This window comes from Canis lupus, chromosome 2 (genome assembly GCF_048164855.1).
Source record: "Canis lupus baileyi chromosome 2, mCanLup2.hap1, whole genome shotgun sequence".
Lineage (NCBI taxonomy): Eukaryota > Metazoa > Chordata > Mammalia > Carnivora > Canidae > Canis > Canis lupus.
Genome location: NC_132839.1, coordinates 49,056,049 through 49,200,227, shown reverse-complemented (window position 1 = coordinate 49,200,227; position 144,179 = coordinate 49,056,049). Strand labels below are relative to the sequence as shown.

The window sequence follows — 144,179 nt, the reverse complement described above, 5'->3', positions numbered from 1 at the left end:
CAAGATGTTGGTAGACCCATGCTCTCTTTCTGAAAGCTCCAAAGGAGGATCATTTATTACCTCTTCCAACTCTGGTAGCTCCAGATGTGGCTTGGTTTGTGGCAGCATTAATTCCAATCTCTGGCAAATATATTATCTATATAATAATATTTATATACGGCTTTTCTCCCCTGTGTCTATGTCTCAAATCTCCCTTTTTTTCCCCTCTTATAAGGACATCAGTCATTGGATTTAGGGAACACCCTAAATCCAGGATGATCCCACCCTAAGATCTTTAATTGTATCTGTAAAGATTGTATTTCCGAGTAAGATCACATTTATAGATACTAGGAGTTACGGCTTGTACATATCTTAGGGGATATACTTCAATCCATTACATGTCCTTTGTTCTTTTTGATTCTGAATTTGATTTAACTTTTGTTCATAAACCAAAAGATACAAAGTTCAGAACAAAATAATTTTCTTCCCACATCTTAAAAAATTCTTTGGTCTTATTAATGGCTTGCATTGCTTTGGTGGAATCAAATCACTGCAGTTGACTATCAATGTATGAAATGAAAATTCTTTGCCCACTACAAGAAGAAGAAAAAGCATTGAAGTAGACTCAGATGTCTGTCTGCCAAAGAATCTGGCACATTTTAACATGAACATGAAGCCATTCATTTGGATGAAGATTCTTATTTCTCTTTATCATCTCTTAATAATGGTTAGTAGTAAGTACATCTGAGTCAGAAAGATTCAAGTTTGCGTCTTGACTTTACCTCTCTTAGCTGTATGTCTTTCTGCAAGTTGCTTAACATCACCAAGTATGTTTTCTAATTCATAAGATGGAGATGAAAATGATTTAAAAAAAAAAAAAACCATGCTGCCAACCTCCCAGAGTCATTCTGAAGGCAAAATGGGGTGGGGAGCAGTATGCAAATATCTGTGGGTGTTTTGAGAGGTTCTTAGAGTCTTGATTACCAAATTGAGTTTCTCAAGGTATGATAACCATGCATACAGTAGGTTGAGTGCGGGAATTACTTAAATTCCAGTGGTTGCCCTTCAGAGCCTGGTTAAATAAGCTGTCATGTTAGGCATTGATGATAGGAAAAGAATTTGAAAGAATCAGCTAGCTGCCTGCCATCTTGTCTTTCCTAATCCCATTTAAAGGCACTGCAAGTGTCAAAGCAAATGCTTAATTCTAGCAATACATACAAAATGTGCTCAAAAATGCTTGATAACTCACAGTAAACTTATATAGACCTCCTATAAGATTATTCTTTTCTACCATATAAATTATATGTTTATTCTCTACAGAGCCTCCTTCTTTTCTTTTTATTATTATAGTTTTATTCACTCAACAAGCATTTGCTGTTCACCCACAGTGGGCTGAGCCTCGGCTAGCACTGATGCTATAGGTCATAGAAGGCAGGAACTGTACACTTGTGAGTACCATGATCTAGTAAAGGAAAAAGAATTAAATAACCAAGTATACCATGAGATATGCCATGGCAGAAGTAGGTAAAGTTTCTGTGGGTGGGAGTGTGGGAGAAGAATAGTCCAGGCAGAGAGAACAGCAGGGGCTGTTTACAGGTGTAGGAAAGGGAAGGTTTGATGTGAAAGTAGATAATATGCTGGAGCTGCTGGGGTATAGAGCATGAGACAAGTCCTAGAAAAGTAACTGGAGTCCAACCTGAAGAGCTTTTTGTGTCAAAGGTAAGAGTTTAGATTTTACTCCTCAGCCAAAGGGAGCCCAGAGGATCATGAGCAGGACTATGATCACATTGGGCATAGTGATCATACACTTTTAGGAAATGCCTCCCATAGGAAATATGTTGTTGTGAGTATCTTAACTGGAAAAGTCTGTTTTTCCTTGTGGATTTAAAGAATGGTATCTCAGCAAATGGCTTGGCACCTGTATGATCCCCCACAACAATGCCCCAACATATGTCAAAGTAAAAATATCTGCCTGGCTTAGTGCCTCTTAAAAACTCCTCTTAGAAAGAGTACTTTGGAGAGCGAATGTATCAAGGGAACTGAAGGGCATCCACCAAAAGCAATAAGAAGGTGCCATGAGAAGTGGCAAGAAAGATGTGAAAGAGTGATGGAAAACAAGAGGAAATATTCCAAAAATGGTTGGGCTCTCCATTGGTGCCCCATGAACAAGGAGGTTGAATGAAAATCAATAACTCATTCCCTGATGGAACAGGGCATAACTCACAAAAATATCAGAAAGTCAAGATAAGAAACAACCATATTCTAGAACCATACTGGAACTTCTGCTAGAAAACACACTTACAAATGGCTTTAGCAACAAATAACAATTTATAATGAAATAGTTTATGTCTTCATTTGTCTGTAACATAGGCTGGAGTAGTACTGATGGATACCAAGTGTAGAAATGATAATAGAATAGATTGGTAGATATAACAAACTAAAATGCAATATTTCCATACATCAAAAATGTACAGGTACAAAATTAAAAGGCAAATCCAGAGGAGAATTTCTATGCAGAAAATTGTCTTTAATCATTTTACTTATTCTCATGAGAAATTGGGGACAACCTGCTAATCCAGCAATCAACTTCTAAAAAGGAATTATGAGGACCAGTAAATGTGGAAAGCACTCACAAATGCATCTAGCTAAGTAATAAAAACAGACCATGGCATTTTGAACATATATTATGATTTTATCTATGTAGTAATAAAAATGCTTTGCATAAAAAAAATCCAGATAAAAAATTTAAATGTTAGTTACTCTTTATTCCCTTGGGTAAATGTTATCAACCAAAGCCAACAGGAATGTTTCCAGACATAAAGTTTCAACGTTAACTGTCAAATCCACCTATCGTGACTTCCTTCATCTTGCTTTTGGAGTCTGATCCCTCCACTTGGTTTGGGAGGAGCCATCGATGGAAATAGGGATGTCCTTAGACATTGTGACATGAATCTTTCTTTTCCCCCTTTGGGGGCCAATAATAGATATAGTTACTTGAGCTCCCAAATAAGAATTCTAGAATGACACAGACTCTGGAAGTGCTATTTTTCCTCACTGGCACCTGCCGTGTCCCTCACCTTCTGTTCTGTGAAGGCAAAGGTGGGTAACTGTGTATATAGAGAAGGCACATCACAAGCATTCAAGCAAACAGATTCTCCTGCAGTTTCCTGGAGGTGAAACCAAAAGTCCTTCAGCAACTTGCCCCTGTAAATATCTAGCACAAAACAGGTACTCCATAAATGCTAGTCAAAATGTATCAGAACCATAAACAAAGTATATGTTTAACCAGCTTATTCGCATAAAACAAACAAATGCCATATGAAAGCCAGAGTTTATTCCAAGGGTCAAGAAAGATAACACCCTATTATGCTCTTCTGGATCCATCTCGGACGAAAAATTGTCACTTTTGCAAATGAAGTGAACTCTTCCTTAACTCTTACACCATATACTCCACTTGGTGTGAGAATCTAAAAGGAGTGTTTCTCTTTCTGAGTCAGAAGCAACATCACACCCATGAGGTGGACGATGATGGAAGGTGAGCATAGATGAATGTGCAAAATGGCACCAGCCCTTGGGGACTCCCAAAACACAAGGCAGACATGTCCTAACAGTCTATGTGTCCATGTGGAGCAGGGATGAACTACTTAGCACCAAAAAGAAAGACTAACAATTAGAAGAATCAAAGTTCCCAATGGAATTAGGTAGAAATACAAATGGACACAATACTCTAGGACTTTCTGCATGCTTGTCTCCTTCTGGAAAGATCCCTCTGGGCACATCAGTGCTATTTACAACTAGGTTGCCTCCACTTGGCTGGCATTGCCATGAGCAGGGTGTGTATATGGGGAATTTTGGAAGAACTACAGAACAACCCTGCTCTCAGGAAGCTGCCAGTCTACCATGGCAGGTTGGGCCTTCTGAGTGTGCAGAGACCTAGGTCTAAACCCCAGCCCAGTCCCTGGCCAACCCTATGATGTAAGGAAAGTACTAACTTCCATACTAACCCTTTGGCTTTATGTATAAAGTGGAAGTGGTGCATTTGGGGATGAGCTCTTCCAGCTGCTACCGGCATGAATTAGCAGAGTGGTTTGACAACCTGAAAACTTCCTCCAGGATGCCTAAGAACCTGGAGGACAGCCACTGAGCATGCAGAGTCTCCACTGTGGCACTCAAGGAAAGGAAAGCCCTGGGCACTGAGAGTTCTGAGAAGCACAGGATGACTATAGCTCCATGTTGACCCAACCTAGAAGGTCATGGTTCGTGATTTATTTATCCTTCCCAGCGTAGCTTTCTATTTGCTTACACAGTGGGTATGAATCCAGTTCATAAAACTCTGGTTTGCAAGAAACATGACTTTATTTTGCTACAACTCAACTTACATTTTATTTGAAGCCCTATTCTGTTTGAAGGCAGAAAATGTGATCTTAGTCAATTCTGGGTAAACTTGGCATTTCAGGTTTAAACTCAAGCAATCAAGTTTTCTCATCCTCTTTCGTTTCTCAGGAGTAACATCATAGAGCAGGGGCCTCCTGCAGCATCACAGCATTGGCCCTGGGTAAAAGGAAAGAGTTCATGTTTCCCAGTCCTCATTTCTAGGTAGGGAGACACTCATAGGGTAATACTCCAGGATCTTTTCCTTTCTTCTCCCTGAAGTATATAAGAAAGGGAGCTAGTCCTGCCCCTCTCCATGATTCCCTCTGTTAGGGATCTGTCTACAGAGAGCAATCATTTCACTCTGCCCTGCAGGGAAGGGCTGCGGTGGCCTGTGCCTTCTGTGAATGAATCCATCCACGAACACTAGCATGCAGTACTAATAAGCCATTGTTTCTACTCCAAGCAGCAACAGTCTCCTACCTTACCTTTCTCACTTATAAAGATGACACTTGGATTCATAATTGCCCAACTTATGTACCTGTCAACTATTTCTGAACTTAGGTGATAAACATAGATGTTATATATGAATACCCTCAAATCCTTATGGGTGGTGTCTGCCCATGTAGGAATCTGCTGATGTGTCTGTATTCCTCTCTGCTCCCTGGTCATAGGGGGTCCCAGCCAATGTCAGCTGATGAAAGTCTCATCATGACCACGAGCCTGCTCTCTTGGCTATCTCCCTTCTCAAGGACACAGGAAAATTCATATTCCTCCTTCCACCCCACTGAGAACTTTTGGGCTCTTCCTCACCTTGACAGCCCCCTTCTCTTTACTGCTCCCACTACATGGTGGTACAAGAATGTTGCTTCCCAGGCTTCTCTCTACTCTTGGATCCCTAAACTCCTCTGGGAATTGTGTGTTTTCAGATTATCACCTGTAATAGTTTCCTGTGGCTGCTATAACAAATTTCCATAAACTGGATGGCTTACAACAAAAATATACTTCGTTTTGGAGGCTAGACGTCTGAAACCAAGGTGTTAGCGGGACATACTGTGTGATGGTGCTATATAAGGGTCCTTCCTTGCCTTTCCTAGCTTCTGGTATTTGCCAGCAATTGTTAGTGTTCTTTGGCTTGTAGATACATCACTCTAATCTCTGCCTTTACCTGTATGTGAACTTCTCTTCTGTATCTGTCTCTGTGTCCAAATCTCCTCTTCTTATAGGAACACCAGTCACTGAATCCACTGTGATCTCATCTGAACTTGATTTTATCTGTAAAGGCCTTATTTGTAAGGTCACATTCACAGGTACTGGGGGTTAGGAACTTCAGCATATCTTTCTGAGAGATACAATTTGATTCACAATCACAGCCCCTTCCCAGATGGCATCCTCTGTGACTTTATCTCTCACTTGATCTCCAACTTTTCCTTCTCCTGCAACCCAAAGATATTTTATACTCATTTTCAGGTGGGGGAAAATACTACTTTTGGTAGCTGTTCTACTGAATCTTCTTCTCTCAGCCACGGATAGCAGCTTTTTGTTTGTTTGTCTGTTTACTTTAAAAGCCAGGAATTTAATGCCCTTTGTCTTACAGCTTCTGAAGTGCCCTTTCCTTGGGGCAACAGATGTCTTCTGTCCAGAGGCAGGAATGGAGAGAAGATTCCCCCAGAAATGGATGTGGATGGAACCACATATTTCTCAATGTTATTCTGACACACATATGTTGACTTCAGAATGTTTTATGAGACTCTCTTGATTTTCACAGTTTTCTCAGCTTTCTACCACCATTAAGATATTGTGGCTCTGAAAATCCCTACTAAGAGTGAAGATAAAGATGAGAGGCATGCAACCTTTACAGAACTGGCCCTCCTCATAAAGGCTTTGCAGACTGTTGGTGAGAAAGGTGTGATTAGCATACCTCTATCCAAAGACCTGGGTGCCCACTGGGTGCTGAAAAGGAGAAAAGAGCCAATATAATAAAAAATATTGTTCCCAATAGAGCCCCAAATCCCATTTTAGAGGCTTATTTTGAGAGGTTTGATCCCCTTGACTCTCTTCAAATACAGACACCAATGAGAGCCTTGCAAACCCAGTGATAGTTACATCCAGATTTTCCACTATTTACAAATGCAAATCTCCTTTTGACAAATCTAAAAATCTCATGGAATTATTTAGAGCTATTTGGAATTTCAAAGTAAATAGAATATCATGACAGGGCAAAGTAATAACTTTTTTGACTGCAATCTATAGGACTCTGCCCCATGCCCTGGGAATTCTAATCCCTCCCACTAGGGGGCGCAGTGCTCCTCTTCCTGCTCCACGAAAATCCCTACTCCCAGAGCTTTAAAATCCTGATCTTCCCTTCAATTTAGAGAAGATGGTCTTGAGACAATGGGTCCTGGCTGATAAATTTGGTGGATTGGTGTTGGGGTATGGAGGCCTGAATCTGATTGGGAGGATTTCCTATAGGATAGAGAGACCTCCCAACGCAGCACAGCCGAGATACAGGGCAGCATAAAAATACTCCAGGTATGGATAAGGCCTTGGGGAAGTAGGATCAGAGAGACCACAGAGAAAAGTGCAGTAAACACTGGGCAGGTAGTCAGAAGGCCCTAGTCCTAGCCCAAGGTCAGCTGCTTATGAGTCACGTGATGGTGCTCAGCTTCCCCTGAGAAAACAGGACCCCAGTGAGGTCACAGTGCAAGGTTGACCATTCAGAACTAACCTGGGGATCAGGAGAAAAAGTTCTATATTAAGTTGCTCGATTCTGTATTAAGCAATTAATTTCCTGCTAGCCCTCTCCCTGATTCAGATGAGCGTTTTATTAATAATATGGTCCCTGGTGGGAAGTGGAAATCAGGCTAAATCCAGTGTAGACACAGTCTGGTTTTTATGTCATTTTTTCTACAGGTAACCCACTGATTACCAATTTCATCCCAAAGCCATTGCCACCATCAAACTCTGGTGGCTTTAGGTGTCTCTATTCAAGAAACTGTGAAGCCCTCAGAGTTAGTCATATTCTGAGGATAAGGACATTTTGGAGTGCAGTGGCAATGTCTTTGCCCTTGAATGCCAGCCTGAATGCCCTTTAGCTTCAGAGTTTAGTGCTGATTCTGGGAGATACTCCAGGCTCTCTGTCAGATGACAGCAGGTTGCTGCTTCCATGTACCACCCTTCTTTCAGCAAAGTAGAGCAAGTAGATTCATTCAAAGGGAGAGAAAGGTATGCTCGCTTGGGATGCTGATTATGAATTCAGTTCTGGGGTGAAAGAAAGAGTTAAGCTTGCTGTTAATCTTTAGAAACAGGAAAAAAATAGATGGGAAATAAGGTTGAGGTCTCCAGTTAGTGGTTTTTTAAAAATCTGTCAGATTTAATTAAATCATCACAAGTGCCTTTTAAAGGGCTCTGTGTGGTTGTCCTGCATAGATGGAGGAACCTGATCCAAAAGGCAGTCAGGGCTTTGGTGGCATGCCAACTTCTGTCCTTTCCCAGGCAAAAAGCACAAGTCAGCCCGGTAGCACTCCTCATTATGTGGACCCAGAAGGCCATCAAGTGCAGACTGGCATCAGGTCCTGAGGCCCTGCACAATGCAAGACCTGTGCCAGAAAGTCCAATACCCACATCTTCTGCCCTGAACTGACCCAGACTTCCTCCGTAGCGCTCTCTGCTGTAGCTACTGAGTTCCTAAGCTGCACCATTCGTTCCTCCTCATTCCCCACAGCATCAGAGACACAAGAAGCAGGGCTTAACGTAACGTTCTCTTGTTCAAAGGGCATCTATTAAATGAGAAGCTTCTTTTGATAAAAATATTACAATACATCTTATTGCATATGACATGATATAGGTTAAAATGATAATAGAAGACACTTATTTATAAGACAGACTTTTTCTAAACACTTTACCTATTGCCAAACTATAAGACAAATCAAAAACTAAGTGCAAAGCAATGTGTGTGTTACTCAATCTTGCTATTCTCCAGAAACCCCTCATCCTCCCTGTTCTGTGCACATAGTTGGCTGGACATCCTGGCTCCACTGTAGTTGGGAGATGCTGTGTGACTCAGTCTGGCCAATGAGTTTTGAACAAAAGTGATGCATGTCATTTGCAGGCTAGAGCATTTAACTGCCAATGCAAAACCTTCCAGTTCTCTTTCCCCCTGGCACAGTGACTGGCAACTTTGGGGATTAGAGCCTCCTACCAACCCATAATGGATATGTGGCATGAGTAGGAAGTAAACTGTGTTTGTTTTTAATTTTGAGCCACTATTATGTGGGTTGTGGCTAGTGTGTCCTCTTCTATTCCATCTGATTAAACATATATTCATAGGTTATTTCTGAAAAGATAAACAAAAATTTGGCAACAGAAAGAGAAGTAGAATCAGGAGTGGGTAGGGTTTTATGCTTTTGTTTGTTGTACTGTTATTTTGTTTAGCAAGCCCATGTATGAATGCCCCTCTCCCTCCTCCATCCTAGAATGGAAACTAATGAATGAATAAAAACACAGTGAGTAGGCACTATCCTGGGCATCACGCTAGCTAATTGGGAGACAAAGTTTGAAGCCATGCTATTTTCCTGGCCAAGCTCTGCTACGCTGACCTTCTTAAATATTCTCTGGTCATCTATATCTTGCTTAAACGGGCCCTCCTTATACCGTACAGTGCTCCTCTTCTACTCAGAGCCCGGGAGGCAGAGAGAGAGAGAGTAGAGCCAGAATCTTCCTGGCATGACAGAGAGGCCCAATTGAGCCTCGCCATTACCCTCACTGGCAGCTGGTGCGGAGAGGGCTTGGGAAAGATTGAGATGAGGCTGCAAGCCTCTCAGCTCACTGTATGGACAAGCAGCACTGCAGCTGAGCCACTGACGGGGGACTTTCCATCACTGGATGTAAGCCCAAAGCAGACCGTGTCCTCAAAAAGCTTCCATTATGAGTGAGCAAATATATAATCCTCCTTGCTGGAGGCTGACGTTTAGAGTTCATTATTGAGCTACAGAAACCCAACCATGGTGACTTAACCAAATAGAAGGTTATTTCCCCCATAAGCAGGAGCCCAGAGGAGGCTGTCCAGCAGTGATACAGCAGTCCACAGTGTCATTGCTGTCTCAGGATCCATCATCTGGAAAGTGTAGCTTTTATTCCTCATGCTTCTCACTTCACACCTCCCATCAGCATTCCTGGCCAGAAGAAGGAAGGAGTTAATAACAATGTCAGAAAAGCACAGACTTTCTCTGAAATCCAATTTATATTGGCTGGAACCAGCCAACCATAATAGTTAAGAGCACTGACTCTAAAAACTAATTGGGTTCAAATCGAGGATCCACCATTTAATAGCCATGTTCTTGGGCTATTGACTTAACCTCTCTGTATCTCAGTTTTCTCATGAGTCAAAAAGGAATAATAGTACGTAAATGACAGTACCTACCTCGTTGAAATATTATGGGAACCTAAATTGCAAAATGCTTATAATCATGTCTGATCCATCATAAGTACAACAAAAGTGTTTGCTAAATGAACACTTGACCACCGTCCTGCAGGGAGTCTGGGAAGGCAAGTACTTTAGCTGGGTATATTACTATTGTGAACAAAAGCAGGTCCTTGTTAACAAGTAGGAAAGGAAGAATGGGAACTGGGGAGACGCTCAGTCATGTCTGCCACAGTCAATAAGATGGGCAGGGGCAGCATTTGAGTCTGACAGGTGAGGTGGCCAAGAGAGGGAAGTGTCAGAAGGCTCTCTGAAACAAAATCCTTCATCAGGGTTGGGGGAGGGGGAGGCTGGAAAACAAAGAGCAGTCTATCAGTCCAGAGGCTCAGTCAGAGTGGGGCCTAGAAACTATAGGAAGAAAAGAGGAATACAATAATAAGAGGTCCTACATACTAAACACCTTTACCTGCCAAGTACTTCACCCATTATCTCATTTAAAGCATATTATCCCCATTTTACAGATGATGTAACTGAGCTTCTAAGTTGTTCAATAAGTTGTCCAATGTCACCCAGACTGTTGTGGTAGCACCAGTCCTAGACCACATATCCATCAGTCACCCAAGGCCTTGACATTGATCTTCTGCCTCTGAGGTTTTCATGGGCAGTGTTGAGTGAGGGCTGGTCCTCAGCACTGAGTGAAGAACTTTGGACACCTGAGATCATCCTATGCAACACTGAATTTGTCCTCACTCAGTGGTACTTAGCTCCAGAGGTGTGCTGTGATTTTAGGCAGGGTCTGGATGGGGAGGTCCACCAGTGTTCTGGAGGCCTGGCAAGAAAAAGTTCTCAGAAGGAAGGTGCTGACTAGACCCACACTACACTTGAGATCTGCAATAACACAGAATAGGTGTATATAATAGTATGTACATCTGGCAGTGATACTTGGCAAAGGTTCATTCTTTAAATTCAAAGCAAAATCCTCTTTAGCAGTAGGAGAGTGCAGGATGGGAGATGGGGATTGGAAATAGCACAGGTTTCAGGAAGAAGAGGCAGGGGAGAGCAGGACAGGGAGAGCCAAGGACAGCAGACCTTGGCTTCAAAGATGGCTCCTATCTATTGGGGACCAGGGGGCAAAAACAAGACTACCAGAAGAGATGCCTAGGGGAGCCTGGCTGGCTCAGCTGGTAAGCAGACAACTCTTGATTTCAGCTCAGGTCATAATCTAAGGATCCTGGGATCCAGCCCCACCTAGGGCTCCATACTCAGCGGGGAGTCTGCTTAAGGATTCTCTCTCCCTCCCCCTCACCCACGTGCTATTGCTTTCTTTCTGATAAATAGATCCTCAAACCCCACAAAAACAAAAAGAGATGCCTAGACTCACACACACAGAGTGATACTCAAGACATCACACAACCAATAAGGTGAACCACCTGAACAGGTAACTTGCTGGACTAGTAGCCTGGAGACACTGCTGTCCCAGGAACACTGACCCTTTAGTTGCTGGACCATGAAGAGGTCTGGGTATCCAAGGGGATCTCAGGGAAATGGGTGGGACAGCAAGGCAATGCAAAGCCATTTAGATAATAGTAGCAAGTTTCCAACTACTAAAGAAACATTTCAATATTTTAGCGACTAGCATATCTGTACCAGTGCCTTCTGGTGAAATGTCAGGCCTGCACTTAAACTCCAAACACTGTGCCCACCACTGTGGGTGTATACTGCCAGAGGGCCTATCCTGCTCAGAAGGCTCAGGAAAGAGCAGGGCCTAATCTTACAGAGGCACAGAGCCTCAGCTGCACATACCAAAAGGTAGGGCTGACCCTGTTCTCCTCTGTTCTGTCTTTAAATTTTTCAGTCTGTAAAGCAGAGGGTGAGAGTTGTCTGCTTTTTGTTTCCTGCTTTGAGATATGTGTGGGGATCAGATAGCTGTTTGGGGGTCCCGACGGGGACTGAGGGGCAGACCCAGGCGAGTCCCACAGGTAACAAGGAAGCTGCCTTCCTGGCACAGGTAACGGGGAAGCTATGCCACTCGTGCTTTGCTAATCGCTTTATATCTCTAGGCAGCAGGATTTTTCATAAAAACTGTTTCTACCCAATCACCCTCATCCCCATCCTCAAAAGCTGCTTTCTACCACCAACAATTTCAAAATTGATCTTTGCAATGATTCCTCACTTAAATCAGATCCTGAGTTTTAAAGGGTAAGAAAATGTCTCTTACTCATTTAGACTAAAATAATGTGCCCATTAGCTGTGTTAGAGGCATGCAAAGTCTACTGCCTAGAAATTATCTATTAGCCTCATTTTAAGCTCTCTCACCTGCCAGCCTTCCTCCGCTACTGCTTCTTGAGTTCTGTATCTCAGACTTCATCTTGGCATTCCCCTCCTCCAAAGACTAACCTTCCATGGCTCTCCACTGCCTTAAGGGTAAAATCCAAAATTCCTAGCCTGAGATCTGACCTTAATCTTTTTTCTATCTTTCACTGTGTCACTCCCTTACTACTGGCTTGGAAACTCTAGGCTCCAGCTCTACCAGACATTTCACAACTTGATCCCTTTGATTCAATGCCTTCCACCTGGAGAGACTTTGCCCCTTCCCTACCTGTCAAATCCTAGCTGTCCTTCAAGGGAGGGACTTCAACTTTCTGGAAGTAGTTCTTCCAAATCCTCCCAGCCTAGAGGATTATGTGCCCTGTGCTCTCTCCTGCTGCACCTTGTTCTCATCTGTTACAGCAGCCCAGCACATCTCTCTTGGGCCCCAGTTAATCAGCTAATCCTTTATTCTCCAGCTACATCGAATCTTTGTTATTCCTTGAAGGCAACTTTCTCTATTGTGTTTTTGGTACCTTTGTATATGCTCATTCCTGGACTAACCTCTCTCCCCTAATCCGTCCAGCAAACTCAAACTTATCCTCCTTAGAGCAGTGGTTCTCAACTTTGGCAGCAAGTTAGAATCAAATGGAGATCATTCAAAGATACCCAGGCTTCACCTCACAGCAATGAAATCGGAATCTCTGGGGGTGAGATCCAGACATTGGTATCAGGTGATACCAATGTGTTGCCAAGGTTGACAACACCTGTTCTGGAATCACCTCAAGGTTTTACCTACTTTGTTCAGGTTATTATTTGAATCCTGAGAGCTTTGCTTGATGCTTATAACTAAATTTTTATTGAATGACTAAATAAATAAATGGATGGATGGATAAATGAATGTAAGGAAGGAAAAATGGAAAGATGGACAGATGCTGTGTTACTCAGGAAAAATCCTAGGCTGCTTTCTACTGCTAGAATTAACTACTGAAAGGAAAGTATTAACTCCACACCCCTAGCAATGCAACTCTTCTTGGTTTGTAAACTGGCACCCATACACTCAGGGCAAGAAAAGAGGGAAGAGGCAGCCCACTCCAGATTGGTAGGTTTAAAAAACAAGGGAACCTACAGACAAGGCTGGTCTTGGGCATCCATAAGACAAGATCTCCACACCTGCCAACCAGAATCTTAAAAGTCCATGTAGAAGCCTTAATGAGATTCAGTCACACATACCATCCAGATGGTCTCAACAGAAACCTTATTCTCTCAAGGCTACATTATTGAAAACGGCTCTCAAGGTGTGAACAATAGGGAGAGTGGACATTCCAAGAACAGGAGAGGGCTTGAGGATCCTCCAATTGCCTGGGTCCATCTTATGGGTCAACCAGTGCGGTTGGGTCCTCTCAATGACCACCCCCCAACACTCCTTTATATAATATAGGTGCCAAGTGAATATTTAGAGCATTTTTACATTTTTATTTAAATTCCAGTTAGTTCATGGGACACCTGAGTGACTCAGTGGTTGAGCATCTGCCTTTGGTTCAGGGTGTGATCCTGGGGTCCTGGGATTGAGTCCTGCACTGGGCTCCCCACAGGGAGCCTTCTTCTCCCTCTGCCTATGTCTCTGCCTCTCTCTGTGTGTCTCTCATGAATAAACAAATAAAATATTTTTTAAAAATTCCAATTAGTTCAAATACAGTATAATATTACGAATATTTGTAGACTTAATTTGAGCAGTAGCTTCACTCAGTTGTCAGGTTATCCAGTGATAGTAGTTCTCCAACTCTACCTATAGAATACTCAGCCTTGACCTAAACCAAAATGGAGCATGACTAAAATGGAGGACAATAAAAGTTGGCCTTCTAATTCGCAGGGGAATTTGAAATTTTCTGTTTTAAATTTTTCCTTCAAAATGCTTTCTTAAAATTTGTTTCCTACAACTGACTTCTTTTGCTAGCAAGTGCTCATAAAGCAATTGAATGATTAAACATAAGAGCCAACTAATAATGAAAAATCTCCAAAATATGATCAGAAAATAACATCCAGAGAACATTCCCTCTGGTTAAGTTAATCACCTTTTCTTATCTTCTGTCTTTCCTTCTTTCTTTCCTTCCTTCTTTCCACAGGTATTTATTATTTACTAAATATTAGCATTATTTATTTAGATATTTATTTAGCATGCCAGGCACAGCTAAGATTAATGATACAATAGAGCTTTCCCCACAAGAGATGTATTCTGAATAAGGTATGTATTCTGATTCTAATAAGGTATGCTGTGACTTCCAAGACCCCACTTCTGTGACAAGGTAAAGACCACTGACACATTAATATTTCATAGCCAGAGCTCAATTAAATATAGTAGGCACATTTAACTAAGTGGCTTATGCTTGGCAAGTGAGCAGAGCCTGAGAAGGCAGGACCAGCTGGGCTGGGCTTGGATGTTCCCCTTCGGAACCCTACTGTACCTTGAGAATCTGCCAGCCTCCACAGGCCATCAGATTCCCAGATATTCCTGGGTTCTGTGCTGTTAGGCCCTCTATCATCACACCAGCAGAACCCTTGAGAGTTTCTATCTCTCTATCCATACCCATCTTGCTGGAAAGACACCCAAACTTTTAAGGCTTATAAAACTAAATAATATCATGGAAAACCATGGATCAAGCAAATGAGCTAGTTAGAATTATGAGCAAGGAAAATGCTTCCTAAGCCCAGATGTTTCCACTATCTCAACAGCCCGCAAAGGTGGTCGTGCTCACTCAAATCTGGTGGGAAGCAAGTCTCTCCCAGACCTGCTTTCTATCCTTATTCAGACCCCAGGCTTGTCCTTGTGGCCTCAGAAGTCCTAGCATTTCCATGAAGTTGCTCTCCAGTCCAAGGCATCTCTGTGCCTAAGGCCTATTCCTATTTACCATCAAAGAACCCAGTGCTAGGCTTCTGGTCTACCTGATGCCTCTTCACAAAGCCTCCATTCCTCCTCCTGAGGTCTGTGTCCTATAGCTGATACTCTTAAGGACAGTGTTTTCCTCTCCATGGGACATCGAGTCAATGTATTTGGTTTCTGTGAACCATTGACTGATCTGCTGCCAAATTCTAGCCTTGAACAAAGCTAGACTTCATAAATTACTGATCTTACTGAGCACTGAGTCCCTCCTTCCAGTATCTGAGAGAACATCCATTTTACTTTGGGGCTCCTCTCCACTGTCTTAGGACCTGTGGAAAGTCACTCTTGTTCTCAAAGCCTAGATTTCACTGTGGTTCACCTAGAAAATTTCTGTGTTGCATACAACACAGAAATAGTGGCCAATGTCCCACTATAGTATAAAGCAGTGGAAAAAAGGCTTAACATCTGCTCACACTATGGTCAAGTTATTCTTAGAGGATTCATCATTCAAGTGGAGGAAGGAATGGAATTTTCCAAAAACCACTTAATTGCACTCTTATAGACTATGGTATTTTAAACATTAATACTCTGTAATAAAAGAAACTAGGAGAAATTTGGATTAATCAAAGGCAGGAGTTGGAAGAGAGAACACATTATAGAGATTGATGATTTGGGTTAGATAATCACAGACTGCTATGCATTTGTTCAAGAAAGTAATTTTTAAACTGTAGTCCTAAGACACTAGGGTCCCATGGGGGTGCTTTGGGTCTGCAACGATTCCATACAAGTTTGATTTAGAAATTCTATAGTTACCTGTTTCTCAAAAGGCCTAATAAAAACTTGCATATTCAAAGGTTATGTTTCCAAAATTTTACTATTATTGGGACCACTGGTGCTTTAATTTGTTTGCTAACTTGCCAATTTTACAGTAAAGATCATAAATGTGAACATACAAACTAAATTTACTTGTGTTGAACACATTATACATACAATGTAGGATATCAAGAATGTGTGTGGGGGGGTGTGCCTTAGTTTATTTATTTTCTCTTATGTATATGACACTGAATGAAATAAGTATTTTTGAATAAAAAAAAATCATGAAGTTTTCTCATTCCCTTACAGCCAGTGCCCAGATTCCTCCTGAGTAGGGAAACCTTCACAAATGTCTCCCCTCCAAGTCTCAGTACCTGCCCCCTCCTACAGTCCCTCCAAGCTGGATTGAAATATCAGCTCAAGTTCCACCAACTCTGGGTTTCTGTTCTACCTCTTGTGGTTTTCCTATACCTCCCACACCTTTGTGAACAAACCTGTCTTGAATTATCTTAATTTGGGTGTGTCATACACTTCCTGCTGCAAACATCACTGTACACCCCACTTTTCATCCTCTTCCCACGATGGAAACCATCCATGTGCATTGATGTGTTTCTGTTTATATGTGTTCTTGCAAAATAGTGTTGTTTTATATGCACATATTTGAATTTTCTCATAAATGTTGAGTTATAGATTTCATTCTGCTTCTTACCTTTCTCACTAATTATATTTTTTTGAAGTTCATCCTCATTGCTATGGCTACAGCTAATGTGTTGTCTCTAAACTGCTACCCCTGCTCTGCTACATACACTCTCTACATTTATCTATCCAAGCTCTGGACGATGGATGGACACCCAAGTGGTCTCCAGCACCATAACCAATGCTGCAATGAAAAGTCTTGCACATGCTCCTTGGGGAGCTGTGTCAGAATTTCTTTAGACGACATAGAGAAGGGTAGAATTGCTGAGTAATTCTATGTGCATCTACTTAAGATAAAAGCACCAAAGCACCATCTGCCTTCCTGACAATAGTACCAAAGAGCTTCCATTCCGAAATCCCCACCAACACTTGGCATTATACAGCTTTCTAGTTTTGCCAGTATACTAGAAGTAATATCTTATTTTATAATTTGCCTTTGATTATCAATAATTTAAAAATCTCATATATGTTTGATTTCATCATGCATAAATTATATGTTCACATTGCTTTGATTATTTTACTATTGGAGTTGCTAGATTTCTTATTTATCCACAAGGAGTTCCTTATACATTATTTTTAATACACTATTGGTTTCAGTTAGCTAATATTTTGTAAGACTTCTTATACCTACAATGATAAATGAAATAGGACTATAAATTTCTTTTCTCCTATTGTCCTTATTTGGAGTAACTTTAATAATACAGGAATTGTTCCTTACAAGAATCTGATGGCTTCTTATCATTATACCCTGGTCTACATCACCACTATTTTGCACCTGGATTACCCATAAAAGATAACTCAATGCAGAGGATTAGAAAGACACTGGGTTTTGGAATGGAGCCCCAATGTGGGGTATTGCAATTAACTGTTTTTGTATTCATCCTCCCTATTAAACTGTATTTCCAGTACCTGGCACACGTATGCATAAAATAAATATTTAATTTGTTGGTGAGTTGGAGACTTGTCCTTCTGCTCACTAGCTTTGTGATTTGGGGAATTTCAGGAACCTCATCTCTATCATCAGAATAATAAGACAGATCCATGTCCTACATTTGTGATAAGGGTTAAATAGAACAATGCATGTAGGGAGCCCAACCCCAGGGTCTGATGCATGATGGTACCTATGTAGGGGTGGAGGGCAGCTCAGGGATAATTCCCTACCCTATTTAAAAATAGAACTCAGGACACCAACTGGTCAAAAGCAGGGCTGATGTTTCAGAGGAGAGAAAATCCACATTAACTAATGCGTCTCTGCCTATATAAGAGCACAGATCGGAATGGGAGAGTACCCTCCCTAACTTTCAGGGATCCCAATATGATTAGCATGTGAACAGGGCCTTAATTAGAGAAGAGCCCCAAAGGGAATAGGAGAGGTAGTCTCTCCTCTGGTCCATGGGCCTGCTCCCCACACCTCTTAAATCCATTTGTCTCCACTGATTAGTGCATGAATGGGGCATTGATTACCAGGCCAAGCTATTGTGCAGCCTTTCAATGGAGTGGCTTCATGCAGGGATTTATTAGTAATTAAGCCTTGAATAAATGTTTTGCAAATGGGGTCTCTCCTGATGAATAGGAAAGGCTTTGGGAGTTGAGAAACCCTCAATGCTGGGACCATCAAGGCCTGCAATGTATGCTTGCACTTTCACATAATTGTATGTTTGTCCACTTCAAGGCTTCCAGGGCCCTAGCTGGCAGATAACAAGCAGTTACAAATGCAGTTCTGCCCTCTAGGTTGTGTCCTTTCCTGAAAGAAGTGGATATATTTTGTGGATTATATATCTTGGCTGTTGAGGGTATAGTGGCTCCCTCACTGTGTCTTTCTAGAGAGAGACACTACACAGGCAGGGCCTATACAAGAGTTCCAAGCTCATGGGAAAGCTTCACTTCTCTAGAGTGCCTTGGAGGTACCTTCATGCTTCACACGGGGCTTGGTCTGACCCACAATTCTCAAGTAATGATGACTCTTAGCCTCCTACAGTGTTCTCAACTGATACTATTAACATTTGGAGCCAGATAATTTCTTCTTATTGAGGGCTGTCCTTAGCATTCATTGCAGGATTTCTCACAGTATCCATATCTCCACCTCCTAAATGCCAAGAGTACGTCAAACAACCAAAAGTCAGCAGACATTGCCAAATGTCTCTGGAGGACAAACTGCCCTCAGTTGAGAACTGCTCCCTCTACTGGAAAGGGTTTCCAAGTGATTTCAGTAAAAACACTGGACTTAGGAAAAAATGTCTGTAGATCAATAATTTTTAAAGTGATAAAGTTTGGGATCCCTGGGTGGCGCAGCGGTTTAGCGCCTGCCTTTGGCCCAGGGCACTATTCTGGAGACCCGGGATCGAATCCCACATCGGGCTCCCGGTGCATGGAGCCTGCTTCTCCCTCTGCCTGTGCCTCTGCCTCTCTCTCTCTGTGTGTGACTATCATAAATAAATAAAAATTAAAAAAAAAATAAAATAAAGTGATAAAGTTTATTTTAAAAATCTATTTATTCATGCCTTTGTCTATTTATGCCACTCTTTGTTAGGCTCCTTCCCTGTTCTTGCACTGTTCTAGGTACTGGAAAATCAACAGTGAGCAAGACACACAAGATTCCTGCCCTCATGCAGCTTGCCTTCCAGATAGAGGGGCAGATTGACAATGAATCATTTCAGGGTAAAGTGAGTAGTATGTGGCTGACACGATCAAAAGTAACCTCAGTGACAGATGGTGTCATTGCTATTTTAGGTAGGAGGTCGGGGAAGGCTTGAATGATAAGACAGAGCCAGCGAAAGAACTCTTCACTGGAGCGGAGTTTTCCAGGCAGACAAAACAGGGAGGGCAAAAAAAGAATAAAACAATGGAGAGGGGAGGGGAGGGTCAGGCAGGTTGAAGGAAGAGTCTGGTGTGGCTGAGCTAAGGACTAACACATAGTGTGGGAGGAGGTAGAGTTTGGAGAGGAAGCCAGGATCAGGATCTGGATTGAACTTTACAGGAAATTACCCACCACCACTCCTGCCATTATTCCTTCTGATACTCCAATTCCAACACTTCTTTGGTCCCACAAGAGCCTCCAACCCCATTCTCTTGCTATCTGCTTCTTCAAGTTCTTACTCTCCTTCTTTCTCAGCTTACATTGATGGTCTACCCCTAGGAACACTTTCTTTGTTACATCTTCAACTCTCTTCCCTTCTTTCTACCATTGCACTTGCCTAGCAAATTCCAACCCCACTTAAAAGCATCATGTTTGCCTTGGAGGAGCTGAATGTAACTGGAGAGAAACATGCAGGCAGACTTGTTTGACATTGAAATTATGCTCATAACCTCAAGGAAACTATCAGCACTGCCAATTTCCCTACCTCAGTTCCTTAGTCAACTCATCTTCCTGCAGCTAATTGAGCTGAGATACCAGTCTTTTCCTATCTTTGGACTCAAACTGAAAGCAAGGCAGAGAGACCCAAAATGAAAAATTACCTCTGCTTAGTTATTGAGTCTGCTGGCTTTGAACTAGAATTTACACTATTGGTTTTCTTTGTTCTCAGCCTTTTGGACTCAGACAGGAACTATACGTTGATTCTCCTGGATCTTCAGTTTACTGATGCAGACTTGTGACTTCTCAGCCTCCATAATTGTGTGAACTAATTCCTTATAATAAATCTCTTCAGGGATGCCTGGGTGGCTCAGTGGTTGAGCATCTGCCTTTGGCTCAGGTCCTGGGATCAAGTCCCATATCAGGCTCCCCACAAGGATCCTGCTTCTCCCTCTGCCTATGTCTCTAGCTCTCTGTGTGTCTCTCATGAATAAATAAAAAAATATTTTTAAAATATCTCTTCATAATAAGTCTTTATATATATATATATATATATATATATATATATATATATATATATATCTCCTCTTCACATATATATGTATATATCCTATTTGTTCTATTTCTCTGGAGTGCCCTAATACACTGATCAAAAGATGACAAGTGCTTCCCAAGATAGATTTCTAATGTCCCTTGTGACATTCATGTAGATGATTGTCATGGCTCTTCCATGGGTGGAGAGATATTAATAATAATTATTATTATATATATTATATATATTATATATTACTAAATAATATTAGTGCTCATTTATTGAGTGATTGTTATATGCCAAACCATAGGCTAACCTATTTACCTATATGCAAAATAACTTTATAAAGTCAGTTTTATTAGTCCTATTTTACAAATGAGAATATTGCCTAAAGACATGAATTAACTAGCCCCATGCCACAAAGCTGGAGAGCTGTGGAGCTAAGATTTGAACTCAAGTGTCTCTAACCTGAAAGTCCATGCTGTTAATCTCTCTAGGCAAACTGACCACAGAAACTGAAAATGAACTATTAAAAGACCTATGGTGAACAATTTAGAAAGATCCAACCTGAGAAGATTATTTTCCATGGACCACATTTCTGCTTCCTAAGCCTCTCTTTGGAAGTGGAAGCTACCCTTGGCTATCACTCCACCACATCTGAGATTCATTCCTCAAATGCCTGGAATGCAAAATGGCTCTACAAACTGATACCATGGAATTGCCCTCTCTCTAATCCCCTAATAATGAAAAATCATTAACATGTTCTACACTGAGTCACTTTGATGCCATATGAACCTTCCTCACTGGTATGTCCTCCACTGATAGGAGATCAGACCCACAAGAAATTACTCATTATGAGACCAGTAGCAAATGCAAGGTTGATACTATTGCTGCTATAACAAGTTACTAAAAACTCTGTGACTTAAAATAATACAAATTTATTCTTTTATAGTCCTGGACATCAAAAGTCTGAAATCAGTCTTACTGGACTAAAATCCAAGTATCTGCAGGACCATTTTCTCATGGAGTTTCTGAAAGGAGACTCTGTTTCCTTGCTCTTTTCAATGTCTAGTTGCCACCTGAAGTCTCTGGCTTGTGGCTCCTTGCTCCATCTTCAAAGCACACCACTCTGATCTCTGCTTCCATCATGATGTCACCTTCTCTTCTAACTGACTCTTCTTGCATCCCTTTTATGAGGACTATCGTGATTATGTCAGGGCCACCCAAATCACCCAGAATAATTTCCCCAATTTAAGGTCTTTAACTTGATCATATCTACAAAGTTTCTTTTGCCATAGAAGATAACATTCACAGGTTCCAGGGATTAGGACACAAACTTATCTAAGCAAGTATTATTCAACCTACCCACAATGCCTGACCAGAGAGCATCTAAACTCAAGAATACTCAAGAATAATATTTCTCCAATAATTTCCTTGCCTCCTTTTTCAGATCCTGTCACATTCAAAACACCATTAACCAAGACTCAGCCATTGGTCAGAAGTTTGTTAAATAGTCCTTTGTAATTTGTGTGAGTTACATTCTTCACTGCTGATTTCTTTCCCCCCTTCATTTTTGAAACTGAAAACTGTAAATAGCGTTTTGTGAACAGGGTCTCAGTATAAATTAAAGAATATTTGTTCTAAGCACAATGCTTAAATTAGGCTTGACTTTCTTGACACTCAACTCTTTTTCCAATCACCGCTAGCCACTATAGCAGTGATGAGAATCAGAACAGAGATCAGCACTGTTAAAACTGCATATTAGGCATGCCAGCTCAGCTCACAGTGCTTATTTCCATACCAGAGACTGCAACAGGTAAATCCTTTAAACCAGACAATATTGAACATGTCAGGACTGACAATTCCTTGAGGCCAAGATGCCCTCGAACCATAAGGGAGTAGCTAGTACTGTACCTTCTGGGTGGGCTACAGTACAATGAAGAAATCAGCCCTAGAGAATGTTAGTTAGGTTATGCCTACTAGATCCAAAGACAGTAAATTCCACTCAATCAAACAATCATTCATTCCTTACTATTACAAGTCTGATAGCGCCCACCACTGTACCAGTGCGGGAGAGATAAGAGGCAATATTGTAGATATGGATTTATGGTCACATGAGACTTGCTATCCTTTATTTAGAACTTGCTATGGGCCAGTCACACAGAGAAATTATTTGGAATGCAGCTTTTATACTTAACGTCCTCCAGCCAATACCCCAGAGAACCAGTCTTCTGATTCAGGAGGAACTGATGGGTGGAGTGAGCAGGGAGAGAATTCAAGTTAAGAACAAGTCAAGTGGGGATCCCTGGGTGGCGCAGCGGTTTAGCGCCTGCCTTTGGCCCAGGGTGCGATCCTGGAGACCCGGGATCGAATCCCACATCGGGCTCCCGGTGCATGGAGCCTGCTTCTCCCTCTGCCTATGTCTCTGCCTCTCTCTCTCTCTCTCTCTCTGTGACTACCATAAATAAATAAAAATTAAAAAAAAAAAAAGAACAAGTGAAACATGGGTTTCCCCACCCATGGAACCTATAAGGGGACTTTGGGATATGTGGATTATATCATACCCTTTGGGGTTAGGCATGTGCTAATTCAAATCACTTACTGAGAAGATTAAAATAATCAGATTGAATCCATCTGCAGAGCAGCCTCCTGTTCAGTGTGTTTTGTACAATTGTTTCAGTAGAGCTCTGGACCCAGCTGTCCAGGAATAGGCCATCATCTGAGGATGGCCATTATCACAGGTCAAAACTCATGTCTCAGAAAATGTGGTGTTATCTCTCGAAGGCAGAAGGTAAAATACATTTTGTTCTCATCACAGGGACAAGAAAATTCCCTTTCAGAGAAGGCACTGCCAGGAGCTGGTGTATGCAATGAGCACAGGGCTGCCCTTTGTTGATCATAGAGACAGGAGTGAAGACAGGGCTGGCTATTTTGAGCAGCAAAGTGTATGTAGTTATTTCCATGGATGGCCATTAATAATGGTAAATTAGACAAAAGCAAAATGTTTCATGGTGCCAGGCCAAATTATATTTCTGATGTAATGAAATTCTCATGTCAACATATTGAAGTCTAGAAAACAGACTGCAATTGCGCACCGCATACTCATATCCTCAGTATCAGAGGACATAGCACATATGGCAGACACCAAGTTCCCACTTTGAACTGTGGGTCCAGCTTTGATTTATGCCACTTCTTCTGAGTAAGGAGACCTAACAGGCACCCACTCTGTGACCCTAACTTTAAGATGGAGTCTCAGGGGCTTAATTTGGGGCAACTAAAGAGTTTACCTGAAGTGGCCAAAGGCAAGAAGATTTTAGACTGTATGCAAGATACACATGACAAAAGCCACGAATGATGAGGATAACATCCTTTTTCATTCATCTATCCATCATTTCACAAATATGCACTGAGCACCCACTCTGAGCCAGGCTCTGCAATTGGTAATGGAAACTCAGTGATGAACAAAATGTTCCCTGCAAGCTCCTCAGGGCTGATGGGCAAGATAGTTTAGCAGGGAAAGCATGCACATGGTAGGCAGTCAGGCCCAGGCCACTGTTGGAATAGTTGGTGGTCACCCTGTCAGCACACACCCCCTCCATACTCCATAGCCCATTACTCTATCCCTATACTCCACTTTACTCAGGCCTGGGTTTTAAGAGGGTGTGATAGTACTTTTGCATCTGGAGTTGGACCCCATTAGAGGAGGTTAATTACAAAATCCAGAACTACAATCAGGCAACAGGGTCCCCGCCCTGTACCCCACATTTTGGAATGTCTAACTCTGACACCTGCAGTATGAGATGAGAGTCTGAGTGACTGAGGGGGCAGATCCATAAGAGGTCTACATCTCCTTTGATAGACTACACCCTCACTGACCATGCCTAAACTCCACTCGCTAGGCCGGCACTGGATTCTTTTCCATTTCCTCCCAAAGGCAGACTGTGCTGGCAGTGGGCACATACCTAGTCCACATGTGGAGTTTGGACACTAGAGCAGGGTCGTCGGCATGCATGTGAGCCCTTTGCAGTGTGGGATAGAGCACAGGTTGAACAATAACAACAACAAAGGTGGACTATTACCTAAAAGCTTCTGTTTGTATGCTTGCCTAGAACCCACAATGGTTAGTGCAAGCCTAAGATACCTCATTGTCATCAACCCTGGAAATGACTCAGGAGTAGGCGAGGAAACAAAGTTAGTTCATTCAGAGTGAACTTCAGAAATTTTACAGATTGTGGAAGAAGGAACCATCTAGGACTACTCTTGCCTAAAGCCAGCCCAAACCCAGAAGTTTTTAGGTTTTGGAAATAAATCAATTCCCTTTATTATTTAAGCCAGTTTAAATTGGATTTTCTGTTTCTTACAACCAAAAACATCCCAGTGTTCTATGGCTACTTGCTGTGTTGTTATAAGCCAACAAGTCATTTTCATCTCAACAAGGCTCAGTTTCCTCAAATGCACAATAAGGATGACAACCTAAATGTCATTGAGTTCCCTGAAGGAAAGAGTAAAATCATGAGTGGAAAAAATCATCTAAAATGTACCTGGTATGTAGTAGGTGCTTAGTAAGCATCACTTCCCTTTTGATCAACGTGGATGAAAAAACTCAGGCAAACCTTCTAGGGAAATCTGTGATATGTCACAAAACTTTACTAGACTCCTTTAAAGCATTAGGTTCCATATTAAGGGCTGAAGATCCAAAGATGAATGAGTCAGAGTCTCTGCCCTGAAAGGACAGACAGGCTCACGAAATGGTGGGCAAGAGAGACAAGTGCACAATTATGTCATCATGTAATATGCTGTGCTCATCTGTCTTTGCATCTCCAGGACCTACCCAGGTCCTGGCACAGAGTAGATGCCCCTGTGTTTGCTAAATGAATCACATGTGAGCAAACCAGTCATTAAAAAAAAAGATAAGAAGAAATTTGGAAGGCATTTTGAGTTAGAAATTGCTTTGAGTTGTTAACAGAAACCTAATTTCCATGACCTCTACACATGGGGATTTTCTCTCACTTGTAAAGTTCAGAGATCAAGTTCTAGATTTGCCATAGCAGCTCCATGGGACTCTTGCTTTTTCTGTCTTTCTGCTTGACTGTGTAGCCTTCCTGTCAAGATTATTCCAAAGGTCCTTGAAGGCTGCAAGAGCTCTAGCCATTATATCCATATTCCAGGCAACAGTCAGACAGAAGAGGAAAAAGTGGAAAAACAAAAGGGGCTTACGCCAGCTGTCTGTCCTTCCTTCTCAAGTCACTCCACTTAAAGTTATTAGCTACAATTCAACTTAGCATGCACACCTACTTGCAATGGAAAAGTAGTCAGCTAGGCAAAATGGTGTCTCCATAATACAGATTGATTGGTAACAAAGAAGGGAAGGATGAGGGTTGGGGTGACAAGGAGCTACTACTCCTGCCAGTGGGCACCATAGGAGCACAGATGAAGAGGACAATAAATAGCCCGTGACCAGGAGCAGGGAGATCAATTTGGTTGGAGTGGAAGGTAACAAAGAGATGGCAAGTCAGGATTTAGGATAGGCCAGTTCTCAAACTTTAACAAGAATCCGAAGTACCTGTTTGTTCCAAGTGTTGTTTCAGTACAGATTGCTGGACCCCATGCCCAGGGTTTCTCATTCCATAGATCTGGAGCGGAGCCTTGAACACTTGCATTTCTAACAAGGTGATATCAATGCTGCTGATCTGAGGCCACACTTCAAGATGCACTTTTGAATGAAGTTAGGCCTTTATCCTCTAAGCAACATGGAACCCCCTAAACTTTTTGAGTCGGTAAGAAAACCAGTGAATGAACTGATTTGTGAAGGCTCCATCTGCCAGAGGTCTATAGGGAGGGCTAGAGAGCATGGAAATGGAGGCAGAGGCTGGGGCATGGGAAGATGGGAATGAGATCAGCATTTGGGATGTGCTCGAGCTGGCTTGACTGTATTATATATAGCAATCCCATCAAGATGCTGACCTCCAAGCCCCATCTTGATTAGCTGTGAACAAACCAATCAAGCTAGCTGCCTTACTCCCAGAACTCTGGTACTAAACGTGTGTTTGTATTGATTGATTTTTTTTTAAAGGCAAAGATATGTGTTCCTCCCTCCTTACCCTACCCAATTGCAGCCAAGGGTGGTGGCCCCTCACTGGGAGACCTTGGTAAAGGCAGCCTCTGGGCAACAGCTTGACAACCAGAATGTGACTAGATGTGGCCAAACACCCTGTACAGGACACAGCCTATAGGACTTAAGAGATAGTCCTTCTGTGAGAAGTGATTTACCCTCAAGAGCCCTGAGTTTCTCCTCTGTTCAATGGGATGGCAAAGCAGAGGCTCCAGATTTGTTGGGCAGATTGAACAGAGTAAACCTTATAAAGTATCAGGCACATGGTTGGTGCCCAATGAGCACTGCTTTCCTTCCAGATTTCCTTTTGAATCAGTGAGGACAGCCGGATGGGTTAAACCTCTTGGGCTGCCGGGGAATCATCTGCGCCTCCAAATCTTGGCACAGCTGCCCCTGCTTGGCATTTGTAGCACTGTGCCTGCTGCCTCTCTGCCAGCATCTCATTGTCTGGCACGAGGAAAGAGTGCCCAGCTCCCCCTGCGATGAGGAGATCAGCAAACGGAGACCAGCTGAGCTTCCGCAGTCGGCACATTAGCTCCCTTTTAATACTGCCAGCTTCGGGGGTCGAAGAACCCCTGATTGCAAGTCCAAAATCCCAATGACTTCCCCCTCTTTTTTCATTAATTTTCTAAGCTCCACCGTAGCTGAGATAATGCCCTGCCAGGTGCAGGGACTTCTCTAAACCACTTTGCCCGCTAATCTAAGCCATAGTGGGGTCCCTGGGAAGCTTGCTCAGGTGCTGGAGAGGCCAGAAGGGGCAGAGACTTCATTGCAGACAGCCCTGTAGGTGTGAGTGATGTGGAGAGCTTTCACCGCTGATGACTCTCTTTCTAAAGGGGCCAGCCAAGAGACTGAAGCGCCAAATCCCAATTAAATCACAAAAGAAGTGGGAGCAGCCAGAGGATGAGTGGGGAGGGAGGCCATTGCTGCTGATTCTCCAAGGGCCACTTACCCCACTTGCCTGAGGCTGAGCAAGGCTTGCTGGATGGGGACTTCTCTCAGTCCACATATTATTGTAAAAAATGCAGAGAACCAATTATGGGTTGGGCATAAGCAATCCAGAGATGAATGAGACCTAGTGAACAAGCTCACGTTTTAGTCAGGAAGAAAGACCTGTAAATGGAGCATGGCCATGCAATATGGCAAATGCTCTAATAGAGATCAGTACTGGGTGTTGTGAGTGCACAAAGGAATGTCTAGCTCTGCCTTGTGGCACTGTGGAAGTTTCAGAAGGGAAGGGGCATTGGGGCTGGTTTCTGATGGATGGGCAGGAACTTGCAAGGCAGAGAAGATGGGAATAGCATGCCAGGAACAGGAACAGCACATGACAAGCAGAGTCCTGAAACATGGTGTGGGTGAAGGAACATGTAGGGCAATAAGCCAGGGAAGTAGAGAGATAAGAAAGGTCTTTATGCCAACAGTCCTGGAGGCAGGAGTGGGAAAAATGAGAGAGAAAGCTTGCAGACCAAGAAGCAAGGAGAAAATCATTAAAAGCAAGGTGCTCTGTCACACCACACACACACACACACACACACACACACATCTTTCCCCATCTCCATCTTACGGGACTAGAGAAGGGCAGGCTGGGAGAATGATGCTCTAGGTGCTACATGCTTAATACTATATCCAGGCTAGCAAGATGCAGAGGATAAATCCTAAACTCTGAAATCAGTGCAGAGGCAAGGAGCTGGAAACAGGAGTTTTAAGTTGAAAGATCTGCAAGAAGACAATGGATGAGAAGAAAGAAGTTCAGCTGAGCAAGAGGTGAGAGCATCTGGGACTTTACTATGCCCAGGGTTTTCTATCTGCATGATCACCTTATGCTATATCAGTGAGATGGCTAATGGTTCTCTAATTACCTATAAGTAGATTCATTTGTTATCAAAGACCGTCTGCCCTGTGCCCCTGACCCATGCTTGCATGCAGTAGTTAGTGTCTGGAAAGGCAGCAGGCTGAGCTACCAGGGGCATACAGTCTGAATTTTACAGGTACAAGATTTTCTGGGTTAATGGTTATGGATTTTGTAGGGTCTGGCCCCACTCAAGGGCTTTGAATGGGAGTGTGGAGGCAAGATGCAGGGCTTGGAATAGATGTGGAATCATTCTCCAGCCAATCAGAGGAAACCAACATCATGCCAATTTGATTTCTTCCGAAACGATATGATGGAAAGAATACACAGGTGAGCCCCACCAGTGATGTGGAGAAATATTCACCTGGGACTTCTAAGAAAAGGAGCTTATTTTTCAGTGGGTGCTAGTGATGTCTAAATAGTCCAAATGGTATCCCTGAGGCCCTAAGGGCAACTGGCTGGGGGACAGGCCATGGCATTTCAACCCAATAAATATTGCTCGATGCCTACTCTAAGATGGGCACCGTGCTAGACATCAAGAGGAAAACAATATCAACATAAGCCTTCTGAACAACTTCTCCCCCAACCCCTCCTCCAGCCTACAGTCTAGTTGGGAAACAGAAAATTAAGCCATAGTTACAACAGACCTGTGCCAGGTGATTTGTAACTATTATTGAGGAAGCATGGGTAGCCAGGGAAACCTGCCCCAGGGACCCAGTGTGGGGCTGTGCAGTGTGAAGGTTATTCCAGGCAGAGGAAAGATTATACAGGGCTCTGAGATTGGCGACTGGCACAGATGCAGTGAGAGAAGGGCCCAGGCTGGGCTGTGAAGTAGGTATGGGCCAGAGTGGAGTCTCAAAGTCAGGATGAGGAGAATGGATGTTACATTGAAATCCAATGTAACATCCTCCTCCTTGAAGGAGGTAAAGCAGGGGAACAGTATCACTATTTGGGGTAAATTACTCTGCCTTATGGAAAAGACTGGAGGGTAACAAGATGGCAGACAGCATACCAATTAAGGGATTACTGTATAATTCAGACAGTAAATGATGGAACCTGGATTTGAAAATAGCAATGGAGATAGAAGGAAGTACAAAGGTTTAAGAGACACTTACGGAGGTAGGATGGGTAGGATTTGGATATTAATCAATGATGGAAGCGTGGGGGTAAGGGAGCTTGCAATAGGCTGGATAATGACCTGCAGTGATACCAGGCCCTAATTCCTAGAACCTATAAATGATACCTTATATAGAAAATCCTTTGCAGATGTAATTGAATTAAGGACCTTAAAATGGGGAGATTATCCCAGATTATCATGTGGGTCCTAAGTGCAATCACGAATGTTTTTATAAGCAAGAGACAGAGGGAAATTTGACAGAGAAGACGGTACTGTGACCATGGAGCAGAAATCAGAGAGATGTGGCCACAAACTAAGGAATGCTGTCCAGAAGCTGGAAAAGTCAAGAAATAGGTTCTTCCCTTTGAGCCTTCAGAGAGAACATGACCTTGCAGACACCTTGGTTTCAGCCCGGTGAAACACATTTTGGATTTTGGCCTCCAAATTATAAGAGAAAATTTTTCTATTGTTTTAAGCCACCACATTGTGGAAATTTGCTGCAGCAGCGACAGGAAACTGGTAGAGTGCGGAAGAGTAAAATCTATCTACCAGTTTTCTAGTTTGGGCAACTGGGGGCACAGTGGTACCCCCTTGGAAATAACAAAGTCCAAAGGAAAGTAGGTAGTAGGACTCAAACAGCCATGTTGAATGTGAGAGTTCTGTGAGCTATTGGAGAGTAGGTGTCTAGAGGGTGGTTGGAAAGAAATATAGATCGATGCTCATGACTAACATCTGGGGTAAAGTCTGAAATCCATTATGACAGATTACAGAGGCCCAGAAGTGGGTGAAAATGAGAATGTAGAAGCAAAAAGTAAAAAAGCACTACTTCCAGAATATTGATGAAGGCTGGGCTCGATTGCTAGGAGGGGAGATGTGGACCCAAGGGAGACTGTCCCATTTATTTTTATTTTTTAGGGTGGGAATGACTTCAGAATCTTTGACTGTGGAGGGAAAGGAAGCAGGATTGAAGAAGTTGAAGAAACAGGACAAAAGGGAGATAGACCTGGGTGCTGAGGAGGCAGGAGGGAATGAAGTCCAAAGCATGTGAGATGGGGTGGCCCTGGATGCAAAAGAAAAGTAGAAAGTTGCATTCAGGTATAAATTCTTTTGCAGGTTTTCAGAAGCCTGAGGACATTTTGAAGACATTTGCTTGTGGTGTAACTTTTCTCTGGAGGTAGTGCATAAGGTCACCTGCTGAGACAGGATAGGAATGCTCAGTAAAGGCCACTGTGCACAATGGGACAGAGAGCTGACTGGAAAGAAAAGTGCTAGCTCTGGGCAATGCCATAGCTCCGCGTGGGGCTAAATGTTGGAAATTCATCATAGCCCCAGTTTGCAGGCTTGTGTGATTATCTTGTCTTCCACAATTATCAGCAGAAAGGGCTATGAATGGAAGTGGCACAGGGTTTAGGTTTTGTCAGCAAGGTGAAGCGGAAGGGCTTGAGTTGGGGATGCTGGCAACAGAGTAGCTGACACCGTGGATGGGTCCTGGGTGGAAGCTGGACAGGGCAGGCAGGAAGGATGGTAGCTCTGAGGGGCAAGGAACACAGATAGGTCAAGTGTCAAGGAACAAGGGTGACTATAACTAGTGACAAATGTGAACCAAGATAGGGCTGTGATTCTAACAGAAGCAGATTAGAGATATGCTCAGAGGAAGTGTTTGGTCAGGGCCATTCAAACAGCTCCAGGTAAAGGCACTGGAGTGAAGATCAGAGGAGCTGGGTCATTGAGCTCAGAGGGGTCCAGTGTGGTGCTGGAGAGATCCCTCTTGATTGGGAAGTATTAAGGCCCTGTGCTGCTCTTGCCTTGTCCATGACCACTGTCAGACATGGTGTTGGAGGCCAATGAAGTCAAGCTTGCTTTATTGTTGTCGCTCTTATGAATAGTAGCTGGTGTGCTGAATCTAAACTACATACCCCATGAAGTCAATGTCTGTAAATGGCCTCATTTGAGCCTGTATTTTGGATACAGTGGTGGGAAGTGGGGAGAAGGAAGATGTATCATTTATTGAAGGCAGCAATTTCTCTGTTCTTCCTCCCCTTCCATTCCCTACTCCCTACCTGGCCCTTCATTCCCTTTCAAGGGTTTTTCTCACTCTCTCTTCCTTCCCAAGCTGGTGCTAAGCTGGGGAGGGAAGCCAGCATTACCTCACAGCAAGAGGAGCAGGACTTCTGGTCACCCAATATCCTCAGGGTCACTGTGCCTTCTGCTAGGCAGACCCTCCTCTCACCTCCTCATTGGGTTTTCTATGCCAATGTTTGCTGCAGGGGAACTGCTACTATTTCTTGGGGATCTTGTCAAGGTCCAAAGTGGTCTGAGGTCCTTTGCCTTCACTTAGGAGCACAAACATCCCTACCATCAGGGCTGCACCTTTTGCCCTGGCACTAGCCTGTGAGCAGGCCTTGTATGAGTGACCTGCGGTTTCCCCAGGGGACATTCTGGGAAATAAGGAGCAAGCTCTCCTGTTCTGTGACTCACCCAAATGATCTGGATGTTTCTACAAATTTTTCTCAACCTCCTAGAGGAGTTGACGGAAGAAGTGAGGACACTTGTCTGACCTCTTAAACTTCAAATGCTCTCCCATTTCTTTGCCTCCCCAGCAATGGTGGGACCTTCTACTTCCCCTTTCTGCCTGATACAAGCCGTCCCTCTGACAAGTCCTCTCTCCTTTTCATCTGTGTTCTTCCCTTCCTCAGGCAATGAGGGCAGAAATGTTAAAGAAAAAAAAAAACTGGATTACTGAGAAGAGAGATAACTTTGAGGGGTACTTTGAAAGTGTTATTCTACTTATACTAATTAATAAAGTTACTTACACATATTGTTTAATAAAGCTGCATGGAGAGCCTGCAAGGGGGGTGGTGTTCTCACCATTCCACAAAAGGAGAGCCTGAGGTTTGGCAAGCCTAATAACATGCCCAATATCACACAGCTAGTAAGTGAGGGAGGGAAGCCTCAACCAAGGTTCATCTGATCCAGAGCCTGTAATCTTCACCACTATGCTACCCTGCCTCTACTAGCCCACCCAGATTCTGTCCGTCTCCAAATCCCAGAAGACATAGACCTAGCTTTTACTCTGTGTTTCTGGTAACATCTTCAGCATTTCCCCCTAACAGCAATTGGAGGATGGAAAGGATTGGTTTGCCATCTCTCCAGGGGCTGAACCATTGGGAAAGAAGACTGGATTGATCTTCATCTAGGTTACACCCAGAACAGTCATACCAATTATCAAAATATAGAAAACTGAATTGTTAAAATATTTCTATGCCAGTTGGTAAATAACTACTGTCCTCAAGCCCACCAAAGCTTCATTCTGATTGGCTGGTGTCCAAGCCATACTCATGGATATTGAATATTACCCTAGAGGGGAAAAGTTTTTCACTCTACCAGGATTGAACATATATGTATAATACTACTTTGAGCTACTGATGGTTCCATAAAATAATAGTCATTTTCTATAACATTAGTGAGACAACTTATATGAAAGCACAGAGCATACTGCCTACCACATAGCAGGTGTTCACTAAACATTAACTCCACTATAATCTAAGTTATGTTGCTAAATCGCTCCCTTGAGGGGAAGTTTGGAGCCCAGAAATTCCCAGAGTTGATAGAATTGACACATTCTTTTAAGAGGCAACAGTAGAGCCATTTTCATTTATGTCCCGAGGTGGAGATATGAATTAGATGTGGCTAGAATTGGAGCAATTGCCTGGCCATCAGAACCACTGGACCTGAATGGGTACTAGCTGATAGGCAAAAGCAAAGTGAAATAGGAATGAGATTTGTGCCAAAAGCAAAAGCCAAAGTACTCCCACAAGCCCTCCCCATGGATGGATATTGGCTCCTAACATTTACTGAGAGTTTTGTCCTCTTTGAATCCTCTCACACCCACTATAGACAGAGTGATAGCATTCCCATTTCTTTTTTATGTTTGCAAACTGAAGTTTAGAAAGTGTAGTAATGTGCCCAAAGTCACATAGGTATCAAGACATGGAGTCAAAAATCCCACCAATACCATCTCCTTCTAAGGCAGTTAGTCTGACCCCTCCACTGCATACCCAGGTATCCCCTATATACACTACTGTGGTTTGTTTTAACAGACCCTTTACAAGGAGATCACAAAAGTAATGATCCAAATATTCACATATTCCAAATTGGACATGTTTTTAATAGAATCCACCCACAAGCCAGAGAGGCCAGCAAGGTCTGTAATGATGGGAACAAAGTATAATGAGATGCAGAGAATAAAGCATGCACACCTACAGCTGCCAAGGGAAACAAGGAAAGGTCTTGGGCTGACAGGACCAGTGATAACCAAAGGCCTTTCTCTGCCTCAAGTGCTTCCACTGTGGGTGGAGAATTGGGTGGTGCCAAACATATGCTTTGCCATCAATGGCAGCCCTGAATGAGGAGGCTTGCCCTTGGTGTAGAAGGGAGCTGTGAGCAATGAGGCAGGTGAATGCTCATGGTGAGGCTGGTAGCCAGATCAATACAGTAGGAGCCCATATCCCTAGACTCTGCGTGTTTTCAATCAGCATCAACATAGAGGGGATGGCCTAAGAGGCACACCCCAGAAGGAACTGCAGCCTGGAGTCCGTCTATATGCTCACCCAGCATATCTAATGTCCAACCTTTGCTAATGTGTGGATGCGTGTGTGTGTGTGTGTGTGTGTGTGTGTGTGTGTCTCGGTTTTCATAGTGCTCTCTCACACACGATGGCTTTTTAATTGGATGAGGATTTTGAAGACATTATGGTAATCCGGGTCACTGGAGTTGAGTCTTCATTATCAGATGAAAGAATGAGATTCCTTTTCCTTTTCTTTCTCCCTCACTAGAATTAGCTGCTTTCTAACTAGTTCTCCCTGTCTTCAAGCTGGACCACCGTGTTCAAACTTGAATCCACTTCCTAAGATGCTTCATAAACACAGATCTATGTTTGCAGCATGCTGCTGCCTGCTATAATCTGTCCAGAGACGGATCATGTTCTGAGTATAGCAAAGTGGCCAAATAATCTTAGGGAAGTGCTGCAAACCAGACCTCTATGTGTTTCACAAAGCACAGGAGAGACTTATTTTCCTGTGTTTTTTGGGGTCTCCTCAATAAATTGGACTACAGAAATGTACTTAGCCCTCTTTAAATATCTGCTAAAATCTTATAATTATTACATCTTGTAGAGCAAGGTTTGGAAAAGGTCTGCCTAAAAGATAATATCCAAATTCTGTAACTTGATCTTCAAAACCTTCCAAAATTTTGACCTGATATTCTTTTCCAATAGTGGCAAGAGTTCAGGGCCAAAAATCAGAAAAATCCAAGTCCAGATCACAATGCTGGCATTTAATTGCATTTGACCTTCAATTAATCACTCCTCCATTCTATGCCACAGGATCCTCATCTATAAATGGCAATGATTGCACCTACCCTGAAGGGTTATATAAAGGATTATAATGAGATCATGTATGTAAAACCATAGTAGAATACCGAGTCTGTAGAAAAGAACCCAATGAATGGAATTTCTATTGTTATAATTATCCTATAAAGTCCCTTTGCCAACCTGCTGTGACTCACTCCAAACAATCTACTTGCCTTTTTCCAAATATTGTGCTACAGTGTCCAAATTTCTAAGCACTTCCACATGGAAAGCCTCTCTCTCTTCCCCATCTCCATGAATCAAAACCCCTTTCCATTATTCATAGCACAAGCAAATGGCAATCACATATTCAGCTTCCCTGCTGTGTGAATCAGTAGAGGCCTTTTTCATTCCTTTCACACCTAGTTTCTGTATCTATGAGGGCAACTTAATCCCCCCAACCAGTGTGGCTTTTAGGTCTATGCCTGCCTTGTAAAGCAGTGAAATGGGCTTACACCTTGTAGCCAGACAGCCTTGAACCCCATTTCCCCAGAAGGGTGGCCCTGTGATGTTGGATAAGTGTGTTCCTTATCTACATATTCAAATGAGGGTTCTGATAGAATTGCTACAAAGACTTAGGAAGACAACACATGAAGTATCTAGTGCTAGCATTAATTCATATTCCCTTCCCTCAACATCTTTACCTTTACTTTACCTTCATTATGCAATTATGTACATAAACCAGCACATGTTAGGGATATAAGGAAAAGTGAACTGACTGGTCAAACAGCCTTGATAAATTGATAGTATCTTTTAAATCAACATTGATGGTCATATCTTCTTACCTAGTGTCTAATTTACATTGCTTTGATCCCAAAAAGAGTAAGACCATTACTGAGAATGTAGTTACCTGGCTTTCCTCTAAAACTGCTACAGAATCAAAGAGCCCTCATCATAACACAAGCAGTGAAATAACTGCCCAGGATGTTGAATACATATGAAGACTTTTTAGTGGTTTTCAGCACCAGAAAAACAACACTGCTATAAGATATAACTTACTATGAGCATCACTGGTAGTGAAAGCCTGCATTTTGTGGTCCTGGCTCTACCCGTGACTTCTTATGAGATCCTGAGCAATAACGTCTTGCCCTCTGAGGGACTCAGTTTCCCTTTCAGCAAGCAAGAATACTGGGGGGAAAGATGACAAAACTCTCTGCCAATTCTAAAGTCATGGGAAAACTGTAGGCTCTTTTTCTAATGCTTCAAGTCTTAGATATGTGTTAATTATCTCCCAGTGTGGTATTTGCTATGTTACTTTAGGAGCATCACACTGAGAGAATCAGATCAGTTGTGTTGCCTTACATCACAAAGAACCACACTGGACCACCGGCTCAGCCCAGATCTGCCTGTGTGATGTGGGTCACAGCAGCAGGAAGCTTTCTCTGAACATGCTAGGAAGTCAAGAGGGAAGGTAAAAAGAGAAGGTTTCCCCTTTTTACTGATCTGGTGCGTTTGTCTTGGTTCTGGTTCACTTGGAGCCAATAAATTAATCCCCTGGGGTGACAATAATGATTAGGGTTTTTGTTTTATGGTTTGACCACGTGGTAATCTGTAGAGGAATGGTGGAAATCTAGTCATTAATGGGTAAGAGATGACAGATTATCTGATTTGTTGGTCTGTTAGACTAACTTCTGTTAAGTTCTGGTCAATTAAGAACTTCATGTTCATAAGGAAGGAGATTAACTCTTTGAAATCTGGGCCAGCAAAGTCTTGTGTCTCATATTTACTTTTAACTTCTGGCTAAAGCTGTAGAACTAAAGCTACAAACTCTCTATATAACCATAACTGAGAAAGGCCTTGGCATCTCGCTGTAAGAATGTGAAATGGTTTCCTACTTCTGGAGAATATTGATAAATTAGATTGTTTCTTAATTTAAAAGATCACTCCTCTAACTTGTTTATAAACATAAATAATCATATAAGTGAAATATTCCTAAAAATTCCACCAAATTATAACATGGAATTTCTTTTTTTTTTAACACAGAATTTCTGATACTTTAATGTGTTACACATGAAAAAAAACCTGCTTACACAAATTATTAGCTCAGAAACATTCTGAGGATGTAAGCTCACATTATGGTCAATTTTGGCAAATCACATTACTTCAAGAAAAACCAGCTATGTCTTTTCTTTGATTTATCAGTGTTGAGTATAATACAATAGTACATTTCATCTTACTTGGATTTATTTTTGCAAGAAAAAAATCTGAAGTTTCCTAAATTTATACAGGGTTGCCAACCAAATAAGCTACCATTACACCCAATGATGTTTAAGATGATAAAAAATGTAAATTTGTGTTCAACTAAATTGAGTCATTATCTTACAAAGTTTTCATATCAACAGTAATTATATTTTATATTGAATCAGTTTGGACATAATTTCCAACATCTTTAGATGAATTAAAACTTCAGAAAAATATCAAACTGAGCTAATTAAAAGATAGTTCTTATATACCTAGATATTATCTAAAATAGAATAGTGAGACATTAATTACAAAGTATAACAAAGTTTATGTACTTTTGTTTTTATATGCTATACCGTTATATCTTCAGGTCATGTTAATAAATAAATTCATCTTAATGTGTAAAAGTGATGTCTGTGGCTAAATAAAATTGTATTATGTGTATCAAAAGCTTTGTTAGTCTGCTAAATGTTCATATATGACAGCTCTCAATTATCTATCCCCCATTTTCTCTGTAAAGTAGAAGTTAGTTACTTTAGTTACAAGGCATAATTAAAATGGACTGTTGAGACTATATTAGAAGCCATCATGGAAGTGCTTCTGTGCTTTCATTTTTCAAACAAGTCTATTCCAGAATATGAAACAGAGAAAGTGAAAGACAAAACATGGAAAGTGAATTCTATTTGCCTTCGTTTATAATACCTGAATCTGAAGAGAAGCCATGAAAACTGTTAACATTTTGGCAAACCTGTCTCGTTTTGAAACGTTAACTTCCATGGTTTATTGACCAATGTGTTTATCTACAATATAAAAAAATATTCTATACCATTTGTGTAATCTACCTAGATAGCAAAGATTCTTTGTCTTATCAGAATAATTTTTGTGTTTCTGTCTGTGCTTTATGTTTAATTTATTATTTCCTTGATTATTTAAAAAAAGATTCATGACTTGTGAAGCAGCTAAAATGCTTTATAAGTCTATTATTTAAAAATATTTATTAGTCACTTTTAGAAATAGATAGCCCATTATTGTTTTTCAGGCACCCAATGATCCTAACTTACATAAGTATCCAATTCTTCTCTGGGAACTCATTAGATTTTGCCTTTCCTAGGTTAGATACTAATTTAGAAAAAATAAAATGCTTAGGGTATTTTCTAGACCTATCTTTGACAATTTCCAATTGGCCAGTAAAAAATTACAAAGGTTTGTTCTTTAACCTTACAAAAAGACAGATGCTGAAAATAATTAGGTTTGGTGTGAAGCATATTCCTTGATTGGATTAACTATTGTGGAAGATACATTTTGAAGAGTTGTCAGATGAGGAAGGCTGCCAGCCTTCCCTGCCTGAGACAAGTTCCTGCCTCTCACACAGAGGAACCCTGAGATGGCACTACCCTCTAGTCTACACAACAGTAAAAGTGGCCTGGTCTCCCTCTTCCATCTTAGTTTCTACAGGGTGAGAGGATGTACGCATCCAAAGGATTTGGGAAGGTAAAGTTCAGTAATTGAAGGGAATACAGAGAAGCTTCTCTTGAATGCTTTTCCTCCTCCCCATGCTCACAAGACCACCACCTTCCAGATGTTTCCTTCTACAGTTGACCCTTGAACTGCACAGGTCCACTTATAGATGCATTTTTTCCAATAAATACAATACAGTATTACGAATGTATTTTCTCTTCCTTGTAATTTTCTTAACATTTTCTCTAGCCTATTTGATTTTAAGAATATATTATATAATACATGTAACATACATAAACTATGTGTTAATCAACTGTGTTATTGGTAAGGCTTCTAGTAAACAATAGGCTATTTGTAATTATGTTTTGTGGGAGTCAAAGTTATATGCAGATTTTCAAATTTGTGGGAGGTCAGCACCTCTACCCTCTTCATTGTTCAAGGGTCAACTGTATGTGTAATGAGAATGACCTTTAGAAATCACAGAGAAGCAGAACCACTTGAGTACATAGGTGGATGGGTGGTGGGTGGGTGGATGGGAGGTGGATGAGTGGGTGGATGGATGGATGGAGGGGTGGGTGGATGGATGGGGGGATAAATGGGTGGATGGGTGGGTGGGTGGATGGATGGATAGGGCTGCTACAGGAGGAATTTGGTCTTATACAACTGTAAGTCCCTATAGGATGTTGTCTTCTTATCTGATGCTGCACTTAACGTCCTCAGGGTAGGCAATTGGGAAGGGAAGATGGTTGTAATGTGAGGGAGAAAATGGAAAAGCTGGAACTCACAGGATGGACTAAAACCTATGTCAACTCGGATGAACAGGTGTCCTCAAGAAGCTGACTTTAGGGCTTGGGGAAAATACAGCTGGTTTTGCATGCCACAAGAAACTGTGGATTTCTCAGGTCCTCTCCACCACATTTTCCAGGACATTTTTCTCTCTCTGTAGTTAGTACTTAAATTTATCTAGGGGTTCTATCAAGTAGGCATCCCCCTACTCAGCCTGAAGGAATCAGCGCACAAGGACCTACACCTCTCACTGCCTCTCTGACTGTTCTCTCCTCCCCTCAGCCTGTGGAGTTGTTGTGGAGTCTGTGTTTACAGAAGAGAAAGAGCTGCTTGGCAAACAGCCTTCCAAAATTTTCCCACTACACTATTGGGCAGTGGCTCCTTAATCTTTAAAACCAACTATATGATATCTTTTCCTCTGGCTCTGCTATGGTCATCACCTTGCAGGAAAGTGGACTCACATCTGACTGCTGGGGTTAAGGGGCAAAGAGCAGGTGAGGAAAGGTGAAAACACCAAAAAGACCTTGAGGAGCAAGTGGGGAGATTCAGAGTGGAGAGGGATTCACTGGTGAATGCTCCAGAATTTTTCCCACCACCTAAAGACTCAAAATCAAGGACTTTCTGGGCAGTAATTTCAACAAATTCTTTATTCCTTTCCAGTAAAGAAGCAAACCTACTGCACACACTGCTTATGAAGCCACTGAGACCACCATCTATGTCTTAGTATGATCCCCACCCACCCAATAAGATCCTGCTAAATGACATAAAGAAAATGATGCTGGTGATAATAAAAACCAAAGCCATGGTAGAAAGCTACCACCTACCTCCCACTAGCTGAGTTCATCTGGCACCCACAGGTAGAAACCCAGAAGCATGAAGACAGGAGGGACAGTTTGAGGATACACTGGTCTACCATCATATTGCAATTGGTAGGACCAATTCAATTGGCTGATATGGGCTACATTCTTGGTGGTTTTTGAGAGAAGGCATCTACCCATCTAATCCAGCTTCCTAGTCTGCTGCTAGCAAATTGCTTGCCATTCCTAGACTCCTTGCAGCCTTTTGAGACGAGTTTTCAAACCTAATTAAGCTTAGCATTATCATTGTTTTTATCACATTAAGTTCCCACTTGGCCCTCAGCAGCAGAGACCACAAAGTCAGCACTGCATCTTTAAACAGAAACAACAGATTTTGGTTCAATTAAAAATTCATTAAAATGCAAATTAGTTTGTAAATTTTTTTCCCTCCTTCTGATGATTCCTCAACATGGCTTTTTAATCATAGCTGGCTCTGAAAAAGAGGTGAACCTGTAGCTAGGAAGGAATAGAGAGGGAGAGCCAAAACTCTGGACCCCCTCTCACTGCTGCAGGATGAAGGATTCTCTGAGAGCCTTACCCCTCTCTTCAACCTTCTATCACCCATTTGCTCCCCAGAGGGGACTGGTTTCATCTTCACTGTCCCTCTGTGCTTAACTGGTAAATGCAATCATTTTTCTGATCTCCAGCTTACTGAACAATGTTATCTTAAGGGAAATACCAGGATAAAATGAATAATTAACCTTATCCACATACATTTCCTGGCTGTCCTATAATATTTTGGTAATGCTTTCAGGGAGCTTTCTCCACTAACAGTGTAGGGAAGTTTGACTTAGGGCTCTGTGATGATTTAAAATGACAACTAAGCCCCCAAGTGCTTAGCCAAGTAACCAAGTAGTGTTTTTAGACCAAAACCTTCAAAATCATAGTGAAACATCTAAAAACTAATAGCAATGTCTACTATACACGAGACCTACAAGGCATTACCTGCCTTTCTCACCAATCTACCCAGAAACCTTAATGAGCTCCCTATTTCTTACACCCAGCATAGGAATGGAGAAACTGAGGCTCAGAGATCCTAGGGGTACTTGCCCAAGGCCACACATTATTAGAAAGCATTAGTCGAGACTTGACCTCATGTTCCTTGGATCCCAATTACCATTACACTAAACCCATGATCCTTTGTTTCCATTTTCACAGAATCTGTCCAGCTTATTGTTTTGCTGATTGACCAGCTGTTACATTCAATTGATCCTAAGACAGGTTGGATGTGTACAGGACGCTGGCTTTCAAGAAGACAATGCTGTGCTGCCTCAGACACGAGGAAAAATATTCTCAACATTCTGTATGCTGTGGGAAGCAGGCAACTCCTGCAAGTTCATTAGATGCCCCTAATTGCTAAGAACACATTCAGGAAGTATGGTAAATGCAACTTAATTGAGAACTAATTAACTTGTTATAGTTATCTCGTTACATGCCAATTAAATGTCTAAATATTCTTTTCTTCTCAGATAAAAGAATTAAAAAAAAAAAAAAAAAAGAAAGAAAGAAAATCGGTGAAAAACCTGGATCCCCAAACGAGAGAAGTCAGGTAGTAGGGCCTGGGTACGTATCAACCCCACAGGGGCAGCAGTGGAGGCTCCTGGTCCAGAAAATGTCAAGCTCATTAACACTATTTTAAAGGAAGATGTTCAAAGGCAGTGGGCAGATTTTGACTTTGAGAATTCTGCATTAAATCTGGTGTGAAATGGGATTTGGCCTCAAAGGTCCCAAAAGACAGGACCTAGTAAGGGCTGTTCCTACCACCCGGCTGCTGTCTAGCTATTTAAGGTTTGGGCTTCTTATCCATTTGTTTGCCTAATCTGCCCTTTTCCATGAAAATCCAAGGAGACCTTCCCTGTAGCTGCATGCTGTTATCAGGAGCATATTGCCAGGGCAGGGCTCAGTTTCAGCTCAGCTTCCAAGCAATCATTTGCTCTTAATCTGTTTTCAATGGCAATGTCATTTAAACATCTCCTCTGTAGAGTTTCCAGAAACTCTAACAAAGAGAATCAGCAGCAGCGGAGGAACGGCAAGGTGCCTACCCAGAGGGCTGGGAGAAGTCTGTTCACAGAGCTCTACCTTCAGCCCGGATGTTTTTTTTCTAAATTACATCCATTTAAATCACGGAGAAAAGCAAATTCTGCTTCTTCTTTTTTTTTTTTTTCCTGTCAGAATCTCATCTCAATATCAGGTCCTGGCAAAGAAGGGAGGCAGATCCTGTTCTCATCAGCTGGCCCCTGTCGGAACTGATGGGCAGTGGGTTTGGGCTGCCTTATTGAGATCGGCTGGCATCCCATGAGGGTAGGGCGTATCTGGTTCTCCATCTTAATGAAAAGCAGTCAAGGCTGCTCCGAAACGTTCGCCCTGACTCCCTCGACCTCTCCAGTTTGACAATTAGTGCCTGTTCCAGAGCTTTCTGGCTCCCCATCTTGCTGAAGAATGTCCCAACCGCATCATCCCCAGGGTTTTTTCCATTCTTCCTTTCTCACAGCCAGTGTTTATTCTCTCTTCTGGGGGCTTCTGGTGCTGACACAACTTGCAGCATTCTAGAGAGAAATTCCAATGCTGAAGGCCCATTCTCTCAGGGGAGCCCCTCACCCAGTCTGCCCCTAGGTTGGACCTCCAGCCCCACAGTCCAGGTGCAAAAGATCCTGATGGCACTCCTTAGTTCTGGCCTTTGGGAAGACAATAACAGAAGAATTCACTGAAAACAATGAGCCCACCCTACAGAATGAAAAATGATAATCCACTTATTATATAGTCCATTTAAGCTGTGGTACAAACAACAAACTATAACACAGTGAGATTCTGATATGAATTTCCAGTTTATTTTCATGACAAAACGAGGGCAAACTCTCCTCCCCCCCTTGGTATTACTAGAAGCTTGCTTGCCATCTGATTTATCTGGGTTTTTGAAATTTATGATTGTCTCTGTTTGGCTCCTTTGCTTCCACTGAGTCTCCAACTCCGTTCTTGTTCTACTTCAGTCTGTGCTGGGACGTGGCTTCTTTGTGTGCAGCCCTGGCTTGCTTCTCTTTGCAGAAAACACTCAATCTCTGCTTATGCATTTGTTCAAAGTTCACTTTAAGTACAGAGTATTTATCAACTGTATTGCTCTGCAAAGTGCCTGCCGCTGGTTACTCATTACGGGGAATGGCTTCGCTTCCTATTTTGCATGGCCCTGCAGCTTGCTGTCTGTGTCTCTCTCATTTGAGTGCTCTGTTTTCTTTGGCCAGCTGCCTCTGTGCTCAGCCTGCAACCTGATGATCGTGGCATATTTCAAACTCTACTCCTGGAGGGTGGGGAAGGTAACTACCAGTGTGGGACAGACTACTCTAAAAGAGCTCTTCCATTGCATGGCAACACGGTGACTTGGTATCAAAATTCTCCTGGTAGAAGCAGCACCCTGGTAACAGAGGTTTAATGGAAGCTGTGGGGACGGAGGTAAAGGTGGGGGCCGCAGAGAGGGGTGGTTTCTGCCAGAGAATGGTTCTCTGAATCCGAGCCGCCCATTGCAATCCCCTGAAGCACAGTTGAAAATTCTGACACCTCCATCCCACCCCAGAGAGACTGACTGAATTACTGGAGAAGAGGAGAACCTGGACCTGGTTGTTGATTGTTTCAAATTCCTCAGGTGAGACTGAGAACAACCGGACTGCAAGTTTGAGTCAAATCAGAGTCAGCAAGAAGCCCAGCTTCACATTCGGGGGGAGCAAGGCTCAACCTCATGTCCAAAAAGCCAGCAAAATGATTGGAGTCCACAATGCAAAGCCAAGAGTTTGAAGCGGGGCACAAATGAAGCACAGGATAAAAAAAAAAAAAAAAAGCCAACCAGACGAGAGCCACAAGGACCTACAACAGCTTCTATAAGAGCTGTGGCCTGGTGGGACCCACAGCTCAGCCTCAGAGGCCAGCCAAAGTGTCTGGAGACCCACTGGGTCAGCTTGGCTTAATGTCTGAGGGAGGACCCATGGGGAGGTCTGTGACTTCTTATACACACCTCTAAGGCCCCATTCTGCCTGTGGTAGCTAAGGATTGAACCCACTTCATGACATTGCTACACTGATTATAATGACAAATACGATGGCATAAAGGCATAGAGTGTTAGAGCCCCAAGAAATAACGTAGTCTGACCTCCTCCATTACATCAAAATGAGATCAGAGCCTGTTTCTCCTCCCCAGGTTCTCCATTATAAAGACTTAAAAGACTCAAGTCAGATGTTCATAGAGACAAGCACTAATGGCTTAGAATATTAATAAGAAAATTTCAGTTATCGTCAACTCTGTTATTTATAGGGTAGTGAGAAATGGGAGAGAAACCCTAAATCAGTCTTTTCTGAACATCATTGTGTTTGAAAAGTGCCCAAGGGGAGAGTGTGTTAAAAATGTAAAGTCCTGGGCCCACTGCAGAGACTCTGATTCAGTAAGTCTGGGCAGGTGTCCAAGAATCTGCATTCTTAACATGTGAGATGCCTTACTACCTCAGGGATTTCTGGTGTATGTGGTTCCAGAGCCAGGTTCTAAGAGATTCCAGCTCAAGCAATGATATCATCACCTATTCCCAAACAGAAAAGCAATATCCCAAACGGGCAGTCATCAATCATGGTTGTACATTACAGTCACCTAGGCAGCATTTTGAAAAACATTAATGCCTGAGCCCCAACTCAAACCAATTAAATCAGAATCTTTGAGGGCTGAGGCCTTGTATTAGTCAGACATTGCTATAATGATGCTGTGGAACAAACATCTCAAAATTCAGTGGCTTAAAACAACAGACATTTATTTCTCTCTTGAAGGTCTATGGCTGGATTGGAGTTGGTGTACCTAAGCTGGGCCCGGCTGGGCAAACCCTACAGAGTGCAGGTTGCATTCAGGTCAGCTCTAAGTATATTTCATTGTCTTTAGACCAGTGGCTACCTAGGATATGCTCTCATGACAGATCATTGCAATACAAGAGACAAGCAAAACAAAGCACATTTAAGGTTTCTGCTCATATCATGTCCAGTAATATCCCATTGGCCAAAGCAAGTCCTATGTACAAGCCTGCTATCAATAGGATGGGAAAAAATATTCCGCTCAGTGGTCCAAACTATCACAGGGCCCCATCCCGGACTGGTTAAATAACAATTTCTGGGTTAGGGTATGGGCGATGAAAATGTCCCCTAAAATGTGCAGCTGGGTTGGATTCTTCCTTCTAAAGGATGATTCAGGTCCCAGGCCAACCCACAGATAGGCAGTTAACCCTGAATGAAGGAATTACAGGGCTATGTAATTGGAATAAAACATGATAAGTAGCACCATGGCAATATAATTGTTAATAATAGAGAAAATAATAAAAATCAAGCCAAGTACATTATTTGTCCATGTCCTCCTTCATATATTTGGATGTAGTGCTCTGCACTCTGAGCCTTACACAGCCTGTTTTACCAATTGTCGTCCACATGCCATGCTTTCAATTCCCCTCACCATCTGACCTCACTCTTCTCCTAATTCACTCTATATATGTGTACCCCTTAAATCCTGGATGCCCCCTCCCACAATATCCCACAGTGCTTCTACTCTGGCCTTGATACAGAGATAAATTAGATAGCCTCTCCCCTCATCTTAAGACCAAATTCCTATTAATTCAGCTCAAGTGAGACCAGCAGGGAGGGGGCATCACCCACCAACCCAGCTCAAGTACAACAAAGCTGGCTCTCTGTCAAGACCAATTTCTCAGCCAGTTACCCTCCCTTTGGGGTCTATGCCCAGCTCTGCCTCTGACTCCCTGAGTTTCATTGGATAAGTCGTTTCCTCCCAGCTTGAGCCCAGCTTCCTCATCTGGAAAAAGGGATGTCTGGAGATAGCCATGCCCTTACTACTCTAAACTTGAGTATGGGCTTATGCATGCATGAGAGTGGTCTTCAGAAAACAATGTGGGGGGATCCCTGGGTGGCGCAGCGGTTTGGCACCTGCCTTTGGCCCAGGGCGCGATCCTGGAGACCCGGGATCGAATCCCACATCGGGCTCCCGGTGCATGGAGCCTGCTTCTCCCTCTGCCTATGTCTCTGCCTCTCTCTCTCTCTCTGTGACTATCATAAATAAAATTAAATTAAAAAAAAAAAAAGAAAACAATGTGGAGATCATTCCTCCAACTGCCTTTATCCTAAGCAATGAGGCCATCTGTGGCCTGGCCCTGCCTCCCACCCTGTGCTTGTCTCCTCTCTCCCCATACTATACCATTGACCCATCGTATTGGCCTCCTGGATATTCCTAGAATATACCTCATTCTTCACCTCTCACCAGCCTTTATGACTGCTATTTCCTCTGCCCGGAACACTCTTACACCAACCATCCTGATTTGCCTAAAATTGTCCCACTTTTAGCACTGAAGTTCCTGCTTCCCAGGAAATGCCTCAGTCTCTGGCAAATAAGAGGCCTGGCCACCCTACTGTCCTAAATACTCATGTGGATGGCTTTTTCATATACATCAGGCTCTGTTCCAGTGTTACATCTTTAGAGAAGACTTTGTAGACTACCATTATAAAATGATCCACCTAACTTCTTTTCACTCTCTTTTTAGAAAGAGAAAAAACATGTATAAGCAGGGGGTGGGGGGAGAGGGGCAGAGGGAGAGAGACAATCTTAAGAAGGCTCCACACTGAGCATGGAGCCTGATGCAGGGCTTGATCTCATGACCCTGAGATCATGACCTGAGCCAAAATCAAGAGTCATATACTTAACTGACTGAGCCACTGAGTCACCTTTTTTCACTTTTTTATCACTTACCATATGCTGAACTTGACTGATATTTACTTATTGTCTGTCTCCTCCTTCTATATGGAGATCAGAGGGCTAGTCTTATCCCCTATTTAGAAGAAAGTCTAGTGCGTAGAAGGCATTCTGTAAGTATTTTCTGTTGGGAGTTATTTTAGGTAAACTGAATTGCTGTCTTTTCTTCTCCAATCACAGACTAGAGTCCAGGGACATTGCTTTCAATACCACACTGTCCTGGAACATTTTAGGGAGTCCTTGGGTCCCAAGAACTTGGACCTTTGCTCACATCACTATTTGTTTAACAACAGAATAAGCTGCCCAGAGATGCAATAGTCTAGGCAGCAAAGAGAATTCCATTAGCTCTTTAAACCTGCAGCAAAGTTTCATGGAGAAACATGGGACCTGCTAAGCACAAATTCAAAGAGGAGAGGGATGGTATGCCCATGAATTGGAGAGTAGCTCAGGATCATGCATCTACTCTTTAATCGTAATGAACGTGGCAAGCAGGTATAAAGTGCCAACTCTCAAGGTATTTTTCCTCATTGCATCCTCATTCCTCTATAAAAGTTAGATGACATTGCTTCACTTTAGAAATGAGGTAACCAAGGAACAGTGAGAGCAAGTAATTCACATCAACTGGTAAGTGGCAGCAGATATTTGAAGAAAAGTCTGTCTGACACTAGAGCCTTTTGTCTTCTCTCAAGACCAAGTTGTTCCTTATTTCACTAGCTATGCAGAAACTTAAAACTATAGTAGGATGTTTCCATAACAACTTGGAAATTACCATGTTGTAATGTCTCATTAAAAAAAAGTAGGGTACAAACATGTATGTATGCTTTCTTAACATTTACCACATTTTTAAAAATTGTACATAGGAAAAAGCTTTAATCTAAACCAAAACGATAAAGTGGTTGTGCTGAGTAGCAGATTTTTAAGTAATATTTAAAATAGTTTCCAAATACATGGTACTTTTATGCTTTTTAAAAATCTATGTTTTTATTCAAAGGGAAAACCATACCTCGTTTACCTGTGATGAGGTGGGAGGAGAGCTCTGGAGATGTCTGATAGGTAACTTCATTTAGTTCTTCAGTGGCTGGAGGGCAAGAGGAGACTAGAGAATGTAAGCAATTTTTTAAGCAAGGAATTGGACATGGAACAGAGAAAGGTTGGTGGGACTGGGCAGTGTTTTGGTTGGCATCAAAACTAAGGCGGGGTCTCACCGACAAAGGCCAAAGACTCCTGTGGTCTGACCACCCTGAGTTAGTGCACCCAGGATGAGGCCACTAGCAGGGAAGGGCCTTGAACCAAGATTATTTCAGAAAGAAGGTAGAGAATGATGCGCAGCCCACCTTTCACTCACAGGAGAAAATATCAAGCATGATTTCCTTTTGTCTTAGGTATTTTGGATCTGATGAGTTCTCTGAGAAGCTCTCAGTATGGCTCAGCTTTACATGCTCTGATGAAATGTATGCTCGACCATGAACAAGCTTTGTATGCACTTTCAACTCAGTCTATTTTTCAAAGGCGAAAATTAGAGAATAGTGAAAGAAGGACTTCTCTGTAAGGGTAAATTTTATTGTTTAGGATTTTTAAATAATTTCTATGAAATAGAGTTTTTTAAAAAAGATTTTATTTATTCATGAGACACACACACACAGAGAGAGAGAGAGAGAGAGAGATTGAGAGAGAGGCAGAGACACAGGTAGAGGGAGAAGCAGGCTCCATGCAGAGAGCCCAACGTGGGACTCGATCCCGGGTCTCCAGGACCACACCCTGGGCTGAAGGCAGCACTAAACCACTGAGCCACCCAGGGTTGCCCTGAAAATAGAGCTTTATACAACCCAGAACCATATATGATAGATGGATTTCTATGGATGGTGGAATCACTGATTATAGATTCCTTTCTTTCAAAGGAAGCAAATTAAATGTCTCTTTTTGAACAGCATCCTTATGACAAGTTTAAAGACCAAAAAATATCCCAAGAATATTACAGATTTCTCAGGACAGTTTACATGTGCTTTGTCCTAAATTATTTTATCATTATTGTGTGATATGTTAGCAGAATGGCATAGTAGAATCATGGATCATCCCAAAGAGGTGGCAGGGTACACTGGGATGAATATGGCTGCTCCAGTCAGAAAGACAAGGATTAAAACCCAGTGTCACAGTCAGCTCAGACTTCCATAACAAAATACCATAGACTGGGTGGCTTCCATAACAGACGCTTATTTTCTCACAGTCCTGAAAGCTGGAAGTCCCGATCAAGGTGCCAGCATGATCGAGTTCTGGTCAGAACTCTCTTCCTCATTTGCAGACCAGCCACCTTCTTGCTGTGTCCTCACATGCAGGAAAGAAAGAGCAAGTTCTCTGATGTCACTTCTTATAAGAGTGATAAGCCCATCATGAAGGTCCCTATCCTCATGATTTCATCCTAACTTAATTATCCCCCAATGGCCTCATTGCCAAGTACCATTTTATTGAGGGTTGGGGCTTCAACATAGGAATTTGGGGGAGATACAAACATTCATTCCATAGTACTCAGGCTCACCACTCACTAGCAAGGGGTTCTTGGGCAGGCTATGTAACCTTTCTGAGTCTCAATTTTGTCACCTGCAAAACTGGGAAAGTTGGACAGCTCTCCAAGTTCAATGAAAACCTCAACATAGTTCATGGCACATAGAAAGCATCCCACATATGTTATTGGTGCAGAATACTTTTTTCATAGACAGAAGCACCATCTATGCAGGTAATAAGGGCAGAACTGCTTCTGTTCAGGCAGCCCTTCCATATGAGTCTCACTTCCCTCTGGAAACAACACTAAGACCCAGGACTTCAAAGGACATCATTTCAAAACTACTCATCTGGCACAAGTCCACCACATCTGCTGGGTGGTGAACCCACCCTCACTTCCAAGGTTCTAAATATAAAATGCATATTCATGTGAAGACACTGTCATAGTTCAGGCAAGCCTAGACTCCTGTGGCCACATCCACACTCTCAAAACAGGTCTGCACCACCAACACCCTATATTCTCTCTTCGATGTCTGTACTATGCCTCCCTCTCCAAGCATGCACTTTGAGAGATTCTCACCCCCTTTCAACTTGTGTTTAATGCCCCACACACACACAGAAAAGGAAAAGGAATCCAAAAGATTTATTTATTTCACATTCCAGTTTTAAAAATTTGGAACAGCACAGTGTGTATATGTACCATGGGTCTCAGTGTAGACAAACTTACTAGATTTAGGAGTCTTATTTTCTCTTAAGGAGTTGTACAGCAGGTTAAAAAGTGTATGATTCATAAGTTTTGCATATATTAGTATCATTTCTGTGCTGCTGAATGCATAATTCTGACTCACATTTCCCACTGAACCTATAAGGAAAAGGATTTATTTTATCCTTTCATTTTATTTATTATTACTTTTCCTTTCAGTGTTTCCCTAGGATGTGTCATGGGCAAAATTTCAGCTGCGGGTTAGAAGTGGGATTACAGCAGTGGGAGTTGGGAATCTGGGTACCAGTCTCCCATTCGCTGGTACCTACACCTGGGTGGGTTGAGGATGTTTCTGAGGAGAGTTGTGGCCACAGCCAAAATGTTTCTAGCCAAGGCAGAGGAAGACTTAGCCCTAAAGTATTAGGACCCCCTCCTTAGTGTTTTGTATTTTTGCTCAGTAGCTCAGACACTATATTTTCCTTTTAATCTGAGTATTCTAAAATTCACAAGTAGTTTCCATCATGAATAGCAGTTCACAGAAGAAAGATAAGAAAATACGTTCATTCTCACATATAATGAAATAATTTGCATTTAAACCAACAAAATACCATTTTTTTTCCACCTAGCAGATGGCAAAGATCAACAAGTTTGATACAATGCTATATTAACAGGTGTGGAGAAACATTTTGATGGAAGAGTATATTTGCATAGCTCTTTGGCAATGGCCACGAAAATGTAAAGTGTGTATGATCCTTGATTCAGCAGTTCTGTTCCTGGGATTTCTCAGAGCTACAGTGGCCCACGTGAACATAGCTGGAGAAAATCTCATGCCTGTACAGATTGGACTCCCTTTAGGTTTACCCTGAAATCTCAAACAGGAACCCAGATCCTGCTCAGAGATTCCACCATTCTTTTCCTGGTCTCATGACTTCCTGCTTTTCTAGATGACCGCATCAAATGGGCACCAGACTTCTTAAACCTCCAACTTGGCTGGAGACCCCTCCTCAGTCTTCAAGGAGAAAGAAATGTGGATACAAACTAGTTTTCCCAATTAAAAAATCGTGGCAGGTCTATCTATCATGGGAAGGGAAGACAGCATAGGATTTGCTAGTCAGCCTCAAAGGTAAATGGGTTTAAATGTCACATATTAGCATGAGATTTCGGCCAAGCCATATAAACTATCTGAAATTCAGCTTTTTCCTCTAAATAGTCTAGATCCTGGCCATGCCCTTGAAGAAAAGAAGAGAATTGAGAATAATCAAGAATGACCAAAGTCTCATACAAATCAGTGGCATTTAAGTCCTTTTCCCTGAGGCTGACCCATCACCAAATCCTGTGCTGTCTTCCCTGCACAGACAGACCCTCCACAAATTTTCAGCATGTTTTTTTTCTCCTCTGGGTTTGTTTTCCTATAGTTATGAGAAACAAACTAAGTCCCCTAGTTATCCCTCAAAGCCTCTTGTCAGGAAATGACTTTTTTAATTAGAAAAGTGATACTGTTAGACAGAAACAGGGATGAGTCCCTAGGCAGGTCTTTGTATCTTCAAAAGCAAAGAAAGACCTTCTACTAATTTCCTCCCCTAAGTACTTTCACAGAAGGGGAACATTCAAAGACACAACGGGGAGAAGAAAGATCCACACTTCTTCTCCTTGATTGTTTCAGGTTAATAAGCCAGTATTTGGGCAAACGGATTGGTTCTGATGGCCACATGAATATGACCCTGCCAAAAAAGATTACTCCAAAAATGAGCACAACATGGACAAATCAATGCCACACTGAGATGGGGTCATGATCTGCCTGTCACTCACTGTCTTCCTAAAGACATCAGATGCCATTACCTCCTAGGGTCGGGGCCATCAGATGGGCCATTAAATATGAATTCATCTTGTGTAGATGCAAAATGCACATGATTTAGTCAACTCAAGAGAGGCTGAAAACCAGCAGAGGGTTCCATAAAGGTTTTAAAATTATCTCCTGATCAAGAAGGATGTGAGTGCCAGCCAACACGCACCTGCAGAAGCTGGGGGAATATTTGTGGGTGCTTTATCAAGGGAGCCAGACATAAGTTTGGATTGGGCAGGGCTGTGGGAATCATTACTGTGTATGCTTGCCATGGTGTAGGGTCCTTCCTCCTGGGATTCAGGCACCTCTTTAGTGCCTGAATTTAGCCACCTATTAGTCACTTTAATCTAAAACTGGCTGAAACCAAGAATACAGGTAAGGGGGTACAATATTTTATTGAGGTGATTGCCTGCAGCCTTTTACTCATCCATCCTTAATTTCTTCTGCCTGTACTGCTTAGAAGTACCTGGTTGGATTTCATATATTTCATTTCTAGTGCCATTGGTTCTACTACCTGTGTCCATAAAGCTCTGAATTTTCTGTGGGTCAAGCCTCTTGGATGTCACTCCTGCCCTGGTCCTCATCATGATAAATGTGCCCACCTGGTCTTCATTGTTCCAGTACCCTATCATTCCCACTGCTGCCAGTGTGCCCAGCTCCATGATAGCTCCTCCTACCACCAGCCCCCTGGCTTACAGAAAAGTGATACCACTGAACTTCTTAGTGGTCATGGTGCCCTCACCATTGGTCTTAGAAAATGGTATCTTCTTTGAGACTTCCTTAGAACATTTATTGAATCTCCTGGCTTTACATGGTATGTTTACTCCAGTCCTTCATAAGGGACCTACAGCTATTAATTTATATAGCTTATACCAGGGGAAGGGGAATACTCAAATGTTTGAATGGACACAGGACTAAGTTAGCACTGACACTCATAAGCCTAAAGCATCACTATCCTCCCATGCTCTGTTAAAGTGGGGAGCACATGAGGGCCAGGAGATAAGTGAGGTCTGGCCAAGTTCTGGCTCATAGTAGATCCTCTCCATGCATGGACCCACCTATTAGTCACTTCTGAACTCCAAATGCATATTTAGAGTTTTACATACTCAAGAATTGATGCAAACCAAATATTGGGTTCTTGATCTATGGGGTGAAAACTATCATAATGGGGAACACCAAATGGAAGCCTCTAGAATGGTATTATTTGGAGGTGATTCTCCATAACTCTGACATTTCTGCTTATCTTTTGAGCCTAAGGCCCTGCAAAGAAAAAAAAAATGTTTCTATAACAGACAGCCTTCGAAGCTAGAAAGAGTGTCTCCCTAAAGATAGAAATCCTAGGAAACATTCCAGGAAAATAAAATCTCCCTCCTCCCAGGAGAGGATTTTCATACCTTCCAGGATAATAAGTCTAATCTTTCTCTGGAGAGAAGGATGGGTATGTTTGCCAACAACCCTTATAAGATTTAGCATTCTCTAAGCTCAATGTTTCTTGGCTGTGACACAGATCTGTGTGTGCAACATCCACTAGGCCCACTCCACATCAACCCATGGAACTTGGGGGTAATGGGAAAATCCATGCAAATATGTTGTGTCATGACTAATAGATTATCTAAATTCTTTTTGCCACATTGTTCTCTTACCAAATTTATGGAAATGTGGAAAGCAAATTTTAAGAACTGCTTGACTTCACACATCCTTCTCCACAGCAACATAGCAAATCTTTCTTAGGATGGCAGAAATTAGTGACACTCTTAAAGACCGAAAGCTGGGATTGGCAAATTCCACAGGCCAAATCCAGCCCACCACCTGTTTCTCTAAATAAAGTTTTGTTGGAACACAGCCATGTTCATTTGTTTATATATTGCCTATGACTGTTTTTGCACTATAGCAGTAGTGTTAAACAGCTATAATAGAAATTATGTGGCCACATAGCCGAAAATATTTATCTGGTGCTTTAAAGGTTTGCTAAACTTTGATTTAAAGATGGCAGGGGACGCAATTCCCGTCATACCTCAAATGAATTCATCAATCTGGTCTCTGGCAAAAACCAAATGGATCCTGAAAAATGACAATAAACTACCACAAACTCAATCAAGAAGTAGCCCTAATAGCAGCTGTTATGTCAGATGTATTGACTTTGTTAGGGCACATTAACGTGGTCTCAGGTACATGGTATGAAAAGAGGATCTGAAACAGTTTGCATTCACCTGGAATGGGCAACAAAAAAAGTCATAGTTTTCTTCCAGGAATATAGGAACCCTCCTGATAAAAGAGATATGGATGATTTGGACATCCCACAGAGCCTCACATCTATCTTCTACATTGATGACAGTGTGATAATTGGGCCAGATAAGGAAGAGCTGGCTAGCACACTGGTTGAGTTGGTATGACACATGCTCCTGATGTTGGAAGGTAAGCTATGTATAAGTAGGTCATGCTACATCAATACAATTTTTAGGGTGACAGTGGTCAGAGGTATGCCAAGACATCTCCTTCCAAGTCTAAGATAATACATTTTATATCTCTGGCCATGAAGAAGGAAGGAAACACAGTGTCTGGTAGGCTTAGTGAAGTCCTGGATGTATCATATTCCACACCTTGCAGTATGGTTCCAGCCCATATTGGGGGTAAATTGAAACACTGTATACTTTGAGTGGAGCCCAGAACCAAAAAGGATTTTGCAGCTGGGCTGTAGTGAAAGCATGTGGCTATTTCCACCATATGACCCAGGAGGACCTATAATATTGAGTTATTGCTGGTGGGGAAAGGTGCTGTGTGAAGCAAAAGGTCCATTCCAGTTAAAAAACCACAGGGCAGGTTGCTAGGATTGTGGCAAGACCTTGGCATCTGCAGTGGAGAATTGTATACCTTTTTGAAAACAGCTCCTAGTACAGATGGAGCACTTGACCATGGAAACATCACATGTGGTCATGAGTCCAGAACTTTCCATTATGATCTAAGTTTGTCAGACCCTCTATGCCCTAAGGTTGGATTGGCCCAGTAGCAGCCCATCATAAAATGGAAAAGGATAAGACTGGACAACAGTGTACCCAGGGAGGCACAAACAAGCTGCATGAACAGAGAGCCCAGATGTCCATGACTTCTTCCTCAGTCCATGCCTGTAGCTATATCAGAACCATGTATGACTAGCTAAAGGAAGAAAAAGCCAAACCTTGGCTTATAGATGGATCAGTACTATAGGGTACATGCTGTGTGCTCTCAAAATTCATATGTTGAAGCTTTAACCCCCAATGTAATAGTATTGGGGGCGTCTTTGGGAGGTAATTAGGTTTAGATAAGGTTGTGAGGGTAGGGCCATTGTGATGGGATAAGTGTCCCTATAAAAAGAGGAAGAAGCACCAAAACTCCCTCTATCTGCCATGTGAGGATACAGAGTGAAGGCAGCTATCTGCAGGCCAGGAAAAGAGCCCTCACCCAGAACTGAATCTGTGAGAAAATAAATGTCTATTGTTTAAGCTACACAGTTCATGGTAGTTTGTTATAGTAGCCTGAACTAAGACAGCTTGGTATATGAATTCAAGCCAAAAATGGACGACAGATGCACAAGAACCTCACTCAGGTGCAAGGGGGTGCCTTGGAAGACAGTGGTGAGGGACATTCTTCCAATGGGTGGCACTTCCAGCAGTGCACTTCATTGTCCACTTTATACAGAAGGAGAAATGGCCAAAGGTGGGAACATATATGGCTTATGGGTAGTGTGACTAGTCTGACTTGGTGGTCAAGAGTCTGAACAGAAAGTATTGGAGATTAAGAACAGAGAGATTTGGGTAGTGCCATATGGATGGACATAGGCAGTGGACACAAGGTGTGAAGATCTTTATATTGAATGGTAATATCTACCAGTGAGCATCTACTGTGGATGAAGCACAAAACAGCCACTAGGACAAAATGACTCAGCCATTTGAATCATCAATCCTAGGTTATTGGTCACCTCAGTGCTGGCATAATAGGCAGAGTGGACAGAGAGGGCTGAATGCTATGCATGATCCCACCTACTAAAGCTAGTAAACTACTGCTGCTGTTGAGGTCCATTTGCCAGCCACAGAGAAAACACTGAGTGCCTAATATGGCAACAAACTTTAAGGAATACAGCTGGCCACTTCAATTTTTCCTTTCTGGAAGAGCTAGAGATTCCTTCTAAGAGAAACATATATATTCCAAGTATGGATTTGCCTTTCCTGCCCACATGGCCTTGGCCAGCACCACTCTCCAAGGGCTTAAAATGTTTGACCCACCAACATGAGAGCTTATACAACATTGCATCATAAGAGACACACTTTGCAGCAGAGGAGATGAGGAAGTTGGCTCATATAGAATCCACTGGTCATATCACATAATGCACCACCCAGAAACTGCCATGCTTATGGAGCAATGGAATGGTTTGCTGAAAGTTCAGTTGAAGCACCCTTTAGATGCAGTACTTCATAAGGATGGGGTACCACTCTCCAAGATGCAGTATGCACATTGAGTTAAAGACCTATATATGGCGCTGTGCGCCCAACGGGAAGAGTGCATGAGTCTGGGAACCAATAGGTGGAAGCAGGAATGACCTTACTTAACACCCCTCCCACAGGACAACTTTGTGTTTTCCATTCCTGTAACTGGGTTCTTCAAAGTTAGAGGTCCTGTTTCCCAATGGGGCTATACTTTTGCCAGAGCCAGAGCAAGAATTTCTTTGAATTATAAGCTGCACTTCCCACGGGGCACTTCAAAATCCTTCGGTCAAGAGACAAACAGGTGAAGCAAGGTATCACCATCTCAACAGATAAAATGGTCCCTGAATGTGAGGTAGAGCTCCAGGTGATCTACCCAGTGCCTCTTGGTCAGTCCTCCCTTCCAAATGTGAAGGTGAGCAGGTAAATGCACAACCCTGGCCTGAGGAAGGCACAGTGATGAGGGACTCAGACCTCCGAATCACTTTAGCTGGTAAGCCGCTGAGACTAGCAGAGGTGCTAGGTGATGGTAAGGGAAATCTAAAGAATAATCAGTTCCAGGTGGGGCCCCAAGACCAACTGCTATAAGTCCTTCTAATCTACGTTTCCACAGGAAGGGGGGAGTACACTGAGGTCTTGAGAATGTATATAAAGAAGTGGATGTTGGTGATACTAATAGTAGACCATGATCACAGAGACATCCACCAAGATACCTCCAGGAGAGAAGACTTGCTGTCACAGCTGTGGGAAGTGCTGCCAGAGGACAACTTCTGGTTGTCAACTCCTCCAGGTTTTCTCAGCTGCAGAAAGTGACCTCACCTAACGGCATGTCTTTCCTAGGATAACACATCCAATGACCCATTGTGGGGAATATAAATATCTAGCATTTTCCACTCAATGGGGAAAAACTCTGATTGGCCAAATATAGTCAAGATTTCTCCATGTGGTTTGCCAAACTTTTTGTTAGGTCCACGCAGTAGTTCCACTCCCCCCTCCCATTCAGCCCAGCCTTGCTCTTTTTCCCTATTTTCCACTGTGGTTGACAGAGAAATGAGCTGCCCAGAATCCCATTCAAGGAAGGATGTGGTGTCCAGTGTGGAAGGTGCAGTCAGCAGCCTCCAGTGTCAGCGCCTTCCAGGTCTTTGTCAGGGGCAGAAAGCCACCGAGCAGAAGCCACTCCTCTTTCGGGGGCAGCCTGCATTCAGTGGCTCAGCAAGCAGGGCTATAGAGGCTCTGCCATTTTAGCCCCATTCAAGATACATCTACTGGACAATATCTGCTCCAGAGTCCCTCAATCCTGGTTAGATGAGGCTGTATTAGACTGCATTGCAGTTCAATTTGCTTTCTGCTCAATCCTGTTCCCCCTACCCTCCTTTCACAGGTGTTGATCCCTGGTAAACATCTTGCAACCCAAATTCTGTTTCAGAGAACCCAACCTGCAACAAAGAGAAGGGGTAAATGTGAATTAAAGTCACCCCAAATCACAGTTCCCACCATAAATACAGAGTGTGTCTCAGAGACATGATAACTCTGTCATAAGTATATGAAACCAGCCAAATAAATTGTAAACTGTTAAGTCACCCTTCTGTTTACTCAATGACAGTGTCAAAATCTCAATGTTTTCATCAGGGTAAAATATAAAAGCCTGCCAGTACCTCATCTAAGTGATGTGTAGTCCCCAAACATTTTAAGAATGCTACATTTATGCCATCAAGACACACTGACATCCACTATTCTCCTATATATACCTCCAGATCTCTCACCCTGGGTATTAGTTGTCTATTGCTATGTAACAAATCACCACAAATGTAGTAGCTCAAATCAGCACACATTTATCTCACAATTTCTGTGGGCCAGGAATCTAGGTATAGTTACACAGCTTAGTTGGATCCTCTTTTTTAGAGTCTCCCAAAGGCTGCAATCAAAAATATTGTCCAGAGTAGGGTCTCATCTGGAGGGTCAGTGGGAGAAGCTCACTCAATGGTTGTTGGCAAGAATCAGTTCCCTATGGGCTACTGGACTGAGGGCCTCAGTTCTCCACTGGTTGTTGGCTAGAGGCCACCCTCCATTCCCTGCCACACGGCTTTTCTAACATAGTGATTGCCTTCATCAATGTGAGCAAGCCAAAAAAGCAACAGAGAGAGCCCAAAAGCAAGACAAAAGTCACAACCGTTTGTAACCTAATCATGAAATTGACATCCCCTCAAAGTTCCTGTACTCTGTTGGTTAGAAACAAGTTATTTACAGGAAAAGGGTCATATAAGGCTGTAAATACCAGGAGGCAGACATCATTGGGTGCCATCTTGAAGGATGCCCACCACACCATGCAAATATATACATGTTAATGTTTGCAAAAATGGGATCATATTGTTTTATAATCCTCAACTTACTAAAATGCAAAGTGACTTCTATATATATAAATTTCAACAATTTATGACTGTTAATGACCACACTGAAGAACTGTCACATGATTTGTTCATGATGGCCTACTGCCAGCCGTTAGATTGTTCTCAATATCTCATTTCTATAAATGATATTGTTATAAGCATCTTTGTATCTAGACATAGCCACATTCATTTATGTATTTCCTGAGGAAAAAATTTCTAAAGATTTGGAATTTAGATGGGTGTTGAGGGCATGTCCTTTTTAAAGACTTCTGTTACGTTATGAGATGTTTCCAACTCCAATTAATGGACTTGTTTGGTTAACAAGAGGCCTCCATTCCTCTCTGTAAATCATACTACTAACTGCTCCCAGGGCATGCGGCTATGCAGGAGGAGCAGGCCTCCTGGTGGGTCTGCATACTTCTCACTGACCATCAATTCACCTTACAGACAAGCGCCTCCTATAATAGGGCTTCCATATATCACTAAATTGCCCTCCAGAGAAGGTGTTCTAATTTACCCTCCTGTGAACAATATGTGGGATTCTCCCCCATTTATTTAAAATCTATTATATGAGAAGGTGCTGACCCATCATCAGTGAAGTACACATATTCTGGGTTCTTTTTCCCATTAATATGGGTTTCGTGTTGGTCTAATTCCTAGATGCCCATGGGGTGAGGCAAAGCTCACAAGTGTGTGAATCAGACCAGATGTAAAAGAACAAGTGGTGGGGTCTATTGAGAGCTGGGAAGTCTGTGGTCCTCTAAAGTTTTCCAGACTCAAAAACATTTTCAAATACTTTGCTGGTCCAAGAAAATATTTGAGGGGGCTCAGATTAAACTTGGGCTATGAGATTATGATCCATAATTTACACTTGAGAGAAAGTTGGTGAAGATCAGTTATTGCCTCTGCACATGGAAAAAAAGCACTGCCTAAGTAAAGCTGATTGCCTCATACAGGTCATTTCCTTACTACAAAGAACAACAACAACAAAAAAAAGCAACAACTGAAACACCTCATACAAAATGGGTCAGTATGGACTGCAAGATGGGTGAAGTACACAAAAATTAATAAGCTTTCTCTTCTTGGGAAGCAAAACTAAGTGTCATAAAAAAGCATAAATGAATGAACAAACGATGACAGCTTTTGGGTACGGTGCTCACTTCCTCCTTATCTGCTGCAGGAGCAGAGCTCACCCGCTTTCAGAACCTGGGAGCAGTGGGAGACGCACTTATAAATACTCCCACACTTGCTGTGAATCGCAGTCGCTTCAACTCCACATCCCTGGGGGACTGACTACACGAATCCATTAAGTTAATGAGGGGTTGGGTGCAGCTATATCTGTGCAACATGTGACAAGCATCACCCCATAAGTGAAGCAGGGATCTTTCCCAAAGACTCTAGGGAGAGTATGCAGGGCTGATGTCTATTTCTTACTATCAGAGCAGTGGGCACAGTTCTGGGCTCAGAAAGGGGAGATACTGTATATAGTGCCTCATGGCTGGTGCATGAGCTGTGAGGACACAGATGCTGCACAAATATCACCCTCTTCCTCCATCCCCAAGGAAGTGGGTTTGCTGTTTCATATACCTGCCTTGGGGGAGAGGGAGGGGCATCCAGAGAAAGGCTGATTCTTGGTCTAATTATATGTCAGGATAACTGAGGAAGTGGAAACATTTCATATTTTTCTAACTCTTCAGTTTAAACAACTAGAAACGCACATCTATTATAGTTGTGCCCAAATCAGGAACAGTGCAAGGTATTAATCTATTATTGATTTTCACTGATAGTGCAAAGTGTCTATTATTGATTTCCATTACTGATTATCTGAAGAACTGCTCAAATTTCATTTCTTCACCAAGACTAGAAGGGGCGTTAAGAAAAGGACCCCTCTGCAGAGATAACTGGGATCATCCAACCAATTTTTTGGTGATTCACACCCATCTCCCATTTTGTTTGCCTTGCATACTGATTTCCGGAGACACTGTGTCTACTTCTTATCTCAATTCCAGTTACATGCTTGAAATTGATGGCTAATGGAAACTGGCTTCCGTGGGTCTAACACAGGTCAATAAGCAAAATGCAAGATTTTTGTCCTCTGGGTGGTTGTTTCCTTTCTCTGTTCGCATTGTCTCGATTTCTCTTTTGACCCTACCTTGCCCAGTATCTACCTGGCACGCTCAGCCCTGCAATTCCGCTTCATTTTGGAGACCCTGATCTAGCACAGTGCCACCTGGTGGCCCTTCTCCACTATCGCAACAGGACAACAAAAGCCGCGAAAAGACCACCCCTCAGGTGAGCATGAGTACACCCAGGATTGACCCCATGCAAGAAATCAAATGACAGAGAGAGAGACAGAGAAATTCCTCCTTTTGTGGAATTGCCCATAAATTCCCAAGTTGTATGAAGGCACAGGAAGGACTGATTCTACAGAGACTATTTTACAAACATCAAAACTATACTCTCTATGCCTTCTCTCAAAATACCTTTTCTATTGTATGTTGTCAGAGGACAAGGATCACTTTTGAGTGGGTAACCAGTCCCTCTGGAAGCCTTGTCTTTACTGGCTTCTGAAAGCAAGACTGTAAAATGGTTTTCTATTATCTAGCAAATTATGATGAATCATCAATATTATTGATACTAAAGAGATTATCCTTTCAAATGGTTGCAGCAACCTTAGAAGGATAATTCCTGCTTCCCGGGAGGCCACGGGCTCTCACAATGGCTAGCTGTGTGCTACAGTCCCAGATCCGGGTGGGTAGTCTGCCCCATAAACAGGAAAACACACACACACACACACACACACCCCAAAGCGGCAATTATCCCTTTTCTTTTAGCTATGCTTTGGAAATGACAACAAAAATGTGTGTTGGGTGTGATTTTTAAATTTCTTCACCTTTTAAAGTGGATGCTGCTTAGTGATTTCCACCCCATCATTATTTGTGGTCAATTCAATTCTAGAAACAGAGAAATCGTTTTTTTCTTGCCAGCTTCATCTTTCCTATTGGTTTCCCTGTGCCATACGTGCCCCTAATGGATCCTGAAATGAATGCAGCATTGTTATTGCTTCTTTCCTTTGTGGGCACACGTCTGCCAGGGGCCAGCTGTTGTCAGAGCCCTGGGACCCTCATTCTGCAGGAAGGGTGTTGGCCCCTCCCAAGAGATGGCCAAGAGGAAGGAAGAAAGGGGAAGGGAAGATGTGTTCCCCTTTGCTGGGCCTGGAATTAATTATAAGAGAATGTTATCCTTTGACACGAGCCTCACTACAGAAAGTAAAATCTTCCTGAAATACATGAGAGTCAGGAAGTTAGCAATTCACATGGAAAGGTAGAAGGGCAATGCTAGAAACATGAAAGGTCCTTAAAAAAAGCCAGATGAAGTCCCTTATACCTTTCATGTTTTTAAACTACAAAATAGGTACTACAAGACTCATCTTAAATGGTCCAAATTGGGGATTATTCACATAGAGAGTAAGAGAAAAGGAAGGACATTGTAAAGAAGATCTTTTGAGTCCAACCTTCAATGGTTCTTCCTTTTTCACCTTCCCTGCGCACTCAAGAACCACAATCTACACACACAGCCGAATCAGCGGACATGAGCCAGTGGGTCCCTCTAGTAAAATTTAGAGTTTGGCCAAGAATCTTATGGGCACTTAGAGAAGTATAATAACTCGCTATGGAGCCTTTTTGGATATGAGACCCTGGCATTCCTTTTGGAATAAAACTGAAAGATCATACTTCCTAATCTCTCTTGGATGTATGTTCTGCTGTATTGGGAAAATCACATAGCATTTTTTTGACTCAATATGTGAGTAACTAAATGCTCACAGGGGTTGCTGTTATGTGCCCAATCCACCTCTCGTGATATCAGATGGCTGGAGGCCACGGCTGCTCCCAGGGCCACTCAAGAAAATTTATTAAACTGCTTTCAGACTGAAAGAGTGACCCAGCACTTATTTGTCATCTCTATGAGTTTCCAGAAAACTGCAAAATGGACTATGTTTCCTCCATTGGATCAACTCTATAACTGGGGTTCTGTTACTGATCAAGGTCTTAGAAGAAATAAAACATAGCTATTACCAATAATATGTTGACCCAAAGGCAGGTACGCAGCCACAAATCTCCATAATTGTTAAGAATTATCAAAATTATCTCCCTATTGGTAAACATTTAAACTTTAGTTACTTTTTACTTTTATTTTATTTTATTTTGAGAGGAGGAGAGAGATAAAGGAAGGAGGGCGGAGGGAGAGGGAGAGAGAGACTCTTAAGCAGCCTCCATACCCAGCGTGGAGACCTATGTGGGGCTCTATCTCAATTCCCTGAGATCATGACCTGAGCTGATATCAAGAGTCTGACACTTGATCGACTGAGTCACCCAGGTACCTTCTAAGTTTTAGTTATGTGCGGTATCCCAATGCTCTCTGAAAAATATTTGTAACAAAAAAACATACAATACTACTACATCATAAAGATCATCTTTCCCGCAAAAATGTTAATGATGATGAATGTTAGATAGTAATAATGCCCTCTTAGAATTTGGACAAGTTTCAGAGTTTGTATTTTGCAGCTTGAATTAAAAAATAAACCATTGGGGAGACTTAAATTATTGCCTTCTTTTTCATCTCAATGAATTTCATCCCACCAAAAAAGGCGGGGGGCGGGCAGATATTCCAAAATATGAAACGGTCACATAGTTGCATTCAAGACAAGGATCATTTTCTCAAAGAGAGCTTTGCATAGTGAGATGACCTGATGATCTGGCCAAGGACTTTATGTGAGGACTTGAAGAGGAAGGTTGTCTTCATTATGACCCTCATGTTTGTCCTTTCCCCTTGGTCCCTCATTTTAATATGTCCTCAGTATCACTGCCTGCACAGAACTATCAGCAGCAGAGTTTGAGCCATGGTGAGGAAGAGGGGAGAGTCAGTCCCTTCAGCCCTGGGGGCTGGGGTGGGGTTGGGGTGCCATGTGGGTATAAAGCTATTGCCTGCTTTCCTTGCACACAGCTCTCTGAGTCACCGCTTTGCTCTGGAAGCTGGGACTTGGCTGTGACACAGAGCAATCAACAGAGAAGTCCAGGCTAGGTGATGATCGGGTGACATCAAGTGAGAAAATAGGGGAGGGAAGAATCTCCAGGGCTTTCTGATGCCAGTGGGCAAAGTTTTGTAGACCGTGTTTTTCTTCATCAAAAACTGCAGTGTGAATATCAGGTAGCTGCTCACAAAACATCAAAGAAAGGTTGGAAATTGTTTGCAAAACCAATTTTCTTTACTAAATATGTGTGTTTCTACTGGGTTATTAAGAAAGGATATTAAACTCCAGCAGAAAAAAAAAATTCAGTGCAGAGGAAATAGGCACCACAAATTGTAATGACTTTTTTCCTGATTACAGAGTAATTTATGGTCATCGTAGAAAATTTGTAAAATGGAGAAAAGTGTGTAGAAAAATAAAGATCAACCCAAATTCCACCATCCAGAGATAACCAGTTTGTATTTTGTATATATACATCCTTTCTATTTTTGCATTATCCTAAATAATAAATTGAAGTCCATACGTAATGAACAGTTACTTTATGCCAGCATGCTCCTAAGTACTTGGGTTATATAATTTAGTTCATTCTTACCAAAACTCATGAGCTAAGCATTATTATCTTCTCTATTTAATAGAGAGAAAACTGGAACTTAGATCAAGACCACACAAAAAGCTAAGTTCCGAACAGCAATCTGTGTGGTCTCAAAATCAGCTCAGAACCAGAACTACTCAAAGTATGGTCCAGGGGCCAACGTATGAACTGGACGTTTGTGGTCCATGCTGAGATAAGTACAGAAATTGAAGACAAGAAACGTTTAGAAACATTCATAACAGTTTCACATGTTGCAGCATCTGAGTATGTGATCAGTGACTCTCCTGGATGAAGAGTTTGAAGATTCTCCACATGCATGGTGAGTAGCACATGACGTGAACTGCATACTGGTATGTGGTAGGAAACTTGTTGCTCTGCAATGGTTGAGATTTAAAAACGAATAAAAATCCTGGTCCTATACCGCAAGTAATTTGAGAAGTTCTGCTCCAAACCATTTTTTAAATGTAGGTGTTGTTGTAATTCAGCTATGGTGAAGCCCATGATCAGGAGACTGTAGCCATTGAAAAGATCATTTGTTATAGCTCCCAAGAGAAGGTCACAGGCCATGACATACAGGAACACAGGGAGAGGCTCCAGGGTCGGTCAGCAGTCAGAGGAGTGGGAAGAAAATGTGGGCAAGAGGCTTCCTTGTGGTTTTCATGGGAAGGAAGAGGCGATCGTGGTAAACAGGCTTAGGATTCATTCTGTGTAATTTCAGTCAGCTCTGGGGCACAGGGGCTGTCCCTGCCTGTCTGGTACCAGGTGTTGCGGGGGATTAGGAAAGAGGGGATAGTGGCCTAGAGAGTGAGAGGCCATACAAGACTTGGATGGGGTATGGGACCTGGACTGGCTGGCTTACACATGAAAAGAACACTCCCAGGCAAACGCTTTACTCTCTCCAGGATCGACTAGCCCGAGGAGAGTACTTTCCAGGTTCAGCGAAGCCCTAGATGTCAGAACACTAGAAAAAAAGAATCTTCTTGATACAAATCACTATGCTGCCTCCCTAGGGTGATAACAATGACATAGTGTGGCAAAGTAGGGCACAAAGAAATAGGAAGATATGACAATATGAAACTTGGCTTCAGGAACAGATTCGGGTGTTTCTGGTCAGTCCACACAATCATCTTAAGGCAGGGCTAACAAGGAGAGAAAAACTCTATGGTGGTCTTTTCTATCCCAGAGCCCGCCACATGTCCCTCACACCTGCCCTTCCCTTCTTCCACAGATTCCCTTCTTCCTGCAGGTTCTCAGTCTGGTTTGTCAAACCAGACTGGGGGAACTGGGAAGAGGGTATGAAACAGCCATAGGGACCTGTCTGAGCCAGGGAGAGGGAAAAAAAGGATTCCCAAAGGGCCATTTCACAAGAAGCCTACTTGGGGCCCAGGGCACGCTCCTTTGGCCATGCTTTATGCCAAGATCCTAGCAAGTGGACATTCCGTTGAGTACTGAGGCTTTGGAGACTATCCCATCTGGAGTTTCCTTTAGAAATGGTATTTCACCCAACCATGCTCACCAAGTTAATTGTAATTGTGCCAAATTCCCGTTGCCCCTCATCACCAGTATTGTGCTGGAGGTGGCTCATGCTGATGGTGAAACAGAGCCGTTATTAGAAATGGAAGCATAAAAACTTCCAACTACAAAAATTCATTAAAAACAAAGACCACACATACTCAGAACTCATCACTTCCTAATCTGATTATCTACCTTTTGCCATTATCCATACTCTCGAGATTATTTCATTTATTGTATGTAAGTGGTGGACATTCTACATCATGGCAGGCCCATGCACATGTCAGTGACATGATGGGGGTGGCTTGTAATTAGCCATGGTGGGAACATGTATTCACTGGGTCTCTACCATGCTAGGTAATGTGGGACCAGAAGAAGAATAAAGCTCCCTTACTCCTTGGGAGTTTACAATCTCATTGAACTGTCAAGAAAAAGATGAAAGAGTGTATGTGCAAGAAATCTGGCTCCAACCTCAGCTAGGAGACAGGAGAGACAGAATTCTGCTCTCGGCTCTGAAACTAGCAAGACCTGTGAGCCAGCTCTAGGTCTCCGGGTCCCAGGGTTTTCTATCCGTAAAATCCCATGGGACTCCAAATTCCACAAGGGTAGAAACTGTGCATGCCAGCCTTCTAGCATGATTCCAGACACACCATAGTTGAGTGAGTGAATGGTCAGGGGTGCATCCTCTCTACCCAACTTCCTTCCCAGCTCTGAGAATGCCCAGAAGTCCGTGATCCAAACAGAGGTTAGAGAAAGTGACACAAGACAAGAGGGAGAGTCAGGGATGGCTGACCAGGGCCAGCTTCCTTAGATGCTCTTGGGGAGGAGGTCATGCTGGAGTCTGGGCAAAGCTGGATGAGTTGATTCAAATATCCCAGTTTTAATTTCATAGAAGCACTGATGAGAGTCTGAAAGAGGACATTCCTTTTCATTTATCTCTGCCATCTGGTCCTTGACTTCATGCTTTGGTTCAAAACCACCTTTAATCCTGACTGAAGAATTTGGAAAAATCTCAGGAAAAAAATTGAACCACTGCCCTCTCCCTCCACCTTCTGCTATCACTTCCAGCTCCCCATGGAGTTCATTCCCACGTCCCTCCCAAGGCCTCTTGCAGATAATCCCAGAAACATTTAGCACTTGCCTGGGTATATTTCTTTTCTTTCTTCAGCTAATATACAATCTTGCTATTTACAAAAGCTACAAATGAAATGCAAATGTGCCCGTTTATTTTCCCATATTGTTATCGCTGGATTCTGATTTTGAAGGGGGGAAACGTTGCATTTGTGAGAACATTCAAATTTAGTGTAAATTTCAAAAGGGAAGGCAGGTTCTCTCAGTTATGGGATGTGCAGAAATACAATAGCCTATTAGTCTATTCCAACTAGGCTATTCTCCTTCTTTCCACACACCCCTCTTCCCCCACCCCACACTAAGCAATTCACAGCTCCTCATTCAGAGATGATGATAAAGCAAGGCTGTAACCACTCTAGTTTTTTTTTCTTAAACATTCTAAACTGCTTTCAGAGTGAGTTAAAGGGTGGTCGATACTGGTTCAGAATTTTGGATCAGAAAATTATTATTTATTATTGAGGTGGGTTTTTTTTCCTAAAAAAAAAGATTGGATTAAAAGGATTGGTATCTTCTGTGTGGAGAAATGAAAATTGAGATTTATGATTATGGTCTCATCGATGATGGAGGGTGTGCAGTGAGTGAAGATAAATTTGTTCCCCAAATCCTGACATACCAGAATGGAGGGGATTTGGTAAAAGTCAAAGGTGGTCCCTATTTACAAATTCATTCAGAATTGCCCAATGTGTTGGAGGGGACCTTGGCATTCCCAGGATCCCAGAAGTTGTTGAGGCCCAAGGGAGGCCGGCTGCATTAAAATTCCCTCCCTGCCAACTAAGCTATCTTGCACAATTGAGCTTCTCCTGACCTAGGTTGCCTCCAATGTAAAATGAAGTTGATGGTATCTGTGTAAGAAGAATGCCAGAAGAGTCTTTATTTCCAGTTGCTGACCTGAAGAGTTGAGATGAAAACTCTCCACTTCTGGAGAGAAGACACGGAGTATTTAGTTGATGTGCAAATGATACATATGGTTTTGGTGTTTTTAGGAATTTCAACTCTTCAGGTCAGCACCTGGAAGGAGAAATACACCCTTAGTCCGAGTCAGAGATGAGGAAGGACTGCCTGATTGCTGCATGTGACTCCACTGGACCCCTTCTGGGCTCTGCAGAGCTTCCTGCTCCTCTACCCCTCATTAATATGAACTTCCAGAGCCTTATCAGTGGTCAAATAGCTAATCTACTCTATTAATTTGAATTAAAATGTTAATGGGTAGTAATGACTTTTAATTTGCTACCTCTCCCATATAACTCTTATGTTTTAACCCAAATATACAGAAACTTGACCTAAAGAAGTGATTACTGTGGGTTCTCCCAATTTTTTGGAAAGACCAAGGCAGGAAAGGGGACTTGTTTAAACAGAGGGGTCAGAAACAGGGGAGGGATCAGGATGGCTGTATGCCTGTGTGGCATTCATACAGCATTGGCAGACATGACACTTGCTGCCCATCCAATCATCTTCCCTCTTTCCAGACCCCAGGAATAAACTCAGTTTTCAGAGACAGCCTTGAGGCAGTGAGTGTGAGCAGACACCACTGTAAAAGGAGCTGGCCCACGCAGATTCAAATGCAAGCGCTTCCGGACAGCATTCTGGGTCAACTATCACAAGGATCCCCTACCACTCTCCAAGTAAAATCCTGTCTCAGTGACTCTCAGTGCAAGGATAGCCTCAACATCACAAAGTTAGCTCTTTCTCAGCAGGTGTACTTGGCAGGGGTTGTTCTGTGGGTCTGGTTACAAGGGTTTCTATATAAGGATAGAAGGATAGAAGTGTTCAACGATTTCCACGTTTCCTGTCCACTCAAGTGAGTCCAAAGAAGGGAGGCCCTGAGCCTGGGATAACAACTGGGTCACCTGACAGGAAATGGGTACAGCAACCTCTCCATGAGGTTCAGCATAGTAAGAGTGTAGTTGGTAGAGAAGCAGAGAGCAGAGAAGAGAGAGGCCAGCCAGTTTCTTCTTGTTCTCTTGCATGGTCTTATTAACCAATTACAAGTTATACAGGAGACCATAGCTGTACTGTAGCTTGCTCACATCCCATACCATAATTACATCTGTCTTCCTTCTTCTAAACCATGAGCCACTAGAGGGCAGGAAATGCCTCTCTCTCTCTCTCTATCTCTATCTCTCTCTCTCCTTTTTGTAGCTCTAGCCCCAAGCACAGAGTGTCTAGCACAGGGTAAGTGCTCAATAAACATTGCTGAGTAATGCAGTCAATGAATGATTGAAATATGAGGCAGCATAACAGGTGCACCTCGTTCTTACCTCTCAGAAAAAAACAGACAAAGCAACAACAAATACAATTCTACAACTCCTTAACCACTCATGAAGCAAGATGAGGGAAAGATCAAAGCATGCAGAAAACTTAGAGATACAAAGGTTATACCGCATGGCCAGCGACCCTGATGGTAAACCCTCTTTTGATGCCTGCTACCACCTCTAATGGACTGGAAGACTTAATTTTAACATTGTACTCAATATCACAAAATTGCAGTCCAATCAAAATATGTGGTATTCTGGAGGAGCTCACTGCGGGAGTGGAGGTACACAGATTTTGCAAGGGGCTAGGAAAGAAATGAAGTGCTGTCACGCAGATTGGTACACCCCTCCTCTGGGGAAAAGACATCTGTTCCCCACACCCAGAGCTTTCCCGTCTCTCTCTGGGCTGCTTCCCTCTCCTGCTCTCTAGGCAGGGTTCTGGGAACACCTCCTGCAGGAGAGAACTGATCTTGGCTTCTAGGGCCAACAAGAGCTGTCCAGCAGCCCCCTAGCTTGGAAGGCTTCCACCTGTCCCTCCTTCCTACACAAAAAAAGTAGAAGGACTCTGGGCACAGACAGCCCTCTTATCCCCCCACGGTACCCATGAAGGGACTTAGCCACTGCCAGCCGGTCCCCAAACCCCTCTAAGAACTGGCTCTGTGTGGGTGGTCCTGGAGGAAACAGTCAATCTGCACTGCCCCCCACCTTCATTCTTGAGTCCTTTCCAGGCAGTTAGGATGTTCCACATGGCTTCTTGAACAGGACCCTTTTCCCCAAACTCAGACCTCAAGGACCCTTTCATAAACCCGATGACCACTTCTGGGAAGTTACGTTTCCTGATTTGAGGATTGTTACAATTAGTGCAAGAAAAAAAAATGGTAATTATCTAATTCCAGTAAAACTTAATGGGGCCCTTCCCAGGCTAATGGTCGGTGCAAAATGTAATTTGAATTAAATTGTCTCAGGCTGGGGAAGCGAAAAATATTCAGCATGGGGGGCATTGCCCCTTGTGGGAGCCATATTTTCTAGCAGGCCTTTAGATCAAGACAGGGTGGGTACTGATTTTGCAAGGAGAGGGCAAAAGCTGGGGAGGCAAGCCCAGTCCGGAGTCAGAAGGGGGAGGGCCCAGGGTGGGCAGGGCGGACGCCGCGGAGTCTGCCTTTGTGGGTAGAGCAGCCGCTCCAGCAGGAGCCCAGAGTTCTAGCCAAGACTGCGAGACCTCGGACAGCTCGGGGAGCCTCTCTGGATCCAGTCTGGGTTCTCCCAATGGTGACCAGGATGACCGGCCCCGAGGGGGTGGTTTCCCGCGGGCTGAGCACCTCGCCCGGAGATTGCGATCAGCATCTCCGCTGAAGTTGGCCTATCCTGGATATCTCGTCTCTCCTCCCCTTCCCCCACCACCCCTTCTAATTCGTCAACTGCTGAAACATCTGCCTGGTTGAAACCGCCTCCTCGCCGCCGAGCGCTGGGGGCTGTCCCCAGGTGTAGGTCTTTGTGTCGCCAAAACTTTGCGAGAAAGCGAGGGCGCTGGACAAAGAGCGAGCGCGGTAGGGCGTTTGCCGGCGGGCGGGGGACGCCGGGCGCTGCGCTCTCTGCCCCGGGCTCAGCTCGCTACCCGGACGCCCGCCGTGCCCCGGGCCCGGCCTCCCTAGGCGGGGAGTGGCGGGTTGTGGCGGGTTGTGGCGGGTTCCGGCCACCTCCCGGCGCCCTCGGGGGCTGCAAGCAGCCAGGCGGGAGGAGCAAAGGCGGAGGGCTGGACGCCGGAGTTGACTGGGGTGGGAGCAGGCGAGCAGAGGCGCGGAGCAAAGCTGTCAAACTGCACTGGGAGCCCGGCGCGGGGCGGAGGAGGGAGGAGAAGGGAAGGGGAGGGGAGGAGAGGGGAGGGGAGAGGAGGGGAGAGGAGAGGAGGGGCGGGCGGGAGCGGAGAGGGAGCGAGCGGGCTCGCCGCGCCTGAGCAACCCCTGTCTGCCGCCGCCGCCGCCGCCGCCGCTGGCCCGCGCTCCCCGAGTGCAGGGTGTCTGCCCCGCTGCGCGCCGCGCGCGGAGGCTCCGGCGCCCGCCGCTGCGCCCTCCAGCCCCCGCTCCTCGCGCCGGCCCGCGCGGCTCCAGGCGGGCGCGAACCCACCATGCAGCTTCAGTTCCGGAGCTGGATGCTGGCTGCGCTCACGCTGCTCGTGGTCTTCCTCATCTTCGCAGACATCTCGGAGATCGAAGAAGAAATCGGGTAAATAGCTGCGCCCAGGCCCGTGCGGAGCCCCGGCGGGATCTCTCCCTCCCCGGTACTCCGCCCCCCGCACCCGCTTTGTGTGCGCCGCGCCCCCCTGCCGCTCGCCGGGAGAAGTGGGGGAAGGTTTCGGCCCGGGAGGCGGTGCCGAGGGACCGGGACGGTTTGGGGAGCGGAGCTTGGGGGCGCGGCCGCCGTGGGGTGTCCCCAAGAGGGGAGCACGGGCAGCCTCCGGCTGGCCCGCGTCGGGGGGCAGACTCGCCCACCCACCCCCCTTCCCCAGTGCGCCCGCGAGCGCTGTCGCCGGGGTCGAGGGAGGGCGCCGGGGAGTGTCTGGGGCGGGCGGAGGGGCCGAGAGTGGAGGAGGCAGGAGTTTCTTTGTCTCCAGCTCGGCCGTTTTCTCGCCTTGGCAAAGTGGGCAGGGGGCGCGCGGGTATCTCTGCGCTGGGGGAGGGGATGCCCGGGTTGGGGCGGAGGGCGGGGGCTCTGCACTGGCTCCCGGGAAGGGGAGTGTCCCCAGTACCTACGGACTGGCACGCGCTCCTCCCGCCGGCCCGGGAGCCCGGGAGCCCGGGAGCCCGGGCTGGGGGCGCCGGCGGGTAGCGCTGGAGGCGGCACGCGCGGCGCTGGGCTGAGACTCTCGTCCTCGCCTGGCTTTGCACGCTCGGCTAACCCCGCGGCGGCCCCTGAGCCCCCGATTCCCGTGCGCTCTCAGCGCGGAGACCGAGACCTTCCGGGAAAGTGTGAACCGCCGCCGGTGGTCTTCGCGGCCCCCAGGCGCGCGGTCTCGCCTCGGCTTCTCTCCGGATCTCTCCAGGGGTGGGGAGGGGCCTCGAGCCGCTGCCCCCGCGCGGGACTTGGAGGAGCGCGCACTTGCGGCGCGGGACGCACCTGCGGCGGGCCCCGGAGGCTGAGAGCGAGCCCGGCCGGCGGCCTCCCGCACGCTCGGGGGTGGCTCTGCTTCAGCGCCGCAAAGAGCGTCCGGCCCGCGGCGGGCAGGTGGGGAGGCAGCCAGGGCGCTCAGGGGCCCTGAGGAGCGCTCCCTGGCCCAGGGCAGGGAACAGGTGAGGTCGCGGAGTGGGCACGAGGTCCCTCCCTCCTCGGGGCTAGAGCCGAGCCTGGCGCCCCGCTCGAGCCCCGCGCCGCGTGCGCCCACTCCTTTGTCCCATTTGTTTCATTCATTATCTGCGCGAGTTGAGAGCCCGCTGCGCTGACAGGTCCCTCGAAAGGGAAATGCCAGGATCCCAAGGCCCTAAGGACCCAAACCTGGGGCAGACGCCACTTCCTGCTCTCTCCTTCTCTCCCTGCCCCTTCCCATCTCAGGAACGCAAGAATTCCTTCTGTGAACTCCACTACACTTCTGTCTGCCTCCTCCTCTTCCTCATCCTGGGCTCCCCAAGAGCTCCAAAACTTTCACAAATACTATTCAGCTAATACATGACGTGTTCCCAGGCGGAGATAGAGAAATACGTTACTTTCCAGAGCTGTTAGCCTCAAAAACCAGGGTGGGAGAGGAAATCAGGCAAGCCAAGTCTTGGGGTGGTAGACGGCGGTGGGGAGGGCCTTCCTCTCCATTCTCCCTCTCTTCTCCCACCTGTGGGCTCTGCTTGGCCCAGACCACTTGCTGACCTTGACAGGTGAGCGGGAAGGAGCAGCAGCTGCCCATTGTTCTGCTATAAAATCATAAGAAGTGCGGAGCTCATTCAGGCATCCCTGGCTTAGCCATTCACTGAACTTTTACTGAATAGCTTCTACATGGCCCAGGGACTTTTAATTTTTAAAATGCAATCAGGAAATCACTTTGCACATAATGTCGCACCTTCCTGCCAAATGCGTTGTAGGGACCCCCACCGCCACCCCACATCATGTTATTCCAACAGGGTATCTAGAAGTAAGCTCCTAGGCTGGAGCTAAGAAGGGCATTTACACATGTATTTAAAACCCAGGGCTCCTCTGCTATGGGTATGCCCCTGGGACCTGTTTCATTGGTGGGGGGAGAGGGGTCCCTGTTTGGGTTGACCCTGGAGAAAATTGTCGGATGGGTCAAACGTGTTATCTTCTGTGGCATTATCCTTCCTTTTCGGTGTCTGTCCCCAGGCTGACCCCTGGCTAGACCAGTTTTGACTCCAGCTTGAGACATCTCCCCGCTCCACACACACACACACAATCCCTCTGTGAGTCCCACTCACGGTCTGTCCCACACATATTTAAGGAGAATGGAGGTATAACTGGGATTTGCCATAGCTGGAGGACGAAGGACGTGGAGCAGAGGACTAGAATACCAACAGGTCTGATATCTGCTTAGAAGCCAGGTTTCAAGCTCCGTCGCTTTAATCCTTGGAACCACCCCAACTTTGAGTAGCCAGCCAGGGCTCAGTGGGTTAAGGGTCCTGGCACAGTGGCCAGTGAGGGGTGCCAGGAGTAGGGCTCTGTCTTCCTCATCATATTCCTTCCTGGGAGACCTGGGCTCAAACTCAAGACCATGGTGCTACTCCACCAGCCGTGCCCACCCTTCCCCAACTTGATCTCAACCTGTGCCAGGGAAGATTGCAAATAACCTGCCAGTGTCAGTCCCTGGAAGAAAACATTGGTTCTATAAAAGGATGGCTTGTTTCTGGAAGGTAGGACTCTGTGATGCTGTTAGGAAGGCAGGAAGGAAGACGTCTCTTTCTGGAGTAAACATCTATGTATGATTCAGGAATGAGAAGTGAAAGAGAATTGTGTGTGCATTGTCTGGTGGAACAAAACTGAGACACACTTTTCTTAAGCCCTTGATCCTCTTTCTTATAAAATGAAGCTTTTGGTGTGGTACTCTCAGAGGTCCTGTCCTGCCCAAGCAATCATGCAGTGGGTTACCAGGGGCAGGTTTTTCTTCCTGAAGCTTTTTCTGGGAGACGTGTTTCTTTTCCTCAGTGATGATTTTCAACTTCTAACTTGCTTATGGAAATGTCTCCCTGGGGCTGAAAGAGAAAAGGAAGTGTAGCAAGATGAGATCTCTGCAAAGCACTCAAACAAAGAGCAAATTCAAATTCTACATCAGACGTTGGGTGGGACTTTGGTAAACTGGCCCCCAACAATTCATGCAGTGCCCCAGTTTTTAGACCAAGTTGCAAGCTAAGATGTTTTTCCAATTGTCCCCTGAGCCTTAATCTTGAGTGTAACCTACAACAGAGGGGTGTGAGGCATGACTCCCTTGCCCACCGAGGTATCCCCAGAACTGGGTGCACAAAGTCATCCAATAAACTTCTATTGCACTGGCCTGGTGACAGACGCACATGGCATCATTGGGCAAAGCAGACACCCACAGAGCCTTAGGATGGGAAGGAAGTGTGAGGTTCTGACTAGGAAACTTCCTCTCTTTTTACGGTGAGGGTAAATTTGACCCTGCGAAGCAATATTATCTATCCAATATCACACCCTGATCTGGTAAAAGGGAGGGCAAGCCTGCACACGTCTCCTTGTTTGCAACCCAATGCCCTTATTCCTAGATGAGCTCTTCAGACTCTCCAGAAGAGTCTCTGGTTTAAAAGAATGTAACTAGTAATAATAGCAATAATCATCATAATGGTGAAGATGAAGGTGATGATGGTCATTAGCATTTATTGATTTGCTGAGAGCTTACTATGAGCCAAGAGCTATTCCAAGTGCTTCATAGGTATTAACATAGGTTCTCCTCATGGCAACCCAGTGGTCACATTCTGGTGGCAACAGGAGCTACTATTTGACAAGTTCTGTGTGCCGGACACTAGGCTAATGGCTCTAAAGTACTACTTCATTCAATCCTCCTGAACTTCTTTAAGCAAGGTACTGTGGCTATCTCCAGATTATCAGTGAGGAAACTGAGGCTCAGAGAGGTTTGGTGATCAAGTAAGTGATGCTGGTTCTATGAGAAGCCAAAGCCTGTGTTCTTGACTGCCTTGCTAGACCTGCCCTGTCCTCTGGGTTCTTCCACACTGTGGTAATACTACAGACTGGGTCTCAGGACTTAACCCTTTCTCCAGGGATCTGACAGGCCCACAGTTTTCCTAAGAGCATGGTCTGGCCTCAGCAGCTTACAAAGAGGGAAGATGAATGAAGGAGACTAGGAGAAGGACTAGTCTCCCTGAAATGCCCCTTTGGTCCTGTCAAGTTCAGCGTGATGCTAGAGGACAGAATGGCACATCTCTCTCCCTGGCTTGTCAGACAAGCTCACATGCCACAGACATGAGCATCCTAGACTCACAGGTGGGGTCTTGGGCTGAAGCTTCTGGAGGGAAAAGCCATCTCTTTGCAAATCTGATTTGGTTATCAATTGAAAGAGAATTCTGGCATCTGCATGCCATTTGATTGGGCATCTGGGGGCCTGCAGCAGAGGTGATAGTAGAGATATTTAGTAACAGGTCCCTGTGAGCACTGGCCTATTGGAATGGACGTCCTCAAAACGGATGCCATCCAGTCACCCTCGCCAGGGGTCCCCAGTGCACCCCAGACAGACCTCAAGCCACATCTGGGGAACAGTTAAGATGGGGGCGGGGCAGCCTAGCTCTGGTCCTTGGCTGTGACCAGGTCTGTGAGCAGGCCACAGCTGTGGCCATTGGCCAGGAGTGAGGTGAGGTGCACCTTTTGGTGGTGGATGAGTCCAGGCTGATGTGAAAAAAAGGAGCTCCTTTTTTGAGCACTTGAAGTGCAGGCACTTTGTAAGGAGCATACATATTTGCTCAAGAAGATGCAATCTTTTTTTTTCATTCTTTTTTTTTTTTTTTTTGGAAAAGCTCATTCTTCTTCCCAGTCCTGGTGTACTTCCCTCTCGTATAAACATGACTGGAGGATAAAATAGGAGAGAAAGCTCTGGTTTTTAACTCACTTGCTCCAAGTCCTGTTGCCAACTGTTCCTAGCATCAAATTTAAATTGTAAATAGATATCCGTCTTAGAAACCAATTCACCACTCAGGGCCTCTTTCCCCTTATAAAGCAGGGTTGCTAGGTTTTAAAATTGTTTAGGTTTTACAAATTGGGGACGTTGTAAATTGCAAATTATAAATACTTCTGAGAGAGAGTGGAATTCTAGAAAGGCTCCTATGCTTTTAGCACGGTGTACAAGGTAATACATAATCTGGCCCCCGTCTCCTGTTTCTGCCTCCCTGGGCTCCAGCCTTCCTGTTTTGCTCACAGTTTCCTAGAATGAGCCATGACTCCATGCCTCCACGCTTTTGCACACATTCTTCCTCCTTTCTAGAAAAACCTCCTTCCACACACTATCCTCCCTGACTCCAACCCCACGCTATCCTGCCTTCCCTTAACTCATCTTTCAAGGCTAAGGTCTGGTAGCCGTTCCTTTGTAAAGCATTCTCAGGGCCCAGACCCTCCTTGGACAGTCTGGGATAGCTGCGCCTCCCGTATGTACCCTTAGCATGCCTTTATGCCGGTATCTATGCCAATGGAGATGGGCTCACTGATTCTGTTTTATTTCTCCCTGCCCCCAGATCCTGGTGATAAGCATATGGTTTAGTGCTTGAAACCCATAATATATTTTTCAGGCCTAGGACACGGCCAAAATAAGATTTCAGTCTTCCTGCCCCCGGAAGCTCTATACTATTTTAATAACAAGGAAACACCCTCTGCTTACACAGAAGGCCCTGTTTTTCCCACCTTATGTATTCCAACATAGAGGGCACAGCCCAATTAAGGGCATTGTCCATCATCTTAGAATGTTGGAGGCGGGCCAGTGGAAAAGCCCTTTCTAGTTTGTAAAAGAAGAGGACCAGTGGTATGTTTCCAACTGTCAGTTCAGATAAAAACCAAAGCTGCAGAAACCCACCTCCACACCTCTGTTTAGCCCTTTCTTCGCCAGAGAGCTCTTCCTAGCCCTGCCACTGCTAATAGTGCCACTGCCCCCCAGCCACCGTCCTTCTGCCTGGAGAGAAAGTGCCAGCTCTGTCCCCCTTTGTCACCCTAATGCTTCCATACTGGAGTCAACTGTTTCCTTCCAAGGGCTGGTGGTCCCTAGGAAGGATGCTAGAAGTTGGATGTTTGAAACATTGCAAGAGCAAAGGAACAGGAGGTCAGATCAATGTGTGTGATCTCCAAGACTTTTTTTATTAAGCATTTTTAGGTGGCGTTTTGATTCTCAAACACTGATCAAACCAGGGAATCGTGATGGATGGACTTGTGGCAACTGTGTGGACCCTAGAGAAGCTCCTAGAGAAGCTCCAGATCCTCCTATCTCTTAGCTCTCTGAAGCAAAAGTGAGTTCTGGAGACGATGGAAAGGTATAGGGAGAAGATTGTGGGAGGGGCAGGCACATAAACACCACAGAGGGCAGGAGGGGGATGCCTGTCAGGTGGCTGTCTCCTGCCAGGGAGGGGGATAGGTCCATTTCTCCAAGAGAAGCCACAGGGTGAGACACTTGGGTGCCATCTGCGTCCAGGAAAACCGTCTCCTGTGTCTGAACGACTGCCGGTCTGGGGCTTGTCCTTAAGTGTGGAGATTAGTCACTCTCCTGGGTGGCAGCTGGGCTGGTTTTAAATTCTCCCCAGTCGCCTGCAATTCGTCACTCTGCTAGGAAGCCGCCCGGTGTCCTGACGGGACCTGTTTGTCCCAACATTTTCTCAGCTTCAGCTGTCACAGACCTCACAGTGGCAAAGGGAACTGCTCCATCTGGGGAAAGAGCAGTGGCCGTGACAAGCCTGTATCTGTGTTTTGCGCCGGCAGGAGTGGCTCCTCCCGACACTTGTCCACTTAGAATCCTGATCCGCTGCTCTTGGAAATCCGGTGTCCCGCCTTGTGGTGTGGGTGTGTGTGCCAGTGTGATTCTTCGATTTCTCTGCCAGAAGAAGGCTCTCACTTTGTCGGAGAGTTTCCCCAGCACTTTTTTGTTCTTGGGGGGATTGGGAGAGACACGGAGTCCCTTAGCCCTGCCTCCCAACCTGTTTCTGAGGCTCGAGATGACAACAATTTTTCCTCCTCCTCTGGCCTCTTAGCAGCTAACGGGGGGGGGGGGGGGGGCGGGGAGTGACCCCAAGGTCAGTGGTCCCCAAAGCTGATTTGCAGAAGGCCGGGGATCCCAAAGGGAGAAGAAAAGAAAAAAGAAAAAGAAAGAGCACCATGTGTCCATGACGATTATGTTCATTTGCTAACCACCATTCCTGAGAATGACTTTTCTTTGTTCTGAGACGACATTCTTTTTTCCTATAAAGGGGTCCTCTCTTTCCTGAGAGAGGGTGATGCTAGGATGGTGGTTGTGATGGTCTTCCATAGCCAAAGAGGCTGTTGATCCTATGACTCCCTGACCTCAATTTTGGGGAATTGTTATCTGATCCCTGAAATCTAACAGTCTAGGCTCCAAGTTCACTTTGAAGGGTAAATGGAGAGCATCGCTCCTGGAAGCACAGATAGCTTCACTCCTCACCCGCCTTTTCCTCCCAGAGGCTGATGCCGCAGAGAATATCACATCACTTTGGGGTGTCTTCTCTGCACCAAACGATACTCAAAGCCCATTAGCCTTCTTCATACCTGTCCTCTCAGCAATCCTATGAGGTCTGGGCTACTGTTACCTCCATTTCACAGATGAGCAAACCGAGGAACAGAACAGCTAAAGAAAGTGGCCAAAGTCACACAGCTAGTAAGTTGCATAGCTGGGATTTGAACCCAAGCACCCAGAAACAAGGAGAACTACTCAGAAATGATGTACTAAATGGCATTCGGGTGGGGAAATCTTCATGGTCCTCATTCCAGAAGCTAAAGCTGGAAAACATGAAAGTCTGTAGGGAGCAGTGATGCTGAAAGAGAGCCACAGGGCAGCGTGCCAGCGCCAGGCCAGGGTGGCATCCTGGCAGCCCACAGACCTATGCCACTGAGGGCTGCCTGCTGTGACTCAATAACCTGTTGCACAGCGGTGCCCCCACTCTGCCCGCCCTGTTGCTGCCTCTGCTAGCTACCTGCTTGTCCCCATCTCATCTCATCAAAATGGCTCTGGAGCATGGCATTTGTGTGACTGTCTCATTACCAGAGAGACAGATACACACTGAAGAAAGAGGAACACAACACAAATGATTAAGGCCAGGAGGAAGTTTCTTCTGGGGAAAGAGAAAAGGACTAGTGCTTCCAGCTTCCTCAGGCCGGGAGGGGCCTGGCAAGGAAGAAGGAAGGAAAGAAGGAAGGAAAGAAGGAAAGAAGGGAGGAAGGAAGAGAGGAAGGAAGCTGGCAGGGAGAGGGTATGTGCCCAGGGAGCCCTGTTTCCCAGGGACTGACGCCATGCTTGCCATTCTACTGGGAGCTCCACAGCTCACTTCCTTAACCACCACAACCACCCTGTTTGCCCTCTTGCAGATGAGGAAGTGGAGGCCCAGACAGATTCCAGGATTTGCTTAAGGTCACACAGGTGGGAAACTGAGGCACCAGAATCCCAGACTTCATGGCCCATGTGGGCCTTAGCTACTTTCAGGTACTAGAATTATGGGCCTGCTGCTCCTGTTCCCTCCAGCCCCCTAGGCCACCTCTGTACCCTCTGTACCACACCAAGAGTTTGTAAAGGGCAGCTAGGGACATCTAAGACTGCAGACAAGGCTCATGGCATGTCAGAGGAGCCCCCCAAATGCATCAGTGGCCGCTGCCATCGGGTGCCCCATTTCAGCAGATGCTTAGGAAGGGGCAGCCACACTTGGACTCTGCCCAGTGAGGCGTGGGTGAGTGTTCTTAGTTCCCCATCTCCAATTTCAAGAACAGGAACATTGGCAGTGCTCGGAGGAGTGATATTCAGGATTAATTCACACTTTCTTTCTTGGTAAATGCCAGCATGGCTTAAATAATGAAGCGAGGAGGCCGAAGATCTCTGGAGAAAATGAGTTGGTAAATTGATAAGGCCGGTGACTTTCTCCTATAAGAAGCAAAGCTTCTCCAACTGTACCTCCGTGGTTCCCGAAACTTGGGAATTGACGCTCCAAGGACTCTGTAGGATGTCTGAGTATCCCTGGATCAATAAACTGAGTTCCAAGGAGAAGCAAAGAGAAGGGCAAGACAGAAACCCCCAGTGCTGAATCCATCCGGGCCTGGGCAGGATGCCTTTTAGGCCGCTGTACCTGAGGGCCGCATGCTGACGAATGGCCTCGCACAGACCCGCATGGTCCAGCCAAGGCTCTGCAGCCCCTTCCCTAGCCTGCCTGGTGCTGCCCACTAAAGTTCTAGCCTCTAGCAATGTCAGAATAACTCACTTAGGTCTTCACTGTAAATTTTTCCCAGGCTTCAAGCCAAGGGTAACTGTGGGAAGATTGAGGCTGTATCTCTGGAGGAACACTTACTACCTGTGTGACCTCAGGCAGGTGACCTCATCTCTCTGAGCCCCAGCTCCTAACCTAAATAACGGGGTGAATAATACCCAATTCACAGTGCTCTGAGGATTAAATAAAACACAAGACATGAGAAAGAAAAATGGTGCAGCCATTATGGAAATCAATATGGCAGTTCCTCAAAAAATTAAAACTAGAATTACCATAGGATCCAGTAATCCCACTCCTGGGGGGTACCCAGAAGAATTGAAAGCCCTTGCTTTCAATTCTGTGTCGTATCGATATTATTTGCAATAGCCAAAAGATATCCATGGATGGTTGGATGAAAGGATAAGTAAAATGTGGCATAAACTTACAATGGAATGTTACTCAGCCTTAAAAAGGAAGGACATTCTGACACAGACTACAACATGGATGGACCTTGAGGACAGTATGCTAAATGAAATAACCAGTCATAAAAAGATAAATACTATATGATTCCACCTCCTTGAGATGCCAAGAGTCATCAAATTCCCAGAGACAGAAAGCAGAATGATGGTTGCCAAGGGCTGGGGGAGGAGGGAGTTACTATTTAATGCATGCAGAGTTTCAGCTTTGCAAGATGAGAACTCTGGAGATTGGTTGTACAACAACGTGAATGCACTTAACACTACTGAACTCTACAGTTAAAAATGGCTAAGATGGCAAATTTTATGTTATGTGTATTTTACCACAATTAAAAACACACATACAGATGCGAACCGCCAAAAAAGCGCCTGGCAGGTGTTCAAGACACATTGATTTATTTTAAGAGAGCAGTTATGATCTTAACAAAGCAACATCAATGGGAGTATTATTTAATTCAAAAAATAATATAGTACCAAAAATCACGGTGGGAAGGAAGTAGAGGGAGAAAAGGAAGAAGGAATATAGACCTAGATTTACAGATATACAAACCACTTGCTGGAGGTGGTGGCCCAAATACCCAACACCTGGGAATTAGGACTGTGGAAAGTGCAAACACATAACTTTATGGGGCACTCTGTAAATAGTTGTTGGCCTGCCTGCCTGTCTAAATTCAATGGAGGGGCCCAGGAGGTCTTGTAAAAGCCCAAGCCACATAGAAACATGGAATGGTGGGGGAGTAGGTTGGGTAGGGATGTAGACAGCCCAAACCACTCTCCCTTCCAGATCTAGGTCCCTAGCTGCCTCTTGCCTTACTACCTGCCTAGGGTAGCCTTGTTTAGTGTTTTTTGGGGTCAGTGGTGAATCTGAAAAGAGAAGAGAGCCCCCAAATGCTAATCTCCAGAGTTTTGGCTGTCTCTGGTCTAGGAAGGGCTGAGATACAGCTGTCTTTCTCCATTTTAGGCTCAGGCCACACGCTTCCCCTAACAAAAGAGGAATGAGCAAGTGCTGTGGATTGCAGGGCCAGGAAGTGCCAAAGCTGTGGCTCAGCCTCACATGAGGGTTGTAAGAAACAGTGCTAGCTCCTCAACATCAGTGTTTCTGATTCAGCAGATCTGGAGCAGGGTCTTAGTATCGAAATCTCAAACAAGTTCCAGATGATGCTGTTACCCTTGATCCCTCCAAGGACTGTACTTGGAGAACCACTGGTCTAGAGCCTTGTCATTCAAAGAGTGGTCCTCAGACCAACCACATGGCATCATCTGGAGTTTTGGTAGAAATGCAAAATCTCAGGCCTCACCCAGATCCAAACCTAATGAAATTGAATCTGCATCATTAGGTAATTTGTATGCACACTCCTTCCACTGGGGGGACTGGTTGGTTTCCTGGCTTTTCGCAGAGCCCCAGCCCAAGACAGTGACATTGACCCATCAGACCAGGGAGGAGTTGTCCAAAGATCCCTGTTACCCATCACAGAGTTGGCCTAGAGTGACCCTCAAATGGATGTCAGAAAAACTTAATAATAGTTATTATAGTCACTTGCTGGATGCCTGTATATGACCAGGAGCTTTTCATACATTATTTCACACATTTATTATGAAACCCCTACAAAACCCACTTAATGGAGAGGTAAACTGAAACTCTGGTAAAGTAACTGCTGAATAAACACATGCAAAAAATCCCCCGAATTTTCTCAAGGTCTAGCTGGCCATGTCCCAGGTGCTGGAGATTTAGCCCTAGGGATTAGCCTGCTTCTCTTTCTTTGTCCTTCTAGATGAGGCTCGAGACAGAGGCAAGACAAGGAGAAGTCCTAACCAAGGGTTGAATTGATTTATGAAATCAGTTTTTAAGGAGGTTGCAGTGTGCCCATACCAGAAATAACCTCGACCCAGGACTATAGCACATGATTGAAATTTCTGGAGAAGCTAGACAGCAAAGCACTTTTTGGCTGGATCATTAAGCCCCCTCATGAGCTTGGCTGGGATGTGGTCATTCATACAGCAAATGACCCCTCTCTATAGTTGGTGTACACAGTAACAGTGCCCTGGAGTTCCTGGGGTTCATGAGAGGTTCTGGTGGCTTACCCAGCCTGCAGTCTCATTCCAAACTGAAACCATTATAGAAAGCAGATGAAAAAAAAAAAAAAAAAAAAGCAGATGAATTGATATGGGGGAAGCCTCTGGGGATGATCGAAAAAGACAAGTATAAGGGAACCTTTTAGAACCAACCTGCTCCTTCAGGTAAAGACAGCCTCTGGGCAGGCTGGTAGCCAAGAACTTAATTATATTTATTTTTGCCATAACTTTCTATTTAGAGCAAGGGATATTGGTATTCTATTTGCGGCAATGATATAAAGATTCCTTTTATGATAAATTCATTTACGTTTTTTAGTGGGTCATTGCAAAGAAACATGTTAGGTCAATGAAGTGGAGTTCACAAAACACATGAAGGTAGATCCAGGAGAAGATTAACGTCTATGCAGTGATGATGTGCTGGTCTTAACTTCTTCCCCCAGAGCTACCAAAGCTCTGCCTCTTTGGTAGCAAAGCTATGACAATTCTTGCAAAACTTCTATAGAGAGGAAGTGAGTTAATCTTCCCCAAAAGTACCTAGCTACAGAGATACTTGCTCACTGTACGTGGGAAATTGCCCAGTGTACAAATGAGGAATTGCCCAATGAAACCGTCTTGTGAATGACACAAAAGGCAAGGGCAATTTAGGCCGGAGAGGCCCCTCCACCCCAGCAACACCACTAGATTAGACCCCTATCTTGTAGTCTCCAGGCACACTCTACTCTTTTGTGCAGCTCCCTCCGCTTTGTGTGTCTTGCGTGGTATCTTTCTTGCCTACTAGATGGTAGCCCTAGGAGGGCTGGAGCCATTTCAGAGCTGTGCTACGTTGAGCACAGTGCCTGGCAGAGACTAAGTGCTGGTTTGGAAAACACAGGAAGGAAAGGAGAGACAGCAGGAAAGGGGGGGATTTGTTTCTTTTTTTTTTTTTTTAAGATTTTATTTATTTATTCATGAGAGACAGAGAGAGAGAGAGGCAAAGACACAGGCAGAGGGAGAAGCAGGCTCCATGCAGGGAGCCCGATGTGGGACTAGATCCCAGGACTCCAGGATCCCGCCCTGGGCCGAAGGCAGGCACTAAACTGCTGAGCCATCCAGGGATCCCTGGGGAATTCGTTTCTTGAGGCTCAGAAAGACCCCTGCCACCTACACCCTGAGATCATGTCTATATTTCTCTCCATAGCCAAAGGAGAGAAAATGTGCTGGGTTATACAAGCCCCCATAGAACAGTCTGATTTGAAATCCATTGAGTTCCATCTATTTACAGATGAAGCACCCTTTCCATTTCCTGTTTCCATGAAGCAACACCAGCCCCCTATTAACATAAGTATTCCTCGCAGGGATCTCATGGTTCTATACAGGCTCCATGGCCTGGTACACAGAAACCCAAGGACTGGAGGGATGTGGCCGGAATTGGGAATCAGACGAGCTAGTTCCTGGCAGGCTGAGATCAAGCTGATAACAAGGAGATTAATAAGGGTCTGCAACCTCCTCCATCCTGTACCATCAAGGAGGGTTTTTAAATCAATGCTAGTCTGGCTGGCTTAATGGTACCTAATCTTACCTTTTGAAGCTGGAACATTTGGGAGTTGAGATCAATTGAGAGAAAATAAAGTAAAATGTGTTGACTTTTGGATTTTTTTAGTCCTCATCAGAGTGCCATTGTGTAGCGTTGTTTTTATTTTCTGTCTTGGAAATCGGCAGAGATTAGCCACTGAGAGGATCATTCAGCCTGGACTAGGAAGGTAGTGTATTTACTTTTGTTCTTATTGTTTTCATCTACCATAAGACAATCTCCATAAGGAAAGGGTCCATTTCCGTCCCGTTTACCAATGTGTCCCCAGTGCATGGCACGTGGTAAGTGCTCAGTAACAGTTTCTCAAAAGCAACTTTTTGGTGTTGTTTTTGAGACCAGCGCATGCTATCTGACATGGGCCAGCCCACTGGAAAAGTTAATCTGCTCTCGATAAGGTGCAAGAACAACAGCCTTACAAGGTACTCATGGTGCCCCTGGAGAAAAACTTCCCTGGTACCTGGTCTCTGGGACAGTTACCATGAGCTTCATGTGGTTGTCACAAAGCTATATGAGTAAAATGCATCCAACTCACTATACACAGGTACTCACAAGCCCGGTGTTGAATACTGGTGCCATGAAAAGCTGAACCCAGTACAGAGAAAAGGCTCAAGGCCTTTATGGTCTGGCGGCACAGAGACTTACTAGGGGTTGATGACAGATGTGTCTGCAGTGAGCAGCAATTTGGGAATCTGGGCTTTGGTTGTGGATTCACCACTACTAGGCCATTGCCTTAAGGGCAGGCCCTAAGCTCTCTAGGCCTCAGTTTCCCCATCTGTAGAATGAGTGTTAGATGAACCCATAGGTCTTCTCTGGCTCCAGTGCATCACAAGTGGATGTCTCCCTCAATGAATTTCCCTGTTGTATGGAGTCCAGACTCACTGGAAATAGCAAATCCTTTTGTGATGCCTCTGAATTCCTTGCCCTGAAATTTTAGAGCAGGGCAAAAAATAGGTGCTGGTTTATTTTCAAGCACCACCTGCTCTACATTAAACAGGAAAAAAAAAAAAAAGGCCACCATCGAGAAGGCAAACTAACATACTGAGCACCTGCTACATGCCAGACATTGCAGTAGACACTCTCACATCTCAATGAAGTGCCTTGATAAACTTGCAAGAGAGGTTCAGTTAGCATTGCTGTTTCCCATCTTCCAGTACCACTTGGAGAATCATTATATTACAGCAGGATTGGTGTTCCAGATAAATTATGCTCAATATTCCATGTGTTAGAAAAGCACCTGAGTGTGGGTAATAAAATATAAAGAAGCTATTATCAACATAACTAAATTGGGGACTTTGGAAGCCTTCTTCCTTCAGTTATCAGGAAGATTCATCGTCACCAACAAACCTCTAGTGTGCACAATGGCAGTGCCTGTCCTCAGCAGTGAGCCCTGCCTTGTAATAAAAATGAAAGTGACATTGTTGTACTAATGATACTGATGATTCAGACAATAGGAGCTGCAAAGAGGACTGAGGACCTGAAAGACATTTTCCAGAGAAGGCGGGATCAGAGTAGGACTTCAGTCCAAAAAAGGGTCCAAGGACTTAGCCGAATAAAGAATGAAGGTGGTAATCCAGATGGGGATAATGGCCCAAGGCAAAGAAGCAATGAGCTTGACAGCAAAGAGCTTGGCTGGAGTGGAGGTTTCAGGAATACCTGGAGGTGAAGGGAAATACAACAGGACAAAGAGCTCTGAGCAAAGCTGTCAGTGCTGAGGATCTCACAGTTGGTTCTTTTGGGAACCACTTTGGTTTAAGCTGTGGTCCAAAAACCTCTAAAGAATCTGTGATGGATTTCAGGAGATCCATGAACCTCTTGAAATTTTAGGCATTTTTCTGAGCAAAAGATTTATATATTTTAAAGGATTCTCAAAGGGATCCACAAAGCTAAAGAGAAGATGCTATGGACAATAGGGACCCTTGAAGAGTTTTGAACAGGATGGTGCAGAGAATATGTGAGTTGCTCAGAGGGGACAAGTTAGGGAGACCACTCAGGTAATCCACAGGAGGAACATGGGGGGTATGGGCTGCAGTCGTGTCAATGGAAAGGAAGAGAGAGTTAGGGCATCATGGTACAGAGAAGAAGAAACAGCACTCGGGACCACCAGTGGTGGCAAGGACAATGGTTTGGTCTTAAACATGATGATTATAAGAGGATGGAGTTTATCTATGTGGAAATGAAAACATTTAAAAATCACTTACTGAACCACCAATTATTGGAGAATAGGGACAAAAGTCCAGCCAGCCCATTCCTCTTTATTTTTTCAAGTATGGCAACAAAGACCTTGAGATGGGAAGAGATTGTCCATGCTCACATAGATGGTGGGCAACCAGGGACCATCCATAAGAGAATAATATTTAGGAAGGAAGTCATGGAAGATGGAGATGGAAATTGGAATCCATTTGTAGGGAGATGTTAGTTGAAGCCATTAAGTGGAGACAAAATCCCTAAAGAAGCAGAGACCCCAGGATTAAGCCTTGGTCATCACCCTCATTTAGAGGGTGGGAAGGAGAAGCCAAGGTAGCAAAGACCATGGAGAAGGATGGACAAAGAGATGAGAGGGGAACCAAGGGAGCAAAGCAGTAAGAGAGGCAAGTGCTCCCAGCAGGAGGATTTTAGGTTTGAGAGTGCTCAGAGCCACTGGGCTTGGCCATCAGCAGGTCCCTGGTGACATCTAGGAGAATGACGAAATGGAAGGAGATTTCAAAGAGAAGTCCCTGATCAAAGGGGCAGTGATTACAGCGTGGCCACGCCAGAGTTTTGAGAAGGAAAGAGAAGCAGATCAGGGGTGGGGAGACCAGGCAGGAGGAATTTACATAGGAAAGAGTGCATTTGTAAAAATAAGGTAGGGAAACAAGCAGTGGGAGAAGGAAAGGAGAGGTTATAAGACAAAGCCACAATGTTGAGGTGGAAATAGGACCAATAACCAGAGGTGGGGAGGGGAAGAGGGAAATGAAGCCTTACAGACCATATTCTGGAGTGGGGAGGGTCCAGAAACATGAATTTAAAGGAGGGAAGATTTGGGATCCACTGACCCATTGGGCTCTTCTTGCCTGAGCAGACCCCTCTTCCTGAGGCACTTCCCAAAGCCCTTTGTGGGGCTGGCTCCTCCTCAGATTTCAAGTCTGATGGAATGCTGGCACCTCTAGCAGCAATTCCCTGTCCCCTGCCAAGCCCACCCCCAGTCCATACACCTCCATCACCATTCCTCCTACTTCCTTCTCAGTGTCACTGGGTACCTGAATAACAGGTACTCACTCTTCCTTTGCTGGGGTATTTGCCTTTCTTGTATGTGTATGTGTGTGCTTCCGGTCTCCAAATTTAGATTTTAAGCACCTTCAAACTGGAGTGGAGCGGGTGGCTATCTGTCTATCCCCACTGTGCCCCCAGGGCCTGTCACATAGTAGGTGCTCAATAAGTGCATGCTAACTGGAACAAAATGACAGGAAGGCAGAGGAATCCAGCCATGACCTATCTCTCTTCTCAGAAATGATTTAATGAGAACAATAATAAAAATAGAACAAAAATAGCATCTGCCAAGCTGTTTGTATGTATTCATTACCTCATTTACTCTTCAAAGTTTACTCACTTTAAGGAGTGAGGAGGCTCAGTTTTAAATACTCTGCTCGTGAAGACAGAGCTAGGGATCACACCAAAGCCCGTGTTCTTCTGCCAATCTTTTTTTTTTTTTTTTTTTTTTTGACAGTATTGGATCAAAGAGGCATTTCTGTCAAAAAAAAATAATAAAAATTCAGAGATGCTAGATCCTTCTGCCAACCCTTTACCAGGGGGTGTGTAGTTTCTGGGCATCCTCTCCCCATTCCTCCCCATTCTGATGTGGCCACACAAAGCCCTTCACATGCCAGGGTGTTCTACAAGAGCTTAAGAAGGGTTAAATTTCCATCCACTTGTCCAGTCCACTGTAGTCACATGAAGAAGTCAGCTGGCAAAGAATTTTCTTCGCCTCTGGTTTATTCTAAAGTCCAGGGAGGGGCAGACTAGCCCCCACTTCACCATAGCTTCTTCCTTGGTGTTTTCTAGATGAATTCGGTGGCAAGAGAAGTGGGGAGGGGGTAAAGGCTTTGAGGCAGCCCCAGTATCAAAGCCCAAAATGATACCTTGAGCTATTGACCCCAGAGCACCGTGCAGAGCCCCCAGCCCAAACTTGGGAGGCAGACAGGCAGACTGTCCCTGGAAGTCCAAACTGATGCTCAGGGCAAGAGTAAAAGCAAAGGAGGTGCCACTTGTCCCGTTCTCTTTGCTCCTTTCACTTTTGTGTGTTCACAACAGAAACCAGGCTCCTGGCCTTTCACACAGCCTGAACTTCCTGAAAAGCTGCTAGAAACATTCGAAGCATGAGGGCCAAACCCTCCTAGAATGAGAGGGTAGCAATCTAGTCAGATGCACACACCTCCTATAGGACGTGGCTTCGTGCTTCCTCCTCTTACTCTGCCAGGTGATGTTTGGAGCATCTGTCTGGAGTCAGGTGTAGTGTCTCAGGTACAATGGCTGTCTGGCCTGGCTCTCCGGCTTCTCTTCTGGGTTTGCTTCAGTTACACAGAACCCCAGTTTTGACTCCACTCAGGCTTTGACCGCCCCCACCCCCAACCCCTTGCACCATGTTTCCAAATTGGAGACAGTTTCAGACAAAGCTGGGTTCAGATTCTGCCTCCAGCCCCTCTTTGCTATAAATCATTGGATTCAATGCTTAACATCTCTAATTGAATGGGAATACGAAAACATCCACCTCATAGGGATGTGATAGAGACGAAGCAAGACAATCCACAGCCAGTGTGTGGCCTGCGAGTGCTGCATGCTAGGTGCCCAGGCAATAGTAACTCAGGATGGTCACTCCTCTGGGCTCTGTCTATCCAAGCAAAGTCCTTCTCAAGTTCCCACCCAGACACCTATTTCTAGCATCAACCTGACATAGCCTTGGGTGCCACCATCCTCCCTATGCCCATCTCCACCCCAGGCCCACCAGCTATAAGCTACAGTGACGTTTGTTGAGTGAAGTCATTTTCCATGCCCAAACTCAACATGGCTGGAGGTCCTGTTTTCCATCCTGAGCACTGTCTTTGGGCTTTTCTCCAAGGCAATCAGGAATTGGCTCATAGGGAGGACCCAACTGGCAGAAACCCTCCACAATTCCTCCTCAGAGCCTCAAACTCCTATAGAACACAGGGTGGGGGTGGGGATGGAGGCCACGGCTGACAGCTGAAGACATCAGGGCTAAGTAGCCTTCCAGAACTGGGGCTGGCTTCCTCTTACTATGCTATTAGTTGGTGATTCAATTAGTAAGCTCTGGGGAGCAGTTTCTTACTGCATGGTAAGAAGAACGAAGCTCCCAGATTTTCTTTCCAGCAGCTTTGTCTTCTACATGTTGCAGGGGGCAAAGGACTGGGCCCCTGGGTGTTCTTCTGCTTATGGTTGACTTTATCAATAAGCATCTTGTAAATTGTCGCTGGGAAGGAACAAGAAACTAGTACCCCTGCTGCTCCCTGCCCACCCTCAGGTCCAGCAGGCTTGGTATACCTGGCATAAGAGGGGTTTCTGAGTCAGGGAAGTTAACGGAGAAGGTGACATGCACGGTTGTGCTACCTGAGTAGCAAGGAGTTGGTCCAGGTATCTCAAACTACCAAGTCCAAGCAGGGCACATACATAAGTGAGGTATCTCAGGGTAAGACAAAAGGGAGTGGTGAGGACTGTGGGGGAAATGTAGCATATACCTCCTCTACCCCTAGTCCCACCAACCTGATGCATGGCTGCTTCTCAACTCAACTCAACTCAACCAATGACTATGGTTCAGTATGGCCAGACCTTCTGATTGTTCAAAAGAAGCCAGATATTACCATGCTTTACAATAACTATTCCCTTGAATTTTAAAATATTGGCCTCTGATTTTTAAAATGTTTAGCATATGCAAGCCACCCCCACCCAACCAGGTATTTAGGCCAGATATGATGGGGGGTTCATAAATTCTGAATTAAATAAATGGAGATAGAATAAAAGATTCCCGAGGGGGAGCCTGAGGCTCAAAAACACAATCTTGGATCCGACCTTCATTCCAGAAACTTCCCTCTGCTTGGTGGTGTTAGCAGCTGTCTCTATGGGAAAATGGAAGACAAGGACAGAGAGGGCCAGCTCAGAAAGTGTCTCCTGTGTTCTGCTAAGGATTCTGAACTTTATTTTGAAAGCTGGGAGGGTCTGTGAGGGAACCCAAAAGAGTTTCAAGGAGGGAGTGCTACACTGTACTTTACATCTGCAGTGATCCAGGGTAAGGACATGAAGGTTGACACCTGCTCCCCTCAGGTGTATAATCTGAAGGCTGAGTGGTCTTGGAAGGGGGAACATAGTGAGAGGTGGAGAGTGTAGATGCCACCTTGATTCTGAATGAACTGGGTGGGCTGCCATCCTGGTCAGGTTTGAGTTCTGTGTGGAGGTATCCAGGATGTGCATGATTCTGGGGCCAGGAGTGAGGGATGCCTGCCAGTACATCAGGCAGTCATGGCCTATAGACAAGCGATGGAAATTGGGGTTTGGACAAGTGACCCATGCTCAGAGGGTGCTGAGCTATGAACATGGAGAGGAGAGCAGGTGTGGAGGAGCTGGGAAAAAGTAATGGGAAAGGTTCAAGGAGCACTTGGAGAAGTGAGACCACTCAAGGGAAGAGGACAATGTCCATGGCTCTCAGCATATTTTGGGTCTTGCTCAGTTTACCATCAGAGCAGAGAGAACAGAGAACCACTAGGCAGTCAGACCTGCCCAAGGACTAGGTGGCACTTCAAGAATCTCCACAAGACAGTCCCTTGGGGGCTCAGTCCAGCACAGCTTGGCAGCCAGTGGACATACCATGCCCAGCTCTTGACAATGTGATCTTCAGAGGTGCCTCCTGCTATTTATCTGAGAGTTTCTTTGGGGAAGAAAAGGAAATGCACTAATTCAATCTCTGGCACACCATCAGTGAGAGCAGTGGCAGCAGGAACCATGGCTCTGCCATGGTGAACACACCCATTTGCTTCCATCCGCTGATCCTTATTTCTCCCTTGTGGGCTGTACTGCTGAAAGGCAGGTTCCCTGAGGCGCTGTTCCAAGGCGCCTTGGCAGAGTCCACGCACAGCAATGGAATCTAATGCCCTCTAATCAGAAGGGCAGCAGCCATCCCCTGAACACCACAACTGACATCCCTGTCTGTCCAGCGCTTCTCACTGCAGCCCCACAACAGGACCCTGCTTTACCAAGAAGGACATCAGGACCTAGAGACATCTGGAGCTGCAAAGCCAGAACCATCAGGAGCCAGACCCCAGTTCCTTACTGATGGTCCTGGCTATCTTCTTTCTGCATGATGCCAACTCTCCCTGCATGGTGGCTGCTGAAAAGGCAGGGTGGGGGACACATCTGACACCCAGAAGAAATAGGACTTCAAAGTTCACTCCAACACTGGTGCCCTTGTTGGGGGGGGGGGGGACAGTTTCCTCAGGAAAAGGCTGCAGCTGACATTAATGGGGATGCTGTTTCTGAATGCGGCTCCATCAAGAATTGAACAAAAGAGAGGGAAGAAAGGCTGGCTTAGGGTAAAGGCCTTTCAAGTGCTGGCGAGGCGAGGAGGGTTCAAGAGCAAAGCACTGCGCATTGGACAGGTATTCTGCTTCTTTTTAAAGAGTAAGATTTATCCATAGCAGTCCACATGAATGAAATGAGAACTTTTCAGAGCTGCCAACCTCTTGCTTCAGGTTTTTTTTTTTTTTTTTTTTTGCAAGAGTATATTTCTAATGCAATACAAAAGGAAAAAAATTACAGCCCAGGTTAACACTATGTCTGTAGCAGGAGGCCCAGGGACTGCCAATAAATGGACACCAAGTGACTGGCCAGTGGAGGTGCTATGGTCGAGTGTTTGTGTCCTCCCAAATTCACATATCGGAACCCTAACCCTCACTGTGATGCTGTTAGGAAGTGGAGCCCTCTGGGTGGGAATTCAGTCATGCAGGTGGGGCCTCATGATAGGATGAGTGCCCTATCCAAGAGACCCCACAGAGCTCCCTCACTTGTTCCATCACTAGAAGTTAGAACAAAAAGTCAGATTCAGATGAGGGAGGAGGGCTTCACCCGACCAAGTTGGCTCCCTGATCTCAAACTCTCCGCCTCCAGGACTGTGAGGAATACATATCTGTTTATAAGCCAGGCTATGGTATTATGTTCCAGTACCCCAAATGGAATGAGACAGTAAGATTGAAAGATTTTTCATATAAAACCACTCCTGGATCACATTTTATCCGTACTGGTGCGGTGCAGGTGAAGAATCTAATTTGAATATTTCTCCAGTTAGCTCACCAACTGTCTCACATCTACTTGTTGAGTTAACCTTTGCTTCCTCTCAACTTCCTGGTGTCTCCCTGACAGTATATTAAATCCTTATCTGCAGCAGGTGAAGGGCAGGATGCTGGGGCCAGCTTTCTGCAGGCACAGAAAACCCCAATGCCGGCTCTGCCAGTGTTTTCACTGCACAAATCACTTAATCTTTTGGAGCCTGTCTGTCTTATTTCTAAAACCAAAATATGGAAATTAACATGTCCCTGGTAAAGAGTCAGCACATGGTGGGGTCAAGCAAATGAGGTTATTAATATTTTTCACTGCTCTCTTGAAATCTGCATCCCCTTCCTAAAAATATGTTTTATTAACGTATCCATCTGGGACAGGGATTGTCACCTGGGTTGCTTCCTAATTCTTAGGAAGTAAATTTTGCTGGGGAAAGAGAGGCTGTTTCATTTGAAAAACAAAACAAAAGCATATTCTGGTATACTTTGTATTTGAAAATTTTATAAAACTAATATTTTGTAAGAAAAACTATAGAAAGTAATACTGGATGAAATCTTGCTGGGTGTGAATATAGCGAAAAATCAAGACTTTTAATTGGGGCCTCTCTCGGTCTAGGGAGTAGTGAGAATCAAGGAGGGATTTTTATGTCATTATAAGTGGAACCTTAAAGTGTTGAGAGGAGATGATTTAATATAATAATGGATTTTCTGAGCCAGAAGGAATCTTAATGATGCCCCGAGGACTTTAACCCATCTCTTTGTTGGGAATCGTTCATCATGTCCCTCCATAGTAGCATATTTCCTATTTCCTCCAGAGGGAGATCTGTCCCATGGCCAGACCCAGGAAACCCTGATTTTACCTATTCAGGAAGGAAGAAGCGGCCACTGTCATCACACAAGATTGGGATTCGAATAAGATGGGGAATGAGTAGCATCCATTGCAAGATGTTCACACAAGAGCTCGTTTAATAGTGTGACAGGCACATAGACCAGATTGGAGTGATGCCAAGAGAGGGCAGAATGAGGAACACAGAGGGTTAGTGTAGACAATGCTGTAAGAAGTTTGCAGAGTACTGGCAAGACATAGAGAAGATGCTGAGGGGAATATCGAGTTAAGGTTGGGTTGTTTATTTAAGATGAGGAAAGCAAACATATATATAAATGCTGGTGGGTATGAGCCAGTTACATGGCAGATAATCAGGAGCTGGGCTCCTGAGCCTGTCTACTGGGTTCAAATCCTGGTGTCCCTACTTAGTTTCTGTGCTGCCCACAGAGAAGTATTTCACCTTCTTGGTGCCTGAGTGTCTTCTCACATAGAATGGATAAGCATTTCTGCTTCATGGGGCTCTTGTGAGGTCCAAGATAAGTATCAGAAGTATTAGCAAGCTGAAAGGATGCTGTTGAATATATGGAAGAGAGAAGAAATAGTTGATAGAACAAGAGTTTCAAAAGGCAGGAAGGGATACAATCCAGAGCACAGGTGGAGGTGCTGGGTTTGGATAAGAGAACAGCTAGCTCCTCTCTTGTAACAAAGGAAGGGAGGAGGCAGGCTCCTTCTATTTACAAATATTCACTGAGCCCTTATGATGTCCAGGCACTGTGCCCAACACTGGGGATGCAGCAGTCAACAAGGCAGACACACGCTTCTGTCATGAAGCTTACAATCCAGGAGCAGAGTCAGATAGTGTGTTTAAGACATGAATATGGTGATAAGAAGATAAAAGGAGCTGGGAGTGGGGAGGGCCACGATGAGGGGAATAGCAGAGCAGAGCAGTTAAAGGGGCTGGTCAGAAAAGGCCTCTCCAAGGAAGTGACATCTGAGCCAAGGTTTGAAGGATCAAGGAGTGAATCATGGAGCTATCTATAGGAAGAGTGTTCCAGGGAGAGGGAATAGCCAGTGCAAAAGCTCTGCGGCTGGAGCACCCCTATGGGGACATGGGTAGGTGGGCAGTGGTGATGGAAGTGAGACTAGGGTTTCCCTACTTCCTACCCTGGCCATGGTTCTGGGAGGCTGAGTCCTCTTCTCTAAAATGGAAGGACACCTTCAGCTTTTCTGACTCATCTATTCATTCAGCAGCCCTCTCCCGAGCATGTTTGGCATACAGGAGAAACACACCCCACTCCTCACAATACAGAAACGAGCAGGCCCCTGTCCTATGTTCGACCCCAGTCTGGCAAAGCCACAGGCTAGTGACGCTGCAGTGGTAGGGAGAACCTTGGTGCAGGTAGGACCAGGACATGGAAGTAGGATGAGTACACTGGCCCGCTATAAAGCAGGGCCTTCAGAATGGGTCAGGGGGACTCAGGAATGTCTCTATAGCCATGAACGACTAACAGAGGTCTTATCTACCAAGAACCTCACTGTCTCCAGCTTAAGCAACAGAATAAGTATGTCTCATCTCTGAGTTTTAACTGTCTTGGTTTCTGGTTTTTGGGTGGTCAGGGTTTTGGAACACAGCATTCTCTTAGAAGTCTTTCTATTATAAAGTCTGTCTTTATAAAATGGGTACAGATGGGAGGATGGCGAGTCCCACATGGATTGGCTATCAGTGCCTCAGTTTACCCTGAAAGGGCTCTGGTTTGGATGATAAATCATAGGGCCCCCTCCCCACCACCACCCCATTAGAGGTGACAGTTTCATGATGAGAAAGGATCAGCAATAAACATGGTACAAAATGTTTGGCATCCAAGTGACTTGTTTACTTGAATGTTGATCTGCAGATGCCTATCTGTACTTTTATATGAAGACTAGGGAAATTGGCTGGAATATAATCAAAGCCCTAAGTTCACACAGATGTTTTCTGAAGTTGAGCGAAGGGAGAGCCAGGAGTGAACTGGTTCCTTTTTGTATACTGACAGAAGCTGATTAACAAGCAAAAGTTTCCTAAAATCAAAGCAAATGAGTAATATTTAATAATTTAATAATAAGCTAATATTTAAAGTGAAAAAAGGGAGAACAGCAGAGAAAGGAGCTGAACAGTGGATGAGGAGAGCTCAGGGGCATTACAGATAAACCCATGAGCTTGCTGACCTCACCCTCGTCCCTGGTATCAACAGCAGAGATCTCGATCGTCATGGGAACATCATTGTCAGGGGCAAACCCTACACAGGTCTCTTCAGAGCTCTCTTCCCGGCATGTTTCAATATCTGTGAGGTTCAAGGGATCCTGTACAGGAAGGCTCGCTGTATAGGAAAGCTGTCCCAGAGACTGTTAGCAGGTAAGTAAAGCTTTAGACTTGACCTGATGAGCAAGAAGCTGAGTTCATGGAACCAGAGAGAGACAAACTGGTGACAGGCATGAGGGCACTGGGGATAAGTCTAAATTTGATGGAACTACCATAGCAGAAGTGTCACTTGCTGCCTATAAAACTGACCTTTACGGTCACACCCAGTCCTGGCTGGCAGTCCAGAAGTGACTGGCCAGTTCCAGCTCTCAGTATGATCCACAGTAGTTGTCACGCTAGTGAAGAGCTGGCAGTGAAGTTCATGGTCCTTCTTGTTGGAGCTATGACTTCAGGAAAGCTGTGCTCAATCAGAAGGATGTCATCAAAAAGAAATATGGCAAAGACGCCTCCCACGTGGAGGATGAGAGGCATTTTGCTCTTCACTCCCTAGAGCAGAGGTCAACAAAGTGTAGCTCATAGATCGTATCCAGCCAGCTACCTGTTATCATGTGGCCCTCAAGCCAAGAATGTTTTGACATTTTTTAAAGGTTGGGGGAAAAAAATCAAAGGGCGTGTAACACTAATATCGAGTGCTTTATAATATGTCCTGCAGTGTTCTAAAGCCTTGCATTCATTAGCTCATGCAATCTCTACAAAAACTCCGTGAAGTGGATACTGTTACTCATTCTGTAGATGAGGAAACAAACGAAAGCTTCTAGATAGGTTAAATAATGGTCAAAGATCACACAGCTAATGGCTAGTTCAGCTAGAACTCAGACCCAGGGAGTCTTATCACAGAGCCTTGTGCTCTTAACCTGCATCCCTGAATGAAAGGTTCTCCAACCCTGTAAGCGTAGATAGAGTAGAAGTCCAAATGAGAGATTCGATGAGTGGCAAAAATTAGAGAGGGTGACAGAACATGAGAGACTCTTAACTCTGGGAAACAAACAAGGAGCAGTGGAAGGGGAGGCGGGTGGGGCATGGGGGTAGGGTAACTGGGTGATGGGCACTGAGGGGGGCACTTGACGGGATGAGCACTGGATCTTATACTATATGTTGGCAAATCGAACTCCAATTAAAGAAAAAAGAAAAAAAAAACAAAAGAGAGATTCGAGACACGTGTTCTGATGAGTTCACAGGAGGAAAGAAGGAAAGGAAGGCTCTATAGAGGATATCATGATGACAGGACTACTAGCTTTAAGTCTCAATTAAGCAAATTCTAATCTCTGCCCCTCCCCCAAAGAATTGCATTCTTCTCATTGTAAAATCTTCCATTTTTTCCTCTTGGTCCACAAAGCCTAAAATATTTGCTGCCTGGCCCTTTATTATTTTTTTTTTTTTAATTTTTTTTTTATTCATTTATGATAGTCACAGAGAGAGCGAGAGAGAGAGGCAGAGAGAGAAGCAGGCTCCATGCACCGGGAGCCTGATGTGGGATTCGATCCCGGATCTCCAGGATCGCGCCCTGGGCCAAAGGCAGGCGCCAAACCGCTGCGCCACCCAGGGATCCCTGCCTGGCCCTTTAAAGGAAAAGTTTGCTGACTCATAATCCTGGAGAATGCAGCCCCTTGGAGTTGCTATGAAATGTGACTAGAAAGGCTGGCTACACTTATAAGGTTGTGAATGGCATGAATGCAGTAACCTCTAGTTCTTAGAGTTTGGAAAATATAACCTCGAGCTTCAGGTCTCTTGATGACTTCAGCCATTATATCACTCCTGACTAGCTTGTGGCTGGGTGCAAGTCCTTCATCAGGGACTACCCAGTGCTGTCTACTGAAGATGCCTTAGATCAGGATGACTGGAAAGCTGGGAAGAAGTTCCCACTAATGCAGGTAATATACAGGTGGTAGGGGATGGTCTCACAGTGCCCAACCCAAAACGAATCACTAAGCCTATGGGCAACAACACATGTTACTGCCTTCTGCTCCGAATGAATCAGAAACCAGTGACAGAGTCTCCTCGGGAATGCAAATTGGCCTAGTCCAAAGGATGGGGGTGCCATGTTTCCCACTGTGCTAGGGCAACTGAAAATAATTTTATTGCCAGCCTCGTGGTGAGGATCTGCAGTGGATCAACGAGGCTGGGCCTCTTGCCCATCTGAGCCCTTGGCCAAGTAAAGCTAGCCCCATGGAGGAGGAGATGGACAGAAAAGCTTAATTTTCCAGCAACGAATTCAGGAAGCTCCTAGCCAAGTAAGCCCTGAGCAGAGGAGAGCCCCTGAACTATTCAAAGCCGGGTCAGCTGGTAGAACCTGTGCTCCTCTTCTAATCACAGATGCTCAAGGATCAAGATACAAACATCTTGGAGGAGTCTTTCCCTCTTTTGTCTTTGTGATGTCCTGCCTCCTGAGAAGGGCCACATCAAAAGTCAGGTTTCTGATGCATGAACTACGTGGAAGAGTCTTTAAAAAATTATACTAAGTGAAAGAAGCCAGACACAAAGGTCAAATATTGTATGATTCCATTTATATAAAATATCTAGAATAGAGAAATTCATGAGGATAGGAAGTTGATAGAGGTTACCAGGGTCTAGGGGCAAGGGGATTATTAGGAAGATACTATTTAATGGGTGCAGAGTTTCACTTTGGTTGATTAAAGAAAAACTTCTAGAGCTACATAGTGGTAATGGCTACACAATATACTTATGCCACTGAATTGTACACTTTAGAAGGGTTAAAATGGGAATTTCATGTTAAGTATATTTTGCCACAAAAAAATTAAAAAAAAAACTCACCCTTAAGGCCTGTAGGAAGCCCTTGCTCTGTCCATGTGACTGACCCCAAATGAATCATCCCTTTCCTTACTGTCCTCCCCACATGCATCTCTGGGGCCATATACTTATAGTGTGTCCCTTGGATGTCAACAGGTACAAACTCCAAGTGGTTTTATACAAAAATTGGAGGGGGGAAAAAAAAGCACATTCAGTATCCTCCCAAAACTCTGAAGGAAGAACATCTGCAAATTCATGATTTGTGCTTTAGTTTAATCTTTTATTCTCAAGACTAGTCAGTTGTTTAAGTTGGGTCTAGACTCTTAATTAAAGCTGACAGTTTGTTTACTGGGCCTGATTCTCCAGTGAGAAACAGAGAAGACAGGAATTCTAACACAGCTACAAGACTCCAACCCACTGGATGTTACCTTACCCATAAACAACTGGGCTTGGGTGAAAAGTCAACATAGAAATGCAGTTCTCAGGTTTGCTAACTGCTTTGCATCAAAAACAGAACTAATTGTGCATGTTTTTTTTTAATAACATAATATTTTTCTGTATTGTCTTATTAGTTTACCAAGTACAATCTACTTGGAGTATTGGGTCAGTGGTGGAAAGGAGATCACTGTCCTAAAATGTAGAGCTCTAAAGCAGTGAATCTCTATCATTGCTATGGCTGAGAATATTTAGCAGGGTCAAATATACAGTGGTTATTACCAGTATTATTCCTCATTTTATAGAGTTCTTTATGTGGGCGTAGTGCTTTCCCATATATTTTTTTCCTTTGGATGATCTAAGCAACTTTGTTTCTATGACTTCAGCACACTGTGAATTATCTCTAGCAAATTCTTCTCACCTGATAATCTTCTTATGTTACTCAACCAAGCAGGTATCAGTAGTCTCCCATTGTAAGGAATATAAATTCATTTTAATAACATTGAAGGCAAAACCTAATTAGAAGAAAAAAAAAACCCTCCTTGTCAATTCATGTGATTCTTGCTGAGCCGAACATCTGCAGTTTACTTCTTTTAGTGACAGTCTGCCCCGTTCTATGGATATCTGAAAGGTGAAACTGTGTCTTGTATAGTGTAAATAATATGCACGGTGTGCACACTGGGAAGGGAAGATTTGGGGAAAAAGTCCCACTTAACCTTGAAGTTAGATTTGATTCACTGAGCCCCATTTACACAAGGCTGTGAAGGTGAACAAGACAGAGTTCCCCCCTGTTTTAATATTAGTTTTATTATTATTTAGGTATGGTCAGGCCAACAGGTCAGGAGACAATTGCCATTAAAAAGATGATTTGTTATACTCCTAGATCCCAAGGGGCATGCCACACCATACAGGGCCACATAGAGAAGCTCCAGGTCACTCAGAAGGCAGTGAGACAGGGAAAACTGTGAGCTAGAGCCTTTATTGTTGTTCTCACAGGAAGGAAGAGTAAGGCAGGGCCAACAGGCTGAGGTTGGCTAGTTTGAATAATTTCAGCAGGCTCTGGGACATAGGGGCTGGTCCTAGCTGTCTAATACCTGGCTCTGGGGTGATTAGGGCAGGGGGATAGTAGCCCAGAGTGCAAGACACCAATAGGGAGGTGGCAGGGGTGTGGACTGTAAATTGGTTGGTTTGTCTTTGAAAGGTACACTCCCAAATAAGTTGTTTATTGTCTCTAGGAATTGGCTAACCCTCAGAGGGGCAGGCCCTTCAGAATACAGAAAATAAAAGACCTGATTAATGCATGCTCTCCAGGGGCTGATATTCTAAAGTGGCGAGCAGCTGGGGAAGCTGCAACCAGGACCAAATCTCCAGGCCCTGGTTTCAACTCTAAGAAGAGGAGTTTGGACTAGACACCTAAGATTTCTTTAAAGTTCCTCCATTTGTGAGTCCATGAAATAGTTGAAATAATTAAATACAGAATGAAGGTGACAAATGGCTGTAAGACATTGAATGCTCTGGAAAAAGAAGGAAAAGATGGTAGAGAAGTGAAAATGGGGATGGTTTGAAAGGGAGGCATAGATGTTGGCTTGGTGTTCAGCTTGAGAAGGTGATGCAGATGGGCTGGCTGGGGGAGGAATCCATGTTCCCCGGGGCAATGGGCAGAAAGCAAGAATTAGAGCAGAGATTCTGAATGGAGACAATTTTGCCCCCCTGCCCCCAGGGGATATTCGGTCATGTCTGGACACATTTTTGGTTGTCATAACTTGGCCGGTGGGTGCATAAAGTGATGGAAGCCAAGATGCTGCTGAACACCCTACTCCCAACCGCACCATTAAAGAAATCTCCCACCCAAATGTCAACAGTGCTGAAGCTGGGAAGTCCTGAGGTAAAAGAAGAACTGATATGAAAAATGCCCCAGAGGGATGCCTGGGTGGCTCAGTGGTTAAGCGTCTGCCTTTGGCTCAGGGCGTGATCCCAGAGTCCTGGGATTGAGTCCCACATCAGGATCCCGGCAGGAGCCTGCTTCTCCCTCTGCCTATGTCTCTGCCTCTCTCTGTGTGTCTCATGAATAAATAAATAAAATCTTAAAAAAAAAAAAAGAAAGAAAAAAGAAAAGAAAAGAAAAGAAGAGAAGAGAAGAGAAGAGAAGAGAAGAGAAAGAAGAGAAGAGAAGAGAAGAGAAAGAAGAGAAGAGAAGAGAAAGAAGAGAAGAGAAGAGAAAGAAGAGAAAGAAGAGAAGAGAAGAGAAGAGAAGAGAAAGAAGAGAAGAGAAGAGAAGAGAAGAGAAGAGAAGAGAAGAGAAGAGAAGAGAAGAGAAGAGAAGAGAAGAGAAGAGAAGAGAAGAGAAAAAGAAAGAAAAAGGCCTTGGATTTGCAGTGCCCACATCAGGTCTTAGTGCCATTCGGGATCTGGCCTGGTGAGAAAGACTCAGGGAAGTAGTTGTTGTTGGGCACATGGTTCTCTCCAAATGCTTGGTCACATTAATTCAGAGGGCTGCATAGTGACAGTGCTCTCTCACCTGGTCCCTGCTTCAATTTCCTGAAAGACACTGTGCACAGAGTTTACTGAGGATTGCTTTTTTGTATAAGCAGAGTCTTAGATTTTTATAAAGTCAAATCTGTCTTATATTTTCTCTTATGATTTATGTTTACCTTTCTGAATTTTAAAAAGTCTTTCACATACACTCTTCATACCTCATCAAAGATTTGATAAGTATTCTCTTTCATTTTCTCACCAATTTCTTATGGGATACCTTCCTTAAAAATGTGCCTCTTCAATTCATTCTTTCCCAGATGGTACTACAAGTATTCTTGGGGATAATATGACTTTAGGAATTCCACTGATAAATATTTTTTTGTTAAGGACTTTGTGTTCTTTTCAAATGCATATATAATCATGGTATCAAATCTGTATTTTTCACAGATGGCATTGCTTAGGATAAGGAGTTTTTAAAGATGAGTCCATTTTAAAACTTAAGTAGGTAATGGTGTGAGTGATAAATGAAACATGGTGAACTGGTGGTAGGAGTATGAGAATCTCTATTGTTTAGGAAACACTAGTTAAATCACTTGAAATTTATTTTGCTGTGTAGAATAAAGTATCACTCAACTCGTTCCCCTCCACCTCATCTCTAGATTGTTAACCAACTACTCCAAACCATTTATTGAATTTCTCATTGATCATGACTTTTTAAAGCCATATATCAATTCTTATATGCAGTCTTTCTGCATGATCTTTTTTTGTTCCATTAACCTTTCATTAGCCTTGAGCTATTACCACACTTTTAATTACTGCACTTGACTTAATATCTGGCTCTGCAGGTCTTCCCTCCCCACAAAGAGTACTGATTTTGAGGACAGGGGTCAGGGTGCAGGGATGTGAAAGGTCAGTGACATGTGGACGGTGGTACACCCAAGAAAGCCCTTGGGGTTTGATCTGAGTAGACATAGTTACAGGGCCAGAGTTGGACAGATATGCCCAGATCTCTGAGTTAAAAGTGCTAGAGCTCTGTCATCTCAGGGAGAAACGAGGAGGGACAAAAAGGAAATATTAGGCATTGATTTAAGATGTGAAGAGCCAATCCATGAAATCAAGAACTAGACCGGGAATGATGGAAATTTGAGACCTGAGGAAAGAGACTCTGGACAGGACATAGCACACTTCCTGTTGTCTGGCTATTTGGCTATGAAATAGGAGAATGTTGCCTGTTGCCAAATAATGCTGAAAGGACATTTCAGTCCATTAGGAAAAGACATGTATGCTTTCACACACATGCATACACACAACACACGCACAGTGTTATAACTACAGATATGATAACCCTAAAAAGCAGACAGAAAAATCCAGACTTACAGCCAGTGTAGAGATAGGTGTTAACTTCCCCCAAAGAATTTTCATTAAATCACAGAATCCCTTGAAACACACAGCTTTGCCAGTGATTTAATTGTTTCTTTGGAGTGCTCCAATACCCTGACTGAAAGGCAAGATGGAACTTTAAAAAATAAGAAAAGTATGAAGAAATAGCTCCTCAACCACACATCCTATAAATCAGTGGGGGAAAAAATATTTAATTTAATAAAAATAATTAGTCTCACCACTTTTTAAAAACCAACACAGTGCACAGGGTGGACTAAGGTACCAAGGGTAAAAGGATTCATCTATCCCCCAGCCCAATGTGATAACAAAGCAGGGTGAAACTTCATGGTCCTACAGCCCCCCTTCAGAATGGAATTTTCCAGAATTGAATGGATGGTGGGGCTAGAAAGGGCCTTGGAAGGCTTTTACCCCAAAAACATATTCCAGAGTGAGAAGCAGAGGACTGACTCCATTATTCACAGATCACCTGCTCCCCCCTACAAAGTGACACGACTTATTATTTTTTTCTGCCACCAAAAGGCAAATCATTATCACATCTGGTATCACATTGAGTTAATCATTGCTGCCTCTGTTGAACTTCTGGTGTCTCAGGTTTGGAATGTGATGGACAACATTCTAACACATGTGAGAGCAAGAGAAGACTGGGGGCAGATACTGAATCATGCTAGAGTGAATGCCAAGTCCTGCTGAGTCATGGAGAGCAGATGCTGAGTCATGTTAGAGCAGATGCTGAGTCATGCTGAGGGGTACTATCCTGTTGGATTAACTAGGGCAGATTAACCCAAAGGAGTTTGTCTCAAGACTCAAATGAAAGTCTCAACTGGAAACCCTGGTATGAATTAAAATAGTGTTCAAGTGGGAGGTGGGAAGGATCTGGGAGGCCTACTTCCCTGTAAAATGCTTGGGTCTGTGTCTGGGCCAGGATGATGCCCATTCTGGAGAAGCCAGAGTGAGATCTCATTCTCCCTCTATAGTTCTCCAGGCCGGCTGCGGGATCTCCTGGTGATTGAAGAGGGCTTTACAAAGAAGAGCTGGGTTTATAAATAATGCATTTCCTTTGTCTTGCAGGGATTCTGGAGGCAGAGGTACAATCAGATCAGCTGTGAACAGCTTACATAGCAAATCTAATAGGTTTGTAAATTAGATTTTGTGTTCATTTGTTTTTGCTGTAAGGCAGCTATTAATCTGCTTCTCCTCTTTGCTGGATGGTGCCCTTCTTACTTAGCAAATAGATCTGTTTCCTTTCACTTTGGCTTTGCATTTCCCTAATCACTTTTGGGGAGGAGCTGTCGATAGAAGAGACCATGAAATGGCCCAGGGTCTAGAGGCTGCAAAGATGGAAGACTCAGATGGGTAAGAGCTACTTTCTGGAAAAGAGCCCACATACTTTGAAGCACTTGAGCCACCAATGTGCTTATTCATAACTTGTGTTTTTGCTGAGCAATGGAAGCTCTAAAGAGAATCAGGAGTTTCTCTCAGTTTCATTGTGGTAGGTGGCTTATCTAGGAGTTTAAGATGGAAAATAAAACATTCTGGAACTTCACAAAAACCTCTTAAAAATATTTAGGGAGTCAACCTAATAATATTTATCTTGATTGTTGAATGCACAAGCTAAATTCTGAAAGAGTGTTTTCTCCTGTGATGATCATTGGCCAGGGGCAGCTCAATACACAGGAGTGAGCAAATGCTTTGCAAGCCACAGACCCCACTTGCCACTGACTATAGTTGGGCCATACCTCTGAGTCCCCATTGTCCACTGATGACAACTGTCCCATAGCTCTGACCTACAGTCTATGAGCCTGAACTCAAGGAACATTGAAAGGAAGAAAGAATGCCACATTATTTGACATAAGCAACCACTACTAAAAATGAAGGCCTTGTTTTACTTCCTAAATATCCTATCGTGGTCAGTCTGGGAATGAGAAATCCAAATTATTTGGAGTAGAGTCTGCTATTTGCCCTTACATAGATATTTTTTAGGTTTCTTGACCCTATCAGACCTATTCAATATATCCATACCTAACCCCACATGATTCAGGAAAGTGACCTCTCTCTCCCTGACATCATTGCTTCTAGATCTCAAATGACCTCTTAACTACCTGGAAGCTACAAATGAAGTTCACACTATGCCTGGTTAAATGCAAGGAAAAAAAAAAGAGAGAGAGAGAAGGCCATGTGGCCTAAGTTTCTTTCTCCTCTACTGTGGAAAAAAAGTCCCCTTTTGGAGAAAAAAGATCTTGCCCCTTGATCTTGCCACAGCTAAGCCCCATGGTAACTTGAGGGTGGAAGAGTCTTAATCAAAATTGATTATGAGAAGCAGGAAGAAAGAGTCTTAAGAGCCAGTCAAACCTGGATTCATTTCCTGTGCTTGTTAAATGGGGCCATGGGCAAATTATTTCTCCCCCTGAGCCTGTTTCCTCATTGAATTAGGACAACTCCCCAATCCAGCTGGGTTTGTGCAATGTAAAGCATGTAAAACCAGTGACCTGAGGTGGTTCCTGGGTCACCTAATCCATCCCCTCAATCTTACAGAGAAGAAGGCAGAGGCCAGAGACCTGAAGTGATTTGACCAAGTCCCCTACCTCAGTAGCCACAGAGCCAGGGTTGACATCCAGGAAGACCATGGTTGGCAGTGCCAGGTCCCCTCCACAGTTTCACTAGGAAGTGGAGAGAGAAATGGAATTTTGCCAATAGTCATGCCAGTGTTTACCTCTTTCCCTTCCTCACCTCCTCCACTCTGTCCCAGAGAAGCCTAGAAACTCCTTCTGGAGTTTTCCAAGCAAATCCCCTGGGCAAGCATCCAGGATAGGAACCTCTGCAAAACCTTATGGCCTCAGAGAGCCTGGGATCACCCAATGTGCCCCAGTTTCTAGGGAGCTTCACTTTAGATGAAATCCACATCAAGCCATAAGAGGCCAGGTTCTGGTCACTTATTACCAATGGGAACATCAGCTAGCCCCTTAGGAAGACAATGCCCCATCACAAGCAGTCAAGTTTTTCTATCACAGATTTAAGCTGCAGTGAAGTTTGTGCTCTTGGGGTGTGGCAGCTGGATCTGTGGTCCTGAGCATCACTGCTCCTGCCTGTGGCCTGTGCAGAAGGAGGCAGTACCAAAGGGTTAAAGCCACAAGCAGCTCCTCCTGGAGCTTCATGAGAGGGCAGTTAGTGAGAGGTGCAGGAGACATCATGGTCCTTATAGAATTCCAGAACCTGAATGTTAGATATCTTCCTCTTCTATACCCTTTTTCTATAAATGGGGAAACTGAAGCTCAGAGAGGTAAAGTGATTTATCCACAGTCACACAGCTTGTGGAATCTTTTCATGCACACCTTCTGCTTCCTTTCATGGAAACAGCAACATTTCCAAGGTCGGGTCCTCTGTTTCCTCTTCTAGTCCTCTGCAAAAGTTACATATGTTTGAATCCAAGACTAGCTATAGCAGCCAGAAGAGTAAGGAATATTGAGAAATGAAGGTATGCGGGGAGAATGTGCAGAGACAATTTGCACCCCCAACTGAATTTCTTCTCTACCTATAAAAAGCAAAGTAGAGCATTGGCTGTAGACCTTGTTAAAAGGATTGCGTCTTTTTTAACTTGGCTCTTTCGAGATAAATGCTGAGGACGTAGATGTTTGGTTTGAACTCTTTAGAGCTCCAAAATTTGGCATCACAAATCCACTTATCACTCTAAGTGGGAGAATCTGCTGTCAGCACAGACAAAAGGAAGTTCTGATGTGACCCACATGCATCTGTGTCTGACAGAGGCAGGCAGGCTACTACGCTGCATTTAGAGATGTAATTGTAACCTAGTTTCTTAGAAACCTACTAGCATAGATTTCAAACCTCAGAATTCAAGCAGACCCGGAATACCTAGTGTTCCTGAGTCAGGTGGAGAAATGGTGTGCAGCCAGAACTGTGATTTGCCTCGGGCACACAGGGCCAACCAGCTCCTTCATCCATCCAGGCTCCCCCAGGGTAAAATTCAAATTTCAATTCAACAAACATTTATTAAACACCTGCTATGTTAGACCACTGGGAATAAAGAAATGAATGAGGGAGCTCCCCTGCTTACAGCCTAGTGATAGAGCGAGACATAGCACTGAGAACTGTGAAACAAGGTGTGAGGTGGCATCTGAAAGTACAAACGAGGTAGTGATGGGATAAGCGGAAGTGGGGGAAGTTGCAGGCTGCATCGCATTCCCCTGGTATGAGCTTTGTTTTCTCTTTATAAGTTTGTAGACCATCTTATGACACCCAGCTGCTAATGCAACTGTGGACTTTTGCAAAAGTCACTTGAAGATCTATTACTATTCCAACAGTGACAGCTAGGTTTCACTGGGAGGAGACACTGGGGCGGGGATGTCGGGAGGAAAAACATTCCTTCCTTCTCCACCACCCCCTCCCCCATCTCCAAACTGTATGCAGCTTATACCTGAGGGAGAGAGTTTGTGCATTCTAGAGGATAAATAGACTTCCTTCCCTTCTCAGGTAATAACTGCAATTTTGCTCTCCCGAAGTTTACATCCAAGCCCGTGCAAAAACAAAACTATTAGACTTGTCATCGGCATGCTAACAGATCATGTCTACCCTCTTTCTCTTTTTTTCTTTTCCCTTCCAGAGCTGAAGTTGTAATAAATGGCTCCTCGTCGCCAGCTGTTGTTGACAGAAGTAATGAAAGCATTAAGCACAACATCCAGCCAGCCTCGGCCAAATGGAGGCACAACCAGACGCTCTCTCTGAGGATCAGGTAGTGGTAATTACCTATAGGACAAGAGACAGCCTTGGCCTTCTTTGGCGCAAGCCAGCAAATTGCCGCTCTCCATCATCTAAAGAAGTCAGGATAGAAATAAAATGTTTACCCCCCGCTGAGACAAGTGTCATCTGTAAGCGATCAATTGGAAATAAAAACCTGAGACAAGCCCAGCAGCCCAGCACATGTGTGCAGTGACTGGGGCGTGGGAGGTGGCCCTGCTGAGGTCCTTGGTTCCAGAAGGAGCGAGGCCCTCGGATCTGTGGCAGCAGGAGCCTGGGGGTGGAGACCACAGGTGGCTTCTCCCAGAGGATGCAAAGCAGGAGTCCTTCTCTGGCAGGAGACGTTTCCTGCTTGCGCCAGCCCGGCACCTGTGCCGCCTTTCTGTGGAGGCGACCCAGGAGCTGACATGAAGAGAAGAGGTGTGCTTAGCCAGAGAGCACTCTTGTCCTGAGCTTTCGAGGGTGATGTCTCAGAACTCTGCAGTCACTGCTGGCTGGCAGGGACGGAGAGCTGTAAAGAAGGGATTACAGTGTCAGCAGTTTGAGTACTTGACTTTCATGTAGCCACGACTGACCCAGGAAAGCTTGGTCAGGATAACCCTGGCATCGTACTGGGGGCCCTGGGGTGCTGACATGAGCCGGACATGCTGGCGGGGAGATGCAGCTATGAGGCAGGACAGTGCCATGTGATGCACACATTAGGTGCATCTCATGAATAGGTGGAAATCCAGAGATCACACTGAGGAGAGGACACTTCATTTTGTAAGGGGATTAAGCAGGATAGCCAGGAAAGGAGCAGTGGGTTTTGAAAGGTAATTAGGAGTTTGCCAGGCATGCCAAGCTGCATCCCGCTTGCACACACAGCCTGACGTCTGCTATTTGTGCTCAGTGCTGCTGGAACCCAAAGTAGGAAGGAAACGTGGGTGGCGAGGTCAGTGAGATGGTGGCTGGTGGGGGGGGGGGGGCGGTGGGGAGAGGGGAGTGCGGCTAGAAAGGTGTGAGACCCAGGACCCAGGAGCTGAGAAGCCATCTGAAGGAACTAAATCCTGTTGCCATCATTCTGCCACCCTCACCAGTGCCCTTTCTAAGGCCCCCTGGGTGGACCAGCTGCACGCCTACGTCACTCACCCTTGGATCAGCAGCACCCTTAGGTTGGTCAGTGGAACACCTGCAGTAGTCTCCCAGGATTGGCTTGCTCTTAAGCAATCCCTGCCCCCTAAGTGGCTTAGGACAATAGAAACATATTCTCTCGAAGCTCTGAGGCCCGAGTTCCAAATGCCCCCTCCGCAGGGGCGGGCGGTGCCCCAACCCTTCTGCAGGCCCTGTGGCCTCATCGCTTCAATCCCTGCCCCCATCTCACATGGTCTTCTCTATGTCTGGGTGTTTCCCTCTCCTGCCTCTTGTAAGGACACTTGTCATTGGCTTTAGGGCCCAGGGTAATAATCCAGGACCATCTTGATGAAGGACCATCCTTCATTTCATGACATCTGCAAAAATGCTATTTCCAAATAAAGCCACAGCACAGGCTCTGAGGGTTAGGAAGTAGATATATATTTGGGGGGACCCCCCCCACCACACCATCTGAGAGTGAAATCCTCCCTGCATCCCCATGGCCCTTCCTCTGCCACCGGGTAGACAAGTGGACGCTTCACACATACACATTTTCAGAGACCAGACCACGGAAGCCTGCAAACACACAGCCACCCTGGCAGGAACAATGTGCCTTTCCCCAGGGGGAGAAAAGAATTTCCTTCAGCTTCTTTCAATTAATCACCAAAATTATTCTTCATAAAAGATGCTGTGAGTGATTTGGAATGATGTTTAATAATTGATAGTAATTTTTCATAATTAGTTATAAATTAATTCGCTCACAGAGGTGTTTATGAAGTTTCTGGGGACTCTCCTTACTTTTAAATACTTTGGGGTAAGTTATTATGGAGGTCTTAGCAATTATCACACTGTATCAGTTTGTCAAGTTGTATAATCCTTGGTAAAGGGCAGTGAATAAGTATAATGCCTCTTTTCCCATCCAGAGATACAAATTATTCAGCATGGGGGTGCCTCTCCTGCATGATGGCTATAGATCCCAGGTCACTAATAAGGAAAGGCTAGTGGAAGAAGAGCCTTGGGCCCCACCCAGCATTCTAGCTGCCCCTTGGCTATGCCAGAGTGCTCCCAAATCCGGGTACACTTTAGAGCCACTTGCGAGCTTGAGAAAGGATGCAGAGACCTGAACCATTCTCAAAGTCAGGATTTCTCAGCTGTGAGCCCAGCGCTTCTGGATTTATCATTTCCCGAAGGGTGGGGGTGGGGTGGGTTGTTGAATGGGCACCCTGCTGGGACACACCACAGATTGTCAACATCCCCAGTCGCACAGGCTCTCAGGCATCAGTATTACCATCTACACGATGGGGCAACCATCTTGCAAATTCTCACATTTGCAAAGTGCAGGAAGGTTTTGTGGAAAAGAAGACTGGCATCATTGTATCTATGCTAGATAGGGGCTTGTTGCAGGAAATGAAGTTCGTTTAGGCTAATGTGGGTACCAAATTTCTTTCTCTCTATGACTTAAGTCATTTCTAAAGATCTTTTAGGAGAGTCAGACAGTAAACACCCAGCTAGGCCTGGGTGGTTTGAGTAAATCTCCCCAGGTGATTCTAAGAAGACACCTACCCTCTTTCTGACCACACCTCATTCCTGTTGTGTACTGTGCTAGATGATTCTAGAACTCCACCCCCCCCCCCACCCCCACCCCAATCAAAGTCATCCTAGAGCCTAGAGAGCCATGCTTTGCTCATCTTTGTTCTGAAACAGCACAAAGGAACTTGCTCTGAGGGACCAGAGAGGTATCAATTTTTACAATCCCCGAACTAGACAGCAGTGGAAGACAGGGCAGCACCCTCCACGGAACAGACTAGTTCAGGGACGGCAGGCCACATTCTCAGTCTCTCAAAGGTAGAGGGGTTGACACACCTCACAGTATCCACACTCCCATTCACCCCTTTGCCCAGAGAAGATCTTTGTGGAAGCAAACAGATGACTGAGGAGTGAGGGACAGGTGTCATCCTGGCTTCCTATTCCTGGATCAGGACCTCCTGTCAGATGATCTCCCAGAACCCCATGAGAGGGAAATGACAGTACAGTGACCACTGTCTGGATTTGTCCAAGATGGGGAAGGGCTCCCTGGGGCATGAGATTTTCAATGCTAAAAGCAGGCTGTCCTGGGCAAACCAGAATGCTGGATCACCCTTCTTTACAGGGCCTTCTATGATGAGCTCATGATATGTCTTCATGGAGTTATCTCCCTGGGCAGTTATTGCCCTTCATAGGAAGAGGCCATAACCCCCCAAAACCAGACTGGCCCCCGCTATAATTGCCTCTGGGCCATCTCTGATGCTCCCCACCCAGAACCCATCCTCAGAGGGCACCTGAACTCCGCTTCACCTGTGTACTGGCTGCAGCACGCTACAAGGTGACAGGGGACAGCAAAAGTTGGGTTGGCAAAAGGCAGCTAGCAACAGGGAAACTTTTTCCTCACGTGTGTTTGGTTTTTGTAGGAAGCAAATCTTAAAGTTCTTGGATGCTGAAAAGGACATCTCTGTCCTCAAGGGGACCCTGAAGCCCGGAGACATTATTCATTACATCTTTGACCGCGACAGCACCATGAACGTGTCCCAGAACCTCTACGATCTCCTCCCCAGAACCTCACCCCTGAAGAACAAGCACTTCCGGACTTGTGCCATCGTGGGGAACTCCGGGGTCTTGCTGAACAGTGGCTGCGGGCAGGAGATTGACACACACAGCTTTGTCATAAGGTAACCTCAGCAGGGGCTCTGGGTGCAAAGCCACAGGCAGTTTTTAAGTTGAGCATGGCCAGTTGTCCCAAGAGGTTGAAACAAGAGACAGAGACATTGCTTTGGGTTAGTCCTCATTCTCAAGTTTGTGCATTAGAATTTCTTGAGGTATCCAGACTGCACCCCAGATCAGTCAAGTCAATCTGAGGGATCTGGAGCCCTGGCATGTGGCCCAGGGAGCCTAAATGTTTCTGGTGCACAGCCAAGGTTGAGAATCCCTAATCTGGCACAGAGGTAGGCAGACTATGGCCCACAGCCTGTTTTTATCAATAAAGTTTTATTGGAACATGGTTGTGCCCATTTATTTTCATATCCTCAATAGCTAGATTAGTTGGGCAGAGTTGAAGTATTGCAACCAGAGAACAAATGCCAGAATCCTAAAACATTTATTATCTATCCCTTTACGGGAAAAGTTTGCTGACCCCTAGAAAAAGCCTCAGCCGGCCAGTTGTCAGTCCAAGTTTACAAACCTCTTGTAAGTGTTCTTGAAGGTGGTGCTCTGCCAGTAACTATTATCCTGTAGTCAAAATCTGGGAAGTGAGTGGGGGGTGGGGGGACAGAGAAACTTGGACTTGACCATCATTCTTCCTGAAATATCAGCTCTCGTTGTTCATTCCCCTGGGGACACATTTGGAGTCAGTTACCAATGGCCCTGCTACCTGACCCCCAACCCAGACAGACTCAGAACAAGGCCTTGCTGTCCCCTCATCAGAAGTAGGGCACACAGAGCCTCGAGTTTCATACCAAACAGTGCCCCAGCCCTGGCAGGAGTGCATACTGCATCTCACGTTTCCTCTGGGGCTGTCCTGATGCAAAGAGGGCCTTGTCCTGGGGCTTTGGGAATCGGCCTTCTCACAGGACACCCTGAACTTCAGGACGTGGGATTAGATGGTGTGTTTACTTCTGCATCCACCGCGATGGAAGAGCCACAGCTGCCTAGCAGCCAAACCTTGCCGGATTCTGCTTGCACCTGGCATAGCCAGTGGCTCACCCCCATTCTTAAAGCCCCCAGTCTGGAGACTCAGGGATGGAGTGGGATGCAAGGGGGGAAGGAAGCAGGGCTTCCTTGCTCTTGTCTGATGGAAGCCAGAGCAAAGGTGGAGTGGGGTGACGGAGGTATTAAGGCTGCATGCAGAGGGTACAAGTATGGGTGCCAGGCACATGGAATGGGAGGCCTTCCTGACGTGGTGTCACACCTGTAAGCCATGCCTCTTACTTTGTCACAAGCTTCAGTGGTGAGGTTTGCATGCTCCACCCAGCCCTGCCCTAGCATTTTCCAGAGGCAAGGGCAGATTCCAGCCAGCGGCTACTTACAGAGCAAGATGAGCAATGTGGTGTTAGGGTCCAGTCTTGGCTCTGCTGCTCACTTGTCACATGACTTGGACCTCAGTATCATCACCTGTAAAACGAGCGGGCTGGACTCAGCCTGTTGGAATCCTTCCATTAGGAATAGTCTGTGCTCTGGCCCCGTGCTCGCAAACTCGGACCAGCCCAGGAGTCCGCTGAGTGTATTCACGTGCAGAGTCATCAGGGATGGGGCCTGAGACTCTGCATTCCCAATACCGTTCCTGCTGCTGCTTGGACTGCGCTTTGAGAATAAGCACAGCCACAGTTTGCTTTGCCTTTTCCCAAAGGTCATGTCCACACCTGTCCACACGTGCTTAGAAAGGAGGGCCCTGAGACACGGAGAGCTCCCCAGAGCACCATGAAGTTGTCCGTTGACCTTTAGGTCTGTCTCTTGCACACACCTGCATGTCTTGGGGAGGTGACCTTGGTGCTCTTTTAGGGAAAAATTACCAAACTGTACTGTGCACAGACCCTTCTCGATGCCGAGTGGTAGCACTGGCTCCTCCACCCCACCAGGGCAACTCCTCTGGGCTCATCCCACTTGGGCAATCATCTGCCTTCCCCCTAGGGGATCCTATGGGCCAAAGCCCTCACAAAGAGTAAATGGGGTGCAATTCTGTGGCCACTGCCTGAGTCAGCATGTGTGAGTGTGCTGGATGGTGTCTCCCACAGTAGAGCACACTGAGTGTTCATTCCCTCCCCTGCCTTTCCGTGGGGTGCCAGGAGGTGACCCTACGACTCCACACTACCTCTCCTGTAGCATTTGCCTATCTGAATGAGAGTGCACAGTGGAGCCTGTGTCTCCACCCCAACTGCCTCACACTGACCATGAGCTCCCCAAAGCAGGCTGCTCCCATCCATCTCTGGACACCTGTTCAAGCCTGTGCCTGGCACAGACAAGGGGCTCCCAGTTCAGGCTCCAGTCTCCATGAGATAACAGACACCAGGAGGTCCTGATGAGATGTTCTGGGTCTCTGTCAATTGAAGTCTTCAATCACTTTGCCTAGCTCCTCGTTAATCGGGCGCCTTCTCTGCCCGGGAGACACTGAGACCTTGCCCCCCTCTCAGAACGCTTTACACTATACAGTGAGAAGACGCCCTGTGTGCAAAACAGAATGAGCTTGCAAAACAGCCTCCTGGAAGAGTTCAGGGCAGGCTTCTGGAAGAAGCATAATTCCTCTTGGTTGACTTTGGCAAGTGAAAAAGGTGAGCAGGAGAAGCAGCGTGAGGAAAAGTATAGAAGCAAGAAGCTCAATCCATGGACCCTGGAGGCTGGTGCTTGACTGACCACAGGTTGCCAACCTCAAGTACTGCTGAGAATTGGGGCTGGACAGGAAGGCTGGTCCCCGCAGGGTCCCCGTGAGCCTTCAGGGGCAGCTTGAGGAGACTGCCTCACTCGGGATCATATATGTACAAAATAAATTCCCAGATGTTTGGGGATCAAAACTTCATTGTGTGCTCACACTCTCACACACACACACACACACACACACACTCACTCACCTAATGAACCAATGCCTCTTCACAGACAAATCTCCACCATCATCGTCATGTTCATTAGGCACTTAGCATGTACCAGGTGCAATTCTACACACTTCATGTTCATTAACTTATATAATTCTCACAACAACCCTGACAGGAATGTTCTATTTTGCCCTGGCTTTTGCAGTGAGGAAACTGAGGTGCAGAGAGCCATAGGTCCATGGCAGGCTGGGGCAGCTGGGCTCATGCTGTGGGCCCAGGCAATATGGGTCAGAGCCAAACATGAGCTGCCTCCTTCCCCAGCAGATTACTCCTCACCCTATACCTGTGGACATGCCTGCTTCTGGAAGGGACAGACTCCTTTCCAGCCCAGAGCCATGCCCATAAAAGCAGTGCAGCCCACCCACAGTCCACCCAGAATTTGCTTCAGGAGGCCTGGCCTACTGTTAGATCAAGCTTACTCCCATCCTGATTCCCCCCAGCCATCTGCTTGAAGAAAATTGCCTTGTGAGTGAGGGGCACGTCAGGGCAGAGCTGTCCCCATCATCCTCACTAAAGAAGTGGCCCTGGGACATGGTCATGGGAATAACCTGGCCCTCACAAAACACCTGCCTAGAACACCTGCCATGAGTCGGGTCCCATGTTGAGTGAGGTTGGGAGCCTGCCTCACATTGCTTACAGCCCCAGGGTTCCCCCAGAGTCTCCAGCACTGCACTTGGATGACACCCCAACTGACCAATATTGTAGCTGGGTATGCACTTCCCCATTTCCTTTCCCCTGACCAACCTGGAAGCCTACTGGGGGCAGGCTCCACATCACTTCCTTCTTTGCCTCTCCCACAGCCCTCACTGGCCCATGATAGATTTGGTAGATCTGAACTGCATTGAATCCATCTCACTCTGCCCTTAGGACTTGGAAGTTGGCCCAGAAGAGGTCCCAGGCTCTTGGGAATGTCTTGGAAGCCTGGCTCAGCCAAGCTTCAGGACAGTAGGAATAATTGTCTCAAACTGGTGGACATGAAAATGACTCCTCGTTTTTCTGAGGTCTGAGGCAGGGGCCCCTAAAGCTGTCCCAAAGCAGTTCCACCCCCTTGCAATGTGTAGCCACAGTCAGAGATAGCAAGGCCAGGGTGAGAATGGGGACAGTGGCTATTTTAGGGAGTCTAGTCTGAGCACCAAACAGGCTTTTGAGTCAGACACATCAGAAACAATCCTGGATGCCCTCCTACTAGCTCTGGGACTCCAGCAAGTTACGTTGCACATTCTGGCCTTGGCTTCCTCATCTGTAAGGCAATGGAGTCAGAATACTGATTCAGAATAAAATACTGAGTCAGAATAAAATGAGCTTAGTTAAAGGACCAGGGGCTAGCACACACCAGGAGCTCAAGGATGTTAGTTTTCTTTCTGATTGTCTTACCTTTTCTCCCCAAATGTTGAAGGAAGAAAGTCCTGGCTTGAAAGGAGGCTAAGTGGTAACTCTGTGGATCACATCATTTGGCAATGACCCATGGCCCTGGTCTTCATGTCTCCAGCCTCCATTCTGTAAACACTTATTCTAGCTTCTCAGACTTGATTCCACTGGTCAAAGGGCTTTTCCACCATCAAATCCTCCATGCAGGCAGCAGCCAGCCCTCCTCAGCAGCACTCCATGGCCACCTCAGTCCCATCAGCTTGCAGCATGGACAAGAAGCTCCAGTGTGCACACCCAAGCTGGACCCATGAAGGTGGGAAGGTCCCCCACAAAGCAGGCCTCTGGTGAGATATCAGAGGTTTCCCACCCAGGGTCCCTGGCTAGTTCAACAAGAGATTGTCATGGCCTTTTTAGTTTGTCCTCCCAGACCTAATTCCATCCAATCCAATACCTACTACAACTTCATCTTATTGTTGTCTATCTGCTGCCTAAAATGCAAGTTTGTCATGTTACTCTCTTGCTCAAGAATCTTCTGTGGCTCCCTTTTGCCCTTGGAACTGCATCCCTGACATACAGGCTCTGCTTGCCTCTCCACTTCATCTCCTCCACACAATATGCCCCAAGCAGAGCAAATCACTTGCCTCCCCCTAAATACCGACACTGTTTCACACCTCTATGACCTTAAATACACTTCTTGTGCCTGCAATGCCATAGCATGATGTTTCTTAAACTGCTTGGTCATAAGAGTTACCTGAAGACCTTGTAAAAATAAGTATCAGTTCCTAGGCTCACTGGCTGAATCTGGATCCCCAGGTAAGAGACCTGGCAAATCTGTATTTTTACTGCCTGAGGTGATTCTTCTGCTCTGGCAAGCTGGAGAAACACTCTTCTAATTGCCCCATCCACAAAGGGATTAATGCTCATCCATCCTAGATTTTCCTCAGTGGTCACCGCCTCCAAGAATACCACCTAATGTTCCTCCTTTCTGTAGTAATATAACACTACTTCACGTTTATTGAGATCTTAGTGTGGTGGAGCAGTGTTCTAAGTACTGGCTATGTGGCGACTCCTTGAATCCCTGGGAGGGGGTGTTGTGATCTTTATCATAGCTAAACAAACTGTTGTGCATATTCCTTTGTGGTAGGGAAGCACAAAGAGGTTAAGCAAGTTGTGCAGAATCACACAGGTAGAAAGTAGCAGAGCTGAATTCTGAACCTGGGAGTGTGCCTTCAGAGCCCTCACTGTTACCTAACGTGGCCAGGTCACACCTGCCTGTAGCATGATTGTCTTGTGGGCTGAGGCTGACTTACCAGCTTCCTTTGTCCTCTACTAGATCTGGAACTGCAGAAGGCAGGTATTGTATAGCCCAGAGACCTGCACAGCTCTATGTGTGTGGTAAGAGCCTAGTAAACATATGGGTCACAGAAGAAGAAGCAGGGATGATTGGGGGTGGGGTGGGGGGGATGGTGCTGGAAGATGCCCTTGGGTCTTTGGGGATGAGGAGGAGGGGAGAGGAGGCAAAAGTTGGATAAAATGAACTATAAGCAGCAACATCTTGTGTTTCCCAAAGGGACTGTGACACCTTTCTCTCTGACAGGTGCAACCTGGCACCCGTGCAGGAGTATGGCCGGGATGTGGGGCTCAAGACCGACCTGGTGACCATGAACCCCTCTGTCATCCAACGGGCCTTTGAGGACTTGGTCAACGCCACCTGGCGGGAGAAGCTGCTACAGCGGCTGCGCAGTCTCAATGGCAGCATCCTGTGGATTCCCGCCTTCATGGCCAGGGGTGGCAAGGAGCGTGTTGAGTGGGTCAACGAGCTCATCTTGAAGCACCACGTCAACGTGCGTACTGCATACCCCTCTCTGCGCCTGCTGCACGCCGTCCGCGGGTGAGCCGCCTCTCCAAAGCCAGCGGGGCCATCACCAAGTCTGGGAGGGGCTTGGTGGGCCATGTTCCTTTCCCAGATGCACTTCCATCTCAGCTTACCACTCACTCGTTGTATGACCTCAGCAAGCCCCCTGGCCTTTCTGAGCCTCCCTTCCTGGAGAAAGGAGGAGGGCTGGCAGATGAGTTTCATCTGCCCAGAGAGCTGTGTTGAGAACGATGGTCCCATGACTGCTGTGTGGGGAATAAACCAGGAGGGGCAAGGATGGAAGGAGGAATGTGTGCTGGAAGCTCTTGCATTAGTCTGGGTCACAACTGACTGTGGCTAAGACTGGGATAGTGGTGGAGGATAGGCAACAGGTAGCTCAGATCAGCTGAAAATTTTGGAGTAGAGGCAGCAGGATTTACTGATGGGTTCTATTTAAGGACCTTAAGGAGTGAGAGAAAGAGAAACATCCAGGATGGCTGTTAGGATTAAAGTTTGAGCACATGGGTGGACAGTAGTGCCATTTTCTGTGAGAGGAGAGTCTGGGAGAAGCCCATGAATGTTTTGGGGTATTAAGTTTGCTCTAATTTCAAGATACCTATTACAAAGACACCCCTCCACATGCCTGACCTTACAGCTTGGGATCAGGCTCTGCATCCATCTGCCCATCCAACCAAATGGCAGTTTACTGACCTGCTCTAGGGGGACAAGTAAGCTCATTGTACAGATCCCCACTGACATTAAAATGCTCTTTTGCTCTTTACTGGAGCCTGAGCATAACTCAGTGTGACCCAGGGAAGCTCTCTGACCAACTCACAAAGGGCTCTTGCTGTCTCACAAAGGTGACCCCTGAAGCACCCAAGCCTGCGACCAGCACTGACTGGTCTCATTAGGTTGAGTTGCCAGCACAGAAACCCATTGCCTCCAAGAAAAGCCAAGAGAAACATTCAGAAAGAGGTGGACATACTTGTGGCTGATGGAGCAGAGTGATACCTGATGGACACAAGGTTCACTGGAACCACATCCTTATTCTGGAGGTTGACCTGTTAGATCTTCCTTGAGCATCCACTTCATCCCTGTCACAGCGTGGGTCTGCCACAGCAGCCCCCATCTCACAGATTTAGGCTCTGTGCCTTAAATGTTGTCTTTTTCCAGAGGAGGAAAGTCTTTACATGGTTTGGGGGTGAGAGGAGATGAGAGAAGGAGAAGGGCTAGCCCATGGTAAAGAGAAACAGTCCCTTGGACAGGGAATGGGCTACTCCCTAGAAGAAACTTATGCAGCCAGAGCTATTTCCAGCTATAATTGACTCACTTTCATCTGTCAAAATAGCATTAAGCACCAGTAATAAGTCCTTTAAACAAACAGGCTGTTAATCCTGAGATGGTACCATCTTCCCTTGCAGGAACTCCCGGGAGGAAATACTGCAGGAGAGAGAACAGGGCAGGCTTCTTCTTTTAGCAAGGGGAGAAGGTGGTGAGGAAGAAGGCTTCAGGGGCCTTAGAATGGATTTCTGCCAATAGCCCTCTCCCTCTGTAGGATGTGGGGTCCAGTAGGGCATTACAGGAAAGGTGGGCAGCATCTGTAGTAAGAGTGAGGGCTTGCCTGGACTTGGTGGGAACCTACCTGTGTTTGCTGCCAAAGGAGGAATGGGCTGGGGGCTGGGGGGTATGCAGAACAAAGACACAAGAGAAAAGACCAAGGGTTCGTAGAAAAGATAGCTGAGAAAAAACCTGGCCGGGGCAGTCTGGTCTAGCATGAGAATCATGGGCTCTGCAGTTAGGGACAACTGGGTTCAAATCCTACTTCCATGACTCATGTGGTTGAATAGGTCCCTTGTTTCCCTGAGCCCTGCTTTCTGTGTCATCACTGTGGAACGCTGCCTACATCCAAATGTGTGTCCTGTGCTGGCCAAGGGAGACACACAGTCAGTCGATCGTACCTACTGCCACCATGGCAGCTGCCACCACCCACCCACCAAGAGATTAGATTTGTCCTATGGATTTAAGCGGTAGAAATAGGACCAGAGAGTGAAACCACAGGGAGGAGCATATATATTTAGGCTCAGTTTGATCAAAGATTCTGTAGTAGAATGGTGGATTAAGTCAAAAACATCTGTCAAGACTTGTTCACCTCAACATTCAAATATGGAACAGGATAATCTTGTTTCCATATTTAAAAATCTATTGTTCAGTAAACCCCCTATTTATGAGATTGGGGTGATAAACATTTTCATTGTGGCAAAATATATACACAACCTAAACTTTACTATTTTAACCATTGTTAACTGTGCAGCTCAGTAGTGTTAAGTATATTCACATTGTTGTGAAACAAATCTCCAGAACTTTTTTACCGTGCAAGTCTGAAACTCTATACCCATTAAACAAGTCCCCCTTCCCTCCCTCTAGCTCCTGATACTGTAACCTTTCTACTTCGGTTTCCATGAACTTGGCTATTTTAGATACCTCATATCTACCTCATACAAGTAGATGCATACTGCTTTTGCCTTTTTGTGACTGATTCCACTTAACATAACATCCTCAAGGTTTATCCATGCTGTAGCATGTGTCAGAATGGCCTTTCTTTTGAGGACTGAATAATACTCTGTTGTATGTATACGCCAGATTTTGTCTGTCCATCCATCCATCGGTAGACATTTGGGTGGCTTTCACCTTGTTGACTATTGTGAAGAGTGCTATTGTCAACATGGGTGTGCAGATTATCTCTTTGAGACTCTGCTTTCAATGGCTGCATCGTATGGTAGTCCTATTTTTTATTTTTTTAAAGAATCTCCATCCCACTTTCCATAGTGGCTGCACCATTTTACAATCCACCAGCAGTGCACAAGGTTTTAGTTTCTCTACATTTTCACTGACACTTGTTATTCCATCTCCACATCTTTGCCAACACTTGTTATTTGGTAGTAGCCCATTTTAACCACTTTTACGTGTACAATTCAATCAGAAGAAATGTACTGTTAGAGGAAAATGTGGCAGAAAATTTTTATGACATTAGGTTTAGCAGTGGCTTCTTAAGTATCACACCAGAACACAGGAAACAAAAGAAAAAAGAGATAAAAGGGACTTCATCAAAATTCAACCTTTCATGAACCAAAAAGTCAATATATTATAAGAGTGGAAAAAACCCACCTGTAGAACAGGGGGAAATATTTGCAAATCATGTATCTGATAAGGGATTAATACCCAGAGTATACGTGGAACTCCTAGATCTCAACAACACCACAAATAAATTAAACAACCCAATTTTTAAATGGGCAAATGACTTGAATAGACTTTTCTACAGAGAAGATATACAGATGGCCAATAAGCACATGAAAAAATGCTCAACATCACTCATCATTTGGAAAGTGTAAATCAAAACCACAATGAGTTACCACTTTCCACCCACTGGGATGGCTGCTATCAAAAAAGGGAGGAGGAAAAAAAAAAAAGGGAGGAAGTAACAAGTGTTGGTGAGGATGTGAAGAAATTGGAACCTTGTGTCTGCTGGCGAGAATGCAAGTGGGAGTCACCTTTGAGGCATCCAAGTGTCTTTGTTCTGCAAAAGAGAAAGCTGACGCCCAGATAAGTGGGGTGATTTGTAGGAGGACACCCAGCCAGTGAGGAACACATCCAGGAACTGAAGCACAGCCCTTTACTCTAGCCAGGGCATCAGATGCAGCAAATTCATACCTAGCCAGTTCTAGATTAGGGGCCTCAGGGAGTTCAGTGGTCTGAGTACTGTCACACCTGAGAATTGGAGTTAGGAGACCACATTGGATAGCAGTGTATGAAGACTCTCTGTGTACATGGCAGTTCTTCTGAGTCTGGGACAGCTTTTCCAACAGACAGAACAAGCTGAAAGGTCAGAATGCCTCAGAGTCTCACCAAACACCCGCTGGCAGCTGAGGCTTGAGGCTTGATAGAGCCCTGTGGAAACTCCCGTTGAGGTTCTCAGTTTTGTTTGCCCCTTGACCTCACCTTGGCCTTTGCCTCCCTCATTTGCTTGATTGCTCTTTCACATCTAAGCCATTCAGAAGAAAAGCAGCCATCCTCAGATAGCAGCTGTGCATCCACACACTCTGAATGCAGCTGGGTGGCTTGAAATGTCCAGACATGTCCATATACAAGTCATTGTGCTCCTAGGGCTGATTTAGTGTCCCCAGTCCATCCATTCATGGGGAAAAAAACTGTGAGATGCTCTAGTAACAGCAAATAGGCTTGTCACAAAGACCAAATGAGATCATTTATACAAATCACTTTAGAACCCAATGCTGTTCATATTAAGCCCATCTAACACTAAAACCTGGCACATGGTAAAGCCAGGCTTCATGTGAAGAAACCAAATGACCATGGTTTTAGTTCCCCTGGTTAAACAATCTCCTACTACACATTTGTGGTTATTAGCCTACTTCTTATTGTTAGTTATTTGAGTAATAAGTGCCTTAAGGCCAGGATAATGCCACTTTGTGCTGCATTCCTGTCCCCTACACAGTGCCTGATACTGAGAGAGCATCTGGTGACTGGCCAGGGGGTCCCCAAGTGAACTCAGATTGATGAAGGACATGTAGGAGAATAAATGAGGGGCACAAGAAAAAAATCCCTAACATTACTGTACCAGATACCATGCTAAGCATTATGACATGTAATGAGAGAACTAGTACCAATATCCTATTTTAAAGACGACAAATTGAGTCTCAGGTGGAAGTAACTTGTACAAGGCCACATGGCTGGTAAGAGACAGATTCAGGACTCCTCCCTTGCTCCTGATCACTACCCATTTGCCCCTGTGACAATAACCAGCAAATAAAGACAGGGACCCTAGAAGAATAATGTCAGGAAGGCCAAAGTCAGAGTGTGAGCTTATGAAAATATTAAGAAAAACAGAAAGGGGGCACCTGGGTAGCTCAGTCAGTGGAGCCTCTGATTTGTGATTTCAGCTTAGGTCATGATCTCAGGGTGGTGAGATTAAGCCCTGAATCAGGCTTGGAGCTGGGTATGGAGCTTGCCTAAGAGTCTTCTCTCTATCCCTCTCTATCTACCCCTCCCCCCTAAAAAGAAAAAGAAAAACAGGGCATTTTGGTTTCAAGTAAGAAGAACCAAAAAGTTAAGGGCAGGCACTGTAAAAGCTACAAAAGACAGATAGGAACTGGACCTTGGTTTGTCTTCTACACCTGTATTCTCAGCAAAGGAGAGCTATCTTTTATCTGAATAGCATAATGAAGCCTTTGATGTCATTATTTACAGTCCTGCTTCATTGTCCTAAACCAGTGGTTCTCAACATGGTCCCTGGACCAGCGACATTAGCATCACCTGGGTACTTGTTAGAAAGGCAAATTCTCAGGCCCACCCTACACTTACTGAATCAGAAACTATATGTCTGGGGACCAGAAATCTGCATTTTAGCAAACCCTACAGTTGATTCTGATGCACAGCACAAGTTTGAGAACCTCTACACTCAACAAAACCAAGACCTATTAACATCCCAGGAGATATCATGCACTTAGACCACAGAGCAGCTGGCCCTGATCTTCCCCAAATCATACAAAATTGGAGAAGGACAATCTGGAGCAGGCCATTCTTGCCCAATTTTCTAAAAGTGGGGAAAAGATGGACTCTAGTGAGCTTGTTATCAACCCCAAGCCATAGTCTCAAAACGGTTATCAGTGTAGTGGCTTATGAACACCTGAAGATGAAGAAGCAAACATCAAGAGCAGGTGTGCTCATGGGGCAAACAGCAGAGCACACTGTCCTGGTCTGCTCTTCTGGGAAGGGTAGGAGACAGGTAGATCTGGAGTCAGTGTAGTCATTTCATATCTTGGTTTAGGTCGGATACTTTGATAAAGTATTTCTTGAGCAGCATGGAGAACAGTGATATTTCAGCAGGTAAAAGGGAACAAATGTTAAGTCTCAGAGAAAACTTGTAAAATAGATACTGTTTTCATCCCCATTTTACTCATAAGGAAACAGGCTCAGGGATGTTAAGTGAAGTGCTCCAGCTCACTCAGATGAGGAGGAGAGGGACTAAAACCTATGTGTATGGGTTTCAGTTGGGTCTTCTCTTCCACTGCCATCCCTCTTCTCATGTCCTTGACAGACTGACCACTGTTGACCATGGACACCCAAAAGACACTAATTAAAAGTTGACTTCATGCGGATCTCTCAGAACACAACACCAGCCTCCTATACTACCAGCTGTCCTCATTTTTACCAATGACTTAAACAAAGGCATCAATTGTTTTCTTAGCCAGTTCATAGAAGACATGACTTTGGGGGGATTCCTAATATTTGAGTTGAATCCAAACTACCTTTGATGGGATGAAATAAGAAGCCAATTTAAAAGGGTTAAATATAATACAGACAAATGCAAAATTCTGTACTTAGGTTCTAAATAATTGTATAGGTGCAATGAACATTGCCAACCAGCAATAGGAGTGTGGTTGGTTGCTCAAAGGGATAAGATGATCTTAGATCACAGCGATGTATGTATATCAGTTTGAGAGTTGAGGTCAGCAATGACCTTGGTTGGGTCCCACTTGGAGAAATTTGGGGTTCCAGGCTGGAGAGGGACCACAATGGCAGAGAAATTCAAAAGTTGAAAGTTTTGGGAGAGAAATCTCCGAAGAGCATGAGAGCAATCTTTCTTCAGTTAGCAAATACTTATTTGCTATAAGCTAGAACGCCCCAGGCCTGTGTTGAGGGAACACAAAAACCAAAGAAACAGGGCTTTTGCCCTTGAGGGGCTCACAGATTTGGCCTGCAAGGCTCCAGGTGTAGAACTAGGGCTGAGAAGGGATCTACAATGAGTCAGGTGTCATCTGGACCCTGGGAAAAGCATTCCCACAAATAAGGGTCATCTGAAATGAGCTTGGTTGCCTCTTGTTCAGACAGCAATGAATGCCCCTTGCTGGGCCATGACTTGGGAAATCCGCGTCATACAGAGTTAGTGTATCAGTCTTCCAGCGCTGCTGTAGGATCACAGGCCAGGTGGCCTCAATTGACAACAGTAAGTTATTGTCTCACAAATCTGGAGGCTGGAAGTCCTTCTGAGAGCTCTGAGGTTAGAATCTGTTCCAAGCCTTCCTTTTGTGGAGGAGCATCTCCATCATTTTCTGTGTCTGCTTGTTTATCTCCAAATCCACCCCCACCCCGCCCCCGCTTATAAGAACATCAGTTGGATTGGAATAGAGGCCACCCTATTGATTCTTGCTGGTCTGAGGCAGTTATTGGGCCTGGGTATCACAGAGAGGGGACAATGTGGTGCAGAGAAGGCCTGTCCTTTGACTCTTACTGGCTGAACAGCTCTTCCAGGGGGCTTCCAGCTCTGCCAGCCTGCAAGAGTGGCACAGTGCCCTGGCTGGCTGTTGGCAAGGGAGGTGAACAGCCCAGGGGAAGGACACCCAGGCAGTTGAATATGGCTGCAGGAAGGGGAAAACTCTGGTCTGCAGATGGTAGTGAATGGCTCAGATTCAATTATGACAATAGAGAAGGCTGTGACCCATAGAGAGGGTGGCCCTCGGGCAGGAAAGCAGTCCGCTGCCTGGCCCATTTAGCTGCCCAGACCATGGGCCTGGTGCGGAGGAAGCCTGTGAATTGGTGCTTAATTAGGCACCAAAAGTGCTGAACGTCGGCCTGGGATGGCAGTGATCCAGCGGGCATCCCTGCCAGAGCTGGAGCAGTAGATCAGCAGAGTGGGCATTGCTGCCTGGCAGCAGGGAGCAGATACCCAAGCGCTAGATGGGTGAGAGAGCAAGCATGATGCAGAGAATGAGAGGCAAGACCAGCACAGGTTGGAGGTGCCCTCTCCCAAGCATGCCCATCACGGTCCCAAGAATATGTCCCTAGGGTCCGTCCAGTAGCTGGGTTCCAGTCTCCTCTAGGGGACATGGAGTATGGAAGTACATTTCAGGGCAGTGCTACATAGAGAAAAGGAGGGAAGTCTGTGGTATTAAGGCACAGATGGCATTTTGTCACTTTTCATAGACTATTTTTTTTCAAACAGCAATGCACATAGTAAAAAGAAAAATCCAAACAATATAAAAGGATCTGAAGTGGAAAGTGAGTGAGTCCACCTCCACAGAGGCAGCCTGTTACACTGGTTTTCTGTGTTTATTCTTCCAGAAATATCCACTTTTTACACATAAGGGAGCATGTTTTAAGCACTGTACCTTGCTAAATTCTGGAAATCCTTCCACATCAAGACACACCACCCTGTTCTCCTTCACAGTGTCTGGACCATAATTTATGGGGGCACAAGCCATGGTGGACATTGCAGTTTTTCCCAATCTTTTGCTAGTATCATCAGTGCTACGGTGATCATCTATACCGACATCTGCACTTACGTACCTCTGTAGGCTTGTTCTTTAGACAGGCCATCGCTAAAAAGAGACGCATGTGAGCCTTGTTAGTTTTTATAGAGGTTACCAAATTGCCCTCCCTAGAGGCAGGTACCAATTTACACTCCTACTTATGATTATTGAAAATGCCTGCTTTCCCATAACCTCACCAGCAAGGTAAATTACCAACATTTGTTATCTTTGCCAATCCAGCGGAAAATGCCATCTGATTGTTGTGTGAAATTAGATTCCTTTAATTATGAATGAGGTTAATTATAATTTTTTTCCTATTTGGAGCGGCATCAGTTTAGATCCCAGAATCCAGCCAGAAGTTTTTGGCCCTCAAGAGGTGGTCTTTCTGGATCACTGCTGGGCCAGAGGTGATCCCTGTAGGTGAGTGACAGTCACTTGACTCTTCCAGTCAATGTAAATGTCCCTTCCAGGGACCTGCCCTATAGCAGAAGGAAGCTCTGAAGTAATCGGTGTCATGGTTTTCCTCCTTTCTTTCAGCAACAAAGGTCTAAGGCAACGTTAGCCTGCCTTTCACATGGGCAGACCTAGTGGCAGCTTAGAAGGGTCTGTGGGAAGCCAGCCTCTTCCACTTCCAGTGCCCCCACAGGGAGCCACTAGCCCCCACTTGCTCATTTTCACTCCTGGCTTCATTAAATAGAGATTTGTGATGCACCCATTTTGTGCTTGAGCTATCCTAGCTAGCATCTGGAGCTATATAGAAACAGGAAGCCAGTCCACTTGCTCACAGAATTTTAAATTGTAAGGGAGGAGAAAGGCAAGTAAATGAATAATTATACCATGGCATGATAAGTGCTGTGATCAGAAAAGAACAGCACACAGGGCACAAACCCACTGGGGGAGGTCCAGGAAGTGCCATTGAAGCCGAGACCAGAAAAAGGGGCTACCAGCCAGGAGAACTGGGAGTTGCTATGTCCTCATAGGAAACAAGAAGATCCTTATAGCAGTGTGGCTATGCATGCTGGGTGGTGAGAGGGATCCCAGGCCCAGGCCACAAGGGCTTGGTGACTGGATGTTGTCCTGGGGACTCCGAGAGTCACTAGGGAGTTTTTGGTGGCGTGGTTATCCTTGAAGTTAACCTTGCTTATGTGAGTGTAGAGCACTGCCGTGCGTGAGCATGAAGGCCTGGGGACCAGGAATCAGCCTCAAGCATCCACGGGACTTGGTCGGCCCTGCACTCCAGCCCCAGATTTTGAGACAAAAGCCCCAGCTCTCCATTTTCACAAAGCTGAGCAGCCTTGTCCTGAGATGTTCCTCAGGATACCAGAGCCCTCAGCAGTGTTCCCAAAGAAAAGACAGCAATGGGCTGTGGGTCCTTAGATCAGGGCCCAGGCTGCTGATGTGGATAATGGGAGACCAGGGTTCTGAGGGTCCTGTCCCCGACTTTGCTGCTCATCTTGCACAAAGCGTCACCGAGTGTCCCATGGCAACCACCTGTAAGGCAGTCCTGCTTTTAAGGGACAATATGAGCTAGTTCCCACAAAGTGCTCTTAGCATCTTACAGAAAGCCTTTTGGTTCCTTTTTCCAACAGTGGCAGCCACTGTGCTTGCCACATACCGAGCTCAGAAATTCAGAAAGAAGGATAAATGTGCTTTGGAGATGATTTTGGCGATCCTCATCTATAGCTGTCTATGCACATAAAATACGGCACTTAATCGTCTTAGCAATTGGGGTAACCAATTTGGAAAATAATTACTGCCTTCTTTGAGATTACTTTGCCTTCTAATTAAAATCTCAAGACTGGGATATTAAAGGTGCATTGTCAATACAATGTCCCGGATGCACCCAGCTAACCTCATTTGGGAAGGCAAAATTAATTAGTTTGTGTTTTAACACCCAGCTGTTATCCTGAGGAAGGAAATCGTCTGCAAGTCGGCCACACACACAGTGTCTAAATTGGCCAGAGTGACTGAGGGGGGATAGAAAGGAAATCAAGGATGATTTGTTCCCACATAACTCAGTCAGCTCCCATTACAAGCTGCTCATTAAATGGCGTCCCCGCATCCCCATCAGACATTGCTCAAGAGTGTTCTTGTTCACCCGTGGAGGCAGAATGGAAAATAAGTGGGTCCCTCCATGCCATTGAGCTCTCCATTCATTCTGGAGCCTCCTTTGCTGTTAACACCTGTCTCAGTGATTGATTCTCCTGGGGAAAGCCGACAGCAGATCGAAGAGGGTGGGCACCTCTCTCCCTGTCCCTGCTGGCCACAGGTACAAGGCTGTGTGCCTTCCTGGCTTCCCTCTTTCTCCTTTTCAACTTCTATTTCTCAGTTCCATCTAAGTCAAACATTTGCTGAGCACAATGGAAGCCAGGATAATAATGTTTCTAGGCTGTGCTGCGGTAATGACCCCAGGGCCTCGTGGTTTAGCACAACAGAAGCTGATTTCTCGTTTATGCAAAGTGTGATGCAGGTCAACATGAGCTCTCTTCCAGCCAGTGATCCAGGGATCTAGGATCCTTCCTTCTTAGACTGACATGGCCATTATGAGACACTCTGAGGTTCCTCATGGCAGAAGAGAAAGAAGGACTGCGGGCCCTTAAGGCACATTGGCCCCCCCAAGGGACACCCTTCCTGTCACAGCCTGTTGGCCAGAACTGGTTACATGACCCCAGTTCCATTGCAAGAGACGCTGGGAGATGTAGAAGGGCACATGGAGTGTTTGCTGACCACTTCTGTCCCTGCCACAGTGCTCTGGCTGCCCTATGCATTGAGCCAGGTACCTCTGAACCCCCTACCAGGAGTGTGAGGCATGGCCCCTGCTCTTAAGGAGATGGTAGCACAGTTTTGTGTGGGAGGCCCACTCACCGAGTAATGGATTATCAGGCTGGATTGATAAGCATAACAGTAGAAGTAGAAGCAAAGTTCATGAAAGTAGGTGGAAGTGATTCCCTAAGCATGAACCAGGAAGAAGAGGGTGGAACAGAAGGAACATTTCCAGGAAGATGTAATTCATGTGCTTGGTTTTGGGGCAGAGGAGAGACAGTTCACCACTGGGATATGTGGAGGAAAGTCACATCTGCAGGGAGGGCACAGCACATGTCCATGTAACCTCAGACCTCCTAATGATCAAATTCTTCCCTCCCCACCCCTGAGCACAGCACTGATGTCCTGAAAAGAAATTCATTTCCAAAAGCCTCCTCACACTAAGGCCTTATAATCTGAAAATAAACAAACCACAAATCCCTAATATGGCATTGGTGACCTATGTTAGGGTTTGAATTTGCTCAGGGAGCAAACAGCCCTATGCTCTCATGCAGGGACACTGCAGTGGCTTGCATGTCCCTGAGGAGTACTAACAGCTACTACAGCCAGCTTGTGCCCACCCTGACCCTCCAGAACCACCATGGGGTGGAAAAGGCCCAAGAATCAGAAGTAGGGAGGCTGCATTTTATCTAAGCCCTGTCTAACCAGCTGCATGAGGAGCACCACTGCTCAGGCACATCTCCCTGGACTCCCACGTTTTCCTCTGGAACCTGATAGAACAGGACAAATCCAATCTAGGAGGCCCATGGATCACCTGCAAATACAACCTGTTGACTCACCCAACAGGGCCTCACATGGTGTTTTTAAATTTTTTTCAATAGTTGCCAGCATTCAAAAATTTGAAGAAATTGCATAGAAATCCAGATCTCTGGTAACTCTGGAAAACAATCAGAAAATTTGGCAGCACCACACTAGACAACAGTAAAACTGCCTACCCCTTTAGATGCCACAGTCCCCACTACTCCCTGTTGCCTTGGCAACCCTGAGGCCAGGCACTGGTTTTTCCTGCACATGTTCCAGCTCCCAGCACACTCGGTTACATCCCCTACCAGGCCATTGGGCTAGACGAGTCTCCAGGACTCAACCATCTTTAAAACTCAATGAGTATTCCTTAGGCTTACTCTTTTCCCATATTTTCTCTAAATATACCTTATTCTTAGCAGAACTACCCACCAGTGAGAGCAGGGCTTCTTGTCCTTGGCTGAACATTTGAACTACTGGGGGAGGTTTTTAAAAACCTCAGTGTCCAGCCTGCACCTGGAGGTTTCACTCAGGATCAGTCTTCTTAAAGCTCTAGGTCAAGAAGCACTGAGTTAGAACCGAAAATGCAATGGACCAGCTCAGGAGGGTGTTGAGATCCCTGTTATAGGAGGTGGTTAAGCCAGGGCAGATGAGCACTTTGCAACAATGTGTGGGTGAACCAAAGATCAGCTGCTACTCTCCCAGGATTCTTCTCCTTCCATTCTCCCTGCCTTTACCCCTCAGCACCTTCCCAAGCTCAGCTCAACCCCATTAAATCTATAGGGCACAGGTGGTCTCAGGAAGGGCACCTTATCTCTTAAGCCTCAACCTCAGCATCAAGCCCCCCAACCCCCAAGCCAGCACCATGCCTTCCACATGTCAGTTGGGAGTAAGCCTCTCAGCAGTTCAGGAAAGAAGACATGATGAAGGTCTGCAGGATGCCCATACAGGCTTTTCCCTATTACTTCCCAGTTGTGCTTGTAATTAACAGAGCCATTGTCTTGCTCCCCATCTTTGTCCTCTTCATCTGATTTCGGGTTGAAAAATTCAGCTGCAGGGAAGTTTCTTGGCCCAGACAGGATGAAACAGGAGGAGATGCAACCAGAGTGGTCTTCAACTGAAAGACTTACAACAAAAGCCTGGGTGTCTAGGTGCTGCCCTGGAGGCTAGCATGGTGCCCTAGAGAATCATGCTCACGGGATGGTGTGGGGATTGGGGTGGGGGATATGTTTCACTATATCACATATTACATGATTTACTAAAATTATATGGGTTACTAGGAATCTGTAACTTGTCTGATTCAAAGGCTAATACCTCCTCCCAAAAAAAAAGGATTTAAGGTTAACTTTCTGGAATGTCTTGGTGTTTCCTTTTTGAGGCTGCAGAAAGAACCACTGGTGAAAGGAAGGGCATACTGGAACTTCTCGAAAATCTTACCCCTGCCCACCCAACTTTTTTCCTAAAAGTGCTGTGAAGAATGTGAAACATTTTCAACTTTCAGCAATATGTAAATGTCCTGCCTGGCATACTTTTACTTCCAGCATGAATTTAACTGGTGTGTTTGACTATAAAGTCACACCTGTCACTGTGCTGAGGGTCATCAGAGGCTGCGCTGCCGCTGGGAAGTGGATGTTCCTCACAATGGCAGGCGGAGCACGTGAGATGAGGCGCACAGAGGTTGAGGGCAGAAAAACGTGGTAGTGTCTGGGGTGTGGGCGCGCAGCAGGAAGGAGTTGGTGGTAAGGAATTCTTTCTACCAAGGCATACCCATTGCATTTAAGAGGACTCAGTGTAAGGTAAGGAGAAGCTTCTTACAAGGAATCAAGAGGGTAAACCACACATCCCAATGAGTTCTAAATCCAAGCGGAAGAACCACAGTGGAAAGTCAAACTGGTGGCAAACAGAATGGATGTTTTCCCACTTCTGGAGAAACGTCTAGATTGTGTTGAAACTTGGAGATCCCCTGGTCTATGGCCCACCATAATAGAGATGCGAAAAATTAGGTCCAGCAGGGAGAAGTAACCTGCTACAGCATACAGGTAGCTGTGGACAGAACTGTCACTTGAAACTCAAGTCTAAAAAGTTGGTAGCTCCCCCAGACCTCTGTTTCCTAGACTGTGGAATGGAGATGGGTTCTTCCTCACTGCTGGCTGAAGGAAACTGAGGCCCTCTGTGTGCAGAGATAGCTCGTGCCTTGCCCAGCACTGGGCCCCTGAGCCCAGTGCCATGCTCTCTCCACTTCTCTGTAGCTCATCTTGTTACCCCCAACAGATTCCTAGGTAGGAAGCGGGAACTCCCATTTCAGAGGGAGGTATGCCAATGCCATGGCAGGCCGTGAGAAGAGAGCACAGTAGAACCCGGCTTCGCCAAGCAGAGCACCATCTGGTGTCCCCTCAGCTCTCAGGGAAGCCACCCATGGTCAGAGGTGGGCAGCCTGCTTGAGAGATTGGGGGTCCTGCAGGCAGGGATGGGAAGGAAATCCAATTATGCTCAAGAGACAAGGAAGTCAATCTCTGCTGGGGTCAGGAATGGTGACAGGCAAAGGCACATACCACAGGACCCTCCACAAAGGGAAGGTGGTGGGCACCGTGCATGAGCCACCCTTTAATCAGGGGTCTGCATTCTGTGGCCCGAGCAGCAAGTTGCCACGCCCACATGTGTCATCTGTGGCTCTCTCGTGCTCCAACAGCAGAGGCCGGGAGCATGACTGCAAAGCCAAAAATATCTACCAGCTGGCTCTTTATAGGAAAAGTTTGCCTGCCCCTGCTTTAGATTTCAACAAGCCTGAGCTCAGGTCAAGGTCTTGCCCTTTCTACCTAGGTGACCTTGGACAAGCCACTTTTGTCTGAGCCTCATTTCTGCATCTGGACCTACTAACAGGCTCATTATATTCCCACAAAAGTCATGTATGTGAAAGAACACAGCACAGGGAACATTTCTGTTGCTTAATAAATGTTGGTAGTCAATCCCTGTGAAGGGAATAGGTAACCAGTGGCTCGATTGATCGCCACAATTCTTGGAGTGGCAGGAAGCAGGCTGCTGGACAGTTTAAAGTTGTCCTCTTCCTGGAAAGGAGGATTCACAAACTCATGTTTCTTTTTTGTTTCTTTCCTCACTTCTTTTATTTTTCCAGATACTGGCTGACCAACAAAGTTCACATCAAAAGACCCACCACTGGTCTCTTGATGTATACCCTGGCCACACGCTTCTGTAACCAGATCTACCTCTACGGCTTCTGGCCCTTTCCACTAGATCAGAACCAGAACCCGGTCAAATACCACTATTACGACAGCCTCAAGTATGGCTACACCTCCCAGGCCAGCCCCCACACCATGCCCTTGGAGTTCAAGGCCCTCAAGAGCCTGCATGAGCAGGGGGCTTTGAAACTGACTGTTGGCCAGTGCGACGGGGCTACGTAAGGTGGGCACCCCATGGGACTCAGTGGCTCACATTTCCTGCCAGCTACACCACAGGCAGATGGGAGTCGGGGTGGCACAAACTATAGAACAAGCAGGCTAGTGGTTTTCTTTGTTAAAGTGTAAAACAGTGACCAGAATATATATATCTATACCTGCATATATATATTGACCTGAGTATTTATAACTGTGTGGTGTTCATCTAGCATTAGGCAGATAAGCCACAGGAAGAAGGTGTGGAGAACCCACCCAAACTGGATTGAGACTCAGTCCATCTTTAGGGGCAGAAGGACTTGGCATGAAAAGAAGCCAGTCCCATGACTTTGGATGACAAACTGCCTCCTGGGTTGGAGAGATCTTTGGGCTCATGGATGGATAGAGAGCCACCTGTTGGCAGCTGCCCCGAGCCGCTGAGATACGCAGATTCTGGGTGAGCCAAGACCCAGAGGGGACAACCTGACCCAAGTCTGAAATGGTGCTGTTCACAGAGGAGAAGGAGGTTGAGGGGTCCAGCCTGGCAAAAGAGTACAAGGATACCAAGAACCAGAGGCTACTTCAGAGCTGTGGGCCTGGCCCCGCAGACTTAGAGGTGAACTGTCCAAGGGATGATCCACAGTGGACCCGGCTGTCCCAGACAGGCTTCCACAGCTATGGAGAGAAGGCTAGCGAAGAATCCATGGACAGTCCAAATTCTGGCTTTGCAAGAACCACCAAGACCTAGACAGAGCAGACAGATGATACTAAAGAGCTGGTATGTTTCCCTGGTGTTTTTGGAAAATTGAGATTTCCTGCTCAGGGGCAGCACTCCACCCCACAACAGGGCAGAAGAGTGTCCAAAATGTGGTTGTTTGATGGATGTTCTTTAAAGAGACTAGTGCCCCCCAAGGAGGAAGGGACCCTGAGATCTCACCCTCTGGGTTAGCCCACTTCCTGCTCTATTAGAATGTCACATGAGGGATGGTACTGTCCCCTTCTCCCACTAGGGAAACCACAGCAGAGGCTTGAAAGGGCTCTGTCAAGATAAATGTCACCCCTTTAAAAATATATATGATTGCCTTTCGGGGTGCCTCACAGAGCCCCAGAGTGTGAGACCTGAACATATGTTAAGCACCTAGCTCCATTTCTCTGACACCACTCTGTTTGCTTTCTGCATCGTGCACTCACGGGGCTTCTGCAGCCAGACTGCTGTGTCAATGTCACTTTCTCATCATCTTCCTATCCTGATGGTCACACAAGCCGGCATGGAGCTCCAACACCAAGCTTCTCAAGTCTGCAGGGAGAGGTTCCAATGTCCACCCCCATCCCCACCTACCCACCGTCCTCCAGAGGCAACAATTTTAGAATTTCACAAAATCCTTTTTGCCCTCTATTAAGATTAATTGTTAAGATTCTTCTTTTTTTTTTTTTTTTTAACCCAAAGCCAAATGCAGTATCCAAACACTGGGCATAATCTCCCCCAGGGAAATCTGGGCTCCATGCCAATCACTTAGGGGCTGGAATCAGAGGTCACATATAGACAAGCCTTGGCAGGCTTGATTTGTTGGATGTATTTCCCTGCCTGATAAATAACAGTGTTTTAAAACATATTTGAAAGATAAGTAAAAAACCATTATCTTGAAGGTGAAGGGAGTTAAGAAAAGTTAACCAAGATCTGCTCCTAAGCACACGAGACCGGACATAATTAATCAGCGGCGACTCAGAACAGGACATTTGCTCTAAATTAATGGCTGCTGGGAAGCAAGCGGAGGCGTTAGGAGGATACTCAGAACCATTCACCCCACACGTGGGTGCTCCAGCTCCAAACCACAGCTGCGATCGCCACCCTGCATCTCTCTGCTTCTTCCCTTCTTGTCCTTGCTTCAAGTCTGATGCTTCAAGTTGATGCTTCAAAGTCTGAGATTTGGGATTTGCATCATAAAAATGAATATTTAAAAAAGCAACAGCCCTAACAGCCTCTGTGGGAACTGAGTGGTTTGGACTCCCTTGCAAGAAGTGGAAATAATTAACATCATATTTTACGCTTCTCCAGAGCCTTTCATCTTGAGGATCTCAAAGGCCCTGGAAGACATTTAATATCTGAAGCTGGCAATGCCCTGGGGAACAGGTAGTCTTGCCTGGGCCTCAGTGGATTAACCAAGGCTTTGGACTCCAGAATGTTCCAGTGGTGAGTCCTGAGGGGAGCCGGGATGTCAGGTCCTGGAGTTGGCCCCACGCTCCGTGTACCAGCCAACAGCCTGCCCTGCAGGGCACTTCAAAGCAAGAGCTCCGTGGAAGAGATGGCTTTCCTTCGGTCCCATATTGGTCTTGGTTCCTTAGACGGACACTAGTGGCTGCTGAAGTAGAAGGAGTCCTGAGAACGTGCCCTCAGGTTCTCTCCAGAGAAGAGCTGGGAAGCCAGGACCGTCCACATCCCTCCATTCCCCTACTCACAGGTCCTGCGCTGCCGAGTGCTTCCCATCTGATGGCAGGAGCTCCAGGGGCCTGGGCTTCCCACCTGGGTGTGCCCCTCCACCTGGGTGTGCAGGCAGGAGGCAGCCCATCCCCTCTGCCCACTGAGAGTAGCTAACTGCACAGGCCAGCTAGCTTGTGTGGCCCCGAGGAGTCCCAGCCTGCACCCTGCTACCCTCCTCCACCGCCTTGTGACTGCAGTGGTCACAGCCATCCTCGGAGCAGGAGACCCTTTCAGTCACCTCCTATTGACCATGAGTCAGTCTCCAAATGCCCCACCATCACTCACCCTGGAGCCTCTGAGACCTGCATGCTCCTCAAGCCCCCAAATGCCCACCAATTTGCCATCGGCCACCTCCTTGGCTGAAGAGAGGGAGCCATCTGAAATGCCAACTCTCCTCCAGATCTCTTGATCCCTTTCCTCCCCACTCCTCTCCTTCCTCCCATTTCTGAAGAAGTGACATCCTCCTCTGGCCAGTGACATATTGCCACACACCCCAGCCACTCCTCTGCCACGTCTGTCCTCACTTCCACCAGGACACACTCGTCCACCCATCCCGGCTCCTACAGCCTCTTCCCTCACCTTCCCTCCACCACCAGCCCCGGGAAGGGGTCTCTGGTGCTTGCACTGCCGTCCCCTACACCTGTCTGGCCTCCTTGCTCTGGGGACCTGCGATTCAGGGCCCTCCATGTTGCCACATGGAAAGACCCTTTGTCGTCCCCCAGCTCCCCACCTCGCTGGGCTCCACAGCGACACCTGCTGGACACCTGCCCTTCTGTGCCCAGGATGCCATGTTCTCCTGGTGTTTCTCTTCCCTTCCCAGAGCCTCTTCATCATTTATTTATGTATTTATTTATTTAAGTATTTATGATTTATTTATTGCCACCCTTCCCTTGATCTTAAAAAGGACCCAAGGTGGGTCAGACCATTATTTCCCTCCCTCCACCTTGCCTCACTGCACGGACACTCCCTACTTTGGCACTTTCCATTGTGCCCCTACCCCCCTGCTCCCATGGCACCATAGATTCCATATATCCGAAGCCAAGTTTATCATCTCTGCCTCCCCTTACTCCACGATCCCCCCTCTTCTTGCTAGAGGCCCCGCGAGCCTCTCACCCCCCAAGTCTGAGACCCTAAAATCATCTTCGACTCTTCTCCATGGGTTCCCTTGTCACCCCTCCCCACCAGCACTGCCCTTGCTTCCCTTGCTTGCACAATTTTAGCAGCCCTCTCCTCCCTCCTGCTTCCCCTCTGGGCATGTTTGCACAGCCCCCATCTGTCCTGCACCTGCGTAGGCATTTATCTCCAGGCATTCACAAACCTTCAAAAGTCACCCCCACCCTGGCCCACAAAATAAGGTACAAGTCTCCACCCTGACATTACAGATCACCCAATAAGGCCCCGTTCCTTCTTTACATCCTGTACCGGTCCATCTGGAATCGTCATTTCTGGAAAGGGTGCCTGGTTTCCCTGTCTCTGTGCCTTTGGTCTTGCTGTTTTCATCTCCTGGGACTCTCTCTTCTGTTCCCTTTAAGGCCCATGCAGAAACCACATCTTCCATGAAGCCCTCCCTGATCTACCAACCACTGGGATCTCTCCCTCCACTGAACCACCGTAGCACTTTATTTGTGCCTTTCTAATGGCACTTACCATATTCTGCCTTGTATTATAGTTATCGTGCACTTGTCCTATGAGTGTTCTTAGATTGTAAGCTCGCCAAGGGCAGGGACTGTGTTTTATTCATCTGTATCCATCACAGCACCCGGAGTGGTGCATAGCACATAGCAGTTGCTCAATAAATGTTTGTTGGATTAAATCCTGAATGCCTGTGGAGGACTGTGTAATTAATGGTCATTTTGCATCAGGAATGTCATAAGAACCTCCAAAAAATCCTATGAGTTGGGCAGATGCAGAGATCATTATTCCTATTGGATGGGTCATAAAATTGAGGCAGAAAACCTACAGGAAATCCCTGTAGGGGGCTCACTGGCAGAATTTGCACCCAGGTCCTATCCCCACTCCATGGCATCTTCTGCTAATCCTTGTGGCTGGGTCACTGCAAATTGGAAATTGACCCCAAGCACAGTCTTGGCTGTCATGGGTCTGGCATTACCTTCACAGAGTCAGACAAACCTCAGCATGAACCCCAGCTTGTGTGCCCATCAACAAAGGCAAAGTCTCCCTCCTTTTGGAGGAAGACAAAAGCCATTCAGGTTTTATCAGGCCCAGGGGGTGGAGCTGTGGGACCTCATAAATCATTCCCACTGCTGTTGTCACAGGGTACGAAGCCATCCGTCCAGATGGCAAAGAGACCAACAGCTCCAAGGGGCTGCTGTTTGATAAATCTCTTCATGCCTAATTAAAGCTCCCCTTCCAAAATGAATGGAACAGGGACATTCGTTGATGCCGGTCAGATGGGACTCCAGACGTGCATGCTGCCTCATGAATGCCCTCAATAGCATCCCCAATGACACCAACAGCCTGCCCTAGCCCGCCTGTCTCTCACCAGCACTGCTAGATGTCATCATTCCTTCCTGTCTTCATCTCCTTCCTTCTGCTTCCCCTCCCCAAGGCTGTTCCCTTTGGCATCTACCAAGAACCTGGCGAGCCTAGGGACCTAGGTTGCAGCTCTTCTTGGGTACCTAAGCCTTGACTAGGGTACTGTGGTGGGATGGCAGGAAGGGAGGAGGTTGGGAGCAGTCTACGCCATCTCTTCAGGAAGCAAAAACACAAGGGGCTCTGATCTAATGGCAGGTTTTCCATAACAGAGGGTGAGTGTAGTGGTTTCCATGGTTACTATGTGGAAGCAATGTTTTTGTTGCCCTTGGGCTTCATGGTGAGGGTAGGAGTTTCATTTCCATCCTTAGTGATCCAGGTAGTGGGGCTAGTTTCCACATACTGTGCATAGAGCCATCCAGCCCCACATCATTTTCCAGAATCCCGCCCCAGTTGTGTATAGCCACAGCCCAACGGAACAACCCAACGAGATCACTAAACATTCCTCATGGCCCCTCCTGTTCTCACAACATCCTTCCCCTCTCCAGAACCTCGGGTGGGAAACGGGTCTTCCAGGGGTTCCAAGAGCTGTGTCAGGAAGGACCCAAATGCTCCAGCCACAACCGCATGTTCTAATATCAAAGACGTTTCTCCTGGGTGCCTGTGTTGCTCAGTCGGTTAAGCATCTGCCTTCAGCTCAGGTCATGATCTCAGAGTCCCGGGATCAAGCCCTATGTTGGGCTCTCTGCTCAGTGGGGAGCCTGCTTCTCCCTCACCCGCTGCCTACTCCCCCTGCTTGTGCTCTCTCTTTTTCTCTCTCTCATTCTATGTCTAAATAGATAAATAAAATACTTAAAATAAGAAGAAGGAAGGAAGGTAGGAAGGAAGGAAGGAACAAAGAAAGAAACAAAGAAAGAAAAAACGAGGTTTTTCCAAAACTGACCTAGCAGCAACAGCTGGGAGCAGCCAGTCCTTGGGGAATTAATAGAAAATGAGAGCCAAGCAGTGGGGTGACGCCCAGAGGCCTGCACGGATCCTAACAGTGCAGATTCCAGTGACAAACACTGAGGTGAGTCAGAGCAGGTGATTCCACAAAACAGCCCTTCAATTTGGTTCAAAGCACTTTCATTCCCAAAATGAGGTTGTCACAGTGGAGCTGCTAGATAGAGTCTGTGAAGGGACGACTGGCAATCAGAATAATTAGTTCTTCAGGGAAGTTGGGTGTTGCAAAGAAGACCAGTCTGGGGCGAGCTGTTTTGCTCAAGAAGGGCCAGCCTTGTGCTTTTTCCTTCCAACCAGGGGTTGGCAAGCATGTAATTCACTGTAGTAACAACCAGGCTGCTGGTGCTCAGGAGCAACCCACCTCGCCTCAAGAGCTCTGGGACCTGCTCTTGGTGGGGAGGATCCAGAGGATCCAGAAGCCTGCACTCAAGAGCAGCAGGACACGAGGGAAGCCGGTCAACATGGTATCATCTCATCCGTAATATGGAGAAGCCACCTACCTACCTCCTTCACAGAGTTACTGTGAAAATGCAAATAAAGAATGGGGGTAGAGAGAGAGAGAGAAAAGCTGGGTGGGAAGGTGGTTAGGGACATGAAGCAAATCAAGTGTATACAGCTGTGAGTTTGCAGGGCTCTCCCCATGTCATCGCCCTGCTTAAACATGTTAGTGGTTTTCCTTTGCTCTTGGAAGAAAATGCTTATGTTTGCAAGTCTGCAAACCATTCCATGGTTTATGTGGTCTTGAAACCTCTTCCCTTCTGGTTCACTACATTCCAGCCACAAGGGCCCTTTTGCTTCTCCTAAAACTTTCCAACTTCATTCCAGTCTCCGAGGCTTTGCACGTGCTGTTCCCTCTGCCTGGAAAGCCGCTTCCCCTGCTCCTTGCAAGCTGTCTCTTGCTCATCTTTCAAGTTTTGTATTGAGTGTCACCTCCTGAGGAGTCCAACCCTGGTATCCCTCAGCTAATTACTCTCTATTATCTTTCACATTATCCTGCTAGGCAGGTGGTCTATAGAACCTATCTGAATTATCTCATTTATTTTGTAGTTCTCAACCCTGAGAAATTTCATGAAAGACCTCGATGCCCAGGCCACACCCTGCAGAAGTTTAATCAGTATTTCTGGAAAATAATCAGGGACATCAGTATTTTTTAAAATATTTTATTTAAATTCGGGACCCCTGGGTGGCTCAGTGGCTAAGCGTCTGCCTTTGGTTCAGGTTCTGATCCTGGGGTCCTGGGATCGAGTCCCGCATCGCTTCTCCCTCTGCCTATGTCTCTGCCTCTCTCTGTGTGTCTCTCATGAATGAATAAATAACATCTTTAAAAATGTTTTTTCTTTAAATTCTGTTTGCCAACATATAGTATAGACATCACCATTTTTAAAAAGCTCCTTCTAATGCACAGCCAAGACTGAGAAACAATGACATGTTTGCTTCCCCATTTATTGTCCGCCTGCCCTAGTAGAATGTTCAGTGGAAACTGATTTCTTACAGTAGTATCTTGTGCCCCAGGCAGCGGAGTGGTCACCTTCGACGTTATTGTTCATGCATCTGCTCCAGGCTCTGGCAATAGTCTGGCAATGGGACCACTTCCCTGGCACTCCTAGGAGGTACAGATCAGCTTTGAATTCTCCTGAGTGACATACTGTCCCCTGCATCTGCAAGTAGATGGCCAGTGTTTTACCCTGTTAGTGGAGCTGCTGGGTAGAGTTTTTCTAGTGTCCTCTGCACCTATTCAGAGAACTTCACGACTCCTGCCGTACTGGGGATCCCACTCATTCCTGTTCTGAGCAGGCATTAGAACCCCTGCTCCTTGGGATGCCTGGGTGGCTCAGCAGTTGAGCATCTGCCTTTGGCTCAGGGCGTGATCCCGTGATCCCAGATCAAGTCACATCTGGCTTCTTGCATGGAGCCTGTTTCTCCCTCTGCCTAGGTCTCTGCCTCTCTCTCTCTCTCTCTCTCTCTCTCTCTTTTTCTCTGTCTCTCATGAATAAATAAATAAAATCTTAAAAAAAAAAAAAAACCAAACCCATCCTACTGCAGGCAATGAGTGAGTACATCCAGCAGAGTACCTGGATCTGCTCACAGGGACGCTGATGCAATTGATTTGAGATATGCCCCAGACATCTCTAGAAGCCCCCTAGCGGTTGCTGAGCCGCAGCCCCAGCTCCGGAATCCCTGCACATCTTCCATGGCAACTTCACTCAGGCCTCTGGTTTGCAGGATGTTCTTTTGTTTACGGCTTCTGGAGTTTTCGTTCTTTGATTTCAGGCTTGGCTCTGTTTCATCTGATGGGTTTGGTTGATGCTGCTGCTGTGTCAGTCACCTCTGGAAGGTGGGATTTCTGTGTGCTTGCACCAGGAGGAAAAGCCTGGCTGGCCTTGCCTGCCTCCCCTTCCAAAATGTAAACTGTGGGAGCACCCCCAGCCACTGAAATGGTGCTTGGCACAGCACAGATGCTTAGTAAACTCCTGTTGCCTGAATGAAAGCATGGGCCTGAGCTGCAGGGACCCACGAGTACTTTAGGGGAGACGTGCACCCCATTAACCCCTAGAGTGGGGAGGATTCCTATCTAATGGAAAGAACACCAGGGCCTCCTGAAGAGGGGCAGGGATTGCTCCCACTTGCTCTGCTAGGCCCAGCATTCTGCGTCCTGTGCTTTCTAGAACACTTATCCAGGACACTTATCCTTACAACCCTGTGAGCTTTATTGCCTCCATTTTATAGATTAGATGACCAAGGTTCTCAGAGGCTAAAAATGTGCTCAAGATGCCAGGGCTCATGAGTGGATGTTTGATGCCAAAGCTAACAACTAGCACCAGCCCCCCTAACTTCTACTATCTGCTCACAGGGTGTGCCTGCATACAGGAAGGAGGGGAAGAACAGACTTGTTCTCTTTCCACTCAGACTCTTCACAGGCTGCTGCTTGCACTGGCCCTTCCCACTGGCAGAGCCGCTATAGACTCAGAACACGTGTAACAATGCAAATTGTTAAAAACACTTCCTTGCCAGTAGGTTAAGAGCCTGTGTGGTGAGCCGCCGGCCTGAGAGTGCCATGCTCCAACACCATGACCAGAGTCCATTCTCACTGGCCAGGACCCCTCCGAGTTCTTAACTATTTCACACATCATCCTCTGCTCCCAGAGCCTCTGGGCAAGAGGGCGGTTTGAGCGCCTGGACCAGAACACCAGAGCCCCGTCTCATTGGCGTGTTCATGGTAGCCAGGCCTGAGAAGTGGCTGGCTTTCCACACTCTTGTTTTCCATGGACATATCCTTGACCTAGAGCAGATGTTCCGTGCAGCTCATGTGAGTACAGATTGCAAATTCAATTGTGGAAGCATCGAGAGGCATAAGAAGCAGGAGGAGCATCTTCGGGCAATCAGCCAGGACTGGTAATGAGAAATGATTGCCTTGAAGAGTATCTGCGAGGCACAAGTGGAGGGCGGGAGACGAGCCAGGAACAGAGGGACCTGAAAAGGCAGTCACGTTTACTGAACACTCACTGAGCACTTTACTTGGACGAATGCATTTAATCCTCACAGAGGCCCCTTGCAGGTGGACATTATGATCATCCCCACTTCACAGATGGGGAAACTAAGTCCAAGAGTTTATTAACTTGCCCAAGGTCAAAAAGCTAGGAAGTGGTTGACCTGGGATTTAAACTTAGGCCCACGGGTTCCAAAGTGGTGCACGAAGTCCCTCAACCTCACTTTGATCAGAGTACATCAGTGCTCTGGGGGCTGCCTTAGCCTTGCCACTGAGAGATGCAGCCACTTCCCACAGCTGCTATTCCCACACCAGCCACTGGCCCCTCCTGACCCCCAGCTGCCATCACCAGGCCCACTGAGTGACAGTGCGGTGATGGTGACAGGCTCTGGTGGCACCACCTCAGGCCCAGTGGATACAGTTGCTGCCTCTTGAACTTGGCAAGGAAGCTGGGACTGGACATTTCCCTCTGCACATGCCAGGCCACTTGGCCCAGTGTCTGAGGACGAGACGGAGGATAGCCAAGCCACAGCCTGCTGGGAAAATGTGGAAGCGCCCTCTGGCAGAGGCCAGCCTGTAAAGGAGAAGTGAAAGTGAGCAGAGGACAGGAATGAATGAGAAAAGAGCAGGATAAGAACAGATAGAGTGTGGGAAAGGTCATGGCCCTGTCCTGCAAACTCTGCTAGATGCCACCAGCTGTCCTAGTCAAGCTGTTTGCTCCAACAGCCTGCCTCCAAACCACATATTCACATGAGACTGGGTAACATCAGAGAAGGGGGCACATATTCGCATGAGACTGGGTAACATCAGAGAAGGGGGCACCTCTAGACCTCCTTTATAGCTCTGGGGAAACCCAGGGATCCCAGATGACTGACACCCAGGTCCCAAACCTTCCTCCACAGCATCTGATCAGAATGGCCTCGGTCCAGCCATTTCATGTCTTGTCTCTGTTTCCCCAACAACAAACTGGGAAAATGAACATTTGCCTGCATGGATGCTCTTGTGATGAAGCCTGACCAGGCACTTTGAGCCCTTTGCCCCTGGAAGGCCAAAGATGCATGGCAACTCACTGCCTTCTCCGGCCACTTGGGCCAAGCCAGTGAAGATTAGCCCATGAGTTGTGCTCAGTCCCCGCCTGGCTCAGCCTGGCTCTGCAGCTGTTGCAGAAGTGAGTGACAGGCTTGGCCTGCAGTAGGTGCCAAATAATGAATGAATGTCTATTGAGACATCAAATGTTTCCCAATTTCCTGAAATCACTTCTCCCCAGCTATGCAGCAGATGGGCTCCTCAGCCTTGAGTTTCATTCCTAAACAAAAGAGGTACATTCCTCTGCCTTCCTCAACCTGAAAGCCACAGCTAGGATCATAGTAGCACAGCAAATAACTATGGGTTTTGAGGGCTAGTCGGCACCCCTAAATTCCCTCCTTGCTGCATGCCAGAAGAGGCCTTTTCCTAAGTGGCTTGGTGTCCCTGCAACACTCCAACTCAAGTACTGTTAGA

At 45.5% G+C, this 144,179-nt stretch overlaps 1 protein-coding gene and 1 long non-coding RNA gene across 2 annotated transcripts; one reads left to right on the top strand and one right to left on the bottom strand.

The window, feature by feature from the left end:
- The first annotated feature begins 71,289 nt into the window (after nucleotides 1-71,289).
- ST8SIA2 (ST8 alpha-N-acetyl-neuraminide alpha-2,8-sialyltransferase 2) lies at nucleotides 71,290-137,482 on the top strand. Its single transcript, XM_072798727.1, has 6 exons — nucleotides 71,290-71,456; nucleotides 104,313-104,375; nucleotides 107,860-107,988; nucleotides 111,551-111,808; nucleotides 117,684-117,977; nucleotides 132,963-137,482. The coding sequence occupies exons 1-6, from the start codon at nucleotides 71,359-71,361 to the stop codon at nucleotides 133,246-133,248; spliced, it is 1,128 nt and encodes a 375-aa protein (XP_072654828.1). The 5' UTR covers nucleotides 71,290-71,358; the 3' UTR covers nucleotides 133,249-137,482.
- On the bottom strand, nucleotides 107,012-118,712 carry LOC140617384 (uncharacterized). The gene is made up of 3 exons (XR_012017629.1): nucleotides 116,093-118,712; nucleotides 113,162-113,246; nucleotides 107,012-108,504 (listed from the first exon to the last, which is right to left on the bottom strand). It is a non-coding gene; the product is annotated as an uncharacterized lncRNA (long non-coding RNA).
- Nucleotides 137,483-144,179: the final 6,697 nt, after the last annotated feature.

What these genes read in the sequence shown, in the direction of transcription:
- ST8SIA2 (XM_072798727.1), top strand. Translation starts at nt 71,359, where the DNA reads ATGCAGCTTCAGTTCCGGAGCTGGATGCTGGCTGCGCTCACGCTGCTC. An exon ending in ACGCTCTCTCTGAGGATCAG is followed by an intron (nt 107,989 to 111,550) that starts GTAGTGGTAATT and finishes TGGTTTTTGTAG; the next exon opens with GAAGCAAATCTTAAAGTTCT. An exon ending in ACACACAGCTTTGTCATAAG is followed by an intron (nt 111,809 to 117,683) that starts GTAACCTCAGCA and finishes TCTCTCTGACAG; the next exon opens with GTGCAACCTGGCACCCGTGC.